This window comes from Oncorhynchus gorbuscha, linkage group LG11 (assembly GCF_021184085.1).
Source record: "Oncorhynchus gorbuscha isolate QuinsamMale2020 ecotype Even-year linkage group LG11, OgorEven_v1.0, whole genome shotgun sequence".
NCBI classification, from domain to species: Eukaryota; Metazoa; Chordata; class Actinopteri; order Salmoniformes; family Salmonidae; genus Oncorhynchus; species Oncorhynchus gorbuscha.
Genome location: NC_060183.1, coordinates 47,336,846 through 47,481,024, shown reverse-complemented (window position 1 = coordinate 47,481,024; position 144,179 = coordinate 47,336,846).

The following is a 144,179-nucleotide window of genomic DNA, read 5'->3' as shown; positions in this document are numbered from 1 at the left end:
AGTTTTTGTTCCTACCTTGAGGTTTTATATCCAATTAGTGTTATTTTTATGGGGGGGGGGGCAAGGGGGGGCACTGGATGAGTGTTCTCGTTGCGTCTCCTGTCCACATAGTTCATACACACACACTAGGCTCTCAGAATAGGTTTTATTGCATACAAGTTTTGCTCAAATCAGCCAACTAAAGTAGTGTAGTTAACGTAAGTTCAATCACAAAGGCCGGTCTGAGTGCATCTCCTCACAGTTTCATTCAGTAGCCCGACACAATTCAAATTGTATTTTATCATGGGCACAGCGGGAATGTATATCTGTGATGTTTAAATCATTTATTTCCCCATTCATTGTGCGGAGCTTCTTTTTCTGGTAAATGCAGTGCCATTTTTCTTTCCCAATGGAAAATGGCAGCAGTATTTGAAATAATGCAACAATTAATGTAGTTTCAGTTAAGCTCATTTTGCTGTTATATCAGGTAATTTACAAATGTAACAGCACAGCATCGTGTCACTCCTCCTCAAACTATCAATTAGCCAGGTCAATTTGTAGATATATCTGCACAGCATGTTCGTTTGTCAGCTAACTAGCCAGACAGTTTAAGTTGAATGATTAACTGACAACATTTCAAATTAACTGCCAACATCAAAGCAAGCAACATCAAAGCAAAGGGCTATGTGCTATCCCTGCATTTGGCATTTTACCTACTGGCATCCCAGCATCTTACCTACTACAGCCCTCATCCTACTCATACAATACCCGTTCTGCCAGTCACATTCTGTTAAAGGTCCCCAAAGCACACATCCCTGAGTCGCTCATCTTTTCAGTTCGCTGCAGCAAACACTCAAACTGGACAGTTTTATCTCCATCTCTTCATTCAAAGACTCCAACATGGACACTCTTACTGACAGCTGTGGCTGCTTCACGTGATGTATTGTTGGTCTCTACCTTCTTGCCTTTTGTGCTGTTGTCTGTGCCCAGTAATGTTTGTACCATGTTTTGTGCTGCTACCATGTTGTCCTGCTGCCAAGTTGTGTTGCTACCATGTTGTTGTCATGTTGTGTTGCTACCATGCTGTGTTGTCATGTGTTGCTGCCATGCTATGTTGTTGTCTTAGGTCTCTCTTTATGTAGTGTTGTCTCTATTTTTATTTAATGTTTTATATTTAATCCCAGCCCCCGTCCCCCCTCCTTTTGGTAGGCCGTCATTGTGAATAAGAATTTGTTCTTAACTGACTTGCCAAGTTAAATAAAAATAAGGAGGAAGTGGAGTTGGATTGGACACACCGTACAAAAATAATTTGGACTGCTTAACGAGAGAGAGAGAGAAAGAGAGAGAGAGAGAGAGAGAGAGAGAGAGAGAGAGAGAGAGAGAGAGAGAGAGAGAGAGAGAGAGAGAGAGAGCATCTAAGGATGGGAGAGAAATCCCTTCCAGCAGATCTCCTTGCTGAGGGTGGTGTTGATCAGGCACTGCTTATCGTGGGGTGAGCCTGATGTTCCGCATGTCACGCCTCATCTAAAACATGGGGGAAGGAGTTCAGAAAGTAATTTTCATCTACAAATTCATTGTTTTTCACAATATTGTATCATATTTGATGAGTTACTGACCTGTCCGTCGACAGGCTCGATGTGCTGTTGTCTCCACAACTGGAGACCCAACTGTCGTCTCCACACTGGCACAGGATGTCCATTCACCGGATGGTCTGAGGGATGCACTCCTGTTGGACTGGAAAACAAAGAGAAATTTGGTCAGTGGTAGATCTTCTTCAAATCTGTATCACCGTCTTTATCTGGACAGAAAACACATTGTTTATCGTAACATAAACACACCTTGGACAATGTGACAAGTGGTCCCTCAACACCCAATTGACATGCCTTATTGTCTGGCCTTGTTTCCCAATCAACAGCTACTTCTCTGATGAATGGGTCTTGGATGTTTACAAGTGCACAGCAAGTCTCCTCCAGCACATTACTATAACAACGCAGATGAGGTGGGGTGAATCTCAGGAATTTGAAATCTTTTGGTTGAGTATTTACCCTTTCAACATGGATTCTGTTTCTCGCTATGTCTTTTGTGAGATGTATCTCACTGTCTGTGGTTGTCAATGAACATCAATGACCATCCTGCAGTTTCTGCTGGACCCCTGAAAGACGCAGGCATGCAAGTTTGTTTCTTCTCCCGACTTGGAACAATCTTCATGATGCTAATGATAAAAAGCTTGTGGATCACGTGAATGAAAGTGATGGCAACATTGCCAGGTGCAAGTCGGTTTAGCTGTGATGCAACTTCATAAGAGCAATAGACAATTGATCCTCCAATTACAGCATCTCGACCCTCCACTTGGAAAATTAGACAACGCAGTCCTTGTAATATTCTAAGTAATCAACAACCATGTTGAACATGTCGTTGTCTGTAAGTCCTGTTTCCATCTTAACTACTTTATGAGACAGCTGTGATGCTGAATAACTGTTACGGGTATACAGCTTATTCTCCAGTAGAACATTGAGCTGCGCTGTTTCCCCAAATTGCACCTCAGTGAGAACATTCTGCGACTATGCAGAGAGCAACCTCCTACATTCTTCAGTGGCAGAGGAGCCTGGAACTTTATTGTCTGCCATGGTGGATGTGTCTGGATCTTCCTCTTCTGCCATGGTGGATGTGTCTGGATCTTCCTCTTCTGCCATGGTGGATGTGTCTGGATCTTCCTCTTCTGCCATGGTGGATGTGTCTGGATCTTCCTCTTCTGCCATGGTGGATGTGTCTGGATCTTCCTCTTCTGCCATGGTGGATGTGTCTGGATCTTCCTCTTCTGCCATGGTGGATGTGTCTGGATCTTCCTCTTCTGCCATGGTGGATGTGTCTGGATCTCCCTCTTCTGCCATGGTGGATGTGTCTGGATCTTCCTCTTCTGCCATGGTGGATGTGTCTGGATCTTCCTCTTCTGCCATGGTGGATGTGTCTGGATCTTCCTCTTCTACCATGGTGGATGTGTCTGGATCTTCCTCTTCTGCCATGGTGGATGTGTCTGGATCTTCCTCTTCTGCCATGGTGGATGTGTCTGGATCTTCCTCTTCTGCCATGGTGGATGTGTCTGGATCTTCCTCTTCTGCCATGGTGGATGTGTCTGGATCTTCCTCTTCTGCCATGGTGGATGTGTCTGGATCTCCCTCTTCTGCCATGGTGGATGTGTCTGGATCTTCCTCTTCTGCCATGGTGGATGTGTCTGGATCTTCCTCTTCTGCCATGGTGGATGTGTCTGGATCTTCCTCTTCTGCCATGGTGGATGTACTCTGGATCTTCCTCTTCTGCCATGGTGGATGTGTCTGGATCTCCTCTTCTGCCAGGTGGATGTGTCTGGATCTTCCTCTTCTGCCATGGTGGATGTGTCTGGATCTCCCTCTTCTGCCATGGTGGATGTGTCTGGATCTTCCTCTTCTGCCATGGTGGATGTGTCTGGATCTTCCTCTTCTGCCATGGCGGATGTGTCTGGATCTTCCTCTTCTCCCATGGTGGATGTGTCTGGATCTTCCTCTCCTGCCATGGTGGATGTGTCTGGATCTTCCTCTTCTACCATGGTGATGTGTCTGGATCTTCCTCTTCTGCCATGGTGGATGTGTCTGGATCTTCCTCTTCTACCATGGTGGATGTGTCTGGATCTTCCTCTTCTGCCATGGTGGATGTGTCTGGATCTCCCTCTTCTGCCATGGTGGATGTGTCTGGATCTTCCTCTTCTGCCATGGTGGATGTGTCTGGATCTCCCTCTTCTGCCATGGTGGATGTGTCTGGATCTTCCTCTTCTGCCATGGTGGATGTGTCTGGATCTTCCTCTTCTGCCATGGTGGATGTGTCTGGATCTTCCTCTTCTGCCATGGTGGATGTGTCTGGATCTCCCTCTTCTGCCATGGTGGATGGAAAAACGTCTGGATCTTCCTCTTCTGCCATGGTGGATGTGTCTGGATCTCCTCTTCTGCCATGGTGGATGTGTCTGGATCTTCCTCTTCTGCCATCATGTGTCTGGATCTTCCTCTTCTGCCATGGCGGATGTGTCTGGATCTTCCTCTTCTCCCATGGTGGATGTGTCTGGATCTTCCTCTCCTGCCATGGTGGATGTGTCTGGATCTTCCTCTTCTACCATGGTGATGTGTCTGGATCTTCCTCTTCTGCCATGGTGGATGTGTCTGGATCTTCCTCTTCTACCATAGTGGATGTGTCTGGATCTTCCTCTCCTGCCATGGTGGATGTGTCTGGATCCTCCTCTCCTGCCATGGTGGCTGTGTCTGGATCTTCCTCTTCTGCCATGGTGGATGTGCTACCTTTTCTGGTAAATACAGGACCATTTCTCTTTCCCACAGGAAAATGACAGCTGCAGACCTGAATGTTGTCACTGGGTTTCAGGTCCACCCTTTCTGAAAGACCAACAAAAAAGTTCCTTTTACTAGCTAGCTATGTTGATTATTAAAATGGTTACGTCTATATTCAAATTCTATAACCAACAGACCTGACTGTAGTAACAGTAAAATCCTACTATGCAGATGAGACATTTCTGCTGGAATGGAGGAATTATCTGGAACGCTCAACCAGAATATCAGGACAGTCTATGCTACTATATACTCGAAAAGGTGAAGTATTGCGATGAGCTATACGGCTGTACTTATGATTCTAGTTCTTAAAAGGAGAATTAAAACCCTCAGCCGTGAGGTCACTGAAGAGGACCAACATTGGTAGGCGGAATCGTCTGGAAGGGATGGACATATGGATGGAACATAACAATGTTGTGCAATGAGCGATTGCGTCAAAGCTTGCAACAGGATGTGTAGTTCTGCATGGTAGCCACATTAGCTGTTAATTTGCATTTCATATATATTGATAAATGTTACTTTGCCCGAAGATATTTGTGTGGTTACAAAAACATCATGCCAGGGTAAGCCTACATTAAATACAGACCTTATATGAAGTAGATGTAAAATCCCCTACGGAAAAATGAATGATGGAAAAACGATTGGAGCCATTTCTGGGTTCTACAGCTAGGTTTTAGGGGTATTATGACTCATACTGTGGTACTCAATTTAGGCTACCTCTAACTTCCATCATGTGCACATTCAGATAGGGGTTGGCAGATAGCTTAGTGGTTTGAGCGTTTGGGCTAGTAACCGAAAGGTTGGCAGATTTATTCCCCAAGCTGACAAGGTAAAACTCTGTCGTTCTGCCCCGGAACAAGGCAGTTAACTCACTGTTCCTAGGCCGTCATTGTAAATAAGAATTTGTTCTTAACTGACTTACCTAGTTAAATAAAAAATTGCCTTGTCCTAATAGGCCTGCTATCCCCTTGTATATCTTAGCTGGCAGCATTGATATTGTGGTAGATTGTAACCAATGCCAGCAATAATTAGCCATATAGGCTAATTTACAGCTCCGATTTTCCCCCATTATAACTGTATTTGAGGGTAAAATAACAGTGGATACCTTGAAAAGGGGAGAATTTGAGCTTTACAAAAACGCTAGATGAATTACTGTACTCCTAATATTCAACAAATAGCATTTGTTTTTCCCGACTTGCATTTGCAGACCGCGGCGCAAGAACTGCAACACAAATTAATGAATAACAGTGCACATGGGGAAATAGTGATTCTGATGTGATCAACGCAAAAATAGCCTACATGAAAGTAAGAGATAGACTAAACGTTGTTTCTAGTTATGGCTAGTTACAAGTAATATAATAATACAATAATATATATGCCATTTAGCAGACGCTTTTGTGTGACTGTCCTTGTCTATCAGTCTATCAAATAAGTGGCTTCGCATCAGTTCAAAAGTAACTGCCTGGGAGCTGTTTATTTATTTGATAGACTGATAGACAAGGACAGTCACACAAATGTAAAATGCAATGACATGCAAACAATACAACAACAAAAGATAATACAAACAATACCATAAAACAATGGTGATTTTTAATGTGTCTGTGTGTGCGTGTGTTTGTGTGTGTGTCCCCTCATTGTCCCAGCTGTTACATGAGATGTTGTTTAATCTGTTTTAGGAAGGGAGTTCCATGCAATCATGGCTCTGTATAATAATGTGTGTTGCTGTGAATTTGTTTTGGACTTTGGGACTGTGACTTGTCTTCTGGGGTATGTATGGGTGACTGAGCTGAATGTTATTTATTGTGATGTATGTATGGGTGACTGAGCTGAATGTTATTTCTTGTGGGGTATGTATGGGTGACTGAGCTGAATGTTATTTCTTGTGATGTATGTATGGGTGACTGAGCTGAATGTTATTTATTGTGATGTATGTATGGGTGACTGAGCTGAATGTTATTTCTTGTGGGGTATGTATGGGTGACTGAGCTGAATGTTATTTCTTGTGGGGTATGTATGGGTGACTGAGCTGAATGTTATTTCTTGTGGGGTTATTTCTGAATGTTATTTATTGTGATGTATGTATGGGTGACTGAGCTGAATGTTATTTCTTGTGGGGTATGTATGGGTGACTGAGCTGAATGTTATTTCTTGTGGGGTATGTATGGGTGACTGAGCTGAATGTTATTTCTTGTGGGGTATGTATGGGTGACTGAGCTGAATGTTATTTCTTGTGGGGTATGTATGGGTGACTGAGCTGAATGTTATTTCTTGTGGGGTATGTATGGGTGACTGAGCTGAATGTTATTTCTTGTGGGGTATGTATGGGTGACTGAGCTGAATGTTATTTCTTGTGGGGTATGTATGGGTGACTGAGCTGAATGTTATTTATTGTGGGGTATGTATGGGTGACTGAGCTGAATGTTATTTCTTGTGGGGTATGTATGGGTGACTGAGCTGAATGTTATTTCTTGTGGGGTATGTATGGGTGACTGAGCTGAATGTTATTTATTGTGATGTATGTATGGGTGACTGAGCTGAATGTTATTTCTTGAGCTGAATGTTATTTCTTGTGGGGTATGTATGGGTGACTGAGCTGAATGTTATTTATTGTGATGTATGTATGGGTGACTGAGCTGAATGTTATTTCTTGTGGGGTATGTATGGGTGACTGAGCTGAATGTTATTTATTGTGATGTATGTATGGGTGACTGAGCTGAATGTTATTTATTGTGATGTATGTGTTATGTGGGGTATGTATGGGTGACTGAGCTGAATGTTATTTCAGGTGGGGTATGTATGGGTGACTGAGCTGAATGTTATTTATTGTGGGGTATGTATGGGTGACTGAGCTGAATGTTATTTATGAGCTGTGACTGAGCTGAATGTTATTTCAGGTGGGTATGTATGGGTGACTGAGCTGAATGTTATTTCTTGTGAGGTATGTATGGGTGACTGAGCTGAATGTTATTTATTGTGATGTATGTATGGGTGACTGAGCTGAATGTTATTTATTGTGATGTATGTATGGGTGACTGAGCTGAATGTTATTTCTTGTGGGGTATGTATGGGTGACTGAGCTGAATGTTATTTCAGGTGGGGTATGTATGGGTGACTGAGCTGAATGTTATTTCTTGTGGGGTATGTATGGGTGACTGAGCTGAATGTTATTTCTTGTGGGGTATGTATGGGTGACTGAGCTGAATGTTATTTCAGGTGGGGTATGTATGGGTGACTTGAATGTTATTTCTTGGGGGTATGTATGGGTGACTGGCTGAATGTTATTTCTGATGCTGAGCTGAATGTTATTCCTTGTGGGGTATATATGGGTGACTGAGCTGAATGTTATTTCTTGTGGGGTATGTATGGGTGACTGAGCTGAATGTTATTTCTTGTGGGGTATGTATGGGTGACTGAGCTGAATTTTATTCCTTGCGGGGTATGTATGGGTGACTGAGCTGAATGTTATTTCTTGTGGGGTATGTATGGGTGACTGAGCTGAATTTGATTCCTTGCGGGGTATGTATGGGTGACTGAGCTGAATTTTATTCCTTGCGGGGTATGTATGGGTATCCGAGCTGAGTGTTATTTGATTAGGCAGACCATCTGGAATTGTCATAACTCTAATATTTCTCATAAATCTAGAAAATGTATCTCATCTAACCCTCAACCAGGAAAGACTGGCATTCATGTTGTTGATGTTAGTTCTGTTTGTGCAGTTAAGGGCAAGGCATATTGCTCTGTTTTGAGCCAGCTGCAGCTTTGCTAGATCTTGCTTTGCTGCACTTGACCATATTACCAGACAGTAATCAAGATGGTACAAGATTAAACCCTGAACAACTAGTACAGTTGATTTTGGGGTTTAAAAAAAACACAGTTCATATTTTATAACAGACATACTTCTCCCTATCTTCACAACAACTTTGTCAATATGACTTGAACATGATAATTGACCGACCAATGTTATACCTAGGAGTTTAGCTTCCTCAACTTCAATGGTCACAACCTGTGTGAGAAAGCCAGGCAGATCAGCTCAATCAGACCTTGGAACAGAAAAATGTCAATTCTGCCAGTGAGAGGATTACATAAAATATTCTGCTTGCATGCTTCGGCTTGAACAAAACAGATAATTGCAGAGTATTTTTCGTCATAGTTATTGTTGATGAAATTAACACTGAACACAGGATCAGGTACATGCAATGTCAGGTGACTTCAGAGGTATTCCTCACATGTGTAACCTTTACACTACAAGGTCAATATGATCCTGTTCAAAACAGTAGAGGTTGCGTGAGATGAAACTCTGCTCCAAAAATGCCAAGGTCAGGGGTTAAGTAATCTCCTGTCATGCTTGAGAACCAAAAGCCATGACATGACAATACATGGTTTTTCAATACGGCCAGAATGAAATAGCCAGAGGTGTACAGATTTGGTGACTCCGGGGGATTTTACGAGATTTATAATTCATGGATAAGCAATACTTCAGTCAAATGTACGATAAGTAGCTATGTCATGGCTTTTTTAAGGCAGGTCTAATTTCTTCAAAGAGAGCTCACACTTCACGGCTTTACCGTGCCTTTACGAGACTGAAAATCCAAAAGGATACGTATCGTTTAGTAAGCATTACATCAGAGGGACATAATGTTAAACTGCTGCTGCACCTTCTGTGACATCTACAGAACATTCCGGATGCCTTTTAATTCTCTTACCTCATGCAATGTTCATTTTGAATGTTGCTTTCTCACCTCATTGAGATCGTCAGATGCATGAATGCATTAGATTATAATCAATGGGACACAAACAATAAAGATTGCTTTTAAGCCATATGGATGAGCCATTATCTCTCCTCTTAGATGTCTTGTCAAAGGACACACAGGGTTTAAGGGAATTAGACTGTGTCTGATAAGTGCTATGAAGATGCACATAGGAGTTGAAATGGTCTTGAAAGCCTGTTTCTGCCAAGTCCTGACCACATGTTAGTCTGACGAGTGCGCAAATGGCCCTCTAATCATGTAGCCTACCGTTTTCCGGTTTAGACCTTCTTGAACTATAGACTGCAGACAGATAGACAGTCTTTGTCTCTCTGAAATGCAGGGTTGGGGAGTAACAACAACAAAAAAGTAACTGTAATCCGTTACGTTTCCAGCAACAAAATGTGTAATCAGATTACAGAAAAAGTAGATGATTACTTCTAGGATTACCTTTAAATTCAGAATGTGTATTTTTGGATGTTTGCACAATACTTTTTTTTGACACCTTGCTCTTTTCTCAATGACATTCAAATCAGCAAAAAGGTGCAAGTTTAAGTTTGTTCCCCCTGACCACAAGTCAGAGACCACTATGATGATACCAAATGTGTTTGATGGATCGCGGGAAAAGAGCAGGAACAGGCTACAGTCCAAGATATGTTTTTATTTTTTTACCAGGTAAGTGGACTGAGAAAATATTCTCATTTACAGCAAGAACCTGGGGAATAGTTACAGAGGAGAGGAGAGGGGATGAATGAGCCAATTGTAAACATAGGGATGATTAGGTGACCGTGATGTTATGAGGGCCAGATTGGGAATTTAGCCAGGACACCAGGGTTAACACCTGTACTCTTACAATAAGTGCCATGGAATCTTTAGAGACCACAGAGAGTCAGGACACCCTTTCAACGTCCCATCCAAAAGACAGCACCCTACACAGGGCAATGTCACTACCCTGGGGCACAAGTGTAATTGTTAGATCATTGTAAATGGTGCCTCTTACTGGCACTCCAACATCACTTCCAGCAGCATCTGGTCTCCCATTCAGGACCAACCCTGCTTAGCTTCAGAAGCAAGCCAGAAGTGGGATGCAGGGTGGTATGCTGTTTTCCAATGGTTAGACTGCTGTTGACATCCAAAGATTATACATCCAATTTGAATAAACACAGAGTTAAGAACAACAGCAGTGGTGAAGCCTACGAGCAATTTGCATAAAAGCTATCTTTATTGTTTGTGTCCCATCCGCAACCGTAGGGCTTTCCAGCAGGTGGTGTAGTCAGCCCAACACATCACCAGGGGTACACTGCCTGCCCGGACATCTACAGCACCTGGTGTCACAGGAAGGCCAAGAAGATTATCAAGGACCTCAGCCACCCGAGCCACGGACTGTTCACCCTTCTACCATCTAGAAGGCGAAGACAGTAGAGGTGCATCAAGGCTCGGACCAAGAAACTAAAAAACAGCTTCTGTCTCCAAATAGTCAGCACTAGCCAGCCTCTGCCCAGTACCCTGCCCTGAACTTTAGTCACTGTTACTTGCCGGCTACCACCTGGTACTCGACCCTGCACCTTAGAGACAGCTGCCCTGTGTACAAAGTAATAGAACACTGGTCAATTTAATCATGTTTACATACTGTTTTACCCACTTCATTTGTATATACTGTATTCTAGTTAAGGCCTATACTATTTAAATACTGCTGTACACCCCTTTTCTGTCCGTTTACTGTCCATACTGTCTATACATCCCATCATCTATATTTATATATCGGACTCTGACGTAGGTCATGCTAATATTTCTATACTTCTAAATTCCTTTCTTTTTATTTTTAGGATTTGTTTGTATTGTTTTTTATTGTTAGGTATTTCTGCACTGTTGGATCTAGGAACATAAGCTTTTCGCATAAGCACCCTCATAAGCACCCTCATAAGCACCCTCATAAGCACCCTCATAAGCACCCTCATAAGCACCCGCTATAACATCTGCTAAATATGTGTACGCGACCAGTACAATTTCATTTGATTTGATATCACTTATCATTGATATCTAGGCCTACATAGCGCAATGATGTCAATCCCACTGCTGCTCTTTCATTTAGCTATCTGCGCCTTATGGATTGTGGTTGTTGTTGATGGCTGTTCACAAATGTAAATGCGTATTTTAACCCAATAATGGTTGAATTGAAGAAGTTCAAGCTGCCTATAAATCATTGTTTTTGCGACCAGTGGACAGCCAGTGAAAAATGTGATCTTGCAACAGCGGCAGAGTGCAGATCCCAGCCTATGGAACACAAGTTTGAGGGGGAGATCCTCCCTTCTGAACATCTCCGTGATATTGTGCTCCACACACTGTTAAAAAAACTGTTTAATTTCAGAAGACCACGAGTGGGGCTTTTATAGCTCAATCGCATTCGTGTTGATAGAAAAACATATCCATAGGCCTAATGGATATGTGCTCAAACGTGTGCACTTTTGACTAATTTTGCACATGCACGTTTTAGTAATGCTCAAAGCATGCCATTCCATCACGGAAAATTTGAGATCAGAATTTTAACACCCAGAGTGTTAAATGTAACCCTTCTGTATAGTGTGTATATGTCTGTATAGTCTGTATAGTGTGTATAGTGTGTATATGTGAACAACTGCAATAGTGTTAAACTGACACTATTCAAAGTGTTAATAAACTAACATCCCAAGAGTGTTGGGTGCCTAACATTATATTAGAGCTGATGCAGTTACACTTTCTCAGTGTTAGGCAATTAACATCTGCTGTGTTACAGGAACTATTTTTGGGGGGTTGTTTTAACACTGTAGGGTGTAAAGCCTTATTTGCATATTTATTTCCCAGGGTTCTTTTCGCTTGCATTTCAGAGGTACCTGTACCACACATTACTGTGTTAGCTAGTGACAGAGACATGATTGGTGCATTCAATGGCTTTCACTCCTGTAGCCTTCACCAAGTAAATATTTTATCATAAAAAAATCAATTTATTTATGACAATAAATATTTTTTTTGACAATACCATACTTTGATAGCCTAGTTTACCCTAACATACTGTAGTAGTCTGAAACTCCTGGGTTGCAGGCCACGGCAAGTAATTATGCTGGCTTGCAAAGTGTTACATCATTCCTAATGGAATCCGACCAGAGTTTAAGAGAGCCAACAATTGGAACTTTTAAAATCTCCTGCAATCTGCAGTAAGAATGATTACCAAGGTAGGAACATGTATTAATGAGACTACCTACTGTAAATCATCTAAACTGAGAGTTGACGGAAATTCTGAGAGTTAACGGAAATTAACTGAGTAGTCATTTTAACAACAACACCACCTGGTTAACACTTCACATATTCACAGCAGGCGGTGTCAGTTTCAATCCCACTGGTGTTAACTCCACTAGACTCAACACTCAGATATAACACTCACAACATTTTTTTTTTTTACCTCAACACGAAGATTTAACACCTACAAATTTGCTGCGCATGCACCATCCGATGCATACGTGACCGTGATTTGTAGCCTTTGTACCTTGCACATCCTATGGTGCCCTGTGGATTAAATATTCAAGCTACTCAAGCGTTAGAGCACTACGTCCATCTGCTCACCCTGTACTGTACCGTGTGACAACACAAGTAATGATTTCATGTTAACTTGAGTATGAACATTAATATTTGATAAGGTATAACTCTGGAGTTTAGCCACCGCAACCGCGGGCTTATTATTGTAAGGCAGAGACCACACCCTGTTCAGATGGATGGAAGTGGTGGTGTTGCCTACATTACTGCTGCTGCTAAAATATATTTGGTGTAGACAAATATGAAACATGGTTTCCTTGTAGCAATTATATATGACATTGTTTCTCTCAAACAGATAAATAAAACATTTGACGTAAATTGAAAGCATCTCATTTCCTGGGCTGGAACACTATCCTCTTACTATAAAATACAGTACAGAATTCTTCAAAAATAATTGTTGAAAGCTCTGCATCTCCACCCAACTCTAAAAATCAACTATTACATATCAGCATTTTTTGTTGTTGTAAATAAGTCAAATGGATTTCAAGGTTAAATCTCCACCCATGGCTACCGGAAGCCTAAAGAACAACAAGCAGCTCCTAAGGTTGTGTCGCAAGCCAAGCGTGAACTGTCCAACTGTCGCCTCATTACACGGATCGAGGAAGCAAGGCCATGCAGAACTGTGTGTGTGTGTGTGTGTGTGTGTGTACTGTAGAGGAGAGAAGTACCGTACCGTTCCTATTTGTTCCACTTCAATCATTATTGCAAAAAACAATAGAAGCTGTCAAGTGTTCAATGTCAATACAACATTGAAGCGAGTCCAGCCTGGTATTAAAAGCAAGTCCATTTTTACTATGCTGTTGGTGTGTTTGAGTTAACAGTTATGTTCTATGTACTTCATAAATGTGTTAAGAAGCATGACATAGTGAAACCTCACTGAACACCTTGTGTCGTGCTTCGAGGCACATGCATGACTAAGACCAATATGTGACCTACTTTGTTCAGAGACTGCCGCTGTGCATCACGTTGACCTTTAAGTTGTGTGTAAAAACATCTTTAATGTAGCACTCAAAAACAGTTTTACAGTTTGCCCTGTTAGGAAAAAGGTTCAAGAGATAAACACAGAGAAACACATCACAGCGGGAAACACATGTTCCATGATGTCACCAATGAAGATATAGAATCATTGGTGTGAGCAGTGATGCAATCAGATTTGGAAGCGTGAGGTGGCTTATGAGAGCTGTTCCTGTGAGAGGCAAGCTAATAAGATTACAGGCACTCTGAAACCACATTAAGTCAATGCAATAACGGCATCATGAAGTTGTGTTGGTGCAGGCTGCTCCATAGCCTCTCCCTGTAGGACAGAGATGTCCTCAGGGCTCCAATACCATACTTACAAAAAAGGAAGAAAACAATACGTGGCGTCTTTGTGAAATGTGCTTTGCAACCTGGTGCTATATAAGCAATTGTCTGGTGTCAATCAGACCACCGGATTTAATTAATAAAAAAATCCAGATCTGAGATAAATTATTCCCCCTGTTAGGTTCTAAATTAACCGACTAAACCTCATGGACGCTTAGTTAAGCTCAAACCAAGTTTATTCACCCACTGGGTCATACAACTGCATAAGACAAAGACATGTTTGATGATGATGCGAGCAATAAACTGTTCCTTCTCCCTTAATGTGACCTGACCTCGGCCCCCCATTCCTCACTAAACAACATCTCTCCACCCTTATCAGTGACTGCGACAACGTGATTGCCTTTCCGTTACTCAATAGATTCCAAGGTTCGTTGTCTCCACCATATACATTCCTCCTACAGATAACCATTCACTTTTGGTGTAGAAAGCAGATTATGGCACTCAATATTTCAAGTTTAGGAGTCAGAACCCATCACCCCCCCCCCCGAACGGCGTTCAAATAGGAAACAAAAGTTAGATCGAACACGGATGTAACACAAATGCTCTTAGATGCAGATACAGCTTCAAATCTTCATCAACCTTGGTTATACAGTGTCTTCAGAAAGTATTCAGACCCCTTTGACTTTTTCCTCATTTTGTTACGTTACAGCCTTACTATGAAATTGATTAAATTGTTTTTTCCCTTATCAATCTACACACAATGCCCCATAATTACAAAGCAAAAACAGGCTTTTAGAATTGTGTGCAAATTTCTAAAAACTAAACAACTGAAATATCACATTTACATATGTATTCAGACCCTTTACTTTGTTGAAGCACCTTTGGCAGCGATTACAGCCTCGAGTCTTCTTGGATACAAGCTTAGCACACATGTATTTGGGGAGTTTCTCCCATTCTTATCTGCAGATGATTGAAATGGTTGTCCTTCTAGAAGGTTCTCCTGTCTCCACAGAGGAACTCTAGAGCTCTGTCAGAGTGACCATCCGGTTATTGGTCATCTCCCTGACCAAGGCCCTTCTCCCCCGATTGCTCAGTTTGGAAGAGTCATGGTGGAGTCAGCTCTTGGAAGAGTCATGGTGGAGTCAGCTCTTGGAAAAGTCATGGTGGTTCAAAACTTCTTCCATTTAAAAATAATAGAGCTTGGTTTTTGCTCTGACACACAGTGTCAACTGATTTCGAAAGGTTTTTGCCTTTCGAAATCATGTCCAATCAATTGAATTTACCACAGGGGGACGCCAATCAAGTTGTAGAAACATCTCAAGGATGATCAATGGGAAAAGGATGCATCTGAGCTCAATTCCCAGTCTTACTGCAAAGGGTCTAAATACTTGTGTAAATAAGTAATGAATGTTTTTCGGTTTTATACATTTACAAACATTTCTTAAACCTGTTTTCGCTTCATCATGTTTAGGGTATTTGTGTGTAGATTGCTGACGATTTGTATTTATTTAATCCATTTTAGAATAAGGCTGCAACATAACAAAATGTGGGGAAAGTAAAGGGGTCTGAATACTTTCCAAAGGCACTGTATGTACAGAGTACAGACAGAATAAACATTGTACATACCGCTGAGCTGAGAGCCAAACTCCCAATGTATTACAGAAGCACCTTGCTGTGTCTGCCTTTACATTCATTGTAATCATGTCATGAGCCAATAAAGCAGCCTTGAATTGTGAAGTTGCAGACAGCCAGGCGCTCTCCTCATGCACAATGCAATCGTTATATTTTATGACTCACTGAATGATTCATTGTTGGAAAGGCAGAACCTGTCCCCCTTGTCCCCCCACTGGCCCACCTGGATGTCTGCATTCTCTGCTCCCCTGGCTGAATAATGATATCTTATAATCAGGGTCGACCCTGGCCTTTTGGGGGCCCTGGGTGAGATTTGATTGCCCCCTCCCCCCCCACACACACACCACGCAGGCAAACATTTTAGTGGCCCCCTTCTTGACGACGAAGAGAAACGTTTTAAGTTTTAAAGTTCATCTCCAGCAATTCAACACATTTTGCCATGGGGTGTAGAGAACATTTTGCAATTGTATAATTAATTGAATGCAATGCTACTCATTTTGCCTTGGGGCAGAGAGAAACATTTGCAGTTTTGCAGCTAATTTCCTACAATTCAACCCATTTTCCCATGGGGTGGAGAAAACTGCAAAAATGTAATTTCCTGATATTCTACACATTTTGCCACAACTTATGCCATGCTAAAACCCCCATGCAGTCTTTGTAATATAATTTTTATATAAATCATTGTATGTCTAATAACTCACTGTGTTTATTCAATAAAAATAACTCCAGAATACAGAGTGGCATAGACTGACCAGGTGAATCCAGGTGAAAGCTATGATCCCTTATTGATGTCACCTGTTAAATCCACTTCAATCAGTGTAGATGAAGGGGATGAGACAGGTTAAAGAAGGATTTTTAAGCCTTGAGACAAAGATGGTGTATCTGTGCCATTCAGAGCGTGAATGGGCAAGACTAAATATTTAACTTCATTTGAATGGGGTATGCTAGTAGATATCAGGCACACCAGTTTGAGTTAAGAACTGCAACGCTGCTGGGGTTTTCACTCTCAACAGTTTCCCTTGTGTATCAAGCATGTTCCACCACCCAAAGGACATTCAGCCAACTTGACACGACGGGTCAACATGGGCCAGCATCCCTGTGGAATGCTTTTGACATCTTATAGAGTCCATGACCTGACAAATTAAGGCTGTTCTGGGGGGAAAAGAGGGTGCAACTCAATATTAGGATGGTGTTCCTAATGTTTTGTGCACTCAGTGTATATTTTCTATCATTTATTTCCCTGAGCCTCCTTTGGCCCTTGAAATGCTCAGTCTGATCGCGTGGGTGTTAGGAAACACATTTGAAGATATTTACATACACAGCCCTGATAGGATGTCCAAAGCTCACCCCCTTAGCCAGATTAACAGTCATTGGTCTATTACAATCAGATCACATTGTGATGTCATGATGTAGGCAAAAAGTTCCATGCTACCTGAACAGCCTGAAATTCGATAAAAACATTTCAAACAGCTTTTACACAAAAAGGGCATTATCATACATTTCTGAGTTTATTTCGACCTCATAGTGTGAAAATACATGGTTTTTTATTTTTATTAAATTATATCTAAGTGAGTGACTGCAAGTCAGGGCCCCTTGGCACATGCCCTTTGTGCCCGGTTGGTAATTCGGGGCACCCGAATGGCGCAGCGGTCTAAGGCACTCCATTTTTATGGAATGGTCTGCCTACCCATGTCAGAGACGCAAACTCGATCTCAACCTTTAAGTCTTTACTGAAGACTCATCTCTTCAGTGGGTCATATGATTGAGTGTAGTCTGGCCCAGGAGTGGGAAGGTGAACAGAAAGGCTCTGGAGCAACGAACCGCCCTTGCGGTCTCTGCCTGGCCGGTTCCCCTCTTTCCACTGGGATTCTCTGCCTCTGAGTCACTGGCTTACTGGGGCTCTCTCATGCCGTCCCTGGAAGGGGTGCGTCACCTGAGTGGGTTGATTCACTGTTATGGTCATCCTGTCTGGGTTGGCGCCCCCCTTTGGGTTGTGCCGTGGCGGAGATCTTTGTGGGCTATACTCAGCCTTGTCTCAGGATGGTAAGTTGGTGGTTGAAGATATCCCTCTAGTGGTGTGGGGGCTGTGCATAGGCAAAGTGGGTGGGGTTATATCCTTCCTGTTTGGCCCTGTCCGGGGGTGTCCTCGGATGGGGCCACAGTGTCTCCTGACCCCTCCTGTCTCAGCCTCCAGTATTTATGCTGCAGTAGTTTATGTGTCGGGGGGCTAGGGTCAGTTTGTTATATCTGGAGTACTTCTCCTGTCCTATTCGGTGTCCTGTGTGAATCTAAGTGTGCGTTCTCTAATTCTCTCCTTCTCTCTTTCTTTCTCTCTCTCGGGGGACCTGAGCCCTAGGACCATGCCCCAGGACTACCTGACATGATGACTCCTTGCTGTCCCCAGTCCACCTGGCCATGCTGCTGCTCCAGTTTCAACTGTTCTGCCTTATTATTATTCGACCATGCTGGTCATTTATGAACATTTGAACATCTTGGCCATGTTCTGTTATAATCTCCACCCGGCACAGCCAGAAGAGGACTGGCCACCCCACATATGCTCTCTCTAATTCTCTCTTTCTTTCTCTCTCTCGGAGGACCTGAGCCCTAGGACCATGCCCCAGGACTACCTGACATGATGACTCCTTGCTGTCCACAGTCCACCTGGCAATGCTGCTGCTCCAGTTTCAACTGTTCTGCCTTATTATTATTCGACCATGCTGGTCATTTATGAACATTTGAACATCTTGGCCATGTTCTGTTATAATCTCCACCCGGCACAGCCAGAAGAGGACTGGCCACCCCACATATGCTCACTCTAATTCTCTCTTTCTTTCTCTCTCTCGGAGGACCTGAGCCTTAGGACCATGCCCCAGGACTACCTGACATGATGACTCCTTGCTGTCCCCAGTCCACCTGGCCATGCTGCTGCTCCAGTTTCAACTGACCTGAGCTCTAGGACCATGCCCCAGGACTACCTGACATGATGACTCCTTGCTGTCCCCAGTCCACCTGGCAATGCTGCTGCTCCAGTTTAAACTGTTCTGCCTTATTATTATTCGACCATGCTGGTAATTTATGAACATTTGAACATCTTGGCCATGTTCTGTTATAATCTCCACCCAACACAACCAGAAGAGGACTGGCCACCCCACATAGCCTGGTTCCTCTCTAGGTTTCTTCCTAGGTTTTGGACTTTCTAGGGAGTTTTTCCTAGCCACCGTGCTTCTACACCTGCATTGCTTGCTGTTTGGGGTTTTAGGCTGGGTTTCTGTACAGCACTTTGAGATATCAGCTGTTGTACGAAGGGCTATGTAAATATATTTGATTTGATTTGATTTGATTGGATTTGATCTCTGTGTTCGAGGCATCAGGCCCCGGTTCAATTCCAGGCAGTATCACATCCAGCTGTGATTGGGAGTTGCATAGGGCAATGCACAATTGGACCAGTGTCATCTGGGTTAGTGTTTGGCTGGGGCAGGTTGTCATTGTAAATAACAATTTCTTAACCGACTTGCCTAGCAAAATAATACAAATACATTTGGGCCATAAATACTGAAAGTTTAGATAGTTAGGTAGACTAACCCATCAATCTAAAGAATGTTAGCTGTCATGGACTAATTGAGTGACTGTCAGTGACTGACAAAAGTAAAACTGCTGATGCACAACCAAAGCAAACCGCCTGCCGTGCTCGTCATGCTCTCCAGGACACACATGGCCCAGGTTAAAGAAGTCATTATGTGCCATACCATGGCTTTCTGGTTAGCACAAAGTTGCTCCATCCTATAGTCAGAGCACTATTACTGCTCCCTCTCAACTCCTCCTTTACGTCTTAACACTCAGTGCTGCATGTCCAACTTTACTTTTCATGTGTCAGTAGTTTACTAGTGCCACGTCTTCAACAGGTAGCCTTAGGACAACATTCTATCCCGAATCAAGGTTCAAGACCCATTGACTCCTTTGAGATTGTGTACTCGAAGAGGAGATGGGTTGGAATGCTTCTTAGACTTGGCTGCAGAGTAGACTACCAGTACCAGTGAGACCGCTCTCACAAGAAGACTATGGGCATTTTAAATGCTGCTGGAAGAGGCAGAGTGTCCCTCCTGGCAACGTTCAGAAATCCTGACATTTAGGAATACAAATTGGGTAGGGAGGCAGGGGAGGATGACAATATCCATTTTGTAGTCAAGTTTGCACATAAAATTAAACTCCAGCTCAGTGCCAGTCCCATGCCAACATGTAGCACACTGTGTGTGTAACGGATGTGAAACGGCTAGCTTAGTTAGCGGTGTGCGCTAAATAGCGTTTCAATCGGTTACGTCACTTGCTCTGAGACCTTGAAGTAGTGTTTCCCCTTGCTCTGCAAGGGCCGCGGCTCTTGTGGAGCGATGGGTAACGTTGCTTCGTAGATGACTGTTGTTGATGTGTGCAGAAGGTCCCTGGTTCTCGCGAGGGGACGGTTTAAAATTATACTGTTACATGTGACATGTGCGCTTAGTTTAATTAAGATGTGTTGAAGTGTCTATGTTCTAGGTCTGTATATACAGTAGATGGACAGTATGCTTACTTGAAAATGTGGATCATAAGAGCTGTCTATTGGTGACAACCAATCTAAGCAATCTGAGCTTTGAACATACCAATGTTCAAACCAAATGTTGTGTCAAAAGATAGACATTTTAAAAACATGTAGTTTAAAAATAGAACGTATTGAGCACTATCTGGAAGAGACCTATGTTGGTTCCCATAATCCATTAAGGCTTGTCAAGTAAAGATCCACAATTAGGATAATTTGGCTGTTGAGAGTAGCCACTGGTCTCCTCAATTCAACAGTCATACATACGGGGGTAGTTGAGCTTACTGTTGACAACGGGTGACATTGAGTGTGGTAAATTAAAGCAATCAGTTATTGGAGCAAATGTGTTCACCCCGTGCTATACATAAAGGTCCTGGCATTTACTCTAATGAAGATATACACGGCATCATTTCGCCTGAGTGTGAAACACCCACAGCTAATCAAAATGGCTATGTAGACGCGCGGTGGCTAGGAAAAACTCCCTAGAAAGGCAGGAGCCTAGGAAGAAACCTAGAGAGGAACCAGGCTCTGAAGGGTGGCCAGTCCTCTTCTGACTGTGCCGGGTGGAGATTATAACAGTACATGGCCAACATGTTCAAACATTCATCGATGACCAGCAGGGTCAAATAATAATAATGGTTGTAGTGGTTGTAGAGGGTGCAACAGGTCAGCACCTCAGGAGTAAATGTCAGTTGGCTTTACATAGCCGATCATTCAGTGTTAGAGACAGTAGGTGCGGTAGAGAGAGAAAGTCAAAAACCAGAAGGTCCTGGACAAGGTAGCACGTCCGGTGAACAGGTCAGGGTTCCATGACAGCAACCCAAACACTCACACACTTACTCTGACACCCCAACATACACACATACTGCAAATGCCCACATAAACCTCCCTATCCACATTGACGGGACCGCAGTGGAGAAGGTTGGAAAGCTTCAAGTTCCTTGGCGTACACATCACTGACAAACTGAAATGGTCCCCCCACACAGACAGTGTGGTGAAGTAGGCGCAACAGTGTATTTATACCTGTGTTATCTGTTTGTCTGTTGCCAGTTCGTTTTGTTTCATCAAGCCTCCCAGTGTTTTCCCCGTGCTCCTGTTTTCTCTAGTCCTTGTTTTCCCGGCCTGCCCTGACCCTTCCTGCCGTTCAGTACCTTGTCACACCACACTGGATTACTGACCTCTGCCTGCCCTTGACCTGTCGTTTGTCTGCCCCCCCCCCGTTTTTGTAATAAACTTTTGTTACTTCAAAACTGTCTGCATCTGGTCTTCTCCTGAGCCTTGACAGACTGTGTGTTTGGATAGATTTAGCTTTCGCCTCATCAGAGATTCATTGACGTTGGAATATTTTGGTATTTGTGTTTGTTGGGTGCATTCCCTGCTATAGTCTTTGTGGTCATGCTGCGCCTGAGTGTCATATTTTACTGCCTGTGGATGCGCGGTGCAGCTGCAGGAGCGTGGCGTGGAACGCTCCCCTAACACAACCCATCGGCCGAAGTCTTGACCAACAGAAGCATTTTATTTGACTATTTGCATTTGTTAAAGCCAATGGAGGATGTAACTGATCAACTACTGAGTAACACTGTTAATATCTGAGTTTAAACATTACGAAACTGGCGTGGTAAATCATTCTGTTAATAATTGGGAGCCCTCTTGTGGAGGGTAAGTTAAGTGACCGATTTTTAACTGCGGGTTTGAGCCTATTTGGGGAAGCCTGCTGTCCGCCTTAGAGACGACCATAGGACAGTGTTATTTTGTACGGTGTTTTTTGTTGTTGTGCTTTTTGAGGGTTTTACGTTAGGGAGTTGGGGGAAAGTCGTTTGCCTTCATTAACCGTTTGATTGTTACATATTCTAATTCAACAGTATTTTGCCTAACTTTTCGGTACTTGCTTTTCCTTTTGTCACAAGTGGTCTTATATAGGGTTTTCATGTCTGTTCCAGTTTTAATTTAGTACTCTCAACTTTGAATGACATTTCAAATATTGGAGTGGGAGTTGGGGTGTCAGCAATTAGGTTTACAAGCTGGAACGTCAAGGCAATGAACGGCCCGGTTATTAAACGGGCTAGAGTATTTGCTCATCTTAAGAATTTAAAAACTGATTTAGCATTCTTACAAGAAACACATCTGTGTGCAGCACAGTATGGTAGACTTCGTTAAGCTTGGGTAGGACAAATATTCCGTTCAAAATGAAATGCTAAGGCAAGGGGAACAGCAGTACTTATTCATAAGAAAGTACAATTTACCACTGCTGACATCATCTCGGATCCACAGGGGCGTTTTGTTATGGTATCTGGTTCTCTCTTTCACGCCTCTGTTTAGCTTGTAAATGCTCCAAATTGGGATGATGTTGATTTTATTAACAAACGTATTTTTTTGCTGCCCAATCTCACCTCACACTATTTAATTTTTGGAAGGGACTTGAATTGTGTGATCCACCCAGTCTTGGACCACTCAAACACTAGATCATTATCTCCTTCAAACGTGTCCAGCGCTTTGTCTGCATTTATGAGCCAGGCAGGATGTGTAGAGCCATGGAGATTCCTTTTCTCAGTAACAAAGAATCCTCCATCTTTCACATGTACACCACTCCTATTCTAGAATAGACAACCTTTTCATAGATAAAGCTTCTCCCCTGTGTTAAAAAAGTAGAATACTGCAATACTGTTTTTAGTGACCATACTACTCTGTCGCTCGACTTCTCATTCTCATTGGACTATACAGATCACCCCCCATGGAGACTTAACCCATCTTTACTTTCAAACAATTAATTCTGCACCATTTTATGAAATGCAATTGATGCCTTTTTATTGAGACAAATAAGATAGAACCAATCTCTTTATCTACACTTTGGGAAACACTTCAAGTTGTTCTTTGAGGCAAAATAATTTCCTATTCCTCTCTTCTCAATAAACAAAGGAAAATTAACAAGAACAACTGATCGAAGCAATTCTGGAATTAGACCAAAAATGCTCTACCTCATCACCAGAACTTTATAAAGGAAGGCTGAGTCTTCAAACTCAGTACAATTTACTATCCACAGATAAGGGTGAGCAGCAGCTACTCCGCACACCCGGTTTTATTTACGAACATGGAGAAAAGGCTGGTCGACTTCCAGCTAATCAACTCAAGTGCAAATCTGTCGCACAGCTGATCCCTCAAATTCACAACACCTCGGGTGTCTTAACAGTTAGTCCTACTGAAATCAATAATACCTTAAAAAATTGCACATCAGAATCTTTACACGTCAGAATCAATTAGACTATGAATGATTTTGTTGACAATTTGGAAACTCCTAACATTAGTACAGAGAAGAGAAAGGAAATTGATTAACCTTTGCAGTTAGAGGAGATAATTAATTCAGTTACAGCAATGCAAAGTGTGAAATCCCCTGGCCCAGATGGCTACCCAATCGAATTCTACAATAAGTTTTCGGCCAAACTGGCCCCCCCCCCTCCTGCTTGAAATGTTTGAAAATGCCCAGGACCAGGATGTTTTACCCTGACAGAGGTGACGATCACACTGTTGTTCAAACCCAGATAAGATGCATCTAAGTGTGACTCATACAGACTGATCTCACTTAAATGCAGATGTAAAAGCATTTGCGAAATTGCTTGCCTCTCGAATAGAATCCACTATGACATATATTATATCGACGGAACAGACAGGGTTTATTAAGGGTCGCCACTCTTTTTCTAACATTCGACGTCTGCTTAACCTCTCTGGGATATGTGCGTCTGTCACGTTCTGACATTTATTTCCTTTGTTTTGTTTGATTTAGTATGGTCAGGGCGTGAGTTGGGGTGGGCAGTCTATGTTTGTGTTTCTATGGTTGGTTTCTGTTTCGGCCTAGTATGGTTCTCAATCAGAGGCAGGTGTCGTTAGTTGTCTCTGACTGAGAATCATACTTAGGTAGCCTGGGTTTCACTGTTGGGTTGTGGGTGTTTGTTTCCGTGTGAGTGTTTGTCGGTTCAGTTTTGTAAATTCACGTCATCGTTTATTGTATTTGTTCTAGTGTTCATTTGTCTTTATTAAAATACATTATGGACACTTACTGCGCTTTGGTCCCCCGATCCTTCTCGCTTCTCCTCCTCAGAAGAGGAGGAGGAATGCCGTTACATCCTCCCACCTCACTGACAGCCAGTGAAATTGCATGGCGCCAAATTCAAAACACCAGAAATCACAAAATTAAAATTCCTTAAACATACAAATATTTTACACCATTTTAAAGATAAAGTTCTTGTAAATCCAGCCACAGTGTCCAATTTCAAATAGGCTTTACGGCAAAAGCACACCAAACGATTATGTTAGGTCAGCACATAGTCACAGAAAACCATAAAGCCATTTTCCAGCCAAGGAGAGCCCTCACAAAAGTCAGAGATAGCGATTAAATTCATCCCTAACCTTTGATGATCTTCATCAGATGGCACTCCCAGGACCCCATGGTACACAATAAATGTTTGTTTGATAAAGTTAATTTTTACATCCAAAAACCTCCTTTGAAATAGGTGTTATGTTCAGAAATGCATTGTCTCAAACAAACATCCAGTGAAAGTGCAGAGAGCCACATCAAATAACAGAAATACACATAATAAACATTGATAAAAGATACAAGTGTTATGCATGGAAATATAGATAAACTTCTCCTTATTTACTGTGTCAGATTTAAAAAAAGCTTTATGGTGAAAGCACACCTTGCGATTATGTTAGGTCACTGCCTAGCGACAGAAAAACATTTTCCAAAGAAGGAGAGGTGTCACAAAAGTCAGAAATAGCATTATAAATATTCACTTTCCTTTGATGATCTTCATCAGAATGCACTCCCAGGAATCCCAGTTCCACAATAAATGTTTGTTTTGTTCGATAAAGTCCATCATTTATGTCCAAATATATCCGTTTTGTTCACACGTTTAGTTCACAAATCCTAACTCACGAGGCGCGGGCAAGTCGAGGCGAAAGTTCAGATGAAAAGTTATATTACAGTTCATAGAAACATGTCAAACGATGTATATAATCAATCTTTAAGATGTTTTTATCATAAATCTTCAATGATGTTTCAACTGGAGAATTCCTTTGTCATTAGAAATGGAATGGAACGCAGCTAACTCTCACGGGCGCGCGCGAGACTGAGCTCATGGCACTCTGCCAGACGTCTGGTTGAAACAGCTCACATTATATCCCCCTTCACAATAGAAGCCTGAAACAAGGTTCTAAAGACTGTTGACATCTAGTGGAAGACTTAGGAAGTGCAACATGACCCCATAGACACTGTATATTCAATGGGCAATGAGTTGAAAAACTACAAACCGCAGATTTCCCACTTCCTGGTTGGATTTTTTCTCAGGTTTTTGCCTGTCATATGAGTTATGTTATACTCACAGACATCATTCAAACCGTTTTCGAAACTTAAGAGTGTTTTCTATCCAAATCTACTAATTATATGCATATATTACTAACTGGGCCTGAGTAGCAGGCAGTTTACTCTGGGCACCTTATTATCCAAGCTACTCAATACTGCCCCCCAGTCCCAAAGAAGTTAATGTTATACACTCTCCTGTGATTTCGGACTTTCCTGAAATGGTTCTCTTTAGATGCGGAGAAGGCATTTGACAGGGTGGAATGGGAAATGTTTTCTCTGAAGTGGGAAAATTTGCGACCAAGATCAAGATATAACTTCCTGACTGATGTCTTGAGATGTTGCTCAATATATCCACATAATTTTCCATTCTCATGATTCCATCTATTTTGTGAAGTGCATCACTCCCTCCTTCAGCAAAGTATCCCCACAACATGATGCTGCCACCTCTGTGCTTCACAGTTGGAATAGTGTTCTTCAGCTTGCAAGCATCCTCCTTTTCCCTCCAAACATAATGATGGTCATTATGGCTAAACAGTTCTATTTTTGTTTCATCAGACCAGAGGACATTTCTCCAAAAAGTACAATCTTTGTCCCCATGTGCAGTTGCAAACCACAGTCTGGATTTTTTATGGCGGTTTTGGAGCAGTGGCCTCTTCCTTGCTGAGCGGTCTTTCAGGTTATGTCGATATAGGACTTGTTTTACTGTGGATATAGATAATTTTGTACCTGGTTCCTTCAGCATCTTCACAAAGTTGTTTCCTGTTGTTCTGGGATTAATGTGCACTTTTCGCACCAAAGTACGTTAATTTCTAGGAGACAGAACGCATCTGCTTCCTGAGCGGTTTGACAGCTGCGTGGTCCCATGGTGTTTATATTTGCATACTATTGTTTGTGGAGATGAACATGGTACCTCCACGTTAGGAAACTTCTCCCTGTCACGTCCTGCCCTTAGTTATCTTTTTTTCTTTATTATTTTGGTTAGGTCAGGGTGTGACAAGGGTGGTTTGTTTAGTTTTTCTATTGTCTAGGGTTTTTTGTATGTCTAGGGGTATCTCTAGTCTAGGTGTATCTCTAGTCTAGGTGCTTATATGTCTATGGTTGCCAAGATTGGTTCTCAATCAGAGGCAGGTTTTTATCATTGTCTCTTATTGGGGACCATATTTAGGTAGCCATATTCCTTGGGTATTTTGTATGTTGTTATTCTATGTTTAGTTGCCTGTTCTGCACTAGCCATATAGCATCACCGGTCGTTTTGTTCAGTGGTCTCGCTTTCATTAAAGACATATGTACGCTTACCACGCTGCGCCTTGGTCTCCTCCATATGACGACCTTGACACTCCCAGGGATGAACCAGACTTGTGGAGGTCTACAATTTGTTTTGAGGTCTTAGCTGATTTCTTTTGATTTTTCCCATGATGTCAAGCAAAGAGGCACCGAGTTTGAAGGTAGGCCTTGAAATGCATCCACAGGTACTCCTCCAATTGACTCAAATGATGTCAAATGAAGCTTCTGAAGCCATGACATAATCTTCTGGAATTTTACAAGCCATTTAGAGCCCCAGTCAATTTAGTGTATTTAAACTTCTGACCCACTGGAATTGTGAGATTATTTCACTGTATATGTAAACAATTGCTGGAAAAATTAATTGTGTCATGCACAAAGTAATGTCCTAACTGACTTGCCAAAACTATAGTTTGTTAACAATACATTTGTGATTACTCCAACCTAAGTGTATGTAAACTTCCGACTTCAACTGTATGTTTGGTGTGTTATCGGGTTATAAATGTAATTTCTCAAGGTGACTGGTTTCCTATTAATGACTTGGCAATACAAATTCCACAGCATACTACAGCATTGCAGTTTGTATGTCCAAGTCCGGCTTGAAATATTTAGGGATCAATATCGCCCTTACCTTGTCTTCCCTCCACGATGAGAACTTTACTCCTCTGATTAACAAACTTAAACATGATTTTCAGAGATGCAGTATTCTCATTTTACTTTAGCTCGTAAAGTGAATTGTATCAAGATGAATATATTGCCCAGATTTCTGTTCTTGTTCCAATGTCTCCCACTTCTTTTATCCAAGTCTTATTAGCTCATATATATTTTTCTATGTGGCGGGTGGGAATCCAAGAATATGTAAAGCATTCCGCAAGAGGGGTAGAACCCACGAAGGACTAGCCCTTCCTAACCCTATGTATTACTGGGCAGCGACTATACAAAATATTGTTTACTGGCTTCGCACCGTAGAAACTGACTAGTGTCAAACAGAAGCCAACTCCTGTTTCTCCTCTTTGTCAGCCTTTCTCACCTCCAATCTCCCCCTTTTTGCTTCTCGCTACACATCCAATCCAATTGTTGTCAATTCGCTTACAATTTGGACTCAATTCAGTCAATATTTTAAATTCTGTGATTTCTCTATTCAAGATCCTATATGTAATACTCACCTCTTCCTTCCAGGCAAACTGCATTCAGCTTTCAGGCTGTTGCAGAGGAATAGCTTTACAAAGTTTAATTACCTTTATTTTGATGGCACCTTTGCCAATTTCAAATTTAATCTACCCCATTCCAGTTTATTTAGGTATTTCCAAATCTGCCAGTTTATTCACACTCAAAGCCTAACCTTTCCAATTCTATCATCCGGATCGGGTCTGGATGCCCTTTTGAAAACACCTTTTTAACTAAAGGGACTCATATCTGGTATTTTTGAGATAATCATGTCCCTTGATAACCCGTCATCCAATAAAATCTGATCTGAGTGGGAAAGGTGGAGAGATATCTTGAATGGTGACTTACTTAGGGTAAATGGAAGCTCCTCTTGTGCCTGGCTCAGCCTTATACAGTTTAAGGTACTTCACTGTGTCCATTTCAGCAAGGCCAAATTATACTCAAATATTGATGGTACATGTGGCTTTGACCCACATGTTCTGTCCCTGTCTGACAGATTATTGGTCCACTATATTTAAAATCCTTTCCAAAGCATTTGATAAAGTTGCAGCCTAGTGTAGAAATGGCTATCGAGAATACCGTTCGAGGGTCAACCAACTCATTTTATTCCACCTGTGACCTGATATCCTATTTTGAACAGCTTCAAACACTTCCTCCAGATTAGTACTCTTGGCCCCACCCCCACACTTAAGATTACTGCTGTAGGATCACATAATCGCCTGAAATTGTTAGGCTATTACATTTATGCTTGTATTGAAGTAACATTGTTGTATAATTTTGTTTTCTGATATGTAACTCAATGACTTATCCTTTCTTTGTAAATGTGTTTGAAGACATTCTGGAGTAGGTCAAAGGGGGACGAAAAGGGGGAAAAATGTATGACGTTTTTACATGTTCTTTCATTCATTGTGAATAAAATTATTATATATAAAAAAATGTATTACTGCACTGTTGAAAATGGCAACACAAGCATTTCGCTACACCCGCAATAACGTCTGCAAAACATGTGTATGTGACCAATAAAATTTGATTTACACCACAATCGCATACTGGCACACACACACCACCACGTATGCTGCTGCTACTGTCGATCTATCCTGTTGCATAATCACATAATTCAGACTTTAGGAAATGTACACCTTTCCTACTCACGGATTTCCGATAAACTTCTCAGTATTTGGTATTCAGTCGCGTAACTCGCTCAACAGGTGTGGCTACCTTGTGAGCTCTGAACTACTGCTGAAAACCCTCCAGCTTGCTGGCCAACATTTGTTTGTGGAATTTTCATTCAATAGGCTTTTCAGTACACTTATCTTAAGCCATCCCTTTAAATATGGTACACCTTTTATGCCGTCCCTAGGAGAGGTGCGTCACTGAGTGGGTTGAGTTACTGACGTGATCTTCCTGTCTTTGGTTGGCGCCCCCCTCTGGTTCGTGCCGTGGGGGAGATCTTCGTGGGCTATACTTGGCTTTGTCTCAGGGTAGTAAATTGGTGGTTTGACGATATCCCTCCCAGTTTTTATGTTTTAAAATTTGTGGGGGCTGTGCTTTGGCAAAGTGGGTGGGGTTATATCCAGCCTGGTTGGCCATGTCCGGGCGTCTCGTCGGACGGGGCCACAGTGCCTCCCGACCCCTCCTGTCTCAGCCTCCAGTATTTATGCTACAATAGTTTGTCGGGGGCTAGGATCAATCTGTTATTTCTCTGGTCTTATCCACTGTCCTATGTGAATTTAAGTATGCTCCCTCTAACTCTCTCCTATCCTTTCTCTTCTCTCGGAGGACCTAAGCCCAAGGAGCATGCCTCAGGACTGCCTGGCCTGATGACTCCTTGCTGTCCCCAGTCCACCAGGTCATGCTGCTGCTCCCGTAAACACTTGTCTGCCTGCGGCTATGGAACCCTGACCTGTTCACCAGACTTGCGACCTTGTCCGGGACCTACTGGTTTTGACACTTTCTCTAACGTACCTACTGTCTCTAACTCTGAATGATCGGCTATGAAAAGCCAACTGACATTTACTCCTGAGGTGCTGACCTGTTGCCCCCTCTACAACCACTGTGATTATTATTTGACCCTGCTGGTCATCTATGAACGTTTGAACATCTTGGCCATGTAGTGTTATAATCTCCACCCGGCACGGCCAGAAGAGGGGCCACCCCTCAGAACCTGGTTCCTCGAGGTGTCTTCCTAGGCTCCTGCCTTTCTAGGGAGTTTTTCCTAGCCACCGTGCTTCTACCGCTGCATTGCTTGCTGTTTGGGGTTTTAGGCCGGGTTTCTGTACAGCACTTTGTGACATCGGCTGACGTAAAAAGGGCTTTATAAATACATTTGATTATGCATGAAAGAAAGAAAACGGTGGTATGATTCATTCCCGAGAATTGCCAACCCATGGTAATGTTGAAAGATTAGTGTACAAACTATACAGTACCTTCAGAAAGTATTCATACCCTTGACATATTCCACATTTTGTTGTGTTACAGACTGAATATTAAATACATTTTTCTCTCAACCATCTTCACACAATGCCACATAATGTGAAAACATGTTTGCAAATGTATTGAAAATGAAATAAATATCTAAGTTAAAGAAGTATTCACACCCCTGAGTCAATACTTGTAGAATCCTCTTTGGCAGCTTTCCACACCTGGATTCTGCAAAAATGTCTTTTCAAAATTCTTCAAACTCTGTCAAATTGGTTGTTGATCATTGCTAGAAAACATTTTTTAGGTCTTGACTGATTTTTAAAAGTAGATTTAAGTCAAACGTGTAAATCGGCCACTCGAACATTCACCGTCTTCTTGGTAAACAACTCCAGTGTGTGTTTGGCCAGTTTCAGGTTATTGTCCTGCTGAAAGGGGAATAATCTCCCAGTGTCTGGTGGAAAGCAGACTGAACCAAGTTTTCCTCTAGGATTTCGCCTGGTCTTTGCTCCATTCCTCAGATGTTTTTTTTATCCTGACACTCCCACGTCCTTAACAATGGTGAAATCCCGGAAGTTTCCTTCCTCTCTAGCAACTAGTTAGGAAGGACGCCTGTATCTTTGTCGTGACTGGGTGTATTGATACACCATCCAAAGTGTAACACCATGCTAAAAGGAATATTCAATGCCTACCAATAGGTGCCCTTCATTGTGAGGCATCGGAAAACTTCCATGGTCTTTGTGGTTGAATCTGTTTAAAACTCACTGCCCAACGGGGGACCTTTCAGATAATTGTATGTGTGTGGAACAGAAATGAAGCACTCATTCAATAAACACTATTGCACATAGTAAATTGTATGGACTCCCTCTATGTAACTGTTATGGCAAGGCGATCCCCGAGGGGAACTCAACCCCCCCCCCATATAGCTGAAAAGGTGGCGCAGGGAATTCAAAAATAATCTTTAGAAATATTTAACTTTCACACATTAACAAGTCCAATACAGCAAATGAAAGAAACATATTGTTCATCTACCCATGTCTTATTTTTTAAAATGTTTTACAGCGAAAACACAACATATTTGTTAGACCACCACCAAAGCAAAAAACGCAGCCATTTTTTCCCAGCCAAAGATGGTCACAAAAGCAGGATTAGAGATAAAATGAATCACTAACCTTTTGAAAATCTTCATCAGATGACACTCATATGACATGTTACACAATACATTTATTTTTGTTCGATAATATGCATATTTATATCCACAAATCTCGGTTTACATTGACGCCGTGTTCAGAAATGCCTCCCAAATATCCGGAGAAATGATAGAAAGCTACGCCAGATAACAGAAATACTCAAACTTTGACTAAAGATACATGTTCTACATATAAAGATACACTGGTTCTTAATGCAACCGCTGTGTCAGATTTTTTAAAAACGTTACGAAAAAAGCCTACCATGCAATAATAATAATCTGAGACAGCTCTCAGACGTAAAAGTATTTCTCCGCCATGTTGGAGTCAACAGAAATACAAAATTACATCATAAATATTCCCTTACCTTTGATCTTTCATCAGAATGCAGTGCAAAGAGTCCTAGTTCCACAATAAATAGTTGTTTTGTTCCATAATGTCCAATACTAGTGTCCAATTAGCTGCATTTGCTATAACTTTCAGTTCACGTGCCCAAATGCTGATGCTGGTCCAGGAAAACTCGCACGAAAACTTCAAAAAGATATATTCCAGGTCGAATAAACAGGTCAAACTAAGTTGAGGATCAATCTTCAGGATATTATTTTCATATATATCCAATAACGTTCCAACCGGATCATACGTTTTCAGCTGCAGCCAAATGGAACGACGGTGGCACCCAGAGAAATGCGCCACAGGTAGTGGCTAATATTTAACATGATAGATATAGGAAACAGGGAAAGTCGGGGTAGCCTATAATTAAGATATCCGAGTGTCCATCCCTACAAAGTAAAATACATTTTAAATTCTGCATAATGGCACAGCAGTTGATACACTTTTCTGGGGGAAAGTTGATATGCTTCAGAAGCACAGAATCGTCTAGATTGTCATTGTATGCTGTCGCACTTAGATTTATTTTCACTGGAACTAAGGGGCCTAGCCCGAACCATGAAAAACCCAGATTCATCAGTTGGACAGGCAGATGGTGAAGCGTGATTCATTACTACAGAGAATGCGTTTCCACTGCTCCAGAGTACAATGGAGGTGAGTTTTACATCACTCCAGACAATGCTCGGCATTGCTCATGGTGATCTTAGGCTTGTGTGTGGCTGTTCGGCCATGGAAACTCATTTCATGAAGCTCCCGACAAAACGTTATTGTGCTGAAGTTGCTTCCAGAGGAAGTTTGGAGCTCGGTAGCGAGTGTTGCAACCGAGGATAGATGATTTTTTTACGCTCTATGCACTTCAGCACTCTGTGATCCCATCCTGTGTGCTTGTTGTTGCTCCTAGACGTTTCCACTTCACAACAGTACTTACAGTTGACTGGGGCAGCTCTAGTAGGGCAGATATTTGACGAACTGACTTTTTAGGAAGGTGGCATCCTATGATGGTACCACGTTGAGTCACTCACTGTTCAGTAAGGCCATTCTACTGCCAATCCATCTTTCATTGCTCTGTTTATACAGTAGCTCGCTTTTCATCTGTTATCAACAGTATGATCGATTTCCAACCTTACAGGATCCTGGATGGAAGTCACAATTAATGAGTTATAACCACTATGGTGTTTTTCAGGACTCTGAGATAACCCTGATGTATTACATTGAGATAACATTAGACTGTTAAAGAGTAGGTCACACGTTTCATTTACCACGAAACAAACACGGTGCGATCCAATTCGCTTTTGTTTGTAGATATTTTTTCATTAGTGTTTGATCTTTATTGGGATAGAAAGTCACAAACAAGGGGGAGAGGGGGAGACAGAAAAATATAGATATGAAGGCACATACTGTACAATGTGAAAGGATGGACCACAGACTGTTCTATGCCATAATGGTTTGTTTGCTTGGTCTCTCAAACTCAAGACCAGATGGTAAGTGCTGGGACACCCTGTAGCCAATTTATTGAGCCTAAGAATAGGCTGCCTAGAGAAGAGAAGACCTCAACATTGCATGCAACAAGCAAATGATTGCATGCATTAGTTAACTGGTCTATGCATGTTAGTGGTACAGTATACAGTGCATTCGGGAAAGTATTCAGACCCCTTGACTTTAACACATTTTGTTATGTTACATGGATTAAATTGTTTTCTTCCCTCGTCAATCTACACACAATACGCCCTAATGACAGAGCAAAAACAGTTTTTATACATTTTTGCAAATATATAAAAAATAAACAACTGAAATATCACATTTACATAAGTATTCAGACCCTTTACTCAGTACTTTATTGAAACACCTTTGGCAGTGATTGCAACCAAGTTTTTTGGGGTATGATGTTACAAACACCTGTATTTGTGGAGATTCTCCCATTCTTATCTGCAGATCCTCTTAAGGTCTGTCAGGTTGGATGGGGAGTGTTGCTTCACAACTATTTTCAAGTCTCTCCAGAGATGTTCGATCGGGTTCAAGTCCGGGCTCTGGCTGGGCCACTCATGGACATTCAGAGACTTGTCCCGAAGCCACTCCTTGCGTTGTTTTGGCTGTGTGCTTAGGGTCATTGTCCTGTTGGACGGTAAACCTTCATCCCAGTCTGAGGTCCGGAGTGCTCTGGAGCAGGTTTTAATCAAGGAAATCTCTGTACTTTGCTTTGTTCATCTTTCACTCAAACCTGATTAGTCTCCCAGTCCCTGCCATTGAAAAACATCTCCACAGCATGATCCTGCCACCACCATGCTTCATGGTAGGGATGGTGCCAGGTTTCCTTGAGATGTGACGCTTTGCATTCAGGCCAAATAGTTCAATCTTGGTTTCATCAGACCTGAGAAGTCCTTTAGGTGCCTTTTGACAAACTCCAAGCAGGCTGTCATGTGCCTTTTACTGAGGAGTGGATTCTACCTGACCACTCTACTATAAAGGCCTGATTGGTGGGGTGCTGCTTAGATGGTTGTCCTTCTGGAAGATTCTCCCATCTCCACAGAGAAACTCTGGAGTTCTGTCAGAGTGACAATCGGGTTCTTAGTCACCTTCCTGACCAAGGTCCTTTCCCCCCGATTGCTCAGTTTGGCCGGGCGGCCAGCTCTAGAAAGAGTCTTGGTGGTTCCAAACTTCTTCAATTTAAGAATGATGGAGGCCACCGTGTTCTTGGGGACATTCAATGCTGCAGAAATGTTTGGTATCCTTCCCCAGATCTGTGTCTCGACACAATCCTGTCTCAGAGCTCTACAGACAATTCCTTCGACCTCATGGCTTGGTTTTTGCTCTGACATAGTGTCAACTGTGGGACTTTGTATAGACAGGTATGAGCCTTTCTAAATCATGTCCAATCAATTACATTTTCCACAGGTGGACTCCAATCAAGGTGTAGAAACATCTCAAGGATGATCAATGGGAATAGGATGAATCTGAGCTCAATTTGGAATTTTGATTTTTAATACATTTGCAGACGTTTCTAAAAACATGTTTTCACTTTGTCATTATGAGGTAGTGTGTAGATTGAGGATGTTTTTTTTATTTAATAATTTTTTTAAATGGATGAGCTGAAATAAAACATCTGAGAAATGTTCCATACAAGCTTATTTCTCTCACAATTTGTGCACAAATTTGTTTAGATCTCTGAAAGTAAGCATTTCTCCATTCTCCACCTGACCGGTGTGGCATATCAAGAAGCTGATTAAACAGCATGTTCATTAAATAGGTGCACCTTGTGCTTGGGACAATTAAAGGCCATTCTAAAATGTGCAGTTTTGTCACAACACAAACCACAGATGTCTCAAGTTTTGAGGGACTGCAGGAATGTCTAATAGAGCACATGCAGAGAATTGAATGTTCATTTCTCTACCATAAGCTGCTTCCAACATCGTTTTAGAGAATTTGGCAGTACGTCCAACCGGCATCACAACCACAGACCACGAGTAACCATGCCAACTCAGGACTTCCACATCCTGCTTATTCACCTGGAGAATTGTCTGAGACCAGCCACCCGGACAGCTGATGAAACTTTGTCAACCATAGAATTTCTGCACAAACTGTCAGAAACCGTCTCGGGGGAAGCTCATCTGCGTGCTCGTCATCCTCACCAGTGTCTTCACCTGACTGCACTTCGGGGTTGTAACCAACTTCAATGGGCAAATGTTCACTTTGAAGGCAACTGGCACGTGGAGAGGTGTACTATTTACAGATGAATCTCAGTTTCAACGGTAATGGCAGATGGCAGACTGCGTGTATGGCATTGTGTGGACGAGCGATTTGCTGTCTTCATCGCTGTGAGCATAGTGCTCCATGGTGGCGGTGGGGTTATGGTATGGGCAGGCATAAGCTATGGACAACGAACAAAATAGCATTTTATCAATGGCAATTTGAATGCACAGAGATACCGTGACCAGATCCTGATGCCCATTGTCGTGCCATTCATTCGCCGCCATCACCTCATGTTACAGCATGATAATGCACAGCCCCATGTGTATTATCAATTCCTGGAACTGAAAATGACCCAGTTCTGGCCTTCATACTCACCAGATATGTCACCCATTGACCATGTTAGGGATGCTCGAAGTGAACGACAACATTCCACAGGCCGCAATCAACAGCTTGATCAACTCTATGCAAAGGAGATGTGTCGCGCTGCATGAGACAAATGGTGGTCACACCAGATACTGACCTTACTGATCTACATCCCTACCATTTTTTTAAAAGGTATCTGTGACCAACAGATGCAAATCTTTATTCCCAGTTATGTGAAATCCATATTTGTTCCTAAAGAGGTACAAACTCTTATCACTGGTTATCACTGGGGTGGTACCCTGTAAGGTACATCGTTTGTAGGTTTAGTTACAGGTACATACTTTTACCCCAGTTCATAGCTCAGTACTTTTTTTACACATACCCCACAGGTATAAAACCGTGCTCTTAGAAAAGGTATGTTTTGTTTTTATAGGGAACCACCATAGTGACAAGGCCATATGTTGCTTGAAAGTGGCAAACATGTACCTCTACCATAGACCACTTAAACCGGTACAACACTTCCACTCACATGTGGCCAGAAATAACTAACTGAAAACCTCCAAAATAATTTCCTCTATGACAATACTTTACATAACTATTAATGCCTTATTTTGAGGCCTAATTTGACCCTAATATAGGGGCCTTAAGATCTTGGTTTACAGGCCACATCAGGACTGCAAATATGATTTCCCCAAATTCACAGATTTTCCAGATTTTCTATAAACCTTGATTGAAGGATTATGGATTTCCTGCTTACTCCTTACTGTTTCCAGGAATCTTACAACTGGCATATCCAGAAAACCTCAGAAAGTTACCAGCATTTTACAACCCTAACTGCAAGTCACATTATGCTGGCTTTCAGAATGATGGGTATTTCCTATCAGAATTTATTTTTCCAACCGCCATCTGAATTGAGAATGACTGCAAGGGTTCGGAACATTGTGAGGACCTACCGAAGCCATTTAAACTGGAACAACCATTTAAATAACAGGTACAAAAGGTTTACTAACAGATTGGATTAGCTTAGGAAAATCTGTCATTTGTCTTTGTGTAGCATAAGATTAATCAATCAATCCTCAGAGAGCAACACATGCTGAACGCGGAGCTATAGAGCGCTTTGCTTCGCCGGTTTGCTGTTTTTAAAAGTATCTGAGAAAAATGTTTTTTTTACACACGGCTTTCTTTCTTGCACACGGCTGTCTCATCTGCAAATTGAATGATGGTGTTAGTCGTGCCTGGCCGTGCAGTCATGAGTGAGCAGGGGGTACTGGAGGGGACTGAGCACGCATCCCTGAGGGGCCACTGTGTTTATGGGACAAACACTACATTAAATCTTTCATTGACGATGAGTAGTACATCGTGTTCACCATGTTGCATAGTAACAGTTCCTCAGATGCAGCATACAACTTCAAGAAAAAGTAAACTAATTACCTGGATATGCCTTGTGATTACAGCTCCCTAGTTTATTATAACGGGTAACACTAAAAGCAGTCTTTATATTGTTTTTTTACAGGACATCCATTCTCAAGCAGAAGACTTGATACTCTTGTTGACATCAAATAATTATTTAATTGACACATTTATGATGTTTTATGCAGTTATAAACCTCAATGTCTTGTCTTGAGTCCACAATGCCAATAGTATATGTTATATTTCCCATTATTTAGAATCTCATATTCAACCCGGTATGGGAAGGAAACAATCACTACAATTCCAGACAGTTCTGTTCAAATTGGACAGTCAGATATTGAGTACAAAACTCAGAAATATGTTTTGTTTCTTTAATATTGAATTTACTGCATTTGCATTTACAAGATGTTCATCTAATTTAGAATGTATGAATAACTTCCCAGCCAACAGCTAAGGACATTAAGTAACGTTCCTGTTAGGTCCAGTTAAGGAAGGGGTGGGTAACATACGGCCAGATATCTGATTCACTCCAGCACGAGGTTTGAGTTATTCTGGGTTAAAGAGCGACCGCCAATTGACTACAAAGTGTAAATAGGATAATGTAAGAAAAATAAAAAATCAGAACCTGAGTGTGTCACAGATAATAAATTAAGGTTGGGTATGGATTACAATTATGTCAACAATTAATTCCCCCTTTTGGTATAATTTAGCAAGCAATGTAATTGCTGGTTATGCAGGTTAGGTATCTTTTGGTGAAGCAAGGTAGACTAGCAAACATTAGCTATCGAGGCAGGCTAGCTAACATTTTAGCTGACATTAGCTTAACACAGTCCACTAGCTAGCTAGCTAACGCATTACAACTTTATTAGATTGTAGCGCATACATGTTTTTTAATTTTTATATATTTTCTATCTTTATTTAACTAGGCAAGTCAGTTAAGAACAATTTCTTATTTACAATGATGGCCAAAACCTATCCTTGACGACGCTAGGCCAAATGTGCATCGCCCTATGGGACTCCAGCCTGGAATCGAACCAGGGTCCGTACTGACGCCTTTAGCACTGAGATGAAGTGCCTTAGACTGCTGCAACACTCGGGAGCCCATATTGTATATTATCTAGCTGCTGCTGGTTATGTAACATTATCATTTGATGGCTAGCTTGCTAGCTAACATTAGCCTACAAGTTGTATTTGTAAGTTAGTTCGTAGCTCATAGTCTAGTGCAAAACAAGCTAACTCATGTCTGAGTCTGACTAATACAGTGAACTAGGAGCAACAAACCTTCATGGTGTCACCGGCCTGAATCTAATCCAATCTGGAGATACAGTCAGTCTACATCTGTAAAGCATAGCATTATTGAGTTAGTGCCCTGATGACAAAGTGTCATAGCCGCGCACTATAAACAACTCAAAGTTTTCAGCTGAGCCACTTACTGTGAGTGGTATTATTCACTCCTCTTCCACAATAGAAGCCTGAAACAACTTTCTAAAGACTGTTGACATCTACTGGAAGCTTTGGGAAGTGCAATCTGACCCTACTTACACTGGATATTGGATAGGCAATCACTTGAAAAACTACAAACCTCAGATTTCCCACTTCCTGGTTGTATTTATCAGGTTTTTGCCTGCCATATGAGTTCTGTTATACTCACAGACATTATTCTAACAGTTTTGGAAACTTCAGAGTGTTTTCTATCCAATCTACTAATTATATGAATATTCTAGCTTCTGGGCCTGAGTAACAGGCATATTACTTTGGGCATGCTTTTCATCCGGATGTGAAAATCCTGCCCCATAGCACAAGAGGTTATATTAGCATAACACTGCTTCTATGGTATTATGTAAAGGGTTCTTTATTCTACATTGACCTGTTACTATATCTACATAAATTCAGCAATTCTCATTTTACTCTGTAGGCTACAAACCTATTCAAAGATTCTTCTGGCATTTCACCATACAGTACATCTGTATGCCTGTAGTTATTGAACTCTAACTGCATTCGTTTTTTATTGTTGTGATTGAGTGTGGGGGAAACAGCTGTGGGCAAGGTTCTGGCAGATGAGTGTGTCTTGTTAGTGTCAAGGACACACCCAATAAATATTAAACACACCCCCAAGCCAACTCCCTTTTGGCTTCTGCCATGGCAGCCAAAATGTCTTGGGTAGCAGGCCAAAAGACAAAGCCGAATCAGCAGGTGCAGTTCCCCTTAAAGAAAAAAAATTCTCCAGGCCACTCTAAAAATTCTAAAACTAAATAGAAAGAATGTAGACATTTTAATGGTCCTATACTTTTTCTAATATGTTCAGGAAAGAAATCTAAAATCTATATCTATCTAAAATACATTATAGTATATACCGCGGTTTTCTTTGACTGCAGTTTTAATAATATAGTTAACTGTAAATACTACAGTTTACTACAATAAACACTACAGTGAATATTTCAGTAAAGTCCGCAAAAATATTATACTGACTACTATAGTATTTATACTAGTATTGTATTTATACTATAGTATATACTGTAGTATTTTGTGGCCGTTGATTACAGGTCCCAGTTTGGTAGCAGTGTAACATTATTATAAGCTATTTTGATGTCCATTAGGCAACAGTACGAGAATGTTCCCATTTGGTTTTGATAGAAAGCTATCCATGGGACATTGAATCACCAGAAGCTTCATGATGGTGCCAAGGGAACGTTCTTTGGGGGACCTTGATTTGTATTTCCATGTAAGTTACCAGGACGTCACTGAGGACCATGTTAGGACCAGAGGCGAAGCCACGGCAGGGCCGGACTGGGCAGAGGCCCTCAGATTGAACACTGGCCCACCCAATCAGGCTGTCTTAATATATATATATATATATATATATATATATATATAAAAATACAAATTAATTTAATTTGAAATGTTGAAAAAAGCAACAGTAGGATGTTGAGGAGGCTAGCCTGTCAGTGGCAGCCCATGAGAATATTAGCTACTACTACTACTTCCACAGCCCAGCTAACTCACTATCACCATTCCTCTGCCCCTTCTCGTCATCATGAGTCCACATGCAGATTTGTCTGCAGCTGACGATCCACCAACACAACCAAAAATATGAGTGTTCTCCACTATAGTGTATGGACAATTTTATTGGCTGGAATACAGTTCGACAAGGGACGCTGTTCTATGTAAAAAAAATCCTCAAGCCCACTATGGAAGGCTAATTTGTTAGAGAAAGATAAGGATTGGAAGCACCTTTGTGAGGAATGCTTCAAGCAACAGGCTAGCAAACCTCACTCTTGTGCACGGATCAATTTGAAGGCTACCGTGCAAGCCACCGCAATCAAAGCCCGGGTAATGTTTTAAATCAACGTAACCGTGAGGACATGGACTATTCATTGTAGAAAGGAATCGTGATCAGGTCAAAATGGTTCTGGAAATTGTTTTGCTATGAGCTAAACAGGACAAGAAGTCCCACTACGACCTCCGCACAGCCATCAAATGGAAAAAAAGGACAAAAGAATAAAAGCGTCTGCTAAATGGCATATATTATTATTATTACAGTATATATTATTGCATACTGCCCCAACAGATCCAGAGATGACTCAATTTCCATTGCACTCCACACTGCCCTCGCCATCCTATAAAAGAGGAATAGCTATGTGAGGATGCTTGCGGTCCGTCGACTACAGCTCCGCATTCAACACCATAGTGCCCTCAAAGTTCGTCACCAAGCTCGGGACCCTGGGACTAAACACCTCCCTCTGCAACTGGATCCTGGACTTCCTGTCAGTCTGACCCCAGGTGGTAAGAGTAAGCAACAATACATCCGCCAAGCTGATCTAAGGGAAGCCAGGCTGGTCCAAAAAATAAATAAATTAGAACAATTATTTTGTCACTCTGTGTTTAATATATTTTTTTCAATTCAATCCGGAAGAGGCTGAATGTATCTCATAGGAGAAAGCACCCAAGCGAGCCAAACGGTGCCCCTCTCTATCTACATGTAGACCATCTATCTGACGCTGTCTGGTCCAAACGAGTATGACATTGTTACCAGATTTTCAACCAAGCTCTCATTGAAATTACAGTGAGATATGGATGAGTTTTCACTTCCTACGCCTTCCACTAATGTCAACAGTCAATAGAACTTTGTCTGATGACTCTAATGTGAAGGGGGGTTGAATGACACAGGAAATAGTCACCACTGCCACGAGTTGACCATGCATTCACTATGCGCGTTCACAGGGGAAGGATCTGCGTTCCACCGGTCATCTGAAGTCATCTGAAGTTCATCAAAGGTAAGGAAACATTTATCATGTATTTTCTGGTTTCTGTTGACTCCAACATGGCGGCTAATTTGGCTTCTGATCTGAGCGCCGTCTCAGATTATTGCATGTGTTGCTTTTTCCGTAAACTTTTTTAAAAATCTGACACAGCGGTTGCATTAAGGAGAGGTATATCTATAATTCTATAACTTGTATGATCATCTACATTTATGATGAGTATTTCTGTTGAAAAGATGTGGCTATGCAAAATCACTTGATGTTTTTGGAACTAGTGAATCTAATAAACCAATGTAAACTCAGATTGTTTTATATAAATATGAACTTTATCAAACACAACATGCATGTATTGTGTAACATGATGTCCTATGAGTCATCTGATGAAGATAATTCAAGGCTAGTGATTAATTTTATCTTTATATCTGCTTTTTGTGAATGCTATATTTCGCATGAAAATGGCTGTGCTTATTGTGGTTTGGTGGAGACCTAACAATCGTTTGTAGTGCTTTCACTGAAAAGCCTATTTGAAATCAGACACTTTGGTGGGATGAACAACAAGATTACCTTTAAAATGATATAAGACACATTTCTGTGGTTTGAATTTGGCGCCCTCTATTTTCACTGCTAGTTTACATATCGATCCCAGTATTGGGATTGCAGCCATAACAAGTTTTTAACAGAAACAACTTAAATTGTTGCATCTCCTTTTGTTGTCCTCCGTGAATAGCTAGCTAGCTAAAATTGTCCCTTTCCTAAACTGGCCATGGATGGAGATGGGATTTGGACTTACTTTTACTTAATTCTCCGTACTGACCAATGATTATAACGGCGATTCTGATCCAACCATTAATTCATACATTATTGTGCCCCTGGCCTGAGAGGATGGATGATCAATATGGATCTAGAAGTTGAAGGCTAATGTTAATTAGCTAATGTTGCCCATGAAGGGAAGTTAGGCTAGCGAGCAAGCATTTTAGCCAGGTAGCCTAGGACAACAAAGAATAAAAGTGTGTACTGTATGACAGAGTGATAGACATGAAAGAGAGGAGGATGGCATTAGTGTTTCTCTACAAGTAGGGTGAGTCAACATTTTCTCCTACTTGCACACACACACACACACACACACACACACACACACACACACACACACACACACACACACACACACACACACACACACACACACACACACACACACACACACACACACACACACACACACACACACACACACACACACACACACACACAAAATTATAACCATGTAACCGCGTAGGAAAGTGGGGGAGGTCAGGAATTTCCTTCCCTTATTGAAGTTCTGGACAGCTGCAGCCCTGACATTTTTCATAACATCAATAGACTTCTAAGGACCATCATCACCCCTCCTATGACTTCATGTACTGTTGAGAGACTCTTCTCAACTACAGGCAGTATCAAATCATCCATCTTGCTCGATGACTGCAGGTCTCGACAATCTAGTCCTGTTGTCCTTTGTGACTTTTTGGACTATGATGAAATATTCTTCCATCTTCAACACCGAATTTAGGCATCTTGTACTGCAAAACATGAAACAGAAAGGAATACTATTTATTTATGATTTAGCCTAACGTTTCCATGCCTACCTTGGTAGGCCAGGCCTATATATGTTTCAATCAAAGTGAGCTGTTGTATTTGTAGCCGCCGTGATATTAGGCTGTGTATGATAAATTCATGTTTTCATGCCTGCCGTGGTATTATGTATAGTGATTTCATGTTTTCATTCCTGAATGCCTATACAGTAGTGTTTGGTCATTAAAGTGAGCTATTCATTTCATACCCTCCTTACAGTTCAACATATAGGCCTAAAGTGTTTGTATTGTATTTTGTATGGCTATTTACATATTGCAAAAAGTGTGCACATTTGGGCTTAATAAAAACACTTTCAGGGGCTTTCTATCCTTACTTGATTATTTTTGCAATAAGCTGTTTGTGCATATTCCAATCCAGTGCCGAGCTGGTGTCTGGCCGATGCGCTGACCATGGTCCTGAATCCACCTATTGTGCCCGTACTGTAGATCACGTCTTTGAGTGGGAGTGGTCGATCTGATCTGATGTTGATTATTTCATGAGGTTGGACTGAACATTGCATCCATTATCCGTATTTTGTGAGAGTATACTTTTTCAAATTATTATCACTGCGCTCTCTCTCTCTGTGATAGACATGTTGTGGATTACATTATGTTTGTTTACTCTCGGACTCAGTCAGCCTGTTTTGTCAGCGGTGTTGTTGTAAGCGGCTGTGTAGTTGCACACTTGCGCTGCCTACTTGGCAATAATAACGGGTTTGTTTGTCAATTAATATTTGGTGTTTTTTGGTCAAATTGTTCTGGTGTTATTTGTTAAATGATACAATGTGATTGCACTTAAATATGTCAGGTATTTTTGCTATGTTTTTGCTGAAAAATGTTGGCCCAGCCACTTTTACTTATGCCCAGCTAAACAGACATGTCTGCCTACATCGCTAGTCAGGAAATCACCTGATTGTCCCTGGTGTCCCAAACCATTACAAGTAAAGTCATTAAATGGTACGTTATTTATTTATTTATTAAACCTCTTAGATGTGAAGGCCCCTATTTAGGGGACCTGCGTGGTTCTGGTAATGGTTCCAACTGACATTTTTTTAATAAATCGATCTGTGGCCACCATAGATTGAAACGGCTTGCATTAAGTCATAGATTTCCGTGTTCCCAGTTGTTTTGAACGCTGCATATATCTTTGACATAGGATGTGGAATTTGACACCACTTGAAGCTGGGCTGTCCCTCCTACCATTTCATTCGCTCGACTGTCCATCAACTCCTGGCTGAACGCTATGTGATAGCCACTGACAAAGCACATGCCTGGAATTCTTACATCATAGCGCTGCAAGAGAGAGTGGTTTTGTCAATTTAGCCCAATCAGAAATTGATTTATAACTAACTTTGTCAAATTAATCAAAAACAAAATCCTAGATTTTAAACAGAAAATATTTTCTGTTTGTCATAGACAGACAAGATTAATATGAGATAAAAGGCAAGTTCACAACAAGGTCAGGAATCCAAGCTAGAGCTCTGAGTGACTTTTACAGTGGTGGAGGCACACGTTTTGATCAGAAACCTTTAGTAAACATGCACGTTTTCTCTACCAATAAACATACAAATATGTATTTTATAGTTACAAGGAAGGTGAAATCTTATAGTTAGTGTTTTATCATTTAATTACACTATTTATAGAGCATATACAGTTGAAGTCGGTCATTTACATACACCTTAGCCAAGTACATTTAAACTCGGTTTATCACAATTCTTGACATTTAATCCGATTTTTGATTTATTTAAATGTCATGTTTTAGGTCAGTTAGGATCACCAATTTATTTTAAGAATGTAAAAAGTCAGAATAATAGTAGAGAAAGTATTTTATTTTAACTTGTATTTCTTTCATCACATTCCCAGTGGGTCAGAAGTTTACATACACTCCATTTGTATTTGGTAGCATTGCCTTTTTTAACTTAGGTCAAACATTCTGGGTAGCCTTCCACAAGCTTCCCACAATAAGTTGAGTGAATTTTGGCCCATTCCTCCTGACAGAGCTGGTGTAACTGAGTCAGGTTTGTAGGCCTCCTTGCTCGCACACGCTTTTTCAGTTCTGCCCACAATATGATTGAGGTCAGGGCTTTGTGACGGTAACTCCAATACTTTGACTTTGTTGTCCTTAAGCCATTTTGCCACAACTTTGGAAGTAAGCACCCCCACAACATGATGCTGCCACCCCCGTGCTTCACGGTTGGAATGGTGTTCTTTGGCTTTGCAAGCATCCCCCTTTTTCCTCCTGGTCATTATGGCCAAACAGTTCTATTTTTGTTTCATCAGACCAGAGGACATTTCTCCAAAAAGTATGATATTTGTCCCCATGTGCAGTTGCAAACCGTAGTCTGGCTTTTTTATGGCAGTTTTGGAGCAGTTGCTTCTTCCTTGCTGAGCGGTGTTTCAGGTTATGTCGATATAGGACTTGTTTTACTGTGGATATAGATACTTTTGTACCTGTTTCCTCCAGCATCTTCACAAGGTCCTTTGCTGTTGGTCTGGGATTGATTTGCACTTTTCGCACCAAAGTACGTTCATCTCTAGGAGACAGAACGCGTCTCCTTCTTGAGAAGTATGACAGCTGGGTGGTCCCATGGTGTTTGTACTTGCATACTATTGTTTGTACAGATGAATGTGGTACCTTCAGGTGTTTGGAAATTGCTCCCAAGGATGAACCAGACTTGTGGAGGTCCACAATCTATTGTATGTGTTCTTGGATGATTTCTTGTGATTTTCCCATGATGTCAAGCTAAGAGGCACTGAGTGAAGGTAGGCCTTGAAATACATCCACAGGTACACCTCCAATTGACTCAAATGATGTCAATTAGCCCATCAGAAGCTTCTGAAGCCATGACATAATTTTCTGGAATTTTCTAAGCTGTTTAAAGGCACAGTCAACTTAGTGTATGTAAACTTCTGACCCACTGGAATTGTGTTGAAGTGAATTATAAGTGAAATAATCTGCCTGTTAACAATTGTTGGTAAAATGATTTGTCATGCACAAAGTAGATGTCCTAAACGACATGCTAAAACTATAGTTTGTTAACACGAAATTTGTGGAGTGGTTGAAAATGAGTTTTAATGACTACAACTTAAGTGTATGTAAACTTCCAACCTCAACTGTAAGTAATTTCAAGCCTTATTCTTACAGTTTTGTTTAATAGAAAATTGACCATATATTTGCATCATATTTGTACTGTGTACTTGCGCTGGTGTCCTCAAAAGGGAATATGCCTCAGCAATTTATAACTATTGTTACCAGAAAGGTGAGATTTTAACCTTTCTCTGAGTATGCAGCATTACCAGTTATTGTCTATGGCCCTCTTATGATAATCACTTTGGGGGATTACGTGACTATATTTTAGATTTCATTTAGTTATATTTTACTGGTTTTATTACGGTAAGTGGTATGCTGTTCAGCTAAAATAGATAAATACAATATCTGTTCACCAATCAGGGCCTTGATGGGATGGCAACATTAAAAAAATGGGTGGGTGTCTGTTCCCTGGGTAGAAGTGTATTTATTTGTTTGTGGGGAGGGGGAGATGTTTCTTTGCAACCATCAGGTGGAACAAACTGTGAACAAGACAACAAAAAAAACAGGGGACCATGACAGAACGTTGTAATGGGGTGTCTGTTATGCTGGTGAATGAGGACCCAAAAGCGACTTAACGAAAACAGAGTCTTTATTCCAGTATATGACAAAAGTAATAATCCTGGAAAAATCAAGAAGAAAACAAAACAGGAAAAAACTTAAATCCACTCGTAGTAACGAGGACAGACTGGAGACTCGACCATTGACTGCAGGTTGCTTCGGGAAGGCACCGACCGTAGCAGACTAAGACACCTGCTCACACGCAGCATCTGAAGGAGACAAAACACGACAGGGCGAGACAAGGACACAGAACAGCGAACATCATACAAGGATCCGACAAGGACAGAAGCGGAAAACAAGGGGAGAAATAGGGCTCTGATCAGAGGGCAAAATAGGGGACAGGTGTGAAAAGAGTAAATGAGTGAGTTAGGGGAATGAGGAACAGCTGGGAGCAGAAACGGAACGATAGAGAGAAGAGAGAGAGGGAGGGGGAGAGAGAGGGATAGAAAAAGGGAACGAACCTAATAAGACCAGCAGGGGGAAACGAACAGAAGGGAAAGCACAAGGACAAGACAATATATGACAAAACATGACAGTACCCCCCCACTCACCGAGCGCCTCCTGGCGCACTCGAGGAGGAATCCTGGCGGCAACGGAGGAAATCATCAATCAGCGAACGGTCCAGCACGTCCCGAGATGGAACCCAACTCCTCTCCTCAGGACCGTAACCCTCCCAATCCACTAAGTACTGGTGACCACGTCCCCGAGAACGCATGTCCATGATCCTACGTACCTTGTAAATAGGTGCGCCCTCGACAAGGACGGGGGGGAAGACGAACGGGGGCGCGAAGAAAGGGCTTGACACAGGAGACATGGAAGACAGGATGGACGCGACGAAGATGTCGCGGAAGAAGCAGTCGCACAGCGACAGGATTGACGACCTGGGAGACACGGAACGGACCAATGAACCGCAGAGTCAACTTACGAGAAGCTGTCGTAAGGGGAAGGTTACGAGTGGAAAGCCACACTCTCTGGCCGCGACAATACCTAGGACTCTTAATCCTACGTTTATTGGCGGCTCTCACAGTCTGCGCCCTGTAACGGCAAAGTACAGACCTCACCCTCCTCCAGGTGCGCTCACAACGTTGGACAAACGCCTGAGCGGAGGGAACGCTGGACTCGGCGAGCTGGGACGAGAACAGAGGAGGCTGGTAACCCAGACTACTCTGAAACGGAGATAGCCCGGTAGCAGACGAAGGAAGCGAGTTGTGAGCGTATTCTGCCCAGGGGAGCTGTTCTGCCCAAGACGCAGGGTTTCTAAAAGAAAGGCTGCGTAATATGCGACCAATCGTCTGATTGGCCCTTTCTGCTTGACCGTTAGACTGGGGATGAAAACCGGAAGAGAGACTGACGGAAGCACCAATCAAACGACAGAACTCCCTCCAAAACTGTGACGTGAATTGCGGGCCTCTGTCTGAAACGGCGTCTAACGGGAGGCCATGAATTCTGAACACCTTCTCAATGATGATTTGTGCCGTCTCCTTAGCGGAAGGAAGCTTAGCGAGGGGAATGAAATGTGCCGCCTTAGAGAACCTATCGACAACCGTAAGAATCACAGTCTTCCCCGCAGACGAAGGAAGACCGGTAATGAAGTCTAAGGCGATGTGAGACCATGGTCGAGAAGGAATGGGAAGCGGTCTGAGACGACCGGCAGGAGGAGAGTTACCTGACTTAGTCTGCGCGCAGTCCGAACAAGCAGCCACGAAACGGGGCGTGTCACACTCCTGAGTAGGCCACCAAAACCGCTGGCGAATAGAAGCAAGTGTACCTCGAACGCCGGGATGGCCAGCTAACTTGGCAGAGTGAGCCCACTGAAGAACAGCCAGACGAGTAGAAACAGGAACGAAAAGAAGGTTACTAGGACAAGCGCGCGGTGACGCAGTGTGAGTGAGTGCTTGCTTAACCTGTCTCTCAATTCCCCAGACAGTCAACCCGACAACACGCCCATAAGGAAGAATCCCCTCGGGATCGGTAGAAGCCACAGAAGAAATAAAGAGACGGGATAAGGCATCAGGCTTGGTGTTCTTATTACCCGGGCGATAAGAAATCACAAACTCGAAACGAGCTAAAAACAACGCCCAACGAGCTTGACGTGCATTAAGTCGTTTGGCAGAACGGATGTACTCAAGGTTCTTATGGTCAGTCCAAACGACAAAAGGAACGGTCGCCCCCTCCAACCACTGTCGCCATTCGCCTAGGGCTAAGCGGATGGCGAGCAGTTCGCGGTTACCCACATCATAGTTGCGTTCCGATGGCGACAGGCGATGAGAAAAATAAGCGCAAGGATGGACCTTATCGTCAGACTGGAAGCGCTGGGATAGAATGGCTCCCACGCCCACCTCTGAAGCGTCAACCTCGACAATGAATTGTTTAGTGACGTCAGGAGTAACGAGGATAGGAGCGGACATAAAACGCTTCTTGAGGAGATCAAAAGCTCCCTGGGCGGAACCGGACCACTTAAAGCACGTCTTGACAGAAGTAAAAGCTGTGAGAGGGGCAGCAACTTGACCGAAATTACGAATGAAACGCCGATAGAAATTAGCGAAACCTAGAAAGCGCTGCAACTCGACACGTGACCTTGGAACGGACCAATCACTGACAGCCTGGACCTTAGCGGGATCCATATAAATGCCTTCAGCGGAAATAACAGAACCGAGAAATGTGACAGAGGAGACATGAAAGGCGCACTTCTCAAACTTCACGTAGAGACAATTCTCTAAAAGGCGTTGGAGTACACGTCGAAAGTGCTGAACATGAATCTCGAGTGACGGTGAAAAAATCAGGATATCGTCAAGGTAGACAAAAACAAAGATGTTCAGCATGTCTCTCAGTACATCATTAACTAATGCCTGAAAAACAGCTGGAGCATTAGCGAGGCCAAACGGCAGAACCCGGTACTCAAAATGCCCTAACGGAGTGTTAAACGCCGTTTTCCACTCGTCCCCCTCTCTGATGCGCACGAGATGGTAAGCATTACGAAGGTCCAACTTAGTAAAGAACCTGGCTCCCTGCAGAATCTCGAAGGCTGACGACATAAGGGGAAGCGGATAACGATTCCTAACCGTTATGTCATTCAGCCCTCGATAATCCACGCAGGGGCGCAGAGTACCGTCCTTCTTCTTAACAAAAAAACCCCCCGCTCCGGCAGGAGAGGAAGAAGGCACTACGGTGCCGGCGTCAAGAGAAACAGACAAATAATCCTCGAGAGCCTTACGTTCGGGAGCCGACAGAGAGTATAGTCTACCCCGAGGGGGAGTGGTCCCCGGAAGGAGATCAATACTACAATCATACGACCGGTGAGGAGGAAGGGAGTTGGCTCTGGACCGACTGAAGACCGTGCGCAGATCATGATATTCCTCCGGCACTCCTGTCAAATCACCAGGTTCCTCCTGAGAAGAGGGGACAGAAGAAACAGGAGGGATAGCAGACATTAAACACTTCACATGACAAGAAACGTTCCAGGATAGGATAGAATTACTAGACCAATTAATAGAAGGATTATGACATACTAGCCAGGGATGACCCAAAACAACAGGTGTAAAAGGTGAACGAAAAATCAAAAAGGAAATGGTCTCACTGTGGTTACCAGATACTGTGAGGGTTAAAGGTAGTGTCTCATATCTGATACTGGGGAGAAGACTACCATCTAAGGCGAACATGGGCGTGGGCTTCCCTAACTGTCTGAGAGGAATGTCATGTTTCCGAGCCCATGCTTCGTCCATAAAACAACCCTCAGCCCCAGAGTCTATCAAGGCACTGCATGAAGTAGCCGAACCGGTCCAGCGTAGATGGACCGACATGGTAGTACAGGATCTTGATGGAGAGACCTGAGTAGTAGCGCTCACCAGTAGCCCTCCGCTTACTGATGAGCTCTGGCTTTTACTGGACATGAATTGACAAAATGTCCAGCAGAACCGCAATAGAGGCAAAGGCGGTTGGTGATCCTCCGTTCCCTCTCCTTAGTCGAGATGCGAATACCTCCCAGCTGCATGGGCTCAGTCTCTGAGCCGGAGGGAGGAGATGGTTGCGATGCGGAGAGGGGGAACACTGTTAACGCGAGCTCTCTTCCACGAGCTCGGTGACGAAGATCTACCCGTCGTTCTATGCGGATGGCGAGTGCAATCAAAGAGTCCACACTGGAAGGAACCTCCCGGGAGAGAATCTCATCCTTAACCTCAGCGTGGAGTCCCTCCAGAAAACGAGCGAGCAGCGCCGGCTCGTTCCAGTCACTAGAGGCAGCAAGAGTGCGAAACTCTATAGAGTAATCCGTTATGGATCGATCACCTTGACATAGGGAAGCCAAGGCCCAAGAAGCCTCCCTACCAAAAACTGAACGATCAAAAACCCGTATCATCTCCTCTTTAAAGTTCAGATAATTGTTAGAACACTCAGCCCTTGCCTCCCAGATAGCTGTGCCCCACTCTCGAGCCCGACCAGTAAGGAGTGAAATGACGTAAGCAATCCGAGCTCTCTCTCTTGAGTATGTGTTGGGTTGGAGAGAGAACACAATATCACACTGGATGAGAAAGGAACGGCACTCAGTGGGCTGCCCAGAATAACATGGTGGGTTATTAACCCTAGGTTCCGGAGACTCGGAAGACCAGGAAGTAGCTGGTGGCACGAGACGAAGACTCTGAAACTGTCCTGAGAGGTCGGAAACCTGAGCGGCCAGGGTCTCAACGGCATGACGAGCAACAGACAATTCCTGCTCGTGTCTGCCGAGCATAGCTCCCTGGATCTCGACGGCAGTGTTACGAGAATCCGTAGTCGCTGGGTCCATTCTTGGTCGGATCCTTCTGTTATGCTGGTGAATGAGGACCCAAAAGCGACTTAACGAAAACAGAGTCTTTATTCCAGTATATGACAAAAGTAATAATCCTGGAAAAATCAAGAAGAAAACAAAACAGGAAAAAACTTAAATCCACTCGTAGTAACGAGGACAGACTGGAGACTCGACCATTGACTGCAGGTTGCTTCGGGAAGGCACCGACCGTAGCAGACTAAGACACCTGCTCACACGCAGCATCTGAAGGAGACAAAACACGACAGGGCGAGACAAGGACACAGAACAGCGAACATCATACAAGGATCCGACAAGGACAGAAGCGGATAACAAGGGGGGAAATAGGGCTCTAATCAGAGGGCAAAATAGGGGACAGGTGTGAAAAGAGTAAATGAGTGAGTTAGGGGAATGAGGAACAGCTGGGAGCAGGAACGGAACGATAGAGAGAAGAGAGAGAGGGAGGGGGAGAGAGAGGGATAGAAAAAGGGAACGAACCTAATAAGACCAGCAGGGGGAAACGAACAGAAGGGAAAGCACAAGGACAAGACAATATATGACAAAACATGACAGTGTCCTATAAATAAAAACAAAACCTTAAGGGGACAATGGCACAACATCCTGACCACTTTAGGCCACCCTTTTAGTGGTGGCCTGGAGATGTCCTAACGACAAATTTCGGTTTGCAGGGTTAATGTTGGATTACATTGTCGATTTATTCAAAAATGTATTTTGTGATAGACAAAGGTCATAAGGTTCATTCCCACATGTGTCTGATAAATAGTATTTAACTGATAATTGAACAGTTCAATTATCATTTATTAAACATTTTCAGAAATGTAATCAAATCAGACCTGTTGAGAGGATTTGAAGACATGCTGAAAATAATAGTGGCATATCATGTTTCAAGATTTGTTGATCTGTTGCTTGCTTGAAGAAGAAAAATAACATACACTATGAGATCATGAAGGGCTCTGTTCAATCAGATTCTCTTTAGCTGACATCCGCGTAGCAATTGTTTTGGCGGTGCATTAGCGCTGTTAAATCCACAAGCGGTTCCTAGCGTTATAATGTACCTAATGCAGACATTGCCATTGGCTGCACTGAGTCGTATTAAGAGAAAATCCATGCAGCCTTGTTTACATGTTCAAACAATAAAATGTAAGATGTAATCTACAGCTCGATTAGGCTGATAGAAATCCAAAAGATTTTGTTTAAATGATTTCAAATTTGAGCGTCATTATTTCTATATAGCCTATACTTTTCACGTTCTGAACTTCTAATGCAAGTTGGACAGGTGTGGCTTTGTGACAATGATAAAGAGCAGCTACTCACGGATTTGACAGATGCAGTTACACCTTCGACACACCGCCAAAACATCAGCTCTGCGGGTGTCGGCTATCGCCAGTTAACGCTTGATCTGATTAAATCCTAATACTGACGAGATCTTTTCTGATAACGGTACGTGAATAATGTGGCAAATAATCTGTAGAAATTCCCCCCAAAAATACTGCGGCAGAAAGTACAAGTTAGGTCAGATGTGTGTCAAGGATTCGCCACTAAGCAGATAATTAGACTGCCTTATGAGTTTTTGTCAAGTTGGGCATGACCCATGACAAGGCCTGTGAATTTGGAGCTAATTAGCTGGACACTGTTATTAGCCTCTGTGTCTCCACACCAGGAGAGCCCAGACTAGACTGCAGACACATTAATATGGACAGTTTTATCTCAATCTCTTCATTCAAGACTCAATCATGGATTCGCTTACTGACAGTCATGGCTGCATCGCGTGATGTATTGTTGTCTCTACTTGCCCTTTTGTGCTGTTGTCTGTGCCCAATAATGTTTGTACCATGTTTTGTGCTGCTACCATGTTGTGCTACTGCCATGTTGTGTTGCCACCATGTTGTTGTCATGTTGTGCTGCCATGCTATGTTGTTGTCTGAGGTCTCTCTTTATGTAGTGTTGTGTTGTCTCTCTGGTCGTGATGCGTTTTTGGTGCTATATTGATTTTTATTTTTTTTACAATTCCCAGCCCCCATCCCTGCAGGAGGTCTTTAGCCTTTTGGTAGGCCGTCATTGTAAATAAGAATCTGTTCTTAACTGACTTGCCTAGTTAAATCCAATTTAAAAAATGAATACTGGCCTTTCACATGGGCCACCATTAAACCCTCACTAATCACAGACTGGGCCTTTATATCAGAGGCCAATCATGAGTTAGATGTACCAACATGTGTCATAAACAGCTGTAGAAAGAGGATCCAACGGCAGGAGCGTCAAGTGCTGATTCATTAGGTCGTAATGGAACATTCCACATGCTGCCGGAGACTGTCAGGAGATGACTGAGGAGACTTCACTCTACAGAGTACATACTCCTCCACACTCTATGCTTCTCCAGATGGGAACAGGTGATATGAAACGGCTAGTCCAAGCCCTAAACAAATCTTAAAAAGAAATGAATGACCAAAGTCTGTATTATAGGTCTATCCTGTATGACGAGGGGAATTTAGCACTGTGATGTGACTGATGAATATGGCATCCATCGTCAGCGAACTAATTCCAATGTTCCAAATGAGTTTGTTTGAGTTGAGTTTGAGGTATAGTGAGAGGCTAGGTACAATCACAAAGTGATTTAGACTATAGATATTATTCCCCAGTGTTGGGGAAGCTAGTCTGAAAATAGAGTTTACCAAGCTACCAATTACTTCACACTGGAAGAAGTTAAGCGACACTAAAGCTACCCTGAAGAAAAACATAGTTTGATGTCAGAATGCCCTCAATGTTCCAACATTTGACTGCTACACAACAGAACAGTTAACTTGTGCTGCCTTCAAACCAAGACATGCTGCCTGCTTATTATCTATAGGCTGTTTCAACTAGTCAATTTACAGTGGGGAGAACAAGTATTTGATACATTGTCGATTTTGCAGGTTTTCCTACTTACAAAGCATGTTGAGGTCTGTAATTTTTATCATAGGTACACTTCAACTGTGAGAGACAGAATCTAAAACAAAAATCCAGAAAATCACATTGTATGATTTTTAAGTAATTGTGCGTTGCTGGTGTACCTCGGGCAGTTGTTGTTGCCATCCTGTACCTGTCCCGCAGGTGTGATGTTCGTTTGTTACACTTGGTCTACAACTGAGAGGACGATCAGCTGTCCGTCTTGTCTCCCTGTAGCGCAGTCTTAGGTGTCTCACAGTGCGGGCATTGCAATTTATTGCCCTGGACACATCTGCAGTCCTCATGCCTCCTTGCAGCATGCCTAAGGCACGTTCACTGAGATGAGCAGGGACCCTGGGCATCTTTCTTTTGATGTTTTTCAGAGTCAGTAGAAAGGCCTCTAGTATCCAAAGTTTTCAAAGTTTTCATAATTGTGAACTTAATTCCCTACCGTAACGACCGTTCCACAGGTGCGTGTTAATTGTTCATTGAACAAGCATGGGAAACGGTGTTTAAACTCTTTACAATGAAGATATGTGAAGTTATTGGGATTTTTACAAATTATCTTCCTTCTCCTGGTACTGGACAGGCAGACTTTACCTCCTCTGCTTCCTTCTCCTGGTGCTGGACAGGCAGACTTTACCTCCTCTGCTTCCTTCTCCTGGTGCTGGACAGGCAGACTTTGCCTCCTCTGCTTCCTTCTCCTGGTGCTGGACAGGCAGACTTTGCATGGACTTTGGAGCGGAAATGCAGTGCAGTGAGGCATAGGGGATTGTCTGCAGCAGGACGGGTTCTCTCTGTACGTTTGGTCGGTAATCACCTCACCTATGGGGATGAGGTAGAGGGAGTGGGGAAGATGAGGGAGTGGAAAGGTGAGTGAGATATTGTCTATATAATTGCATAATGGAACAGTATGTTATTTGTATGTGAACTGCATGTCCAATTACAAAAACAACTTGTTCAGTAATCATCTCACCTGTTAGCTGGTAATGAACTATGTGGTCACTGAGGTCAGCAGTGTCATTCAGATGAACCCCACCTCCCCCCTCTGCATTTTTCTGCTTCCGAGTACTGGCATCCCCTCCCTGTTCAACTGGACTTTGCCACAGGCCCCTGTGCTGTTGGAGTACAGATGCTTGAAGAGTATGGGACTGCAGTACCAATTGTCCACATACAAAGTGTGGCCCTTCCTGAGATGAGGAGCCAGCATGGTCATCACCACAGACCCGGACACCCCAAATCCCTTATGATGTTGGATGTCAGTGGTGGGCCCTGCGTAGACTATAATTTCCTGGACAAATCCTGTCTTCACGTCGCACATAACAAAGAACTTGACCCCAAACCTGTGCCTTGTGGAGGGAATGTATTGATGGAATGCCAACCTACCTTTCCATAACATCAGGGACTCATCAATGCATAGGTCCTTGTATTGCACAAAGACAGGACCAAATGCAGATGTCAGGCTGGTAAAAACATTACTTATTTTGTGCAAGGGGTCACTTAGGTTGGCAGTAGCAATGTGATGAAATGCAGGCATCGACGCAGTACTAGGAAGAGGTCTTAGGCAAAGAGTGGCAAAGGGAGTTACAAACACAGGATCCGTGCTCCAGTATTTCCTTAAGGCAAGGTTTCCTAACCTAGGGGTCACGACCCTATGTGGAGTTGCCTGATTTGAAAATAGGGGCACGAGAGAAATTTGCGCTTGGACATAGAATGGGGTTAGGTCCGTAACATCCGGTAGCCGCTAGATGCGGTTGTAATAAATGGTTTGTTTTCTTCCTACACATATTTTGAATGATTTATGCTTCAAAATATTATGACCCCATCACTGAAAGAAAAGACTTAGGAACGCTTACATATATGTCACGACCGTTGTAAGGAGGAGACCAAGGCGCAACGTGATATGAGTACATTCTTCTTTAACCTCTAGCGACGAGCAATCCCGTATCCGGGAGCGTAATCATAGCCTCAAGCGCATTATCATAACGCAACTTTTCCTATTCATGAAAATCGCAAATGAAATGAAATAAATATATTCAAACACAAGCTTAGCCTTTTGTTAACAACACTGTCATCTCAGATTTTCAAAATATGCGTTACAGCCAACGCTAGACAAGCATTTGTGTAAGTTTATCATGGCATAATGCTATGCTAGCTCTGCTGGCAGCAGGCAACATTTTCACGAAAATAAGAAAAGCAACCAAATTAAATCATTTACCTTTGAAGAACTTCGGATGCTTTCACTCAGGAGACTCCCAGTTAGGTAGCAAATGTTCCTTTTTTCCAAAAATATTATTTTTGTAGGCGGAATAGCTCCTGTTTGTTCATCATGCTTGGCTGAGAAATCGACCGGAAAATGCTACCAATGCCAAACTTTCTTCTAAATTAACTCCATAATATCGACAAACACAGCAAACGTTGTTTAGGATCCATCCCCAAGGGTTTTTTAACATATGTATTCGATAATATATCCGTCGAGGCGGTTGGTTTCTCATAAGAAACGATTGGAAAATGGCTACCTAAGTATTTTACGCAAGGTTTTCTCCGGGTGACACCATGCGACCACTCGCCCTATATGGTCTCTTACAGCCATTCTCCAATGGAAATGCCTAAAAAGACGTCACAATGCTGTAGACACCTTGGGGAAAACGTGGAAAACATAAGCTGACTCCTAGCTCCTTCACAGCCATATAAGGAGTCATTGGCATGAGGCGGTTTCAACAAATTCGGCACTTCCTGATTTTATTTTTTTATCTGGGTTTCGCCTGTAACATCAGTTCTGTGGCACTCACAGACAATATCTGTGCAGTTTTGGAAACATCAGAGTGTTTTCTTTCCAAAGCTGTCAATTATATGCATAGTCTAGCATCTTTTCGTGACAAAATATCTTGTTTAAAACGGGAACGTTTTTCATCCCAAAATTAAAAGAGCGCCCCCTATATCCAACTGGTTTATAAAGAACGAAACACTGAACAAACTAACAAAACGATACGTAACGCTAATATGGATAGTGCATGCAACTAACATAGAACAAGAACCCACAAATACCCAAGGGAAAATGGCTACCTAAATATGGTCACCAATCAGAGAATGATAAACAGCTGCCTCTGATTGGGAACCATATCAGGCCACCGTAGACATACATATACATCGACCTACAAAACCACTAGATATACAAAAACCCTAGACAAGACAAAACTAGCATACGCACCCTAGTCACACCCTGACCTAACCAAAAATAATAAAGAAAACATAACTAAGGTCAGGGCGTGATAGTATGTGCGTACTATTTCCGTCTACTATGCCCACAAGTCATTAGAGCCAAGTGGACAAGACCAGGCACCAGTGGTGGAAAACATACTCAATTTTCATACTTGAGTTAAAGTAAAGATATGTACCTTAAAAGAAAATTACTAGAGTTAAAAAGAAAGTTACCCAGTAAAATACTACTTGATTAAAAGTTTAAAACTATCTGGTTATGAATGTATTTAAGTACGGTGGTGGGAAAAGTACTGAATTGTCCTGCTTGAATAAAATAAAAGTAAATGCTATACATCAAATTATTATATTAAGCAAACCACACAGCACAATTTGTTATAAATATTTTAATTACGGACAGCCAGAGGCACACTCCAACACTCAGACATAATTTACAAATGCGGTATTTGTGTTTAGTAAGTCCGCCAGATCAGAGGCATTAGGTATGATAATGTGTTACATTGATTGGTGCGTGAATTGGAGCATATTGCTATCCGCTCTGAACATTCAAAATGTAATGAGTACTTTTGAGTTTTGGGGAAAATGTATGGGATAAAAAGTACAGATTTTCTTTAGGAATGTAGCAGAGTAAAACTAAAAGTTGTCAACAATATAAATAGTAAAGTACAAATACCTAAAAAAAACTACTTCAAAGTATTTTATTTTATTTTATTTAACCTTTATTTAACCAGGAAAAGACCATTGAGATCCAGAGTATATTTTTCAAGGGAGACCTGGCCAAGGCATTACAGAATTAAAACCTACAACAATACAATACAACAACATGATCCAGCCTAAGAAAAGCATTTACACTCCTCTGTAACAGATTATCCCATCAATATTTTAAATTCATTCAATGGCACTAACATATCTAGATGAAGCATGGATTGAAGACTATTCCATGCCTCTGGTGCACAAGATGAGAAGGCAGTCTTGCCTAATACTGTAAATGTTATGGGGACTTTAAGTAGCAACCACCTAGCAGGGTATTGTAACTGCTGGAGGTGAAGGAGACCAGATTACAAAGATAAATAGGGAGTTTCCACAAAATGGCTTTGTAGATGAACACATACAAATGTAGCTTTCTGCGCATATAAAGGTGAGGTCCAACCCACCATTTGGTACAAGGTGCAATGGTGGGTGAGTAACTTAGCATTTATAATAAAGTGCAAGGAAGGATGATAGAGTCCAGTAAGACAGAGGAGGCTGTATGCATAAAAAACAAGTCACCATAATCGATTACAGCGAGAAAAGTGGCCTGAACAAGCTTCTTTCCCATAAGTGGGAAGCAGGCCTTATTAAGAAAATGCAAACCCACATTCAATGTAAGCTTCTTCACAAGATTATCCATATGAACTTTAAAGGACAACTTGTCATCCAACCATATAGGCATTTGTAGGATGAGACTTTTTCAATGGATAAGACACCAGATGTGACAATGCTAACCTTCTCTGGCTGAGTGGGAGCTCTGGTAAAGGTCATGAATTTTGTTTTTTTGTACATTCAGGACCAGTTTCAGACTATAAAGGGAAGCCTGCAGTGACTGAAAAGCAGTATGGTGCTGTTCAAAAGCCTGAACCAGAGAAGGAGCATATGAATATAGGACTGTATCATTTGCATATAGATGCAACATTTCTGGTTGTATCCCATTTCCCAAACCATTCATACAAATTGAGAACAACACAGGAGATAAAATGGAACCCTGGTGTACACCTCTATTGATTAAAAAAAACTAGAGTTGTGATTGTCAGTATATAAAGTTGAAGTCGGAAGTTTACATACACTTAGGTTGGAGTCATTAAAAGTAGTTTTCAACCACTCCACAAATGTATTGTTGACAAACTATAGTTTTGGCAATTCGGTTAAGACATCTACTTCGTGCATGACACAAGTCATTTTTCCAACAGTTGTTTACAGACAGATTATTTGACTTATAATTCACTCTATCACAATTCCAGTGGGTCAGAAGTTGACTGTGCCTTTAAACAGCTTGGACAATTCCAGAAAATGATGTCATGTCTTTAGAAGCTTCTGATAGGCTAATTGACATCATTTGAGTCAATTGGAGGTGTACCTGTGGATGTATTCCAAGGCCTACCTTCAAACTCAGTAACTCTTGGCTTGACATCATGGGAAAATCAAAAGAAATCAGCCAAGGCCTCAGAAAACAAAATTGTAGACCTCCACAAGTCTGGTTCATCATTGGGAGCAATTTCCAAACACCTGAAGGTACGACGTTCATCTGTACAAACAATAGTATGCAAGTATAAACACCATGGGACCACGCAGCTGTCATACCACTCAGGAAGGAGACGCGTTCTGTCTCCTAGAGATGAACGTACTTTGTTGCAAAAAGTGCAAATCAATCCAAGAACAACAGCAAAGGACCTTGTGAAGATGCTGGAGGAACCAGGTACAAAAGTATCTATATCTACAGTAATACAAGTCCTATATTGACACAACCTGAAAGGCCGCTCAGCAAGGAAGAAGCCATTGCTCCAAAACCGCAATAAAAAAGCCAGACTATGGTTTGCAACTGCACATTGTACTTTTTGGAGAAATGTCCTCTGGTCTGATGAAACATAATAGAACTGTTTGGCCATAATGACCATCGTTATGTTTGGAGGAAAAGGGGGGATGCTTGCAATCTGAAGAACACCATCCCAACTGTTTTTATGCAGGAAGGACTGGTGCACTTCATAAAATAGATGGCATCATGGGATGGAAAATTATGTGGATATATTGAAACAACATCTCAGGACATCAGTCAGGAAGTTAAAGCTTGGTCGCAAATGGGTCTTCCAAATGAACAATGACCCCAAGCACACATCCAAATGTGTGGCAAAAAGCGTCTGCTAAATGGCATATATTATTATTATTTATTATTATAAAATTGCTTAAGTACAAAGTCAAGGTATTGGAGTGGCCATCACAAAGCCCTGACCTCAATCCCATCGAAAATATGTGGGCAGAACTGAAAAAGTGTGTGCGAGCAAGGAGGCCTACAAACCTGACTCAGTTACACCAGCACTGTCAGGAGGAATGGGCCAAAATTCACCCAACTTATTGTGGGAAGCTTGTTGAAGGCTACCGAAAATGTTTGACCCAAGTTAAACAATTTAAAGGCAATGCTACCAAATACTAATTGAGTATGTAAACTCTTGACCCACTGGGAATGTGATGAAAGAAATAAAAGCTGAAGTAAATCATTCTCTCTACTATTTTTCTGACATTTCACATTATTAAAATAAAGTGGTGATACTAACTGACCTAAGACAGGGGATTTTTACTTTGATTAAATGTCAGGAATTGTGAAAAACTGAGATTAAATGTATTTGGCTAAGGTGTATGTAAACTTCCGACTTCAACTGTACGCATTGTATTCTGTCAAAGTTCTTAAACCAATTTACTGCCCCTTCACTGAGACCAATATTACTGAGTCTAGCTAGCAACGATTCATGGTCAACTGAGTCAAATGTCTTTGATAAATCAACAAACAGAGCAGCCCCTGCCATAGCTGCAGTTTTGCAACAACAACAAAAAGTAGTGGTGGCGCACCCCAATCTAAAGTGAGACTGAACCCTGCTCGGTACATTATTTTCAATTAAGAAGATTCTTAACTGTGAGTTCACTAGGGATTCATAGACTTTGGCCAGGATATGGAGTTTGGAGATAGTTGGTAGCATCTGAGGGATGTCCACCCTTTAGCAGTAGGAGGACATAAGCTGATTTCAAAATGCTGGGTGTGGAATAGGTCAAGAGACTGAAGTTGAAAATGTGAGCCACAGGTTCAGTAATAATACCAGCTGCTACATTTAAGAGGTAGGGATCCAGGTTATCTGGACCTGCAGGATTTTTAGTGTCGATTGCCTTTAGTCCCTTATAGACCTCACCATAAGAAACTGGTTCAATAGAGGCCTGGGCCCCATCATTATCAAAAACTGAATCAGCAGATATGAAGTGCTTGTTTAAACCCCTATAATATTGGCTTTATCCTTCACGTCATTAGAATCCATCATTAAATAGTCAGGAAGGCCAGAGGATACAGTAGAACCTGACATTGATTTCATTAGCTTCCAGAACTTGGTAGGGTTGCTTAGGTTCTATGTGACTGCATTTAGATAGAAATCTAATTTGGACTTCCTGATCAATACTGTGCGTTTGTTTCTTAGCGCTCTGAAGGAGGCCCAGTCAACAGGAGCATTTGTATGTTTTGCTTGAGCCCAAGAGACATTTCTCTTTCTAATTAATTCTGCCAAGTTATCTGAAAACCAGGGGTTGTCCCTTCCACTGATTCTAAATTTCATCACAGGGGCATGCTTATCACAAATGGACACAAATTTCATATAAAAATAGTCCCAGGCAGTGACAACATCGGGAATCAGACTTACTCTGTCAATATTATGGTACAGATCATGTAAGAACCCATGCTCAAACTGTCTAAAATGTATTTTAAAAATATAACTGGGTTTGGCTTTGGTCATTTTTGTATTTCTAACACAAGCAATTTCACAGTGATCACTGACATCATTACAGAATATCCCAGTAAATATGTATTTGTGAGGGGCATTCTTAGAAGAATGTCCAATTGCGTTGATTTGTTAGGTGCTCTGGGATTCGGTCTTGAAGGCGCATTAATTAATTTTGGGGCAGAAATGCATTCTCGAACATGTGAACTTTCATGTGCCTTAATATCAAACTTGTATGCCATCTGTAAATACAAATAAAATAGTTAAATTATGAGCCTAGTTGGTTTAGCCACAGAAAACGTTTGCAACCTTCCTGCTAGCCATGATTGGCTGAGATAATGAGTAGGCTGGACATGCCGAGAGATGAGTTTGGATTGGTCTGCTATATAGCACGCGTCTGTTTATTGGAGCTGGTCAACGTGTCTTTAAAAAAATATATATTGCGTAGTAACACTGCATATACAATGTCAAGTTAAAGCATACTGTTAGCTAGCTACTGTTAGCTGGCTGGCTCCCTAGGTAATGTTATGTGTATGCTCTCCACTTTCTAGAGGACATGTTTTAAAATCAGTGGAATTTGAGTAACTAAGGAGATGGAGAAAACACCAGTCTGGATTACACCTTCAAACTAAGGGCAACCATGCATGGCATCAGACGACCTGTCCAACCATGATTTATATAGGTAAGATAGTCTAGCTTGCTACATTTTCAGATATTACACGTTTCTAATTTTGACAAAGTGGTTTCATTTCAAGTGTACTGTTAGCTAGCTAATGTTAGCTGGCTGGGTCGCTAGCTAATGTTATGTGTATGATATTATTCTTCGTATATCAGACACATTTGCTTGACTAGTTGGCCATAGAACTGCCATAGAACTGGTTGGTTAGCTACCTGCAGAATCATGCAGGGTAGTAAGGTCATGAGCTGTGATTATGGTCCATTGTTTAGCTAGCTAGCTAGCTACATAGCTTAACAAAAGACTCCACTATGCAAGTATCCATTTCAATAGAATGTCACTGCAACTGTTGATAGACGTACTAAGTTAGCTGGTAAATTCACTCTGGTTATCTACTCCAATTTCAGACCACGGGTAAGATTGTCTATCTAGCTAACGTAAACTCACGTAAACTCGTACATCGCCTTGGTCCGTACAGTTGCCCTTATTTTAGCGCCCCAAAAACGTAATACTTCCAGATCAACTGTAATGTCAATACCATTGTAAAGCACAATTTTCCTCTTTACAACAGAATCAATTACATGACCTAAACGCTGCCCGTTTCTGCACAATTCAAGCAGGCAATTAGCCCCGTCAGGTCTTTTTAAAAGTGGCGGGTGGGGAAGCGAAACTAATGCATGATAGTGAGAAGGAGAGCTGTTGTGTGGGAAAATGGCTTTTTTTCCACTCAATCTGTCCAATTTATCACCTTATCGCCTCTAAAATGTAAATAAAACACTATACAGAGTTATGTGTCATTGCATACCTATTTGAAGGTTTGTCTCAAATTTGAATCGGTTTTTTAGAGCGGTGCTAAAGTGATTTTAGAAGTAAACAGCGGCCTTGAGAATGATGATCGCATGCAATGATGACAGAAAAAATGACTAGGTATCCCCCTTACCCCCGTCACTGTCCATTTGTTTTTAAAGGATGATAGAAGTGCTACACCTGGTGGAGAGAGATTGTAAGACAGAGATAGTTGCTTTATGCTTGCTGTACGTTACAACATGACACGTCAAGAAGTAACAGAGGGTTTGTTTTTTCAACTTTTCTCCAATACTATAGAGCCATTATCATGTTGATCAACGCTTGAATAGAAACCTAGTTCACACCCCCGATTTTGACGTCAACACAGTCCCGTTAGTTGTCTTTGTAGCCTCGTTTGAATGTTGCACTTGTGCACATTTCTACGGAATGGGGTGAGTTTACATTACAATTTCAGATATTGCGCTTTTCTAATTTTGACAGCGTACTGTTAGCTTTCAAAGCAGAATTACTTTCCCATTGTTTCTGTCAGGACCCGGTTACGAACGCGGGTCTCCGGAGTGAGAAACAGTCACTTAACCAACTGAGCCACGAATAGTCGGCAGAACCCAGAAGATGAGGCAGACACAGCAGTACTTGAGATGGTGTATTTAATGAAGTAAAAAGTGAAGTTCTTCAGGAAAACATGTAACTCCATAACCTCACAAGGAATTCCACAAGAACAAAGGTAATCCTCCAAGACAAAAAGGTAAATCCACAAGGTGGAAGGTATAGCACAAAAAGCCTCAAAAGATACTCAAAAACAAACAAACAAGAACAAAAAACAGAATTCCACAAGAGAGTCCACCGGGATCAACAAGAGTTCACAGAGTACTAGGGCTGGGTGCTAACATACAAACACAGAGCAAAGAACAGAGGAAAACAAAGGGTTTAAATACAATCAGGGGAAACGAGGCAAAGGTGCAAATAATAATGGGGATCAAGGGAAAACAAAAGGTCAAAAGGCACAATGGGGGCATCTAGTGACCATAAACCGGAACAACCCTGGCCAAATCCTGACAGTTTCCTCAAATGCAGTGTATGATATACCATTTTGTAGCTCTGAGTCTCTAATTTTATCCAATGTAAAAAAACTGAAATTCAAATGTTGCTACACAAGACAGAATCCATGTGGTGAGTCACATATACGTTCACTTTAACTGCAAGCAATTCAAAATGTTTGTTCTTTGGTAATCGAGAGAATTTCAAAGATGTTAAACTTGGATTTAACATAAATTGCAACCCCTCCTCCTTTACTCATCCATTCCGTTCTAAAAACCATGTACCCATCAATAGAAATCAAGTTATTTGACACAGATGTCTTTAGCCAAGTGTCTGATAAAACCCATTATTGGCCAATATTCTAATCATGTCTATTTTTGGAATTAGACTTCTGACATTAACATGCAATTGGCCAAAACCTGCTCTGTTTTTAAAATCATAGGGTTTCGGTAGAGATTGCATGGTATCTACCGGCATAACATATCTCATTACCAGAGATCAACAATAAAAGTATAACAATATATCTCAGTTGCCCAATGTGTGAGCACTTGGCAGAGCCAGCACCACTGTCAATAAAACAGAGACTTTATACACAGAAAAAAAGTAATTAAAGTGTTCGAGATTTTGGAAGTATGCCATCAAGTGTAGGCCAACTTGCGTTAGAGTGGTACAAATGCAATTGCAGAGAGAGACCAAGTTCCTGGTGGTATTGACATAATGGTCTCATCGGAGTGTTTGCACATTGTAGGGCATAAGGCAAAGATAATTCACTCACCCCTTGATAATTCAGCCTATTTAATCCAGGATGGCATTGAGTAAAGAGAAGGCACAGTAACTGTGCATAATGCCAGTTTTAACCTCTCTTCGGTAGGTTGCAATATTTTGACATCTGGATGAAAAGCGTGCCCAAAGTAAAATGCCTGTTACTCAGGCCCAGAAGCTAGGATGTGCATGTAATTGGTAGATTTGGATAGAAAACACCATTTCTAAAACCGTTAAAATAACATCTGAGTATAACAGAACTGATTTGGCAGGCGAAACCCTGAGGACAAACCATCCAGGGGGGAAAATATTGAGGTCATAGGATTTTCCAATGGGTTTCTTTGAGATACCCTTATTATTAGGAACCTGGTTGCAGTTCCTATGGCTTCCACTAGATGTCAACAGTTTTTAGAAATTGTTCAATGTTTTTATTTTGAGAAATGAAGAAGTAGTCCTATTCATTGTAAGTGTCACTCCAGGTGGACTCTACTGTTTTGGTGCGCATGAACATGAACGCAGTGCACGTGAACAGGAACGCGCCCCACATTGTTTTTATCCGGTATTAGAAACAGTTTATTCTGTCTTAAATTGTATCGATTATTTACGTTTTAGGGTACCTGAGGTTGGATTAGGAACGTTGTTTGAAATGTTTGGACCAAGTTTACAGGTAATTTATTAGATACTTTATAGGCATGTTGGGCGAGTTGAAAAAATTGAAATTTTTGGGACATAAAGAATGACATTTGTGATGTTTCTGGGACATTTTGGAGTGTCAACAGAAGATCTTCAAAGGTAAGGATTAATTATATCGCTATTTCTGACGTTTGTGTCACACCTGCCTGGCTGAAAAATTATTTTCATATGTTTGTATGCGTTTTCGCTGTAAAGCGGCTGGATTAACAAGGAGTTAAACTGTATTTTGATGTATAACACATATTTTCAAGAAAGTTAAATATTTGAATTTAGTATTTTTGAATTTCGCGCTCTGCAATTTCACCAGATGGGGGTGCCAGGACAAAGTCAATATCCGGGGGCACCGGTTAGTTGAGGCAGTATGTACTATAGGTCGACCGAATTATGATTTTTCAAAGCTGGTAACGATTATTGGAGGACCTAAAAAGCAGATACCGATTAATCGGCCGCTTTTTATTTCTTTATTTGTAATAATGACAATTACAACAATACTGAATGAACACTTATTTTAACTTAATATAATACATCAATAAAATCAATTTAGCCTCAAGTAAATAATGAAACATGGTTTAAATAATGCAAAAACAAAGTGTTGGAGAAGAAAGTAAAAGTGCAATATGTTCCATGTAAGAAAGCTAGCGTTTCAGTTCCTTGCTCAGAACATGAGAACATATGCCAGCTGGTGGTTCCTTTTAACATGAGTCTTCAATATTCCCAAGTAAGAAGTTTTAGGTTGTAGTTATTATAGGAATTATAGGACTATTTCCCTCTATACCATTTGTATTTCATTAACCTTTGACTATTGGATGTTCTAATAGGCACTTTAGTATTGCCAGTGTAACAGTATAGCATCCGTCCCTCTCCTCGCTCCTCCCTGGGCTCGAACCAGCAACACAACGACAACAGCCACCCTCGAAGCAGCGTTACCCATGCAGAGCAAGGGGAACAACTACTAGAAGGCTCAGAGTGAGTGATGTTAGAAACGCTATTAGCGCGCGCTAACTAGCTAGCCATTTCACTTCGGTTACACCAGCCTCATCTTGGGAGTTAGGCTTGAAGTCATAAACAGCGCAGCGCTTGACGCACAACGAAGAGCTGCTGGCAAAACGCATGAAAGTGCTATTTGAATGAATGTTTACACGCCTGCTTCTGCCTACCACCGCTCAGTCAGATACTTAGATACTTGTATGCTCAATCAGATTATATGCAACACAGGACACGCTAGATAATATCTAGTAATATCATCAACCATGTGTAGTTAACTAGTGATTATGATTGATTGTTTTTATGAGGTAAATTTAATGCTAGCTAGCAACTTACCTTGGCTTACTGCATTCGCGTAACAGGCAGTCTCCTTGTGGAGTGCAACGAGAGAGAGGCAGGTCGTTTTTGCGATGGACTAGTTAACTGTAAGGTTGCAAGATTGGATCCGCCGAGCTGAAAAAGTGAAAATCTGTCGTTCTGCCCCTGACCAAGGCAGTTAACCCACCGTTCCTAGGCCATCATTGAAAATAAGAATGTGTTCTTAACTGACTTGCCTAGATAAATAAAGGTATAAAATATATTTTTTTTAAATAGGCAAATCGGCGCCCAAAAATATAGATTTTCGATTGTTATGAAAACTTGAAATCGGCCCTAATTAATCGGCCATTCTGATTAATCGGTCGACCTCTAGTATGTACGGAGAATTAAAGTGACTATGCATAGATGATTATGCATAGATGACTGTTAATGAAAGTGACTATGCAACAGAGAGTGGCAGTGGAGTGGAGAAGGGAGGGGGGAGCAATACGAATAGTCTGGGTAGCCATTTGACTAGATGTTCAGGAGTCTTATGGCTTGGGGGTAGAAGCTGTTTAGAAGCCTCGTGGACCTAGTCTTGGCACTCCGGTACTGCTTGCCGTGTGGTAGCAGAGAGAACAGTCTATGACTAGGCTGGCTGGAGTCTTTGACAATTTTTAGGGCCTTCCTCTGAACACCGCCTGGTATAGAGGTCCTGGATGGCAGGAAGCTTAGCCCCAGTGATGTACTGGGCCGTTCGCACTACCCTCTGTAGTGCCTTGCGGTCGGAGGCCGAGCAGTTGCCATACCAACCAGTCAGTCAGGATGCTCTTGATGGTGCAGCTGTAGAACCTTTGGAAGATCTGAGGATCCATGCCAAATCTTCTCAGTCTCCTCAGGGGGGATGGGTTTTGTCGTGCCCGCTTCATGACTGTCATGGTGTGCTTGGACCATGTTAGTTTGTTGGTGATGTGGACATCAAGGAACTTGAATCTCTCATCCTGCTCCACCGCAGCCCCTTCGATGAGAATGGGGGCATGCTCGGTCCTCTTTTTCCTGTAGTCCACAATCTCCTTTGTCTTGATCACGTTGAGGGAGAGGTTGTTGTCCTGTCACCACACGGCAAGGTCTCTGACCTCCTCCCTATAGCCTGTCTCGTTGTTGTCGGTGATCAAGTCTACCACTGTTGTGTCATCGGCAAATTGAATGATGGTGTTGGAGTCGCGTCTAGCCGTGCAGTCATGAGAGAACAGGGAGTACAGGAGGGGGCTGAGCACGCACCCCTGAGGGGCCCCTGTGTTGAGGATCAGCGGGGAGGATGTGTTGTTACCTACCCTTACCACCTGGTGGCGGTCCGTCAGGAAGTCCATGATCCAGTTGCAGAGGGAGGTGTTTAATCGCAGGGTCCTTATCTTAGTGATGAGCTTTGAGGGCACTATGTGTTGAGCGCTGAGCTGTAGTCAATGAATAGCATTCACACATAGGTGTTCCTTTTGTCCAGGTGGGAACGGGCAGTGTGGAGTGCAATAGAGACTGCATCATCTATGGATCTGTTGGGGCAGTATGCAAATTGGAGTGGGTCTAAGGTTTTTGGGATGATGGTGTTGATGTGAGCCATGACCAGCCTTTCAAGGCACTTCATGGCTACAGACGTGAGTGCTACGGGTCGGTAGTCATTTAGGAAGGTTACATTACTGTTCTTGGTCACAGGCACTATGGTGGTCTCCCCCCCCCTTTAAGATTTAGATGCACTATTGTAAAGTGACTGTTCTACTGGATGTCATAAGGTGAATGCACCAATTTGTAAGTCGCTCTGGATAAGAGCGTCCGCTAAATGACTTAAATGTAAATGTAAAATGTGGTCTGCTTAAAACATGTTGGTATTACAGACTCGGACAGGGAGAGGTTGAAAATGTCAGTGAAGACACTAGCTGAACACGCTAGCTAGTCAGCGCATGCTCATAGTACACGTCTTGGTAATCCGGCTGGCCCTGCGGCCTTGTGAATGTTGTCTAAAGGTCTTACTCACATCGGCTGCAGAGAGCATGATCACACACTCTTCCGGTACAGCTTGTGCTCTCATGCATGTTCAGTGTTTGCCTCGAAGAAATATCCCAATTCCACAGGGCAGTGATTGGGGACACTGTCCTGTGTAGGGTGCGCTCTTGTGGATGGGATGTTAAATGGGTGTCCTGACTCTCTGAGGTCATTAAAGATCCCATGGCACTTATTGTAAGAGTAGGGGTGTTAACCCTGGTGTCCTGGCTAAATTCCCAATCTGGCCCTCAAACCATCACGGTCAATAATAATCTAATAATCCCCCATTTACAATTGGCCCATTCATCCCCCTCCTCTCTCCTGTAACTATTCCCCAGGTCGTTGCTCTAAATGAGAATGTGTTCTCAGTCAACTTACCTGGTAAAATAACGGATAAATTAAAAAATTGACGCTTTGCCTGTTTGATGGTTCGTCAGAGGGCATAGAGGGATTTATTATAAGCCTCCTCAAAAGTAGCAGCTCTAGCCTTTAGCCCAGTGCGGATGCTGCCTGCAATCCATGGCTTCTGGTTGGGATATGTACGTACGGTCACTGTGGGGACGACGTCATCGTTGCACTTATTGATGAAGCAAATGACAGATGTGATTCTTCCTCAATGCCATCGGAAGAATCCCGGGACATTTTCCAGTCTGTGCTAGCAAAACAGTTCTGTAGCTTAGCATCTGTTTTATCTGACCAGTTTTTCTTATTGAGCACATCACTGGTGCATCCTACTTAAATGTTTTCTTGTACGCAGGAATCAGGAGGATGGAATTATGTCAGATTTGCCAAATGGAGGGAGAGCGTTGTATGCATCTCTATGTGTGGAGTATAGGTGGTCAAGAGTTATTTTCCCTCTGGTTGCACATTTAACATGCTGATAGAAAATTGGTCAAACTGATTTAAGTTTCCCTGCATTAAAGTCCCCGGTGTTTTCTTGTTTGCTTATGGCTGTATACAGCTCATTCAATGCTATCTTAGTGCCAGCCCCTAATCTGCTACAAAGAATATCGATGAACTCTCCCGGTAGGTAATGTGGTCTGCAGTTTATTATGAGAACCTCTACCTCAGGAGAGCAATAGCTCGAGACTTCCTTAGATATCGTGCACCTGCTGTTGTTTACAAAAATACATAGACCGCCGCCCCTTGCCTTACTGGATGCCTCTGTTCTATCCTGCCGGTACATCGTATAACCAGACAGCTGTATGTTGATATTGTCGTCATTCAGCCACGACTCCGTGAAGCATAAGATGTTACTGTTTTTAATGTCCCATTGGTAGTTTAATCTTCCCAATAACTCGTCCATTTTATTGTCAAAAGATTGCATGTTTGCTAACGGAATTGAGGGGAGTGGGGGTTTATTCGATCACCTCCGACTTCTCAGAAGGCAGCACTCCCTCCGGCCTCTCTTTCTCTGCCTTGCTTCACACAGATCACTGGGGTCAGGGCCTGTTCCCAAGGGAGCCGTATATCCTCCGCCTCGGGCTCGTCAGAGTCAAGAAAGAAGAAAAAGGATTCTGCTTGTCCGTGGTGAGTAATCGCAGTCTTGATGTCTAGAAGTTATTTTTGATCATAAGAGATGGTCGTGGCAACATTATGTACAAAAAAGAGTAAAAAAATCAGTTCTAAATAACACAACACACACAAAACAACACAAAACAACAACACACAAATCGGTAACACACACATGTCCAATTTGTAAAGAAAAGAACCATGAAGGCAAGGTGGGTGCCAGCCAGAAAATGTGCTGGGGGAAAAGGTTTTTGCAAGGCCTGTTCTGACTAGAGATATGCAGTGTCTTCATACTTGATCTGGGCTTTCGTTGAAGAGAGAAGTTTGTCCGGCTCCGTAAAGCCTCAAACAAATTGTCCGCAACAGTGAACTGGGCTAATTCTTATGCGAATTAACGACGAGGCGGAACACACCTCAGTTCAAACTGTTGTTAGAAAGTAACATTTGTTAGAAAATCATTTGAAATTGTTAAGTTTAAACACAGCCTATACATAATTAGCAGGCGGCGTGCCTTGGTTTGAAGGCAGCTCAGGTAACTGTCCTGTTGCTTAACAATCACATTTTGGAACAGTGAGAGCATCTTGACATCACACACATGGAAAAACTCACACAGGGGCAATGGTTAGATATATTTACGTGTGAAAAGGTTAAGGTCTAAGGACCTTATGTGTTATTTTCAGAGGTAGACTGGCTCTGACAACCAAAACAGCCAAATACTCCATCTAAATGTGAATCGATTCTCAGTTGCAATACGGCTCTATGAACATAAAGGCCTTTATTTTCATATCACATCAAACTCATTTCATTAATGCAAAATATACCCTTACTGTATACTGTTTTACCTGGCTTTATCACAGGTGCAGCCGACGGTATTTTTCAGTGACAACACATTTTTGGCGGCCTTCTTTTCCGTTACACACAGGTGTTCAGAGCATGCTATATATTGTAGATAATAAGCAGCGGTGGTCTCTCTGTGTCCTGTCTGTCTTCCCGTAAACATGCTCTGTAACATAGAGATATGGCCATGTGGGACACTAACCCTAACCCTATCAAAGATATATATCAGATGAACCTTTTTAAAATATTTATTATTTAAGATAAGGTCCTTATGCTTCCAAAACCATACTGCAAGAGATGCGTGTTAATGTTCAGACTGAGAGTCGGGGCTTTTAACAAAACTCCCCTGTACAGAAGAAGCCTTCGTCCAATGACTGTTTTGTGTAAGAACGGGGAGAGCGGAAACTCAAGCTGGAGATGTATTTAGCATTTTTGAAATATCTGCAACTGCCTTTTCCTGAAACCTACAGCCCCAAATGAAATGAAAAGAATGAGCTTACATAGTAGCCTAACTGACAGTGTTCGATACTGATCACATTTCTTTAGGTTATAGGGAGTCAGAAAGAAAACAGTTTCTTAAAAGGGCAATCTGCATTTGCTACATCCATGTTTTTGCTTCTAAATTAATCAATCAAATGTACCCATTGATTCCTAAAGAATATAACTCATAAATTCCACATCAGTTCAGTTCAACTGTAGCACTCCATCAAAACCCTAAATGAAAGCTTGTTTTACTTCAATGTTTGTAAACCAAAAAAAAAAATGTAAACAAATATTTTATAGCCTCATTAACATGGTTAAAACTATAATAGTTGCATCCATAGTTTTGTCTATGAATTTGAGTGGTTCAATTTCTCCAATCCCATCCCTCAGCTTTTTACCGAAATGGATGAGGAGTTTGCTTTGTTTATGTTTCAACTGCTAATTGCCCCGTTAACTCTTCTTACATTTTTGTTTTTAACTCTTTGTACATTTATGGTGAATTGGTACATTGTGTGTTTCTTTATCAAGAAAATTCATGTGTGTCATTGTTTTACCAACCTTTGCATCTGCGCTGTTCTTTAAGTACATCTGTTTTTGTAAACTCTTCTGTGGAAATTGTTAAAAGTAGTCCTTGTGCATAGAGTTGTGTGGTTTGTTTAACTTTGCAATCATGGTTTTTGTTTGACATACATCTGAGCCTCAGCATCACTCTGTTGCCATGGAATTGCCCATATCCATAATTTTTTGGTCATAACATGTTTTGTCATTTTCTATTGTCAATAAAGAACCTGATTGTGAACTGGGCTTTGTTTGTCATATCCATAGAAACGCACTGCTGTGTCACATCCCTAGAAACTCACTCGTGTGTCACATCCCCAGAAACTCACTCCCGTGTCATATTCATAGAAACTCACTCATGTGTCAAATTCATAGAAACTCACTGCTATGTCATATTCATAGAAACTCACTGCTGTGTCATATCCATAGAAAATCACTGCTGTGTCATATTCATAGAAACTCACTCCTCTGTCATATTCATAGAAACTCACTCCTGTGTCATATCCATAGAAACTCACTTCTGTGTCATATCCATAGAAACTCACTGCTGTGTCATATCCATAGAAACTCACTGCTGTGTCATATCCATAGAAACTCACGGCTGTGTCATATTCATAGAAACTCACTGCTGTGTAATATCCATAAAAACTCACTGCTGTGTCATATCCATAGAAACTCACTGCTGTGTCATATTCAGAAAAAATCACTGCTGTGTCATATCCATAGAAACTCACTGCTGTGTCATATTCATAGAAACTCACTCCTGTGTCACATTCATATAAACTCACTGCTGTGTCATATCCATAGAAACACACTGCTGTGTCATATTCATAGAAACTCACTGCTGTGTCATATCCATAGAAACTCACTGATGTGTCATATTCATAGAAACTCACTCCTGTGTCACATTAATATAAACTCACTGCTGTGTCACATTAATAGAAACTCACTGATGTGTCATATTCATAGAAACTCACTCCTGTGTCACATTCATATAAACTCACTGCTGTGTCATATCCATAGAAACTCACTGCTGTGTCATGTCCATAGAAACTCACTGCTGTGTCATATCCATAGAAACTCACTGATGTGTCATATTCATAGAAAATCACTGCTGTGTCATATCCATAGAAACTCACTGCTGTGTCATATTCATAGAAAATCACTGCTGTGTCATATCCATAGAAACTCACTCCTGTGTCATATTCATAGAAACTCACTCCTCTGTCATATTCATAGAAACTCACTGCTGTGTCATATCCATAGAAACTCACTCCTGTGTCATATCCATAGAAACTCACTTCTGTGTCATATCCATAGAAACTCACTGATGTGTCATATTCATAGAAACTCACTCCTGTGTCACATTAATATAAACTCACTGCTGTGTCACATTAATAGAAACTCACTGCTGTGTCATGTCCATAGAAACTCACTGCTGTGTCATATCCATAGAAACTCACTGATGTGTCATATTCATAGAAACTATTGTGTCATAGAAACTCACTCCTGTGTCACCATAGAAACTCACTATATCCAAGAAACTCACTGCTGTGTCATATCCATAGAAACTCACTCATAGAAACTCACGGCTGTGTCATATTCATAGAAACTCACTGCTGTGTAATATCCATAAAAACTCACTGCTGTGTCATATCCATAGAAACTCACTGCTGTGTCATATTCAGAAAAAAAAAAATCACTGCTGTGTCATATCCATAGAAACTCACTGCTGTGTCATATTCCTAGAAACTCACTCCTGTGTCACATTCATATAAACTCACTGCTGTGTCATATCCATAGAAACACACTGCTGTGTCATATTCATAGAAACTCACTGCTGTGTCATATCCATAGAAACTCACTGATGTGTCATATTCATAGAAACTCACTCCTGTGTCACATTAATATAAACTCACTGCTGTGTCACATTAATAGAAACTCACTGATGTGTCATATTCATAGAAACTCACTCCTGTGTCACATTCATATAAACTCACTGCTGTGTCATATCCATAGAAACTCACTGCTGTGTCATGTCCATAGAAACTCACTGCTGTGTCATATCCATAGAAACTCACTGATGTGTCATATTCATAGAAACTCACTCCTGTGTCACATTCATATAAACTCACTGCTGTGTCATATCCATAGAAACTCACTCCTGTGTCATATCCATAGAAACTCACTTCTGTGTCATATCCATAGAAACTCACTGCTGTGTCATATCCATAGAAACTCACTGCTGTGTCATATCCATAGAAACTCACGGCTGTGTCATATTCATAGAAACTCACTGCTGTGTAATATCCATAAAAACTCACTGCTGTGTCATATCCATAGAAACTCACTGCTGTGTCATATTCAGAAAAAATCACTGCTGTGTCATATCCATAGAAACACACTGCTGTGTCATATTCATAGAAACTCACTCCTGTGTCACATTCATATAAACTCACTGCTGTGTCATATCCATAGAAACTCACTGCTGTGTCATATCCATGGAAACTCACTGCTGTGTCATCCATAGAAACTCACTGATGTGTCATATTCATAGAAACTCACTCCTGTGTCATATCCATAGAAACTCACTTCTGTGTCATATCCATAGAAACTCACTGCTGTGTCATATCCATAGAAACTCACTGCGGTGTCATCTCCATAGCAGCTCACTGCTGTGTCATATCCATAGAAACTCACTCCTGTGTCTTATTCATAGAAACTCACTGCTGTGTCATATCCATAGAAACTAACTGCTGTGTCATATTCATAGAAACTCACTGCTGTGTCATATTCATAGAAACTCACTGCTGTGTCATATCCATAGAAACTCACTCCTGTGTCATATTCATAGAAACTCACTGCTGTGTCATATTCATAGAAAATCACTGCTGTGTCATATCCATAGAAACTCACTCCTGTGTCATATTCATAGAAACTCACTGCTGTGTCATATCCATAGAAACTCACTCCTGTGTCATATCCATAGAAACTCACTGCTGTGTCATCCATAGAAAGACACTGTTGTGTCAAATTCATAGAAGCTCACTGCTGTGCCTTATCCATAGAAGCTCACTGCTGTGTCACATCCATAGAAACTCACTCCTGTGTCATATTCATAGAAACTCACTGCTGTGTCATATCCATAGAAACTCACTGCTGTGTCATATCCATAGAAACTCACTGCTGTGTCATATCCATAGAAACTCACTCCTGTGTCATATTCATAGAAACTCACTGCTGTGTCATATCCATAGAAACTCACTGCTGTGTCATATCCATAGAAACTCACTGCTGTGTCATATTCATAGAAACTCACTCCTGTGTCATATTCATAGAAACTCACTGCTGTGTCATATCCATAGAAACTCACTGCTGTGTCATATCCATAGAAACTCACTGCTGTGTCATATTCATAGAAACTCACTGCTGTGTCATATCCATAGAAACTCACTGCTGTGTCATATTCATAGAAACTCACTGCTGTGTCATATCCATAGAAACTCACTGCTGTGTCATATTCATAGAAACTCACTGCTGTGTCATATTCATAGAAACTCACTCCTGTGTCATATTCATAGAAACTCACTGCTGTGTCATATCCATAGAAACTCACTGCTGTGTCATATCCATAGAAACTCACTCCTGTGTCATATCCATAGAAACTCACTTCTGTGTCATATCCATAGAAACTCACTGCTGTGTCATATTCACAGAAACTCACTGCTGTGTCATATTCATAGAAAGTAACTGCTGTGTCATATTCACAGAAACTCACTGCTGTGTCATCCATAGAAACTCACTGCTGTGTCATATCCATAGAAATTCAATGCTGTGTCATATCCATAGAAACACACTGCGGTATCATATCCATAGAAACACACTGCTGTGTCATATCCATAGAAACGCACTTCTGTGTCATATCCATAGAAACTCACTGCTGTGTCATATTCATAGAAACTCACTGCTGTGTCATATTCATAGAAACTCACTGCTGTGTAATATCCATAGAAACTCAATCTGTGTCATATCCATAGAAACTCACTGCTGTGTCATATTCAGAAAAAATCACTGCTGTGTCATATCCATAGAAACTCACTGCTGTGTCATATTCATAGAAACTCACTCCTGTGCCACATTAATATAAACTCACTGCTGTGTCATATCCATAGAAACTCAATGCTGTGTCATATCCATAGAAACTCACTGCTGTGTCATCCATAGAAACTCACTGATGTGTCATATTCATAGAAACTCACTCCTGTGTCATATCCATAGAAACTCACTTCTGTGTCATATCCATAGAAACTCACTGCTGTGTCATATTAATAGAAACTCACTGCTGTGTCATATCCATAGAAATTCCATGCTGTGTCATATCCATAGAAACACACTGCGGTATCATATCCATAGAAACACACTGCTGTGTCATATCCATAGAAACGCACTTCTGTGTCATATCCATAGAAACTCACTGCTGTGTCATATTCATAGAAACTCACTGCTGTGTCATATTCATAGAAACTCACTGCTGTGTAATATCCATAGAAACTCACTCCTGTGTCATATCCATAGAAACTCACTGCTGTGTCATATCCATAGAAACTCACTCCTGTGTCATATTCATAGAAACTCACTGCTGTGTCATATTCACAGAAACTCACTGCTGTGTCATATTCATAGAAAGTAACTGCTGTGTCATATTCACAGAAACTCACTGCTGTGTCATATCCATAGAAACTCACTGCTGTGTCATATCCATAGAAACTCACTGCTGTGTCATATCCATAGAAACTCACTGCTGTGTCATATCCATAGAAACTCACTGCTGTGTCATCCATAGAAACTCACTGCTGTGTCATATCCATAGAAATTCAATGCTGTGTCATATCCATAGAAACACACTGCGGTATCATATCCATAGAAACACACTGCTGTGTCATATCCATAGAAACGCACTTCTGTGTCATATCCATAGAAACTCACTGCTGTGTCATATTCATAGAAACTCACTGCTGTGTCATATTCATAGAAACTCACTGCTGTGTAATATCCATAGAAACTCAATCCTGTGTCATATCCATAGAAACTCACTGCTGTGTCATATTCAGAAAAAATCACTGCTGTGTCATATCCATAGAAACTCACTGCTGTGTCATATTCATAGAAACTCACTCCTGTGCCACATTAATATAAACTCACTGCTGTGTCATATCCATAGAAACTCAATGCTGTGTCATATCCATAGAAACTCACTGCTGTGTCATCCATAGTAACTCACTGATGTGTCATATTCATAGAAACTCACTCCTGTGTCATATCCATAGAAACTCACTTCTGTGTCATATCCATAGAAACTCACTGCTGTGTCATATTCATAGAAACTCACTGCTGTGTCATATCCATAGAAACTCACTCCTGTGTCATATTCATAGAAACTCACTGCTGTGTCATGTCCATAGAAACTCACTGCTGTGTCATATTCATAGAAACTCACTGCTGTGTCATATTCATAGAAGCTCACTGCTGTGTCATATCCATAGAAACTCACTCCTGTGTCATATTCATAGAAACTCACTTCTGTGTCATATCCATAGAAACTCACTGCTGTGTCATATTCACAGAAACTCACTGCTGTGTCATATTCATAGAAAGTAACTGCTGTGTCATATTCACAGAAACTCACTGCTGTGTCATCCATAGAAACTCACTGCTGTGTCATATCCATAGAAATTCAATGCTGTGTCATATCCATAGAAACACACTGCGGTATCATATCCATAGAAACACACTGCTGTGTCATATCCATAGAAACGCACTTCTGTGTCATATCCATAGAAACTCACTGCTGTGTCATATTCATAGAAACTCACTGCTGTGTCATATTCATAGAAACTCACTGCTGTGTAATATCCATAGAAACTCAATCTGTGTCATATCCATAGAAACTCACTGCTGTGTCATATTCAGAAAAAATCACTGCTGTGTCATATCCATAGAAACTCACTGCTGTGTCATATTCATAGAAACTCACTCCTGTGCCACATTAATATAAACTCACTGCTGTGTCATATCCATAGAAACTCAATGCTGTGTCATATCCATAGAAACTCACTGCTGTGTCATCCATAGAAACTCACTGATGTGTCATATTCATAGAAACTCACTCCTGTGTCATATCCATAGAAACTCACTTCTGTGTCATATCCATAGAAACTCACTGCTGTGTCATATTAATAGAAACTCACTGCTGTGTCATATCCATAGAAATTCCATGCTGTGTCATATCCATAGAAACACACTGCGGTATCATATCCATAGAAACACACTGCTGTGTCATATCCATAGAAACGCACTTCTGTGTCATATCCATAGAAACTCACTGCTGTGTCATATTCATAGAAACTCACTGCTGTGTCATATTCATAGAAACTCACTGCTGTGTAATATCCATAGAAACTCACTCCTGTGTCATATCCATAGAAACTCACTGCTGTGTCATATCCATAGAAACTCACTCCTGTGTCATATTCATAGAAACTCACTGCTGTGTCATATTCACAGAAACTCACTGCTGTGTCATATTCATAGAAAGTAACTGCTGTGTCATATTCACAGAAACTCACTGCTGTGTCATATCCATAGAAACTCACTGCTGTGTCATATCCATAGAAACTCACTGCTGTGTCATATCCATAGAAACTCACTGCTGTGTCATATCCATAGAAACTCACTGCTGTGTCATCCATAGAAACTCACTGCTGTGTCATATCCATAGAAATTCAATGCTGTGTCATATCCATAGAAACACACTGCGGTATCATATCCATAGAAACACACTGCTGTGTCATATCCATAGAAACGCACTTCTGTGTCATATCCATAGAAACTCACTGCTGTGTCATATTCATAGAAACTCACTGCTGTGTCATATTCATAGAAACTCACTGCTGTGTAATATCCATAGAAACTCAATCCTGTGTCATATCCATAGAAACTCACTGCTGTGTCATATTCAGAAAAAATCACTGCTGTGTCATATCCATAGAAACTCACTGCTGTGTCATATTCATAGAAACTCACTCCTGTGCCACATTAATATAAACTCACTGCTGTGTCATATCCATAGAAACTCAATGCTGTGTCATATCCATAGAAACTCACTGCTGTGTCATCCATAGTAACTCACTGATGTGTCATATTCATAGAAACTCACTCCTGTGTCATATCCATAGAAACTCACTTCTGTGTCATATCCATAGAAACTCACTGCTGTGTCATATTCATAGAAACTCACTGCTGTGTCATATCCATAGAAACTCACTCCTGTGTCATATTCATAGAAACTCACTGCTGTGTCATGTCCATAGAAACTCACTGCTGTGTCATATTCATAGAAACTCACTGCTGTGTCATATTCATAGAAGCTCACTGCTGTGTCATATCCATAGAAACTCACTCCTGTGTCATATTCATAGAAACTCACTGCTGTGTCATATCCATAACAACTCACTGCTGTGTCATATTCATAGAAAATCACTGCTGTGTCATATCCATAGAAACTCACTCCTGTGTCATATTCACAGAAACTCACTGCTGTGTCATATTCATAGAAAGTCACTGCTGTGTCATATTCACAGAAACTCACTGCTGTGTCATATCCATAGAAACTCACTGCTGTGTCATATCCATAGAAACTCACTGCTGTGTTATATCCATAGAAACACACTGCTGTGTCATATCCATAGAAACTCACTACTGTGTCATATCCATAGAAACTCACTGCTGTGTCATCCATAGAAACTCACTGCTGTGTCATATCCATAGAAATTCACTGCTGTGTCATATCCATAGAAACACACTGCGGTATCATATCCATAGAAACACACTGCTGTGTCATATCCATAGAAACGCACTTCTGTGTCATATCCATAGAAACTCACTGCTGTGTCATATTCATAGAAACTCACTGCTGTGTCATATTCATAGAAACTCACTGCTGTGTCATATTCATAGAAACTCACTGCTGTGTCATATCCATAGAAACTCACTGCTGTGTCATATTCAGAAAACATCACTGCTGTGTCATATTCACAGAAACTCACTACTGTGTCACATCCATAGAAACTCACTCCTGTGTCATATTCACAGAAACTCACTGCTGTGTCATATTCATAGAAAGTCACTGCTGTGTCATATTCACAGAAACTCACTGCTGTGTCATATCCATAGAAACTCACTGCTGTGTCATATCCATAGAAACTCACTGCTGTGTCATATCCATAGAAACTCACTGCTGTGTCATATCCATAGAAACTCACTGCTGTGTCATATCCATAGAAACTCACTGCTGTGTCATATCCATAGAAACTCACTGCTGTGTCATCCATAGAAACTCACTGCTGTGTCATATCCATAGAAATTCAATGCTGTGTCATATCCATAGAAACACACTGCGGTATCATATCCATAGAAACACACTGCTGTGTCATATCCATAGAAACGCACTTCTGTGTCATATCCATAGAAACTCACTGCTGTGTCATATTCATAGAAACTCACTGCTGTGTCATATTCATAGAAACTCACTGCTGTGTAATATCCATAGAAACTCAATCCTGTGTCATATCCATAGAAACTCACTGCTGTGTCATATTCAGAAAAAATCACTGCTGTGTCATATCCATAGAAACTCACTGCTGTGTCATATTCATAGAAACTCACTCCTGTGCCACATTAATATAAACTCACTGCTGTGTCATATCCATAGAAACTCAATGCTGTGTCATATCCATAGAAACTCACTGCTGTGTCATCCATAGAAACTCACTGATGTGTCATATTCATAGAAACTCACTCCTGTGTCATATCCATAGAAACTCACTCCTGTGTCATATTCATAGAAACTCACTGCTGTGTCATGTCCATAGAAACTCACTGCTGTGTCATATTCATAGAAACTCACTGCTGTGTCATATTCATAGAAGCTCACTGCTGTGTCATATCCATAGAAACTCACTCCTGTGTCATATTCATAGAAACTCACTGCTGTGTCATATCCATAACAACTCACTGCTGTGTCATATTCATAGAAAATCACTGCTGTGTCATATCCATAGAAACTCACTCCTGTGTCATATTCACAGAAACTCACTGCTGTGTCATATTCATAGAAAGTCACTGCTGTGTCATATTCACAGAAACTCACTGCTGTGTCATATCCATAGAAACTCACTGCTGTGTCATATCCATAGAAACTCACTGCTGTGTCATATCCATAGAACATCACTGCTGTGTCATATCCATAGAAACTCACTGCTGTGTCATATTTATAGAAACTCACTGCTGTGTTATATTCATAGAAACTCACTACTGTGTCATATCCATAGAAACTCACTTCTGTGTCATATCCATAGAAACTCACTGCTGTGTCATATTCATAGAAACTCACTGCTGTGTCATATCCATAGAAACTCACTGATGTGTCATATTCATAGAAACTCACTCCTGTGTCATATCCATAGAAACTCACTTCTGTGTCATATCCATAGAAACTCACTGCTGTGTCATATTCACAGAAACTCACTACTGTGTCATATCCATAGAAACTCACTGCTGTGTCATATCCATAGAAACTCACTGCTGTGTCATATCCATAGAAACTCACTGCTGTGTCATATCCATAGAAACACACTGCTGTGTCATATCCATAGAAACTCACTCCTGTGTCATATCCATAGAAACACACTGCCGTGTCATATCCATAGAAACACACTGCTGTGTCAAATTCATAGAAGCTCACTGCTGTGCCTTATGCATAGAAGCTCACTGCTGTGTCACATCCATAGAAACTCACTCCTGTGTCATATTCATAGAAACTCACTGCTGTGTCATATTCACAGAAACTCACTGCTGTGTCATATTCATAGAATGTCACTGCTGTGTCATATTCATAGAAAGTCACTGCTGTGTCATATTCACAGAAACTCACTGCTGTGTCATATCCATAGAAACTCACTGCTGTGTCATATCCATAGAAACTCACTGCTGTGTCATATCCATAGAAACTCACTGCTGTGTTATATCCATAGAAACACACTGCTGTGTCATATCCATAGAAACTCACTGCTGTGTCATATCCATAGAAACTCACTGCTGTGTCATCCATAGAAACTCACTGCTGTGTCATATCCATAGAAACTCACTGAGGTGTCATCTCCATAGAAGCTCACTGCTGTGTCATATCCATAAAAACTCACTGCTGTGTCATATTCATAGAAAATCACTGCTGTGTCATATCCATAGAAACTCACTCCTGTGTCATATTCATAGAAACTCACTGCTGTGTCATATTCACAGAAACTCACTATTGTGTCATATCCATAGAAACTCACTGCTGTGTCATATCCATAGAAACTCACTGCTGTGTCATATCCATAGAAACTCACTGCTGTGTCATATCCATAGAAACACACTGCTGTGTCATATCCATAGAAACTCACTCCTGTGTCATATCCATAGAAACACACTGCTGTGTCATATCCATAGAAACACACTGCTGTGTCAAATTCATAGAAGCTCACTGCTGTGCCTTATCCATAGAAGCTCACTGCTGTGTCACATCAATAGAAACTCACTCCTGTGTCATATTCATAGAAACTCACTGCTGTGTCATATTCACAGAAACTCACTATTGTGTCATATCCATAGAAACTCACTGCTGTGTCATATCCATAGAAACTCACTGCTGTGTCATATCCATAGAAACTCACTGCTGTGTCATATCCATAGAAACTCACTGCTGTGTCATATTCACAGAAACTCACTACTGTGTCATATTCATAGAAACTCACTGCTGTGTCATATTCACAGAAACTCACTGCTGTGTCATATCCATAGAAATTCACTGCTGTGTCATATCCATAGAAACTCACGGCTGTGTTATATCCATAGAAACACACTGCTGTGTCATATCCATAGAAACTCACTGCTGTGTCATATCCATAGAAACTCACTGCTGTGTCATCCATAGAAACTCACTGCTGTGTCATATCCATAGAAATTCACTGCTGTGTCATATCCATAGAAACACACTGTTGTGTCATATCCATAGAAACGCACTTCTGTGTCATATCCATAGAAACTCACTCCTGTGTCATATCCATAGAAACGCACTGCTGTGTCATATTCATAGAAAATCACTGCTGTGTGATATCCATAGAAACTCACTCCTGTGTCATATCCATAGAAACACACTCCTGTGTCATATCCATAGAACCTCACTGCTGTGTCATCCATAGAAACTCACTGCTGTGTCATATCCATAGAAACTCACTGCTGTGTCATATTCATAGAAACTCACTCCTCTGTCATATTCATAGAAGCTCACTGCTGTGCCTAAATCCATAGAAGCTCACTGCTTTGTCATATCCATAGAAACTCACTGCTGTGTCATATCCATAGAAACTCACCGCTGTGTCATATTCACAGAAACTCACTGCTGTTTCACATCCATAGAAACTCACTGCTGTGTCATCCATAGAAACGCACTGCTGTGTCATATCCATAGAAACACACTGCTGTGTCATATCCATAGAAACACACTGCTGTGTCATATCCATAGAAACACACTGCTGTGTCATATCCATAGAAACTCACTGCTGTGTCATATCCATAGAAACACACTGCTGTGTCATATCCATAGAAACTCAATGCTGTGTCATATTCATAGAAGCTCACTGCTGTGCCATATCCATAGAAGCTCACTGCTGTGTCATATCCATAGAAACACACTGCTGTGTCATATCCATAGAAACACACTGCTGTGTCATATTCATAGAAACTCACTGCTGTGTCACATCCATAGAAACTCACTGCTGTGTCATATTCATAGAATCTCACTGCTGTGCCTTATCCATAGAAGCTCACTGCTGTGTCACATCCATAGAAACTCACTGCTGTGTCATATTCATAGAAGCTCACTGCTGTGTCATATCCATAGAAACACACTGCTGTGTCATATCCATAGAAACGCACTGCTGTGTCATATCCATAGAAACACACTTCTGTGTCATATTCACAGAAACTCACTGCTGTGTCATATTCATAGAAAATCACTGCTGTGTCATATCCATAGAAACTCACTCCTGTGTCATATCCATAGAAACACACTCCTGTGTCATATCCATAGAACCTCACTGCTGTGTCATCCATAGAAACTCACTGCTTTGTCATATCCATAGAAACTCACTGCTGTGTCATATCCATAGAAACTCACCGCTGTGTCATATTCACAGAAACTCACTGCTGTTTCACATCCATAGAAACTCACTGCTGTGTCATCCATAGAAACGCACTGCTGTGTCATATCCATAGAAACACACTGCTATGTCATATCCATAGAAACACACTGCTGTGTCATATCCATAGAAACACACTGCTGTGTCATATCCATAGAAACTCACTGCTGTGTCATATCCATAGAAACACACTGCTGTGTCATATCCATAGAAACTCACTGCTGTGTCATATCCATAGAAATTCACTGCTGTGTCATATCCATAGAAACACACTGCTGTATCATATCAATAGAAACACACTGCTGTGTCATATCCATAGAAACGCACTTCTGTGTCATATCCATAGAAACTCACTCCTGTGTCATATCCATAGAAACTCACTGCTGTGTCATCCATAGAAACTCACTGCTGTGTCATATCCATAGAAACTCACTCCTGTGTCATATCCATAGAAACTCACTCCTGTGTCATATCCATAGAACCTCACTGCTGTGTCATCCATAGAAACTCACTGCTGTGTCATATCCATAGAAACGCACTGCTGTGTCATATCCATAGAAACTCACTCCTGTGTCATATCCATAGAAACTCACTGCTGTGTCATATTCATAGAAAATCACTGCTGTGTCATATCCATAGAAACTCACTCCTGTGTCATATTCATAGAAACCCACTGCTGTGTCATATTCACAGAAACTCACTGCTGTGTCATGTCCATAGAAACTCACTGCTGTGTCATATCCATAGAAGCTCACTGCTGTGTCATATCCATAGAAACACACTGCTGTGTCATATCCATAGAAACACACGGCTGTGTCATATTCATAGAAACTCACTGCTGTGTCACATCCATAGAAACTCACTGCTGTGTCATATTCATAGAAGCTCACTGCTGTGTCATATCCATAGAAACTCACTCCTGTGTCATATTCATAGAAACTCACTGCTGTGTCATATTCACAGAAACTCACTACTGTGTCATATCCATAGAAACTCAGTGCTGTGTCATATCCATAGAAACTCACTGCTGTGTCATATCCATAGAAACACACTGCTGTGTCATATCCATAGAAACACACTGCTGTGTCATATCCATAGAAACACACGGCTGTGTCATATTCATAGAAACTCACTGCTGTGTCACATCCATAGAAACTCACTGCTGTGTCATATTCATAGAAGCTCACTGCTGTGTCATATCCATAGAAACTCACTCCTGTGTCATATCCATAGAAACACACTGCTGTGTCATATCCATAGAAACACACGGCTGTGTCATATCCATAGAAACTCACTCCTGTGTCATATTCATAGAAACTCACTGCTGTGTCATATTCACAGAAACTCACTACTGTGTCATATCCATAGAAACTCAGTGCTGTGTCATATCCATAGAAACTCACTGCTGTGTCATATCCATAGAAACACACTGCTGTGTCATATCCATAGAAACACACTGCTGTGTCATATCCATAGAAACGCACTGCTGCGTCATATGCATAGAAACGCACTTCTGTGTCATATCGATAGAAACTCATTCCTTTGTCATATCCATAGAAACACACTGTCGTGTCATATCCATAGAAACACACTGCTGTGTCATATCCATAGAAACGCACTGCTGTGTCATATCCATAGAAACGCACTTCTGTGTCATATCCATAGAAACTCACTCCTGTGTCATATCCATAGAAACACACTGCCGTGTCATATCCATAGAAACACACTGCTGTGTCATATTCATAGAAGCTCACTGCTGTGCCTTATCCATAGAAGCTCACTGCTGTGTCACATCCATAGAAACTCACTGCTGTGTCATATTCATAGAAGCTCACTGCTGTGTCTTATCCATAGAAGCTCACTACTGTGTCACATCCATAGAAACTCACTGCTGTGTCATATTCATAGAAGCTCACTGCTGTGTCATATCCATAGAAACACACTGCTGTGTCATATCCATAGAAACGCACTGCTGTGTCATATCCATAGAAATTCACTGCTGTGTCATATCCATAGAAACACACTGCTGTGTCATATCCATAGAAACACACTGCTGTGTCATATCCATAGAACCTCACTGCTGTGTCATCCATAGAAACTCACTGCTGTGTCATATCCATAGAAACACACTGCTGTGTCATATCCATAGAAACTCACTCCTGTGTCATATCCATAGAAACTCACTGCTGTGTCATATTCATAGAAAATCACTGCTGTGTCATATCCATAGAAACTCACTCCTGTGTCATATTCATAGAAACCCACTGCTGTGTCATATTCACAGAAACTCACTGCTGTGTCATGTCCATAGAAACTCACTGCTGTGTCATATCCATAGAAGCTCACTGCTGTGTCATATCCATAGAAACACACTGCTGTGTCATATCCATAGAAACACACTGCTGTGTCATATTCATAGAAACTCACTGCTGTGTCACATCCATAGAAACTCACTGCTGTGTCATATTCATAGAAACGCACTGCTGTGTCATATCCATAGAAACTCACTCCTGTGTCATATCCATAGAATCTCACTGCTGTGTCATATTCATAGAAAATCACTGCTGTGTCATATCCATAGAAACTCACTCCTGTGTCATATTCATAGAAACCCACTGCTGTGTCATATTCACAGAAACTCACTGCTGTGTCATGTCCATAGAAACTCACTGCTGTGTCATATCCATAGAAACACACTGCTGTGTCATATCCATAGAAACGCACTGCTTTGTCATATCCATAGAAACGCACTGCTGTGTCATATCCATAGAACCTCACTGCCGTGTCATCCATAGAAACTCACTGCTGTGTCATATCCATAGAAACTCACTACTGTGTCATATTCATAGAAACTCACTCCTCTGTCATATTCATAGAAGCTCACTGCTGTGCCTAAATCAATAGAAGCTGACTGCTTTGTCATATCCATAGAAACACACTGCCGTGTCATATTCATAGAAACTCACCGCTGTGTCATATTCACAGAAACTCACTGCTGTTTCACATCCATAGAAACTCACTGCTGTGTCCTCCATAGAAACGCACTGCTGTGTCATATCCATAGAAACACACTGCTGTGTCATATCCATAGAAACACACTGCTGTGTCATATCCATAGAAACACACTGCTGTGTCATATCCATAGAAACGCACTGCTGTGTCATATCCATAGAAATGCACTTCTGTGTCATATCCATAGAAACTCACTCCTGTGTCATATCCATAGAAACACACTGCTGTGTCATATCCATAGAAACACACTGCTGTGTCACATCCATAGAAACTTACTGCTGTGTCATATTCATAGAATCTCACTGCTGTGCCTTATCCATAGAAGCTCACTGCTGTGTCACATCCATAGAACACACTGCTGTGTCATATCCATAGAAACTCACTGCTGTGTCATCCATAGAAACTCACTGCTGTGTCATATCCATAGAAATTCACTGCTGTGTCATATCCATAGAAACTCACTGCTGTGTCATATCCATAGAAACACACTGCTGTGTCATATCCATAGAAACGCACTGCTGTGTCATATCCATAGAAACGCACTTCTGTGTCATATCCATAGAAACTCACTCCTGTGTCATATCCATAGAAACACACTGCCGTGTCATATCCATAGAAACACACTGCTGTGTCATATTCATAGAAGCTCACTGCTGTGCCTTATCCATAGAAGCTCACTGCTGTGTCACATCCATAGAAACTCACTGCTGTGTCATATTCATAGAAGCTCACTGCTGTGTCTTATCCATAGAAGCTCACTACTGTGTCACATCCATAGAAACTCACTGCTGTGTCATATTCATAGAAGCTCACTGCTGTGTCATATCCATAGAAACACATTGCTGTGTCATATCCATAGAAACGCACTGCTGTGTCATATCCATAGAAATTCACTGCTGTGTCATATCCATAGAAACACACTGCTGTGTCATATCCATAGAAACACACTGCTGTGTCATATCCATAGAACCTCACTGCTGTGTCATCCATAGAAACTCACTGCTGTGTCATATCCATAGAAACACACTGCTGTGTCATATCCATAGAAACTCACTCCTGTGTCATATCCATAGAAACTCACTGCTGTGTCATATTCATAGAAAATCACTGCTGTGTCATATTCATAGAAACTCACTGCTGTGTCATATTCACAGAAACTCACTACTGTGTCATATCCATAGAAACTCACTGCTGTGTCATATCCATAGAAACTCACTGCTGTGTCATATCCATAGAAACTCACTGCTGTGTCATATCCATAGAAACACACTGCTGTGTCATATCCATAGAAACACACTGCTGTGTCATATCCATAGAAACGCACTGCTGTGTCATATCCATAGAAACGCACTTCTGTGTCATATCGATAGAAACTCATTCCTTTGTCATATCCATAGAAACACACTGTCGTGTCATATCCAATTTGTAAGTCGCTCTGGATAAGAGCGTCTGCTAAATGACTTAAATGTAAATGTATATCCATAGAAACACACTGCTGTGTCATATTCATAGAAGCTCACTGCTGTGCCTTATCCATAGAAGCTCACTGCTGTGTCACATCCATAGAAACTCACTGCTGTGTCATATTCATAGAAGCTCACTGCTGTGTCATATCCATAGAAACACACTGCTGTGTCATATCCATAGAAACGCACTGCTGTGTCATATCCATAGAAACTCACTCCTGTGTCATATCCATAGAATCTCACTGCTGTGTCATATTCATAGAAAATCACTGCTGTGTCATATCCATAGAAACTCACTCCTGTGTCATATTCATAGAAACCCACTGCTGTGTCATATTCACAGAAACTCACTGCTGTGTCATGTCCATAGAAACTCACTGCTGTGTCATATCCATAGAAACACACTGCTGTGTCATATCCATAGAAACGCACTGCTTTGTCATATCCATAGAAACGCACTGCTGTGTCATATCCATAGAACCTCACTGCCGTGTCATCCATAGAAACTCACTGCTGTGTCATATCCATAGAAACTCACTACTGTGTCATATTCATAGAAACTCACTCCTCTGTCATATTCATAGAAGCTCACTGCTGTGCCTAAATCAATAGAAGCTGACTGCTTTGTCATATCCATAGAAACACACTGCCGTGTCATATTCATAGAAACTCACTGCTGTGTCATATTCACAGAAACTCACTGCTGTTTCACATCCATAGAAACTCACTGCTGTGTCATCCATAGAAACGCACTGCTGTGTCATATCCATAGAAACACACTGCTGTGTCATATCCATAGAAACACACTGCTGTGTCATATCCATAGAAACACACTGCTGTGTCATATCCATAGAAACGCACTGCTGTGTCATATCCATAGAAACGCACTTCTGTGTCATATCGATAGAAACTCATTCCTTTGTCATATCCATAGAAACACACTGTCGTGTCATATCCATAGAAACACACTGCTGAGTCATATTCATAGAAGCTCACTGCTGTGCCTTATCCATAGAAGCTCACTGCTGTGTCACATCCATAGAAACTCACTGCTGTGTCATATTCATAGAAGCTCACTGCTGTGTCATATCCATAGAAACACACTGCTGTGTCATATCCATAGAAACGCACTGCTGTGTCATATCCATAGAAACTCACTCCTGTGTCATATCCATAGAATCTCACTGCTGTGTCATATTCATAGAAAATCACTGCTGTGTCATATCCATAGAAACTCACTCCTGTGTCATATTCATAGAAACCCACTGCTGTGTCATATTCACAGAAACTCACTGCTGTGTCATGTCCATAGAAACTCACTGCTGTGTCATATCCATAGAAACACACTGCTGTGTCATATCCATAGAAACGCACTGCTTTGTCATATCCATAGAAACGCACTGCTGTGTCATATCCATAGAACCTCACTGCCGTGTCATCCATAGAAACTCACTGCTGTGTCATATCCATAGAAACTCACTACTGTGTCATATTCATAGAAACTCACTCCTCTGTCATATTCATAGAAGCTCACTGCTGTGCCTAAATCAATAGAAGCTGACTGCTTTGTCATATCCATAGAAACACACTGCCGTGTCATATTCATAGAAACTCACCGCTGTGTCATATTCACAGAAACTCACTGCTGTTTCACATCCATAGAAACTCACTGCTGTGTCCTCCATAGAAACGCACTGCTGTGTCATATCCATAGAAACACACTGCTGTGTCATATCCATAGAAACACACTGCTGTGTCATATCCATAGAAACACACTGCTGTGTCATATCCATAGAAACGCACTGCTGTGTCATATCCATAGAAATGCACTGCTGTGTCACATCCATAGAAACTTACTGCTGTGTCATATTCATAGAATCTCACTGCTGTGCCTTATCCATAGAAGCTCACTGCTGTGTCACATCCATAGAAACACACTGCTGTGTCATATCCATAGAAACTCACTGCTGTGTCATCCATAGAAACTCACTGCTGTGTCATATCCATAGAAATTCACTGCTGTGTCATATCCATAGAAACTCACTGCTGTGTCATATCCATAGAAACACACTGCTGTGTCATATCCATAGAAACGCACTGCTGTGTCATATCCATAGAAACGCACTTCTGTGTCATATCCATAGAAACTCACTCCTGTGTCATATCCATAGAAACACACTGCCGTGTCATATCCATAGAAACCCACTGCTGTGTCATATTCATAGAAGCTCACTGCTGTGCCTTATCCATAGAAGCTCACTGCTGTGTCACATCCATAGAAACTCACTGCTGTGTCATATTCATAGAAGCTCACTGCTGTGTCTTATCCATAGAAGCTCACTACTGTGTCACATCCATAGAAACTCACTGCTGTGTCATATTCATAGAAGCTCACTGCTGTGTCATATCCATAGAAACACATTGCTGTGTCATATCCATAGAAACGCACTGCTGTGTCATATCCATAGAAATCCACTGCTGCGTCATATCCATAGAAACACACTGCTGTGTCATATCCATAGAAACACACTGCTGTGTCATATCCATAGAACCTCACTGCTGTGTCATCCATAGAAACTCACTGCTGTGTCATATCCATAGAAACACACTGCTGTGTCATATCCATAGAAACTCACTCCTGTGTCATATCCATAGAAACTCACTGCTGTGTCATATTCATAGAAAATCACTGCTGTGTCATATCCATAGAAACTCACTCCTGTGTCATATTCATAGAAACCCACTGCTGTGTCATATTCACAGAAACTCACTGCTGTGTCATGTCCATAGAAACTCACTGCTGTGTCATATCCATAGAAGCTCACTGCTGTGTCATATCCATAGAAACACACTGCTGTGTCATATTCATAGAAACTCACTGCTGTGTCACATCCATAGAAACTCACTGCTGTGTCATATTCATAGAAGCTCACTGCTGTGTCATATCCATAGAAACTCACTCCTGTGTCATATTCATAGAAACTCACTGCTGTGTCATATTCACAGAAACTCACTACTGTGTCATATCCATAGAAACTCACTGCTGTGTCATATCCATAGAAACTCACTGCTGTGTCATATCCATAGAAACACACTGCTGTGTCATATCCATAGAAACACACTGCTGTGTCATATCCATAGAAACGCACTGCTGTGTCATATCCATAGAAACGCACTTCTGTGTCATATCGATAGAAACTCATTCCTTTGTCATATCCATAGAAACACACTGTCGTGTCATATCCATAGAAACACACTGCTGTGTCATATTCATAGAAGCTCACTGCTGTGCCTTATCCATAGAAGCTCACTGCTGTGTCACATCCATAGAAACTCACTGCTGTGTCATATTCATAGAAGCTCACTGCTGTGTCATATCCGTAGAAACACACTGCTGTGTCATATCCATAGAAACGCACTGCTGTGTCATATCCATAGAAACTCACTCCTGTGTCATATCCATAGAATCTCACTGCTGTGTCATATTCATAGAAAATCACTGCTGTGTCATATCCATAGAAACTCACTCCTGTGTCATATTCATAGAAACCCACTGCTGTGTCATATTCACAGAAACTCACTGCTGTGTCATGTCCATAGAAACTCACTGCTGTGTCATATCCATAGAAACACACTGCTGTGTCATATCCATAGAAACGCACTGCTTTGTCATATCCATAGAAATGCACTGCTGTGTCATATCCATAGAACCTCACTGCCGTGTCATCCATAGAAACTCACTGCTGTGTCATATCCATAGAAACTCACTACTGTGTCATATTCATAGAAACTCACTCCTCTGTCATATTCATAGAAGCTCACTGCTGTGCCTAAATCAATAGAAGCTGACTGCTTTGTCATATCCATAGAAACACACTGCCGTGTCATATTCATAGAAACTCACCGCTGTGTCATATTCACAGAAACTCACTGCTGTTTCACATCCATAGAAACTCACTGCTGTGTCATCCATAGAAACGCACTGCTGTGTCATATCCATAGAAACACACTGCTGTGTCATATCCATAGAAACACACTGCTGTGTCATATCCATAGAAACACACTGCTGTGTCATATCCATAGAAACGCACTGCTGTGTCATATCCATAGAAATGCACTTCTGTGTCATATCCATAGAAACTCACTCCTGTGTCATATCCATAGAAACACACTGCTGTGTCATATCCATAGAAACACACTGCTGTGTCACATCCATAGAAACTTACTGCTGTGTCATATTCATCGAATCTCACTGCTGTGCCTTATCCATAGAAGCTCACTGCTGTGTCACATCCATAGAAACACACTGCTGTGTCATATCCATAGAAACTCACTGCTGTGTCATCCATAGAAACTCACTGCTGTGTCATATCCATAGAAATTCACTGCTGTGTCATATCCATAGAAACTCACTGCTGTGTCATATCCATAGAAACACACTGCTGTGTCATATCCATAGAAACTCACTCCTGTGTCATATTCATAGAAACCCACTGCTGTGTCATATTCACAGAAACTCACTGCTGTGTCATGTCCATAGAAACTCACTGCTGTGTCATATCCATAGAAACACACTGCTGTGTCATATCCATAGAAACGCACTGCTTTGTCATATCCATAGAAATGCACTGCTGTGTCATATCCATAGAACCTCACTGCCGTGTCATCCATAGAAACTCACTGCTGTGTCATATCCATAGAAACTCACTACTGTGTCATATTCATAGAAACTCACTCCTCTGTCATATTCATAGAAGCTCACTGCTGTGCCTAAATCAATAGAAGCTGACTGCTTTGTCATATCCATAGAAACACACTGCCGTGTCATATTCATAGAAACTCACCGCTGTGTCATATTCACAGAAACTCACTGCTGTTTCACATCCATAGAAACTCACTGCTGTGTCATCCATAGAAACGCACTGCTGTGTCATATCCATAGAAACACACTGCTGTGTCATATCCATAGAAACACACTGCTGTGTCATATCCATAGAAACACACTGCTGTGTCATATCCATAGAAACGCACTGCTGTGTCATATCCATAGAAATGCACTTCTGTGTCATATCCATAGAAACTCACTCCTGTGTCATATCCATAGAAACACACTGCTGTGTCATATCCATAGAAACACACTGCTGTGTCACATCCATAGAAACTTACTGCTGTGTCATATTCATAGAATCTCACTGCTGTGCCTTATCCATAGAAGCTCACTGCTGTGTCATATCCATAGAAACACACTGCTGTGTCATATCCATAGAAACACACTGCCGTGTCATATTCATAGAAACTCACCGCTGTGTCATATTCACAGAAACTCACTGCTGTTTCACATCCATAGAAACTCACTGCTGTGTCCTCCATAGAAACGCACTGCTGTGTCATATCCATAGAAACACACTGCTGTGTCATATCCATAGAAACACACTGCTGTGTCATATCCATAGAAACACACTGCTGTGTCATATCCATAGAAACGCACTGCTGTGTCATATCCATAGAAATGCACTGCTGTGTCACATCCATAGAAACTTACTGCTGTGTCATATTCATAGAATCTCACTGCTGTGCCTTATCCATAGAAGCTCACTGCTGTGTCACATCCATAGAAACACACTGCTGTGTCATATCCATAGAAACTCACTGCTGTTTCATCCATAGAAACTCACTGCTGTGTCATATCCATAGAAATTCACTGCTGTGTCATATCCATAGAAACTCACTGCTGTGTCATATCCATAGAAACACACTGCTGTGTCATATCCATAGAAACGCACTGCTGTGTCATATCCATAGAAACGCACTTCTGTGTCATATCCATAGAAACTCACTCCTGTGTCATATCCATAGAAACACACTGCCGTGTCATATCCATAGAAACACACTGCTGTGTCATATTCATAGAAGCTCACTGCTGTGCCTTATCCATAGAAGCTCACTGCTGTGTCACATCCATAGAAACTCACTGCTGTGTCATATTCATAGAAGCTCACTGCTGTGTCTTATCCATAGAAGCTCACTACTGTGTCACATCCATAGAAACTCACTGCTGTGTCATATTCATAGAAGCTCACTGCTGTGTCATATCCATAGAAACACATTGCTGTGTCATATCCATAGAAACGCACTGCTGTGTCATATCCATAGAAATCCACTGCTGCGTCATATCCATAGAAACACACTGCTGTGTCATATCCATAGAAACACACTGCTGTGTCATATCCATAGAACCTCACTGCTGTGTCATCCATAGAAACTCACTGCTGTGTCATATCCATAGAAACACACTGCTGTGTCATATCCATAGAAACTCACTCCTGTGTCATATCCATAGAAACTCACTGCTGTGTCATATTCATAGAAAATCACTGCTGTGTCATATCCATAGAAACTCACTCCTGTGTCATATTCATAGAAACCCACTGCTGTGTCATATTCACAGAAACTCACTGCTGTGTCATGTCCATAGAAACTCACTGCTGTGTCATATCCATAGAAGCTCACTGCTGTGTCATATCCATAGAAACACACTGCTGTGTCATATTCATAGAAACTCACTGCTGTGTCACATCCATAGAAACTCACTGCTGTGTCATATTCATAGAAGCTCACTGCTGTGTCATATCCATAGAAACTCACTCCTGTGTCATATTCATAGAAACTCACTGCTGTGTCATATTCACAGAAACTCACTACTGTGTCATATCCATAGAAACTCACTGCTGTGTCATATCCATAGAAACTCACTGCTGTGTCATATCCATAGAAACACACTGCTGTGTCATATCCATAGAAACACACTGCTGTGTCATATCCATAGAAACGCACTGCTGTGTCATATCCATAGAAACGCACTTCTGTGTCATATCGATAGAAACTCATTCCTTTGTCATATCCATAGAAACACACTGTCGTGTCATATCCATAGAAACACACTGCTGTGTCATATTCATAGAAGCTCACTGCTGTGCCTTATCCATAGAAGCTCACTGCTGTGTCACATCCATAGAAACTCACTGCTGTGTCATATTCATAGAAGCTCACTGCTGTGTCATATCCATAGAAACACACTGCTGTGTCATATCCATAGAAACGCACTGCTGTGTCATATCCATAGAAACTCACTCCTGTGTCATATCCATAGAATCTCACTGCTGTGTCATATTCATAGAAAATCACTGCTGTGTCATATCCATAGAAACTCACTCCTGTGTCATATTCATAGAAACCCACTGCTGTGTCATATTCACAGAAACTCACTGCTGTGTCATGTCCATAGAAACTCACTGCTGTGTCATATCCATAGAAACACACTGCTGTGTCATATCCATAGAAACGCACTGCTTTGTCATATCCATAGAAACGCACTGCTGTGTCATATCCATAGAACCTCACTGCCGTGTCATCCATAGAAACTCACTGCTGTGTCATATCCATAGAAACTCACTACTGTGTCATATTCATAGAAACTCACTCCTCTGTCATATTCATAGAAGCTCACTGCTGTGCCTAAATCAATAGAAGCTGACTGCTTTGTCATATCCATAGAAACACACTGCCGTGTCATATTCATAGAAACTCACCGCTGTGTCATATTCACAGAAACTCACTGCTGTTTCACATCCATAGAAACTCACTGCTGTGTCATCCATAGAAACGCACTGCTGTGTCATATCCATAGAAACACACTGCTGTGTCATATCCATAGAAACACACTGCTGTGTCATATCCATAGAAACACACTGCTGTGTCATATCCATAGAAACGCACTGCTGTGTCATATTCATAGAAACCCACTGCTGTGTCATATTCACAGAAACTCACTGCTGTGTCATGTCCATAGAAACTCACTGCTGTGTCATATCCATAGAAACACACTGCTGTGTCATATCCATAGAAACACACTGCTTTGTCATATCCATAGAAATGCACTGCTGTGTCATATCCATAGAACCTCACTGCCGTGTCATCCATAGAAACTCACTGCTGTGTCATATCCATAGAAACTCACTACTGTGTCATATTCATAGAAACTCACTGCTGTGCCTAAATCAATAGAAGCTGACTGCTTTGTCATATCCATAGAAACACACTGCCGTGTCATATTCATAGAAACTCACCGCTGTGTCATATTCACAGAAACTCACTGCTGTTTCACATCCATAGAAACTCACTGCTGTGTCATCCATAGAAACGCACTGCTGTGTCATATCCATAGAAACACACTGCTGTGTCATATCCATAGAAACACACTGCTGTGTCATATCCATAGAAACACACTGCTGTGTCATATCCATAGAAACGCACTGCTGTGTCATATCCATAGAAATGCACTTCTGTGTCATATCCATAGAAACTCACTCCTGTGTCATATCCATAGAAACACACTGCTGTGTCATATCCATAGAAACACACTGCTGTGTCACATCCATAGAAACTTACTGCTGTGTCATATTCATAGAATCTCACTGCTGTGCCTTATCCATAGAAGCTCACTGCTGTGTCACATCCATAGAAACACACTGCTGTGTCATATCCATAGAAATTCACTGCTGTGTCATCCATAGAAACTCACTGCTGTGTCATATCCATAGAAATTCACTGCTGTGTCATATCCATAGAAACTCACTGCTGTGTCATATCCATAGAAACACACTGCTGTGTCATATCCATAGAAACGCACTGCTGTGTCATATCCATAGAAACGCACTTCTGTGTCATATCGATAGAAACTCATTCCTTTGTCATATCCATAGAAACACACTGTCGTGTCATATCCATAGAAACACACTGCTGTGTCATATTCATAGAAGCTCACTGCTGTGCCTTATCCATAGAAGCTCACTGCTGTGTCACATCCATAGAAACTCACTGCTGTGTCATATTCATAGAAGCTCACTGCTGTGTCATATCCATAGAAACACACTGCTGTGTCATATCCATAGAAACGCACTGCTGTGTCATATCCATAGAAACTCACTCCTGTGTCATATCCATAGAATCTCACTGCTGTGTCATATTCATAGAAAATCACTGCTGTGTCATATCCATAGAAACTCACTCCTGTGTCATATTCATAGAAACCCACTGCTGTGTCATATTCACAGAAACTCACTGCTGTGTCATGTCCATAGAAACTCACTGCTGTGTCATATCCATAGAAACACACTGCTGTGTCATATCCATAGAAACGCACTGCTTTGTCATATCCATAGAAACGCACTGCTGTGTCATATCCATAGAACCTCACTGCCGTGTCATCCATAGAAACTCACTGCTGTGTCATATCCATAGAAACTCACTACTGTGTCATATTCATAGAAACTCACTCCTCTGTCATATTCATAGAAGCTCACTGCTGTGCCTAAATCAATAGAAGCTGACTGCTTTGTCATATCCATAGAAACACACTGCCGTGTCATATTCATAGAAACTCACCGCTGTGTCATATTCACAGAAACTCACTGCTGTTTCACATCCATAGAAACTCACTGCTGTGTCATCCATAGAAACGCACTGCTGTGTCATATCCATAGAAACACACTGCTGTGTCATATCCATAGAAACACACTGCTGTGTCATATCCATAGAAACACACTGCTGTGTCATATCCATAGAAACGCACTGCAGTGTCATATCCATAGAAATGCACTTCTGTGTCATATCCATAGAAACTCACTCCTGTGTCATATCCATAGAAACACACTGCTGTGTCATCCATAGAAACTCACTGCTGTGTCATATCCATAGAAATTCACTGCTGTGTCATATCCATAGAAACTCACTGCTGTGTCATATCCATAGAAACACACTGCTGTGTCATATCCATAGAAACTCACTCCTGTGTCATATTCATAGAAACCCACTGCTGTGTCATATTCACAGAAACTCACTGCTGTGTCATGTCCATAGAAACTCACTGCTGTGTCATATCCATAGAAACACACTGCTGTGTCATATCCATAGAAACGCACTGCTTTGTCATATCCATAGAAACGCACTGCTGTGTCATATCCATAGAACCTCACTGCCGTGTCATCCATAGAAACTCACTGCTGTGTCATATCCATAGAAACTCACTACTGTGTCATATTCATAGAAACTCACTCCTCTGTCATATTCATAGAAGCTCACTGCTGTGCCTAAATCAATAGAAGCTGACTGCTTTGTCATATCCATAGAAACACACTGCCGTGTCATATTCATAGAAACTCACCGCTGTGTCATATTCACAGAAACTCACTGCTGTTTCACATCCATAGAAACTCACTGCTGTGTCATCCATAGAAACGCACTGCTGTGTCATATCCATAGAAACACACTGCTGTGTCATATCCATAGAAACACACTGCTGTGTCATATCCATAGAAACACACTGCTGTGTCATATCCATAGAAACGCACTGCTGTGTCATATCCATAGAAATGCACTTCTGTGTCATATCCATAGAAACTCACTCCTGTGTCATATCCATAGAAACACACTGCTGTGTCATATCCATAGAAACACACTGCTGTGTCACATCCATAGAAACTTACTGCTGTGTCATATTCATAGAATCTCACTGCTGTGCCTTATCCATAGAAGCTCACTGCTGTGTCACATCCATAGAAACACACTGCTGTGTCATATCCATAGAAACTCACTGCTGTGTCATCCATAGAAACTCACTGCTGTGTCATATCCATAGAAATTCACTGCTGTGTCATATCCATAGAAACTCACTGCTGTGTCATATCCATAGAAACACACTGCTGTGTCATATCCATAGAAATGCACTGCTGTGTCATATCCATAGAAACGCACTTCTGTGTCATATCCATAGAAACTCACTCCTGTGTCATATCCATAGAAACACACTGCCGTGTCATATTCATAGAAGCTCACTGCTGTGCCTTATCCATAGAAGCTCACTGCTGTGTCACATCCATAGAAACTCACTGCTGTGTCATATTCATAGAAGCTCACTGCTGTGTCTTATCCATAGAAGCTCACTGCTGTGTCACATCCATAGAAACTCACTGCTGTGTCATATTCATAGAAGCTCACTGCTGTGTCATATCCATAGAAACACACTGCTGTGTCATATCCATAGAAACGCACTGCTGTGTCATATCCATAGAAATTCACTGCTGTGTCATATCCATAGAAACACACTGCTGTGTCATATCCATAGAAACACACTGCTGTGTCATATCCATAGAACCTCACTGCTGTGTCATCCATAGAAACTCACTGCTGTGTCATATCCATAGAAACGCACTGCTGTGTCATATCCATAGAAACGCACTGCTGTGTCATATCCATAGAAATTCACTGCTGTGTCATATCCATAGAAACACACTGCTGTGTCATATCCATAGAAACACACTGCTGTGTCATATCCATAGAACCTCACTGCTGTGTCATCCATAGAAACTCACTGCTGTGTCATATTCATAGAAACTCACTCCTCTGTCATATTCATAGAAGCTCACTGCTGTGCCTAAATCAATAGAAGCTGACTGCTTTGTCATATCCATAGAAACACACTGCCGTGTCATATTCATAGAAACTCACCGCTGTGTCATATTCACAGAAACTCACTGCTGTTTCACATCCATAGAAACTCACTGCTGTGTCATCCATAGAAACGCACTGCTGTGTCATATCCATAGAAACACACTGCTGTGTCATATCCATAGAAACACACTGCTGTGTCATATCCATAGAAACACACTGCTGTGTCATATCCATAGAAACGCACTGCTGTGTCATATCCATAGAAATGCACTTCTGTGTCATATCCATAGAAACTCACTCCTGTGTCATATCCATAGAAACACACTGCTGTGTCATATCCATAGAAACACACTGCTGTGTCACATCCATAGAAACTTACTGCTGTGTCATATTCATAGAATCTCACTGCTGTGCCTTATCCATAGAAGCTCACTGCTGTGTCACATCCATAGAAACACACTGCTGTGTCATATCCATAGAAACTCACTGCTGTGTCATCCATAGAAACTCACTGCTGTGTCATATCCATAGAAATTCACTGCTGTGTCATATCCATAGAAACTCACTGCTGTGTCATATCCATAGAAACACACTGCTGTGTCATATCCATAGAAATGCACTGCTGTGTCATATCCATAGAAACGCACTTCTGTGTCATATCCATAGAAACTCACTCCTGTGTCATATCCATAGAAACACACTGCCGTGTCATATTCATAGAAGCTCACTGCTGTGCCTTATCCATAGAAGCTCACTGCTGTGTCACATCCATAGAAACTCACTGCTGTGTCATATTCATAGAAGCTCACTGCTGTGTCTTATCCATAGAAGCTCACTGCTGTGTCACATCCATAGAAACTCACTGCTGTGTCATATTCATAGAAGCTCACTGCTGTGTCATATCCATAGAAACACACTGCTGTGTCATATCCATAGAAACGCACTGCTGTGTCATATCCATAGAAATTCACTGCTGTGTCATATCCATAGAAACACACTGCTGTGTCATATCCATAGAAACACACTGCTGTGTCATATCCATAGAACCTCACTGCTGTGTCATCCATAGAAACTCACTGCTGTGTCATATCCATAGAAACGCACTGCTGTGTCATATCCATAGAAACGCACTGCTGTGTCATATCCATAGAAATTCACTGCTGTGTCATATCCATAGAAACACACTGCTGTGTCATATCCATAGAAACACACTGCTGTGTCATATCCATAGAACCTCACTGCTGTGTCATCCATAGAAACTCACTGCTGTGTCATATCCATAGAAACGCACTGCTGTGTCATATCCATAGAAACTCACTCCTGTGTCATATCCATAGAAACTCACTGCTGTGTCATATTCATAGAAAATCACTGCTGTGTCATATCCATAGAAACTCACTCCTGTGTCATATTCATAGAAACCCACTGCTGTGTCATATTCACAGAAACTCACTGCTGTGTCATATCCATAGAAACTCACTGCTGTGTCATATCCATAGAAACTCACTGCTGTGTCATATCCATAGAAACACACTGCTGTGTCATATCCATAGAAACACACTGCTGTGTCATATCCATAGAAACGCACTGCTGTGTCATATCCATAGAAACGCACTTCTGTGTCATATCGATAGAAATTCATTCCTTTGTCATATCCATAGAAACACACTGTTGTGTCATATCCATAGAAACACACTGCTGTGTCATATTCATAGAAGCTCACTGCTGTGCCTTATCCATAGAAGCTCACTGCTGTGTCACATCCATAGAAACTCACTGCTGTGTCATATTCATAGAAGCTCACTGCTGTGTCATATCCATAGAAACACACTGCTGTGTCATATCCATAGAAACGCACTGCTGTGTCATATCCATAGAAACTCACTCCTGTGTCATATCCATAGAATCTCACTGCTGTGTCATATTCATAGAAAATCACTGCTGTGTCATATCCATAGAAACTCACTCCTGTGTCATATTCATAGAAACCCACTGCTGTGTCATATTCACAGAAACTCACTGCTGTGTCATGTCCATAGAAACTCACTGCTGTGTCATATCCATAGAAACACACTGCTGTGTCATATCCATAGAAACGCACTGCTTTGTCATATCCATAGAAACGCACTGCTGTGTCATATCCATAGAACCTCACTGCCGTGTCATCCATAGAAACTCACTGCTGTGTCATATCCATAGAAACTCACTACTGTGTCATATTCATAGAAACTCACTCCTCTGTCATATTCATAGAAGCTCACTGCTGTGCCTAAATCAATAGAAGCTGACTGCTTTGTCATATCGATAGAAACACACTGCCGTGTCATATCCATAGAAACACACTGCTGTGTCATATTCATAGAAGCTCACTGCTGTGCCTTATCCATAGAAGCTCACTGCTGTGTCACATCCATAGAAACTCACTGCTGTGTCATATTCATAGAAGCTCACTGCTGTGTCATATCCATAGAAACACACTGCTGTGTCATATCCATAGAAACGCACTGCTGTGTCATATCCATAGAAATTCACTGCTGTGTCATATCCATAGAAACACACTGCTGTGTCATATCCATAGAAACACACTGCTGTGTCATATCCATAGAACCTCACTGCTGTGTCATCCATAGAAACTCACTGCTGTGTCATATCCATAGAAACGCACTGCTGTGTCATATCCATAAAAACTCACTGCTGTGTCATATCCATAGAAGCTCACTGCTGTGTCATATCCATAGAAACACACTGCTGTGTCATATCCATAGAAACACACTGCTGTGTCATATCCATAGAAACACACTGTCGTGTCATATCCATAGAAACACACTGCTGTGTCATATTCATAGAAGCTCACTGCTGTGCCTTATCCATAGAAGCTCACTGCTGTGTCATATCCATAGAAACGCACTTCTGTGTCATATCGATAGAAACTCATTCCTTTGTCATATCCATAGAAACACACTGTCGTGTCATATCCATAGAAACACACTGCTGTGTCATATTCATAGAAGCTCACTGCTGTGCCTTATCCATAGAAGCTCACTGCTGTGTCACATCCATAGAAACTCCCTGCTGTGTCATATTCATAGAAACTCACTACTGTGTCATATCCATAGAAACACACTGCTGTGTCATATCCATAGAAACGCACTGCTGTGTCATATCCATAGAAACTCACTCCTGTGTCATATCCATAGAATCTCACTGCTGTGTCATATTCATAGAAAATCACTGCTGTGTCATATCCATAGAAACTCACTCCTGTGTCATATTCATAGAAACCCACTGCTGTGTCATATTCACAGAAACTCACTGCTGTGTCATGTCCATAGAAACTCACTGCTGTGTCATATCCATAGAAACACACTGCTGTGTCATATCCATAGAAACGCACTGCTTTGTCATATCCATAGAAACGCACTGCTGTGTCATATCCATAGAACCTCACTGCCGTGTCATCCATAGAAACTCACTGCTGTGTCATATCCATAGAAACTCACTACTGTGTCATATTCATAGAAACTCACTCCTCTGTCATATTCATACAAGCTCACTGCTGTGCCTAAATCAATAGAAGCTGACTGCTTTGTCATATCCATAGAAACACACTGCTGTGTCATATCCATAGAAACTCACTCCTGTGTCATATCCATAGAAACACACTGCTGTGTCATATCCATAGAAACACACTGCTGTGTCACATCCATAGAAACTTACTGCTGTGTCATATTCATAGAATCTCACTGCTGTGCCTAAATCCATAGAAGCTCACTGCTGTGTCACATCCATAGAAACACACTGCTGTGTCATATCCATAGAAACTCACTGCTGTGTCATCCATAGAAACTCACTGCTGTGTCATATCCATAGAAACTCACTGCTGTGTCATATCCATAGAAACACACTGCTGTGTCATCCATAGAAACGCACTGCTGTGTCATATCCATAGAAACACACTGCTGTGTCATATCCATAGAAACTCACTCCTGTGTCATATCCATAGAAACACACTGCCGTGTCATATCCATAGAAACACACTGCTGTGTCATATTCATAGAAACGCACTGCTGTGTCATATCCATAGAAATGCACTTCTGTGTCATATCCATAGAAACTCACTGCTGTGTCATATTCATAGAAGCTCACTGCTGTGTCATATCCATAGAAACACACTGCTGTGTCGTATCCATAGAAACGCACTGCTGTGCCTTATCCATAGAAGCTCACTGCTGTGTCACATCCATAGAAAATCACTGCTGTGTCATATCCAAAGAAACTCACTCCTGTGTCATATTCATAGAAACTCACTGCTGTGTCATATTCACAGAAACTCACTGCTGTGTCATATCCATAGAAACTCACTCCTGTGTCATATTCATAGAAACTCACTGCTGTGTCATATCCATAGAAACTCACTGCTGTGTCATATTCATAGAAAATCACTGCTTTGTCATATCCATAGAAACTCACTCCTGTGTCATATTCATAGAAACTCACTGCTGTGTCATATTCACAGAAACTCACTGCTGTGTCATATCCATAGAAACTCACTGCTGTGTCATATCCCTAGATACACACTGCTGTGTCATATCCATAGAAACGCACTTCTGTGTCATATCGATAGAAACTCATTCCTTTGTCATATCCATAGAAACACACTGTCGTGTCATATCCATAGAAACACACTGCTGTGTCATATTCATAGAAGCTCACTGCTGTGCCTTATCCATAGAAGCTCACTGCTGTGTCACATCCATAGAAACTCACTGCTGTGTCATATTCATAGAAGCTCACTGCTGTGTCATAATCATAGAAACACACTGCTGTGTCATATCCATAGAAACGCACTGCTGTGTCATATCCATAGAAACTCACTCCTGTGTCATATCCATAGAATCTCACTGCTGTGTCATATTCATAGAAAATCACTGCTGTGTCATATCCATAGAAACTCACTCCTGTGTCATATTCATAGAAACCCACTGCTGTGTCATATTCACAGAAACTCACTGCTGTGTCATGTCCATAGAAACTCACTGCTGTGTCATATCCATAGAAACACACTGCTGTGTCATATCCATAGAAACGCACTGCTTTGTCATATCCATAGAAACGCACTGCTGTGTCATATCCATAGAACCTCACTGCCGTGTCATCCATAGAAACTCACTGCTGTGTCATATCCATAGAAACTCACTACTGTGTCATATTCATAGAAACTCACTCCTCTGTCATATTCATAGAAGCTCACTGCTGTGCCTAAATCAATAGAAGCTGACTGCTTTGTCATATCCATAGAAACACACTGCCGTGTCATATCCATAGAAACACACTGCTGTGTCATATTCATAGAAGCTCACTGCTGTGTCACATCCATAGAAACTCACTGCTGTGTCATATTCATAGAAGCTCACTGCTGTGTCATATCCATAGAAACTCACTCCTGTGTCATATTCATAGAAACTCACTGCTGTGTCATATTCACAGAAACTCACTACTGTGTCATATCCATAGAAACTCACTGCTGTGTCATATCCATAGAAACTCACTGCTGTGTCATATCCATAGAAACACACTGCTGTGTCATATCCATAGAAACACACTGCTGTGTCATATCCATAGAAACGCACTGCTGTGTCATATCCATAGAAACGCACTTCTGTGTCATATCGATAGAAATTCATTCCTTTGTCATATCCATAGAAACACACTGTCGTGTCATATCCATAGAAACACACTGCTGTGTCATATTCATAGAAGCTCACTGCTGTGCCTTATCCATAGAAGCTCACTGCTGTGTCACATCCATAGAAACTCACTGCTGTGTCATATTCATAGAAGCTCACTGCTGTGTCATATCCATAGAAACACACTGCTGTGTCATATCCATAGAAACGCACTGCTGTGTCATATCCATAGAAACTCACTCCTGTGTCATATCCATAGAATCTCACTGCTGTGTCATATTCATAGAAAATCACTGCTGTGTCATATCCATAGAAACTCACTCCTGTGTCATATTCATAGAAACCCACTGCTGTGTCATATTCACAGAAACTCACTGCTGTGTCATGTCCATAGAAACTCACTGCTGTGTCATATCCATAGAAACACACTGCTGTGTCATATCCATAGAAACGCACTGCTTTGTCATATCCATAGAAACGCACTGCTGTGTCATATCCATAGAACCTCACTGCCGTGTCATCCATAGAAACTCACTGCTGTGTCATATCCATAGAAACTCACTACTGTGTCATATTCATAGAAACTCACTCCTCTGTCATATTCATAGAAGCTCACTGCTGTGCCTAAATCAATAGAAGCTGACTGCTTTGTCATATCCATAGAAACACACTGCCGTGTCATATTCATAGAAACTTACTGCTGTGTCATATTCATAGAATCTCACTGCTGTGCCTTATCCATAGAAGCTCACTGCTGTGTCACATCCATAGAAACACACTGCTGTGTCATATCCATAGAAACTCACTGCTGTGTCATCCATAGAAACTCACTGCTGTGTCATATCCATAGAAACTCACTGCTGTGTCATATCCATAGAAACACACTGCTGTGTCATATCCATAGAAACGCACTGCTGTGTCATATCCATAGAAACGCACTGCTGTGTCATATCCATAGAAACTCACTCCTGTGTCATATCCATAGAAACACACTGCCGTGTCATATCCATAGAAACACACTGCTGTGTCATATTCATAGAAGCTCACTGCTGTGCCTTATCCATAGAAGCTCACTGCTGTGTCACATCCATAGAAACTCACTGCTGTGTCATATTCATAGAAGCTCACTGCTGTGTCTTATCCATAGAAGCTCACTGCTGTGTCACATCCATAGAAACTCACTGCTGTGTCATATTCATAGAAGCTCACTGCTGTGTCATATCCATAGAAACACACTGCTGTGTCATATCCATAGAAACGCACTGCTGTGTCATATCCATAGAAATTCACTGCTGTGTCATATCCATAGAAACACACTGCTGTGTCATATCCATAGAAACACACTGCTGTGTCATATCCATAGAACCTCACTGCTGTGTCATCCATAGAAACTCACTGCTGTGTCATATCCATAGAAACGCACTGCTGTGTCATATCCATAGAAACTCACTCCTGTGTCATATCCATAGAAACTCACTGCTGTGTCATATTCATAGAAAATCACTGCTGTGTCATATCCATAGAAACTCACTCCTGTGTCATATTCATAGAAACCCACTGCTGTGTCATATTCACAGAAACTCACTGCTGTGTCATGTCCATAGAAACTCACTGCTGTGTCATATCCATAGAAGCTCACTGCTGTGTCATATCCATAGAAACACACTGCTGTGTCATATCCATAGAAACACACTGCTGTGTCATATTCATAGAAACTCACTGCTGTGTCACATCCATATAAACTCACTGCTGTGTCATATTCATAGAAGCTCACTGCTGTGTCATATCCATAGAAACTCACTCCTGTGTCATATTCATAGAAACTCACTGCTGTGTCATATCCATAGAAACTCACTCCTGTGTCATATTCATAGAAACTCACTGCTGTGTCATATCCATAGAAGCTCACTGCTGTGTCATATCCATAGAAACTCACTCCTGTGTCATATTCATAGAAAATCACTGCTGTGTCATATCCATAGAAACTCACTCCTGTGTCATATTCATAGAAACTCACTGCTGTGTCATATTCACAGAAACTCACTACTGTGTCATATCCATAGAAACTCACTGCTGTGTCATATCCATAGAAACTCACTGCTGTGTCATATCCATAGAAACACACTGCTGTGTCATATCCATAGAAACACACTGCTGTGTCATATCCATAGAAACGCACTGCTGAGTCATATCCATAGAAACGCACTTCTGTGTCATATCGATAGAAACTCATTCCTGTGTCATATCCATAGAAACACACTGTCGTGTCATATCCATAGAAACACACTGCTGTGTCATATTCATAGAAGCTCACTGCTGTGCCTTATCCATAGAAGCTCACTGCTGTGTCACATCCATAGAAACTCACTGCTGTGTCATATTCATAGAAGCTCACTGCTGTGTCATATCCATAGAAACACACTGCTGTGTCATATCCATAGAAACGCACTGCTGTGTCATATCCATAGAAACTCACTCCTGTGTCATATCCATAGAAACTCACTGCTGTGTCATATTCATAGAAAATCACTGCTGTGTCATATCCATAGAAACTCACTCCTGTGTCATATTCATAGAAACTCACTGCTGTGTCATATTCACAGAAACTCACTGCTGTGTCATGTCCATAGAAACTCACTGCTGTGTCATATCCATAGAAACACACTGCTGTGTCATATCCATAGAAACGCACTGCTGTGTCATATCCATAGAAACGCACTGCTGTGTCATATCCATAGAAACTCACTACTGTGTCATATTCATAGAAACTCACTCCTCTGTCATATTCATAGAAGCTCACTGCTGTGCCTAAATCAATAGAAGCTGACTGCTTTGTCATATCCATAGAAACACACTGCCGTGTCATATTCATAGAAACTCACCGCTGTGTCATATTCACAGAAACTCACTGCTGTTTCTCATCCATAGAAACTCACTGCTGTGTCATCCATAGAAACGCACTGCTGTGTCATATCCATAGAAACACACTGCTGTGTCATATCCATAGAAACACACTGCTGTGTCATATCCATAGAAACGCACTGCTGTGTCATATCCATAGAAACGCACTGCTGTGTCATATCCATAGAAACGCACTGCTGTGTCATATCCATAGAAATGCACTTCTGTGTCATATCCATAGAAACTCACTGCTGTGTCATATTCATAGAAGCTCACTGCTGTGTCATATCCATAGAAACACACTGCTGTGTCATATCCATAGAAACGCACTGCTGTGCCTTATCCATAGAAACGCACTGCTGTGTCATATCCATAGAACCTCACTGCCGTGTCATCCATAGAAACTCACTGCTGTGTCATATCCATAGAAACTCACTACTGTGTCATATTCATAGAAACTCACTCCTCTGTCATATTCATAGAAGCTCACTGCTGTGCCTAAATCAATAGAAGCTGACTGCTTTGTCATATCCATAGAAACACACTGCCGTGTCATATTCATAGAAACTCACCGCTGTGTCATATTCACAGAAACTCACTGCTGTTTCTCATCCATAGAAACACACTGCTGTGTCATATCCATAGAAACGCACTGCTGTGTCATATCCATAGAAACTCACTCCTGTGTCATATCCATAGAAACTCACTGCTGTGTCATATTCATAGAAAATCACTGCTGTGTCATATCCATAGAAACTCACTCCTGTGTCATATTCATAGAAACTCACTGCTGTGTCATATTCACAGAAACTCACTGCTGTGTCATGTCCATAGAAACTCACTGCTGTGTCATATCCATAGAAACACACTGCTGTGTCATATCCATAGAAACGCACTGCTGTGTCATATCCATAGAAACGCACTGCTGTGTCATATCCATAGAACCTCACTGCCGTGTCATCCATAGAAACTCACTGCTGTGTCATATCCATAGAAACTCACTACTGTGTCATATTCATAGAAACTCACTCCTCTGTCATATTCATAGAAGCTCACTGCTGTGCCTAAATCAATAGAAGCTGACTGCTTTGTCATATCCATAGAAACACACTGCCGTGTCATATTCATAGAAACTCACCGCTGTGTCATATTCACAGAAACTCACTGCTGTTTCTCATCCATAGAAACTCACTGCTGTGTCATCCATAGAAACGCACTGCTGTGTCATATCCATAGAAACACACTGCTGTGTCATATCCATAGAAACACACTGCTGTGTCATATCCATAGAAACGCACTGCTGTGTCATATCCATAGAAACGCACTGCTGTGTCATATCCATAGAAACGCACTGCTGTGTCATATCCATAGAAACGCACTGCTGTGTCATATCCATAGAAATGCACTTCTGTGTCATATCCATAGAAACTCACTGCTGTGTCATATTCATAGAAGCTCACTGCTGTGTCATATCCATAGAAACACACTGCTGTGTCGTATCCATAGAAACGCACTGCTGTGCCTTATCCATAGAAGCTCACTGCTGTGTCACATCCATAGAAAATCACTGCTGTGTCATATCCAAAGAAACTCACTCCTGTGTCATATTCATAGAAACTCACTGCTGTGTCATATTCACAGAAACTCACTGCTGTGTCATATCCATAGAAACTCACTCCTGTGTCATATTCATAGAAACTCACTGCTGTGTCATATCCATAGAAACTCACTGCTGTGTCATATTCATAGAAAATCACTGCTTTGTCATATCCATAGAAACTCACTCCTGTGTCATATTCATAGAAACTCACTGCTGTGTCATATTCACAGAAACTCACTGCTGTGTCATATCCATAGAAACTCACTGCTGTGTCATATCCATAGATACACACTGCTGTGTCATATCCATAGAAACACACTGCTGTGTCATATCCATAGAAACGCACTGCTGTGTCATATCCATAGAAACGCACTTCTGTGTCATATCCATAGAAACTCACTCCTGTGTCATATCCATAGAAACACACTGCCGTGTCATATCCATAGAAACACACTGCTGTGTCATATTCATTGAAGCTCACTGCTGTGCCTTATCCATAGAAGCTCACTGCTGTGTCACATCCATAGAAACTCACTGCTGTGTCATATCCAAAGAAACTCACTCCTGTGTCATATCCATAGAAACTCACTGCTGTGTCATATTCATAGAAAATCACTGCTGTGTCATATCCATAGAAACTCACTCCTGTGTCATATTCATAGAAGCTCACTGCTGTGTCATATTCACAGAAACTCACTGCTGTGTCATTTCCATAGAAACTCACTGCTGTGTCATATCCATAGAAACACACTGCTGTGTCATATCCACAGAAACTCACTGCTGTGTCATATCCATAGAAACTCACTGCTGTGTCATATCCATAGAAATGCACTGCTGTGTCATATCCATAGAAACACACTGCTGTGTCATATCCATAGAAACTCACTGCTGTGTCATATCCATAGAAACTCACTGCGGTGTCATATCCATAGAAACTCACTCCTCTGTCATATTCATAGAAGCTCACTGCTGTGCCTAAATCCATAGAAGCTCACTGCTTTGTCATATCCATAGAAGCTCACTGCTGTGTCAGATCCATAGAAACTCACTGCTGTGTCATATTCATAGATGCTCACTGCTGTGTCATATCCATAGAAACACACTGCTGTGTCATATCCATAGAAACTCACTGTTGTGTCATATTCATAGAAACTCACTGCTGTGTCACATCCATAGAAACTCACTGCTGTGTCATATTCATAGAAACTCACTGCTGTGTCATATCCATAGAAACTCACTGCTGTGTCATATCCAAAGAAACTCACTCCTGTGTCATATTCATAGAAACTCACTCCTGTGTCATATTCATAGAAACTCACTCCTGTGTCATATTCATAGAAAATCACTGCTGTGTCATATTCATAGAAAATCACTGCTGTGTCATATCCAAAGAAACTCACTCCTGTGTCATATTCATAGAAACTCACTGCTGTGTCATATTCATAGAAAATCACTGCTGTGTCATATCCAAAGAAACTCACTCCTGTGTCATATTCATAGAAACTCACTGCTGTGTCATATTCACAGAAACTCACTGCTGTGTCATATCCATAGAAACTCACTCCTGTGTCATATTCATAGAAACTCACTGCTGTGTCATATCCATAGAAACTCACTGCTGTGTCATATTCATAGAAAATCACTGCTTTGTCAAATCCATAGAAACTCACTGCTGTGTCATATTCATAGATGCTCACTGCTGTGTCATATCCATAGAAACAAACTGCTGTGTCATATCCATAGAAACTCACTGTTGTGTCATATTCATAGAAACTCACTGCTGTGTCACATCCATAGAAACTCACTGCTGTGTCATATTCATAGAAGCTCACTGCTGTGTCATATCCATAGAAACTCACTGCTGTGTCATATCCATAGAAACTCACTGCTGTGTCATATCCATAGAAACACACTGCTGTGTCATATCCATAGAAACACACTGCTGTGTCATATCCATAGAAACGCACTGCTGTGTCATATCCATAGAAACGCACTTCTGTGTCATATCCATAGAAACTCACTCCTGTGTCATATCCATAGAAACACACTGCCGTGTCATATCCATAGAAACACACTGCTGTGTCATATTCATAGAAGCTCACTGCTGTGCCTTATCCATAGAAGCTCACTGCTGTGTCACATCCATAGAAACTCACTGCTGTGTCATATCCAAAGAAACTCACTCCTGTGTCATATCCATAGAAACTCACTGCTGTGTCATATTCATAGAAAATCACTGCTGTGTCATATCCATAGAAACTCACTCCTGTGTCATATTCATAGAAACTCACTGCTGTGTCATATTCACAGAAACTCACTGCTGTGTCATGTCCATAGAACCTCACTGCTGTGTCATATCCATAGAAACACACTGCTGTGTCATATCCACAGAAACTCACTGCTGTGTCATATCCATAGAAACTCACTGCTGTGTCATATCCATAGAAATGCACTGCTGTGTCATATCCATAGAAACACACTGCTGTGTCATATCCATAGAAACTCACTGCTGTGTCATATCCATAGAAACTCACTGCGGTGTCATATCCATAGAAACTCACTCCTCTGTCATATTCATAGAAGCTCACTGCTGTGCCTAAATCCATAGAAGCTCACTGCTTTGTCATATCCATAGAAGCTCACTGCTGTGTCAGATCCATAGAAACTCACTGCTGTGTCATATTCATAGATGCTCACTGCTGTGTCATATCCATAGAAACACACTGCTGTGTCATATTCACAGAAACTCACTGCTGTGTCATATCCATAGAAACGCACTGCTGTGTCATATCCATAGAAACGCACTTCTGTGTCATATCCATAGAAACAAACTGCTGTGTCATATCCATAGAAACTCACTGTTGTGTCATATTCATAGAAACTCACTGCTGTGTCACATCCATAGAAACTCACTGCTGTGTCATATTCATAGAAGCTCACTGCTGTGTCATATCCATAGAAACTCACTGCTGTGTCATATCCATAGAAACTCACTGCTGTGTCATATCCATAGAAACACACTGCTGTGTCATATCCATAGAAACACACTGCTGTGTCATATCCATAGAAACGCACTGCTGTGTCATATCCATAGAAACGCACTTCTGTGTCATATCCATAGAAACTCACTCCTGTGTCATATCCATAGAAACACACTGCCGTGTCATATCCATAGAAACACACTGCTGTGTCATATTCATAGAAGCTCACTGCTGTGCCTTATCCATAGAAGCTCACTGCTGTGTCACATCCATAGAAACTCACTGCTGTGTCATATCCAAAGAAACTCACTCCTGTGTCATATCCATAGAAACTCACTGCTGTGTCATATTCATAGAAAATCACTGCTGTGTCATATCCATAGAAACTCACTCCTGTGTCATATTCATAGAAACTCACTGCTGTGTCATATTCACAGAAACTCACTGCTGTGTCATGTCCATAGAACCTCACTGCTGTGTCATATCCATAGAAACACACTGCTGTGTCATATCCACAGAAACTCACTGCTGTGTCATATCCATAGAAACTCACTGCTGTGTCATATCCATAGAAATGCACTGCTGTGTCATATCCATAGAAACACACTGCTGTGTCATATCCATAGAAACTCACTGCTGTGTCATATCCATAGAAACTCACTGCGGTGTCATATCCATAGAAACTCACTCCTCTGTCATATTCATAGAAGCTCACTGCTGTGCCTAAATCCATAGAAGCTCACTGCTTTGTCATATCCATAGAAGCTCACTGCTGTGTCAGATCCATAGAAACTCACTGCTGTGTCATATTCATAGATGCTCACTGCTGTGTCATATCCATAGAAACACACTGCTGTGTCATATCCATAGAAACTCACTGTTGTGTCATATTCATAGAAACTCACTGCTGTGTCACATCCATAGAAACTCACTGCTGTGTCATATTCATAGAAAATCACTGCTGTGTCATATCCAAAGAAACTCACTCCTGTGTCATATTCATAGAAACTCACTGCTGTGTCATATTCACAGAAACTCACTGCTGTGTCATATCCATAGAAACTCACTCCTGTGTCATATTCACAGAAACTCACTGCTGTGTCATATCCATAGAAACTCACTCCTGTGTCATATTCATAGAAACTCACTGCTGTGTCATATTCACAGAAACTCACTGCTGTGTCATATCCATAGAAACTCACTCCTGTGTCATATTCATAGAAACAAACTGCTGTGTCATATCCATAGAAACTCACTGTTGTGTCATATTCATAGAAACTCACTGCTGTGTCACATCCATAGAAACTCACTGCTGTGTCATATTCATAGAAGCTCACTGCTGTGTCATATCCATAGAAACTCACTGCTGTGTCATATTCATAGAAAATCACTGCTGTGTCATATCCAAAGAAACTCACTCCTGTGTCATATTCATAGAAACTCACTGCTGTGTCATATTCACAAAAACTCACTGCTGTGTCATATCCATAGAAACTCACTCCTGTGTCATATTCATAGAAACTCACTGCTGTGTCATATCCATAGAAACTCACTCCTGTGTCATATTCATAGAAACCCACTGCTGTGTCATATCCATAGAAACTCACTCCTGTGTCATATTCATAGAAACTCACTGCTGTGCCATATCCATAGAAACTCACTGCTGTGTCATATTCATAGAAAATCACTGCTTTGTCATATCCATAGAAACTCACTCCTGTGTCATATTCATATAAACTCACTGCTGTGTCATATCCATAGAAACACACTGCTGTGTCATATCCACAGAAACTCACTGCTGTGTCATGTCCATAGAAATGCACTGCTGTGTCATATCCATAGAAACTCACTGCTGTGTCATATTCATAGAAAATCACTGCTGTGTCATATCCATAGAAACTCACTCCTGTGTCATATTCATAGAAACTCACTGCTGTGACATATTCACAGAAACTCACTACTGTGTCATATCCATAGAAACTCACTGCTGTGTCATATCCATAGAAACTCACTGCTGTGTCATATCCATAGAAACACACTGCTGTGTCATATCCATAGAAACACACTGCTGTGTCATATCCTGTCATGTATTGTATTGTCATGTCTTGTCCCTGTGCTTTCTCTTCTATTCGTTTCCTCCTGCTGGTCTTATTAGCTTTCTTTCTCTCTCTCTATTCCTCTCTCTCTCTATCGTTCCGTTCCTGCTCCCAGCTGTTCCTCATTCTCCTAACGACCTCGTTTACCCTTTCACACCTGTCCCCTATTTTGCCCTCTGATTAAGTCTCTATTTCTCTCTCTGTTTCTGCTTCTGTCCTTGTCGGATTCTTGTTTGCCGTATGCTGTACCCTTGTTCCGTTCTGTTGTATTCTGCCTCGTCTTCAGATACTGCGTGTGAGCAGGTGTCTCTATCCTCTACGGACCGCGCCTACCCGAAGGGACCTGCAGTCTGTTGCCGCAAGCCCTGCAACTCTCCCCAACTAAGAGGATTTATGTTTTCCCTGTTTGGACATTTCCTGTTTAGGATTGAGGATTATGTTTTCTCTGTTTGGACTTTAATAAACTCAGTTTCTGTTAAGTCGCTTTTGGGTCCTCACTCACCTGCATAACATATCCATAGAAACGCACTGCTGTGTCATATCCATAGAAATTCAATGCTGTGTCATATCGATAGAAACTCATTCCTGTGTCATATCCATAGAAACACACTGCCGTGTCAAATCCATAGAAACACACTGCTGTGTCATATTCATAGAAGCTCACTGCTGTGCCTTATCCATAGAAGGTCACTGCTGTGTCACATCCATAGAAACTCACTGCTGTGTCATATTCATTGAAGCTCACTGCTGTGTCATATCCATAGAAACACACTGCTGTGTCATATCCATAGAAACGCACTGCTGTGTCATATCCATAGAAACTCACTCCTGTGTCATATCCATAGAAACGCACTGCTGTGTCATGTTCATAGAAAATCACTGCTGTGTCATATCCATAGAAACTCACTCCTGTGTCATATTCATAGAAACTCACTGCTGTGTCATATTCACAGAAACTCACTGCTGTGCCATGTCCATAGAAACTCACTGCTGTGTCATATCCATAGAAACTCACTGCTGTGTCATATCCACAGAAACTCACTGCTGTGCCATGTCCATAGAAACTCACTGCTGTGTCATATCCATAGAAACACACTGCTGTGTCATATCCACAGAAACTCACTGCTTTGTCATATCCATAGAAACTCACTGCTGTGTCATATCCATAGAAACGCACTGCTGTGTCATATCCATAGAAACACACTGCTGTGTCATATCCATAGAAACTCACTCCTGTGTCATATTCATAGAAACTCACTGCTGTGTCATATTCATAGAAAATCACTGCTGTGTCGTATCCATAGAAACTCACTCCTGTGTCATATTCATAGAAACTCACTGCTTTGTCATATTCACAGAAACTCACTGCTGTGTCATATCCATAGAAACTCACTCCTGTGTCATATCCATAGAAACTCACTGCTGTGTCATATTCATAGAAAATCACTGCTGTGTCATATCCATAGAAACTCACTCCTGTGTCATATCCATAGAAACACACTGCTGTGTCATATCCATAGAACCTCACTGCTGTGTCATCCATAGAAACTCACTGCTGTGTCATATCCATAGAAACTCACTGCTGTGTCATATTCATAGAAACTCACTCCTCTGTCATATTCATAAAAGCTCACTGCTGTGCCTAAATCCATAGAAGCTCACTGCTTTGTCATATCCATAGAAACACACTGCCGTGTCATATTCATAGAAACTCACCGCTGTGTCATATTCACAGAAACTCACTGCTGTTTCACATCCATAGAAACTCACTGCTGTGTCATATCCATAGAAACGCACTGCTGTGTCATATCCATAAAAACGCACTGCTGTGTCATATCCATATAAACTCACTCCTGTGTCATATTCATAGAAACTCACTGCTGTGTCATATTCATAGAAAATCACTGCTGTGTCGTATCCATAGAAACTCACTCCTGTGTCATATTCATAGAAACTCACTGCTTTGTCATATTCACAGAAACTCACTGCTGTGTCATATCCATAGAAACTCACTGCTGTGTCATATCCATAGAAACTCACTGCTGTGTTATATCCATAGAAACACACTGCTGTGTCATATCCATAGAAACACACTTCTGTGTCATATCCATAGAAACGCACTGCTGTGTCATATTCATAGAAAATTACTGCTGTGTCATATCCATAGAAACTCACTCCTGTGTCATATTCATAGAAACTCACTGCTGTGTCATATTCACAGAAACTCACTGCTGTGTCATGTCCATAGAAACTCACTGCTGTGTCATATCCATAGAAACTCACTGCTGTGTCATATCCACAGAAACTCACTGCTGTGCCATGTCCATAGAAACTCACTGCTGTGTCATATCCATAGAAACACACTGCTGTGTCATATCCACAGAAACTCACTGCTGTGTCATATCCATAGAAACTCACTGCTGTGTCATATCCATAGAAACGCACTGCTGTGTCATATCCATAGAAACGCAGTGCTGTGTCATATCCATATAAACTCACTCCTGTGTCATATTCATAGAAACTCACTGCTGTGTCATATTCATAGAAAATCACTGCTGTGTCGTATCCATAGAAACTCACTCCTGTGTCATATTCATAGAAACTCACTGCTTTGTCATATTCACAGAAACTCACTGCTGTGTCATATCCATAGAAACTCACTCCTGTGTCATATCCATAGAAACTCACTGCTGTGTCATATTCATAGAAAATCACTGCTGTGTCATATCCATAGAAACTCACTCCTGTGTCATATCCATAGAAACACACTGCTGTGTCATATCCATAGAACCTCACTGCTGTGTCATCCATAGAAACTCACTGCTGTGTCATATCCATAGAAACTCACTGCTGTGTCATATTCATAGAAACTCACTCCTCTGTCATATTCATAAAAGCTCACTGCTGTGCCTAAATCCATAGAAGCTCACTGCTTTGTCATATCCATAGAAACACACTGCCGTGTCATATTCATAGAAACTCACCGCTGTGTCATATTCACAGAAACTCACTGCTGTTTCACATCCATAGAAACTCACTGCTGTGTCATATCCATAGAAACGCACTGCTGTGTCATATCCATAAAAACGCACTGCTGTGTCATATCCATATAAACTCACTCCTGTGTCATATTCATAGAAACTCACTGCTGTGTCATATTCATAGAAACACACTGCCATGTCATATTCATAGAAACTCACCGCTGTGTCATATTCACAGAAACTCACTGCTGTTTCACATCCATAGAAACTCACTGCTGTGTCATCCATAGAAACGCACTGCTGTGTCATATCCATAGAAACACACTGCTGTGTCATATCCATAGAAACACACTGCTGTGTCATATCCACAGAAACTCACTGCTGTGTCATATCCATAGAAACTCACTCCTGTGTCATATTCATAGAAAATCACTGCTGTGTCGTATCCATATAAACTCACTCCTGTGTCATATTCATAGAAACACACTGCTGTGTCATATTCATAGAAACTCACTGCTGTGTCATATCCATAGAAACACACTGCTGTGTCATATCCACAGAAACTCACTGCTGTGTCATATCCATAGAAACTCACTGCTGTGTCATATTCATAGAAAATCACTGCTGTGTCATATCCATAGAAACTCACTGCTGTGTCAAATTCATAGAAGCTCACTGCTGTGTCATATCCACAGAAACTCACTGCTGTGTCATATCCATAGAAAATCACTGCTGTGTCATATCCACAGAAACTCACTGCTGTGTCATATCCATAGAAATTCACTGCTGTGTCATATCCATAGAAACTCACTCCTGTGTCATATCCACAGAAACTCACTGCTGTGTCATATTCATAGAAAATCACTGCTGTGTCATATCCATAGAAACTCACTCCTGTGTCATATCCATAGAAACTCACTGCTGTGTCATATTCATAGAAAATCACTGCTGTGTCATATCCATAGAAACTCACTCCTGTGTCATATCCACAGAAACTCACTGCTGTGTCATATCCATAGAAACTCACTGCTGTGTCATATCCATAGAAACTCACTGCTGTGTCATATCCATAGAAACTCACTGCTGTGTCATATTCATAGAAACTCACTGCTGTGTTATATCCATCGAAATGCACTGCTGTGTCATATTCATTGAAACCATGAGCTGGATCGTTTGGAATGCCACCTACACAATATCCCATTTTACTCTCACCTTGATGTGTCCCCTATCGGTGGAGTGCGATGGATGAGTGGGGAGGTGATTTTAACACAATATTTATGTTAAAGATTTATTGGGGCTCCCAGAGAGCCGTCTGTCAAGCACCTGGCTGAGTGTGACATGGATCCAGAGTAAATGGACGTTTTTTTGACTGCTACTCAATGTATTACAATTTGAAGATGTCCTTTGGTAATAAATAGCTCATAAGATAAATGACTGCACAACCCTATAATAATGTGAAACTGTCTGGTTACAGAAAAATATGTTTTGGATGAATGTTATTGAACCAACAAAATGTAAGTTAGCGCATTATGGAGCACGTGCAACGCAACACAGTTAACTCAGTGATGATCATTACCCTTAGTAAGGTTAGGATTTCTAAGTAAGATTAGGATTTACTGTACATCTTGAGTGTGGGCCACCAAGCCATTCAAAGTTTTAAGATTCAGAAACCACATCCACCAGCCATCAAGACATCAGATCAACCACCAAATTCAAATACAACCTTTCATCGTCCTCCACATTCCTCCACATTGCTCTATTTTTATAACGTCCACGCCTCTCGTTCATGGTGAATCTCTTCCAGCCAGTGTGGTTTCATCATGAAGTCTCAACAGTGGGAAAACCATATGTCCACAAGCCTAAAAGCAGGGATCCGAAGTAAAGGACTGATCCTAATTAGTGAGGAAAGAGATAAAAGACCGTCTTTCATAATTGAGGTTGGCAGCAAAGATTCCTTGTCATCATCCTTTATTAAAATTTAGCATGCAAGTGGCTGAAATCCCATTGACAACCCAGAATCCTTTCATGTGTGCATGGATCATCCCCCTTTCAATATTTTCCACGGCATCATTTCACAGACAAGCACATATATTTCAAATATACACTACCGTTAAAAAAGTTTGGGGGCACTTAGAAATTTCCTTGTTTTTGAAAGAAAAGCAAAACATTTTGTCGAATAAAATATCAAATTGATCAGAAATACAGTGTAGACATTGATAATGTTGTAAATGACTATTGTAGCAGTAAACGGCAGATTTTTTATGGACTACCTACATACAGAGGCCCATTATCAGCAACCATCACTCCTGTGTTCCAATGGCCCGCTGTATTAGCTAATCCAGGTTTATCATTTTAAAAGGCTAATTGATCATTAGAAAACCCTTTTGCAATTATATTAGCACAGCTGAAAACTGTTGTCCTGAATAAAGAAGCAATAAACCTGGCCTTCTTTAGACTAGTTGAGTATCTGGGCATCAACATTTGTGGGTTCGATTACAGAACTTTCTTCTGAAACTCGTCAGTCTATTCTTGTTCTGAGAAATTAAGGCTTTTCCATGCGAGAAATTGCCAAGAAACTGAAGATCTCGTACAAAGCTGTGTACTACTCTCTTCACAGAACAGCGCAAATTGGTTCTAACCAGAATAGAAAGAGGAGTGGGAGGCCCCGCTGCACAACTGAGCAAGAGGACGAGTACAATAGTGTCTAGTTTGAGAAAGACGCCTCACAAGTCCTCAACTCGCAGTTTCATTAAATAGTATCTGTAAAGCACCAGTCTCAACGTCAACAGTGAAGAGGCGACTCCGGGATGCTGCCTTCTAGGCAGAGTTGCAAAGGAAAAGTCATGTTTCAGACTGGCCAAATAAAAGAAAATATTAAGATGGGCAAAATAACACAGACACTGAACCGAGGAAGATTGGAAAAATGGACAGACGAATCTAAGTTTGAGGTGTTCGGATCACAAAGAAGAACATTCGTGAGACGCAGGAAAAAATGAAAATATGCTGGAGGAGTGCTTGACCCCATCTGTCAAGCATGGTGGAAGCAATGTGATGGTCTGGGGGTGCTATGGTGGGGGTAAAGTGGGAGATTTGTACAGATTTGTACAAGAGTAAAGGGGATATTGAAGGAGGAAGGCTACTCCATTTTGCAATGCCGTGCCATACCCTGTGGACGGTGCTTAATTTGAGCCAATTTCCTCCTACAACAGGACAATGACCCAAAGCACAGCTCCAAACTTTACAATAACTATTTAGGTAAGAAGCAGTCAGCTGGTATTCTGTCTATAGTGGAGTGGCCAGCACAGTCACTGGATCTCAACCCTATTGAGTTGTTGTGGAAGCAGCTTGACCGTATGGTACGTAAGAAGTGCCCATCAAGCCAATCCAACTTGTAGGAGGTGCTTCAGGAAGCATGGGGTGAAATCTCTTCAGATTACCTCAAGAAATTGACAACTAAAATGTCAAAGGTCTGCAAGGCTGGAATTGCTGCAAATGGAGGATTCTTTGACAAAAGTGAAGTTTGGAGGACACAATTATTATTTCAATTAAAAATAATGTATTTATTTATACGTCTTGACTATATTTCCTATTCATTTTGCAACTAATTTCATGTATGTTTTCATGGAAAACAAGGACATTTCTAAGTGACCCCAAACTTTTGAACGGTAGTGTACACTGAGTGTATCAAACATTAGGAACACCTGCTCTTTCCATGACATAGTCTGACCAGGTGAATCTAGGGGAAAGCAACGATCTCTTATTGAGGTAACCTGTAAAATCTTCTTCAATCAGTGTATATGAAGGCAAGGAGACAGGTTACAGATGGATTTTTAAGCCTTGAGCAATGATAAATGGATTGCATATGTGTGCCATTCAGAGGGTGAATTGGCTAAACAAAATAATGAAGTGCATTTGAAAGTATGATGGTAAGTGCCAGGCGCATCGATTTGACTGTGTCAAGAACTGCGACCGTGTTGTTTTCCCCACGCTCAACAGTTTCCTGCGTGTATCAAGAATGGTCCACCATCCAAAGGACATCCAGACAACTTGACACAACTGTGGGAAGCTTTGGAGTCAAAATGGACCAGCATCCCTTTGGAATGCTTTCGACACCTTGTAGAGTCTGTGCACTGACGAATTGAGGCTGTTATTTTATTTAACTGTTATTTAACTAGGCAAGTCATTTCGGAACAAATTCTTATTTACAATGACGGCCTAGGAACAGTGGGCTAACTGCCTTTTTCAGGGGCAGAACGACAGATTTTTACCTTGTCAGCTCGGAGATTTGATCTAGCAACCTTCTGGTTATTGCTAACCACTAGGCTACCTGCCTATACTGTACGTTCTGAAAGCAAAAGTGGTTGCAACTCCATATTTGGCAGGTGGTCCTAATGTTTTGTGCACTCAGTGTATACTGTGTATGAAACATATGGAACAAAAGAAGTAGTTTTGCCAGTACATTATTTTTGCTGGCGGTGACATTTCTGGTGCTGGCTAGAGGTAAATACTTTAGGGTGTTTGTTCACACCGCCAAAGATCAGAATGAGGGTAGCTGTCTTTATGTTGACGAATGCAGATCAATGCGGTCTTTAAAAGCCTCTCCGTATCTCGGAGATGCACATCTCTCCAATGACATGTCTTTTCTTCGCTCTCTCTCTCCTTGTCCTCCTGGTCCCTAGCTTGTTTTCATTCAAGCCCACATCATCAGATTTAAATTCACTTATATCACCCAAATCTGCTTTGTTCTTTCTCGCTGTTGGACGTGTCTTAACATGAGAATGTCAGCTCTTCTTTGGAACCCCTTGTAAATGTACAGAGTGGCCTTTTCAATATGTGACTGTCATCTGAAAATATAACATTAATTAAAAGTCTTTATTTGAAACAAAATAAATGTCAACCAATATGGGGTTAAACACTACTTACAGGTAATGTACGGGAGCTTACCGATCGCTGCAGCTGTACATAGCCCATCTGTAAATAGCCCATCCAACTACCTACCTCATCCCCATGTTGTTTTTATTTACTTTCTTTGCTCACCAGTATTTATACTTGCACATAATCATCTGCACATCTATCACTCCAGTGTTAATTTGCTAAATTGTTATTACTTTGCTAATATTGGCCTATTTATTGCCTTACCTCCTTACTCCATTTGCACACACTGTATATAGATTTTTCTATTGTGTTATTGACTGTACTTTTTTTTCATCCCATGTGTAGCTGTTTTTTGTTGCACTGCTTTGCTTTATCTTGGCCAGGTCGCTGTTGTAAATGAGAACTTGTTCTCAACTGGCCGACCTGGTAAATAACAAATTACAAGTACACATTTTTTGACAGCACCAAAAAAGTTTTGTAATAATTTAAAGTTTACTAAACCAAATGCTACATTATGCAATACACTCATAGCAACATATTGAGAGTGGGAACAAATAGTGTCTAGAGTAACTTGTGTTGTCCCTATTTGGGGTGCAGACTGTTCCTACTGCTGTCTGGGACGAATCAGGCTAAGAAAGGCCAAATGCAAGTTTTCATTTATTACTAAAGAAGGGCTGAAGTTATTTTCTCCCAAGCTAAAAATGACTGTTGTTCTCTGACAGCAGTGGCTACATTGCCATATTAGGGGAAAACAAACAAAGCAACAATGCAGAGCATAATGGGGAAGACTATTCAGGAGGCCATATTGAAGTATATAAGCATACTTTGTACTAGGAAGTATCTGTTTATTGGATGTAACAAAACAATGCTCAAGATAATAATAGGTACATCATCAACCAATTAGTAAACAATTAGGCAATGCCTACTAGTTAAAATCACATGATGCACACCGATGTCATTGGAATGCCATCCTGATGTAATGTATCACTAGCCACTGTAAACAATGCCACTTTTATATGTTTACATATCCTACATTACTCATCATGTGTATACTATACTGTACATATTCTTATTCATTCCTTTACGCTTGTGTATAAGATAATTGTTGTGAAATTGTTAGGTTAGATTACTCCTTGGATATAACTGCATTGTCGGAACTAGAAGCACAAGCATTTCGCTACGCTCGCATTAACATCTGCTAACCATGTGTATGTGACAAACAAAATGTGATTTGATTTGGAAACACATCTCCACAAAACATAAACGTGCCATTTTCACATATGTTGATGTTGGGGTGGTGCTGGAGAACATTTTAGAAATTTTTCCTTTATAGTGTCTGTAATAGAGTTCTACAGTGTATATATATATATATATATATATATATATATATATATATATATATTGCTTCACTTGTTTTTTTTATCTGCAATTGGCACAAAGAAACATCCAATATTACTGATTGCAGTTATGTGTCTCAAAATAACATGAATGTTCTTTTCAGAATTTAGTTGGATCTAATTGCGTTGAACCAAGATGTTTTGGCTTAAAATGCTAATAGATTCTACCGCAATCAGGCCCAGGAATATGGCTCCAGGCAAATCACTAATTGACTGTGTTGAGTGACTTTTGCCTTAATGAAAATCATTCCTAATTGATTAAGAATTGAAAATACCAGCTTTCACAATTTTAAAATATAGAGGCATACTAATTTATTGAGGCCTAACTCTGTGAAGCGAATACAAAATGTATGACAAATGTTTTGAATGTAGCTGCTTTTTATTGCTAATGGGTTTTCCTGGGTGTGCGTTCCTTTAAGCGCGTAATAACCAAGAGAACAGACTGTATCTATTCCTGGGTAGGGTGGCATGGATTCATTCATTGAGTTAATGGGATTTTACACTGATTTAGAGGATTTAAACATGAATAGCCTATATAAAAACCTTCCCACCACACCAGTTCAGCTCCATGGACAACCCCCACCACACCACTAGCCAGTTCAGCACCATGGACAACCCCAACCACACCACTAGCCAGTTCAGCACCATGGACAACCCCTACCATACCACTAGCCAGTTCAGCACCATGGACAACCCCCACCACACCACTAGCCAGTTCAGCACCATGGACAACCCCCACCACACCACTAGCCAGTTCAGCAACATGGACAACCACACCACTAGCCAGTTCAGCACCATGGACAACCACACCACTAGCCAGTTCAGCACCATGGACAACCCCTACCATACCACTAGCCAGTTCAGCACCATGGACAACCCCCACCACACCACTAGCCAGTTCAGCACCATGGACAACCCCCACCACACCACTAGCCAGTTCAGCAACATGGACAACCACACCACTAGCCAGTTCAGCACCATGGACAACCACACCACTAGCCAGTTCAGCACCATGGACAACCCCCACTACACCACTAGCCAGTTCAGCACCATGGACAACCCCCACCACACCACTAGCCAGTTCAGCACCATGGACAACCCCCACCACACCACTAGCCAGTTCAGCAACATGGACAACCCCCACCACACCACTAGCCAGTGCAGCACCATGGACAACCCCACCACACCACTAGCCAGTTCAGCACCATGGACAACCACACCACACCACTAGCCAGTTCAGCAGCATGGACAACCACACCACTAGCCAGTTCAGCACCATGGACAACCACACCACTAGCCAGTTCAGCTCCATGGACAACCACACCACACCACTAGCCAGTTCAGCACCATGGACAACCCCCACCACACCACTAGCCAGTTCAGCACCATGGACAACCCCACCACACCACTAGCCAGTTCAGCACCATGGACAACCACACCACACCACTAGCCAGTTCAGCACCATGGACAACCCCCACCACACCACTAGCCAGTTCAGCTCCATGGACAACCACACCACTAGCCAGTTCAGCACCATGGACAACCACACCACTAGCCAGTTCAGCACCATGGACAACCCCCACCACACCACTAGCCAGTTCAGCACCATGGACAACCCCCACCACACCACTAGCCAGTTCAGCACCATGGACAACCCCCACCACACCACTAGCCAGTTCAGCACCATGGACAACCCCCACCACACCACTAGCCAGTTCAGCACCATGGACAACCCCCACCACACCACTAGCCAGTTCAGCACCATGGACAACCTCACCACACCACTAGCCAGTTCAGCTCCATGGACAACCACACCACTAGCCAGTTCAGCTCCATGGACAACCCCCACCACACCACTAACCAGTTCAGCACCATGGACAACCACACCACTAGCCAGTTCTGCACCATGAACAACCCCACCACACCACTAGCCAGTTCAGCATCATGGACAACCCCCACCACACCACTAACCAGTTCAGCACCATGGACAACCACACCACTAGCCAGTTCTGCACCATGAACAACCCCACCACACCACTAGCCAGTTCAGCAACATGGACAACCCCCACCACACCACTAGCCAGTGCAGCACCATGGACAACCCCACCACACCACTAGCCAGTTCAGCACCATGGACAACCACACCACACCACTAGCCAGTTCAGCAGCATGGACAACCACACCACTAGCCAGTTCAGCACCATGGACAACCACACCACTAGCCAGTTCAGCTCCATGGACAACCACACCACACCACTAGCCAGTTCAGCACCATGGACAACCCCCACCACACCACTAGCCAGTTCAGCACCATGGACAACCCCCACCACACCACTAGCCAGTTCAGCAACATGGACAACCACACCACTAGCCAGTTCAGCACCATGGACAACCACACCACTAACCAGTTCAGCACCATGGACAACCCCCACCACACCACTAACCAGTTCAGCACCATGGACAACCACACCACTAGCCAGTTCTGCACCATGAACAACCCCACCACACCACTAGCCAGTTCAGCAACATGGACAACCCCCACCACACCACTAGCCAGTGCAGCACCATGGACAACCCCACCACACCACTAGCCAGTTCAGCACCATGGACAACCACACCACACCACTAGCCAGTTCAGCAGCATGGACAACCACACCACTAGCCAGTTCAGCACCATGGACAACCACACCACTAGCCAGTTCAGCTCCATGGACAACCACACCACACCACTAGCCAGTTCAGCACCATGGACAACCCCCACCACACCACTAGCCAGTTCAGCACCATGGACAACCCCCACCACACCACTAGCCAGTTCAGCAACATGGACAACCACACCACTAGCCAGTTCAGCACCATGGACAACCACACCACTAACCAGTTCAGCACCATGGACAACCCCCACCACACCACTAGCCAGTTCAGCACCATGGACAACCACACCACTAGCCAGTTCAGCAACATGGACAACCCCCACCACACCACTAGCCAGTGCAGCACCATGGACAACCCCACCACACCACTAGCCAGTTCAGCACCATGGACAACCACACCACACAACTAGCCAGTTCAGCAGCATGGACAACCACACCACTAGCCAGTTCAGCACCATGGACAACCACACCACACCACTAGCCAGTTCAGCACCATGGACAACCACACCACTAGCCAGTTCAGCTCCATGGACAACCACACCACACCACTAGCCAGTTCAGCACCATGGACAACCCCACCACACCACTAGCCAGTTCAGCACCATGGACAACCCCCACCACACCACTAGCCAGTTCAGCTCCATGGACAACCACACCACTAGCCAGTTCAGCACCATGGACAACCACACCACTAGCCAGTTCAGCACCATGGACAACCCCCACCACACCACTAGCCAGTTCAGCACCATGGACAACCCCCACCACACCACTAGCCAGTTCAGCACCATGGACAACCCCCACCACACCACTAGCCAGTTCAGCACCATGGACAACCCCCACCACACCACTAGCCAGTTCAGCACCATGGACAACCACACCACTAGCCAGTTCAGCACCATGGACAACCACACCACTAGCCAGTTCAGCACCATGGACAACCCCCACCACACCACTTGCCAGTTCAGCACCATGGACTACCCCACCACACCACTAGCCAGTTCAGCTCCATGGACAACCCCCACCACACCACTAGCCAGTTCAGCACCATGGACAACCCCCACCACACCACTAGCCAGTTCAGCACCATGGACAACCCCCACCACACCACTAGCCAGTTCAGCACCATGGACAACCCCCACCACACCACTAGCCAGTTCAGCACCATGGACAACCTCACCACACCACTAGCCAGTTCAGCTCCATGGACAACCACACCACTAGCCAGTTCAGCTCCATGGACAACCCCCACCACACCACTAACCAGTTCAGCACCATGGACAACCACACCACTAGCCAGTTCTGCACCATGAACAACCCCACCACACCACTAGCCAGTTCAGCATCATGGACAACCCCCACCACACCACTAACCAGTTCAGCACCATGGACAACCACACCACTAGCCAGTTCTGCACCATGAACAACCCCACCACACCACTAGCCAGTTCAGCATCATGGACAACCCCACCACACCCACTAGCCAGTTCAGCTTCATGGACAACCCCCACCACACCACTAGCCAGTGCAGCATCATGGACAACCCCCACCACACCACTAGCCAGTGCAGCATCATGGACAACCCCACCACACCACTAGCCAGTTCAGCATCATGGACAACCCCACCACACCCACTAGCCAGTTCAGCTTCATTGACAACCCCCACCACACCACTAGCCAGTTCAGCACCATGGACAACCCCCACCACACCACTAGCCAGTTCAGCAACATGGACAACCACACCACTAGCCAGTTCTGCACCATGGACAACCCCACCACACCCACTAGCCAGTTCAGCACCATGGACCACCACATCACGAGCCAGTTCTGCTCCATGGACAACCACACCACACAGCTTGACCACTCAGCACCATTTCACCACTAGCCCATTGGACAACACCAATTACTCAATTCATCTACAGGTGTGCAAATATGCAGTCAAAATGGGCATAAGGAGGCAGCAGATTATCATATCATGCCCTGTCCAGTTTGGGAACCCCTGACCCTCTGCTGTATGTTATACAGTATACCCTCTGTTCCTGTACTCACATGAAAAAAAAGTCAAGTATTATGCAAAGTATTGTTCTAGATTTTTAGACACTGGTGGTGTTGGTGGCTGAAAAACCAGAGTATAAGTCAGAGTGTTTACACCTGAAGTTAAATGGGTTCAGCAGAGCACAATAACAACAATTATCAAGCAAGGTGCTGGGCAGTTATTTTCATTGACTCGTGACCAATGAGGCACAGTGTCATTGGGTCTGTCAGCTAACGATGCGGTCAATAAACAACACAGGACAGGATAACTAATTTAACTGGCTTCGTGCGGTTGGCACTACAGACTCTACAGGATAAATTGCCAGAGGAAATCAACTTTAAGGGCCAATCAACAGTTGAAACAATAACAAAGTGATTTCCCTGCTACTGTTTCGGTAAAACGCTGATGGATCGGCTTGGAGAAATGTAACCACTCTCAAATTCATTAACAGAGCTATGGAGGAACTGCCCATACATCATATCAACATTCTAGTTTGAACCATGCTTTGAGGCTCTAAAGCGTTTGTTTAAATTGACTTTGTTCACAAGCATTGGAGTAAACAAGCTTATATTTTGGGTTCCGACGGTGTATGGATGTAGCAACAGCAGATTGGAAGGAAATCGCTGGAATAGGTTCCTGTTTGCCTGAGTTAAACACAGTGGTTTAGACGAGGCTAGAGGAGATTAAATTCTACAATAAAATGGATGTAGTAAGAGACGTGTGTCATGGATGTTTGTTGAGTGTTGTCAATGCACATAATAAAAATCAGCCAGAGTATCAAATCAAACCCTTTACACACTTCCATAATAATGACGATGGCAAATGGAAGACGAACGGGAAAAGGAAGTAGAAGGTGACCTTGAAAAGGCAGTCTTCCTACACAGTTTATCAAATGAAGCTGGAGATTCTCATTTCGAACAGAGATTGATTGCAAATCAATGGAGAGGTACTTGGTTATGATTTCCACGCAGTAACAACACAAAGTGAAAGCATTTCTCTGACGTTGGATCGAAATCAAATACTTTCAAGACAGGCATGATTCGAAACACGTTGAACAATCTAAGCCTTTTGACTGCGAGAGGACTGTGAGAGAGCTCCTTTTGTTCTCGTCTTTGTGTGGACTGAAAGACAATTACAAAATCAAGATTCATTCAAACAATGGATGCCCCCCTCTGCCGAATCCCAAGTTGCTTGTAGCTATTAAAGGTGGCTAAATGGTAAATGTATACTAATTAATCCATGACTCTGTTTGTAATAGATTCGTCTGGCACTCCCTAATTACTCTGATGAGAGTGTAGAACCCGGAGATAAAAATTCAGCTGTGACAGAGGCTGTAATTACAAAGGAGGGTTTATTATCTCACTTAACCAATTCCATAGATGTGAAGGGTGCTGCATTCAAGCACATATCATGACACAGTAAGGGCAAAGGGGAATCATTTCTGCTGTTGCTCTTGTTTAGTAATATGACTGTTTTATGTTAGTTGATTGTTACTGTGCATCAAACAGAGGTTTCATCACTCTTGTGGATCAAATAAGATGTATGTTCTAACTTCTATGACTAAACCCTGAACTAATTTCCATGCTGTGACAGATTCGATTGTGTCAGCTCTGTCTATTCAAGCAACATAATGAATAGATTTTACTCAAAAAGAGAGGATTAGGTGGAAGCAGTATATTGCCTCTGTATAACATTTGCAGCAGGTGATGTTTTATCTTCTTTGGGCACTTTGTACATCTCCAGATATCTTCAAAAAGTCAACGTAAAGTTCAAAAGTGGATGCTACAGGGATGCCCATTCCTTTCTCACTCATCAAAACAAAAATGGATTCTCCACAGGGGGACCTTTTATTTCTCTGGGGGGGAGCACATTAAGCCAGGCTGCATCATCTCTGATGTGGCCGTGAGCTACAGTAAGTGGGAGAGGAGTCAATGCAGCTCCCATAGGTGAATTATGTCCAGAACAGTTGGATGAGATTACAGTTGGAAACACAATTCTGTGTATCCCTGTCTATGCTTTCCCACACTGGGCCTGGGTAGTTATAAAACAAAGGGTTGGAACAGTTTTTTTTAATGGCTTTTGTTCTAGCTAATCACAGAGGCTTTGATGATGATGTTAAATTGATTGTTCAAAAGCAGACTGGTTCTTATTCACATGTACATAGACCACCCTCCTTTTCTTGTATGAAGGAACATGTAACAATATTGAGAGATAAATATATGAGGTTCATCTTAAAAGGTGTTTTTAAATAACATCAGCCGCCATTAACATCCACAATGTCTTATTGCTTTTCAGTTTTTCTGCATGTATTTATTTCTTTATTTTCCAAGGAATCTAATTCCAACCTCTCTAGTTGTGAAGGGTCCTTACAGTGTAATGGATCTGCGACCGCCTGTTCCTCTTAATCACGTCATGGAATTGCGAGCCGAGAGACAGAGAGGATGCACCCTGTCTGGAGATGAAATCCTTTCTACTGCCTTTATCAGCTGTGGGAATTTAGCCCATGCCTTTGATATAAACTCTATACTAATAACATGCATGTCTGTGCCTGGGTTTGCATAGAGATTAGTATAAACAAAACATAGAATAAATAAGGATTCAACATTAATTAGTTGATTTGTTTCATTCAGCTGGCAAGTAGCGGCAGGTAGCCTAATGGTTAGAGTGTTGGACTAGTAACCGAAAGGTTGCAAGATTGAATCCCTGAGCTGACAATGTAAAAAATCTGTCAGTCTCCCCCTGAACAAGGCAGTTAACCCACTGTTCCTAGGCTGTAAGATAATAATAATAATAATAAGATTTTGTTCTTAACTGACTTGCCTGGTAAAATAAATAAAAAAGACACTCCTTTAGAAGTTTTATTTATTTTGCTCCATTTAGCTTAGTTCCTCGGTTTATTAGGTTTCAAGAGGAATATATACCAGAGAAAGTACTGAAAGAACTGAGTACACTGTAAACAATTTCCTGTTGTTCCTATGATAACTTACAGGAAACTGTCTGCCTGTAAATTACCATAAAACAAATGTAGGCCTACAGTACATTACTGTAATTGTGTTATGGTAATTGTAATGAATGAATTCATTGATATATGAATGAATTAAATTAATTGGGCGGAGATTGGGCTTGTAAATTCATTGAGGTGAGATGGGGATTGGTGCAAACAGGTTGGCTGCTAGGTTAATGTGTTGACATATTACAACAAATCAATGAATGCCAGTTTGGAAGCATTTCTGAACTGAGCGATAGAATAGAAGCCAGTGCCTGTTGTGTTCTGTGATTAACGAGCAAATAAATGCCTGGGTTTTACAGTGTGTTGATTCCTGCCATTTGTTAATTTTGGTGCAGCGCGTCCCCTGATTATCAGCTGTTGTCAAACACACGTGTGTCTCAAAATATGATTTTCTTCCTCAATGTGCAGCAAATTGTACAAGATGAAAAGCCGAAATGAGTATGACATCCTTGCAATTAACTCCTTGAGACCCACAGTATCGCTGGTGCATTTTGGACTTCTAACCCATTTTTAAACATTGTGTATTTGAGCTTCAGACGTCTGGGTTGTACTATTGGATTAATCTATTTCTTCTGCATCCGAAGATACCAATAGTCTGTGATAACAGGGCTGAGCTAGAGCAGTTTTTCTGAGACAAGGGCAGATTCCGAAGGGTTCCGGGGTCGGGTCTTTTCACTAAAACATCTGTAGAGCCCGAATGGTTTGCTGCATCTATGAAACACTGAGACTCTCACGAACACATAGATATAATATTATTTTATCTATGACGCTTCCAAGCCACACGAGTTAGTTAGAAGGTAAGGGGTACTTCTGCATAAAAGATCATGGGAAATCCCAGAACATAGTACTTATAAGCTCACATAGTTTCAAACGGACATTTGTCAATAAAACTCATGAATTCAACTGTTTCTGTCAAATTGGTATGTGTTCTTGTCCTGTATGTGTTCTTGTCCTGTATGTGTTCTTGTCCTGGATTCTTGTCCTGGATATCCTGAAAATAAAATAGTAAATCACCTCAAGGTGAAGCTACATATAAGGGCTGGACATGCAGCTGGGTTTCGCGGGCATGATGAGGTTAAAGCGTGCTGTAAAACGTTATTTTTTCTCATACCCAAAATGCCGGCTATTTAGAATGCAAGTATCGGTATTCGGCAGGGCCAGTACAAGGCAAAACAGACCAAAGGACATGTCAAAAACTCAACCATTAAACGGTTAAGACGTTCTACCACTCCAATTGTGTTTCCGCCTGAATTCAAAACAGATTAAATAGATTTATTTTCTCACCCATCTACACACAATACCCCATAATGACAAAGTGAAAATGTGTTTTCAAATTTGTTGAAAATTAAATACAGAAATAGCTAATTTTCATAAGTAGTCACACCCTTGAGTCAATGCTTTGGAGAAGCACCCTGTGAGTCGTTCTGGGAGTCTCCACACCAGGATTGTGCAACATTTGCCAATTTATTCTTTTTTTTTTAAATTCTTCAAGCTCTGTCAAATTGGTTTTTGATCATTTCTAGACAACCATTTTCAAGTTTTGCCATAGATATTTAACTAGATTTAAGTCAAAACTGTAGCTCGACCATTCAGGAGATTCACTGTCTTCTTGGTAAGTAACTCCAGTGTAGATTTGGCCTTGTGTTTTAGGTTATTGTCCTGCTGAAAGGTGAATTCATCTCCCAGTGTCTGGTGGAAAGCAGACTGAACCAGGTTTTCCTCTAAGATTTTGTCAGTGCTTAGTTCGATTCTATCTATTTTTTATCCTGAAAAAATCCCCAGTCCTTAACGATTACAAGCATGCAGCAGCCATTCATCTTGAAAATATGGAGAGTGGTAAAATCAGTAATGTGTTATGTTTGGGGCAAATCCAATACAACACTTTGTATTCAGGACAAAAAGTGAATTGCTTTGCCACTTTTTTTGTGGTATTACTTTAGTGCCTTGTAGCAAACAGGATGAATGTTTTGGCATATTTTTATTCTGTACAGGCTTCCTTCTGTTCATTCTGTCAATTGTGTTAGTATTGTGGAGGAACTACAATGTTGGTGATCCATCCTCAGTTTTGTCCTATCACAGCCATTAAACTCTGTAACTGTTTTAAAGTCACAATTGGCCTCATGTTGAAATCCCTGAGCATATTCCTTCCTCTCTGGCAACTGAGTTAGGAAGTTTGATACACCATCCAAAGTGTAATTAATAACATCAAAATGCTCTAAGGGATATTCAATGTCTGCTTTTTAAATGTTTAATTTTTACCGATCTAACAATAGGTGCCCTTCTTGGAGAGGTACTTGAATATCTTCCTGGTCTTTGTGGTTGAATCTGTTTAAGAATTCAGTGCTCGATTGAGGGACCTTACAATTATCTGTATGTGTGGGGTACAGAGATGAGCTAGTCATAAAACAAAAATCATGTTAAACACTATTACTGCACACAGAGTGAGTACATGCAACTTATTACTGTAGGTGAGTTGTTAAGCAGATGTTTACTCCTGAACTTATTTAGGCTTGCCGTAACCAACGGGTTGAATGCTTAAAGACATTTCAGGTTTTCATTATGTAAAAATGTCAAAAAAGTCCATTCCAACTTGACATTATGGGGTATTGTGTCAAAGTGACAACAAAATATCGAAATTTAATACATTTTGTGGTAAAAATCAAGGGATGTGAGTACTTTCTGAAGGCACTATTAACACATATCAGTTATATTGGTACAACACTCTCACTAACGGGTGTCACAAATATAGCTTCTTACAAAGCACACCTCAAAATATGTTAATGAGCCAGAGGCAATAATATCACGCCCCCATTAGGGATCAATGTTTTTTTGGCACTCCAAAAATACGGTACAGTATTCTATTCTGTGGGGTGGAATTACAGGCCATTCGATATACAACTATTTCTCTCTTTCTCTCGTGCTTTGATTTTGTAGACCTTGTGCTCAATTGTGTGGCATTCTATTTTGAACATTCACAAATACAGTAAGTGCACTGCTGCTGTATTTTACGTAGCATATTTTTATGGTAATGTCCAAAATATATGAAATATTTTCAGGGAGATTAATATTTTCCCACAAGGCAGCGGTAATCTACTGTATTCACTTCATACAGTATGATCCTGTTGATTATACAGTAATTTACTGTAAAAATAACAGGATGGTTTTATAGTGTAGCTATGAGATAGCTGTCAAAAAGCAGTAGGAGGAATGAAGAATGATGGGTTACAGATGAGGGAAGGGATATGCTGTACCTTGCTTGTGGTAGCATCCTTGGCATGGATCCTTCAGGACATTTTACACCTGGTTGTTGAACGTGGCCTCAGAAAGACCCCTGATATTATTGAGTCAAGGCAGAGAAGAGAGGGTTGGGTGCAGACATGGAGGAATGGGGTGAGTGTAGGATTTGTAGACTTTCTAGAGTACTCCAAATCATTTACTTGAAGCTGTTTGCAATGTCTGTATTTCAAGGAGATAGGCACCTGATTGATGTTACTTGCCTAACTGAAATATTTAGATTTGGGAATGATGCATGTGTCAGCAGCTGACCCACAAGTAAGGGTGAGGGAAGAAAGAAGCACCTTCAGGGCCTCCCGAGTGGCGCAGCGGTCTAAGGCATTGCATCGCAGTACTAGAGGCATCACTACAGATCCGGGTTCGATGCCGAGCTGTATCAGAACCAGCCGTGATCGGGAGTCCCATAGGGCTGCGCACAACTGACTCAGCGTCGTCCGGGTTAGTGGAGGGTTTGCCCGGAAAGGCCTTTACTTGGCACATTACGCTTTAGCGACTCCTTGTGGTGGGCTAGGTGCAAGCAGGCTGACCTCCTGAGCCCGTTGGGGAGTTGCAGCGATGAGACAAGATTGAAAAAGGGGCTAAAATACAAAAATAAAGAGAGAGGCACCTTCATGGCCAGCTGTGAAAAAGAGGAGATAAAAAGTAAACTAAGTAAGTGCCAAGTCTTTGGTCGATCTGCTGTAAATGCCGTTTTGGTTGGTTCATTCCATCAACAATCCGCCACTCGTTACCACAGCAGGCAAGCTGGAAAACAGCAGATTGGGTCTGAATCCCAAATTAGACCCTATTTCCTATATAGTGCACTACGTTTGACCAGGGCCCATAGGGCTCTGGTCAAAATTAGTACACTATATAGGGAAGAGGGTGCCATGTGGAATGCATATTGAATGGGAAAATCTCTTGGCGTCCACTCAAGTGGATGGTTTACCCATGCTGAACCAATGCTGGGGGGGGCAGGAGAGGAATGGGTGAAACCGATAGTTTGGGAATGAATTTAGTAGCATGAGGAGATACTTAATCACTCAGACCAGAGACTTGTGACAGGTTAAGTAGAGTGTGGAGGAAGGGGAGGAGAGTAAGCAATAGCACAGCTTTCAGACGGCTCCGAATGAGTTAGACACAACTTAGAGCATAGCCTGATAAATACAATCCTGGACATGCGATCAGTGCATCTCAGAGAAACAGAGGAGTTGCCTAACTAAAAGCTAAACGGAGGTTGTAAAAAAATGTTTTTAAGTCACAGTCAACACAGTATCTGTAATACCGACCTCAAAAAAGTATAATAGAGAGACTGAAAAACATACATATTGCAAAAGATACATTTATAGAATGTATACTCACAGCTAGGAAACCGTATCAATAGTTCACTGCTATTCCATCTCTTTTGCCTGCTGTTATTCTCCGTATATTCTTAATGGCATACATAGCGGCTGCAAGAGACTGGCCACTAGTGCTGAGCTTTTTGAGGTAGGTTTCGGCTCGAATTTTGTATTTCAGTTTCAAATATTTTTGAGTGTATTATGTGGGTTGAATGCTGTAACAACACAGAATAAAACCATTAAGTACCATGATGGTAGTGACTTCCCATTACTGCTTATCACTTATTAACCATCAATTATTTACATTATTTTACTGTAATAATATATTTCAGTTATATTACATTTGTTTCATTTGATGACTTTATTACTTAACTCCAAGTCATCATCTCATCTCTATAGAGCTGCTGCCTGACAAAATCACTATTTTAGTAGTTCTTCAAAGTAAATAAGGCATACTTTATGACTGCTGATTACCAACTATCAATTATTTAGATCGTGTATTTCAGGTGTAGACCCTGTGAGGAAATTGTTCTCTTCCTCTCGATCGCATATTATTCTCCCTCGCTGTGTCTGCCCCACACTAACCTAACATAGCAGGTGAAAAAGAAACACACCGACCGGACAAGTAGGCGCCAAATGGATTATAGTCGTTGTCGTTAATTACCCCGTTTTCTGCACTAAACTATGTAGAATATGTAGTCTGTCTATCTTCTCTTGGAGTGGCTTGTTTATGAATTCGATGCAGCGAGCAAGAGTTACAACACCAGTCAAAACTGGGTCATCCAACGAAATGAACAGCTCCCAGAGGGTAGATAGAAAATCCTCCTGAGAATGTCGTGCGGTCCGGAGAGATGAAAGGAAAAGCTTTTAACTTTCAGGCCCTTAGAAGTTCTCACATGAAATAAGCAACAACAAAGATCTCAAACCATTCATATCCATTCAGACTGAAAAGGGTTCAAATGTAAATAAGTTATATTGTATCTAGTTTCTTACAGAACATCAGCTGTATGTACAGGGTAGACATGACTATTAGCACTAATAACAGCCTGTGCTGTATGTACAGGGTAGACATGACTATTAGCACTAATAACAGCCTGTGCTGTATGTACAGGGTAGACATGACTATTAGCACTAATAACAGCCTGTGCTGTATGTACATGGTAGACATGACTATTAGCACTAATAACAGCCTGTACTATATGTACAGGGTAGACATGACTATTAGCACTAATAACAGCCTGTGCTGTATGTACAGGGTAGACATGACTATTAGCACTAATAACAGCCTGTACTATATGTACAGGGTAGACATGACTAATAGCACTAATAACAGCCTGTGCTGTATGTACAGGGTAGACATGACTATTAGCACTAATAACAGCCTGTACTATATGTACAGGGTAGACATAACTAATAGCACTAATAACAGCCTGTGCTGTATGTACAGGGTAGACATGACTATTAGCACTAATAACAGCCTGTGCTGTATGTACAGGGTAGACATGACTATTAGCACTAATAACAGCCTGTGCTGTATGTACAGGGTAGACATGACTATTAGCACTAATAACAGCCTGTACTATATGTACAGGGTAGACATGACTAATAGCACTAATAACAGCCTGTGCTGTATGTACAGGGTAGACATGACTATTAGCACTAATAACAGCCTGTACTATATGTACAGGGTAGACATGACTAATAGCACTAATAACAGCCTGTACATACGTACAGGGTAGACATGACTAATAGCACTAATAACAGCATGTACATACGTACACGGTACAGTATGTACAGTATGTGTCTGGGTGACCCGATTATGTAGTTCAACTCCCCCTTATGAGTGTTCATGTCAAAGCATATGACCTTTTCACCTCACTAATAATCTACTACAGTGCCTCGCTGTGTACCTGGAGATCCTCCTATATCAATACTGTACTGAACTCTAATGCACTCAAATGATATGCCTCAAACTGACTTCCGGCAGTAATGCCATGACCTCATAATCTCTTAGCGTAAACAAACAGATCTGGAATGTGTCATCCCTTTGGGAGGCCTTCGTTCCCAGTGGTTCTGTTCTACCCACATTGTATTCTATCAGCAGGGTTTCCTCTTTCCCTAGAAAGCTGACCACACGCTGTTTGGAACCTGAGTACATCTCCAGACATGGGTGGTCTATTGATCCTCGAGTACATTGGGTAGAATGTGTGACAAGCCTAGGATTATCTGGTTCCCTGGACCACATACATGTAGCAAATACTGTATCAATTGCACAGCAGCACTGCTTTGGGCCACAAGAGACCAGGCTAAACCAATTTACCAGTAGGTGGTCTGATATGGAACAGAAGGTAAAGAGCTAAAAGAAAATGGGGGATTTACCAGAATCATCAGCTTGTCAGCTTCATTCAATACAGTGACTTAGAAGGAAGGCGTGTGTGGTTTCAAGCCTACTTTCACTGTGTTTACCCTTTCTCTGACTTTGTTTGACACATGGGTGGGTGCTAGAATGCCATAGGTACACACCCACAACCTCACAGGCTGATGAATATTCATGTATAGAGACACTCATGTCACTGTGGACTTGGGAACACCCACACCTATTAAAGTTGCACTATGCAGAAATCGCTCTGCATTTCCCACCTTAGAAAGCTATTTATAGATCAACTAGCCCATATCAGCTAACATTTTTAACTAGGTTTTTGTTAGCCGATAGATTGTGTTGTAATGTTTGAGTCACTCAAACACCACATGAATACACATTAGACATGGCAATATGTGTAGAATTTAAAGAAAATTAGCTTTAAAATGGCAAGATTTTCTCTGCGCACCATGACAAAATCTGTTCAATTGCAGAAAATAAGCTTTAAAACCTGCTAAATGTTCTCTCCGCCAACAAAAGGTCTGTGAATGATATGAGTCAAGAACAGTGCTTGTAGACGTGGCGCACACACATGCGCAGGGAGGCGCGGGATGTTCCCCAATGCTGGAAGGGAGGCCTGAGTGAAAATGTTTGGAAACCCCTGAGAATCATTGTACCACCTAAACCACTGTGAAATATATTTTCCATAACCAAAAATAATGCATTTTCAAGTGTTTCAAGCTGGTGCACAAAACAGAAAGTAAAAGAAACAAAAATGAAACTGATGAATGGGAAGCATAGAAATAGCGCACATAGAACATATCAACCGCTTCTTAGACTTGCTTTCAATGTGAATGAAAGATCTATACTGTAACTCACATTTCTATGTGAATTTGGTCAGGCCACCCCAAAAAGTGACATATTTTAGCTTTAAAGATGCACTGTGCAGATATCACTCCGTCATTTCCTGGTTGCAAAAATTATGTGACAAAACAAGCAAATATAGTGTAGTAGAGAATCATTGTGCCATCTAAACCGTTGTCAAATATATTTTCCAAAACCCCCAAAATATTGTATTTTCAGCTGTTTGAAGCTGGTGTACAAAACTGAAAGTAAAAGGGAAAAAAAGACTTGCTTTCAATGATAATGACAGATCTACATCACACATTTATATGTGAATTTGGTGGGTTTGCCCAAAAGTTACTTATTGCAGCTTTAAAGTCCTCTTTTATGGGAAATCATGTAAGAAACATGGTTGAAACTGTCGCTGGAGGGAGTTTTAATTACTTAATTTTTGAAGTATTGTAAAGTACAGCATGTTCCAGACCTTTCTGAAAAGTCTAGAAGTCTATGTACCTTGGAGGTTGAAGTGTAATGAGCTTCATAAATGCCTAAACTGAAAAGTATCACACAGTTTGTACAATAGACAAGGACCTGAACATCACTTCATTAGTTTGGATTATATTTTCATGACCATTTTGGTGTATGGTGTATCAATGTCAGCTTTAGCAGACTATAGTCTGTTTCGGCATTTAAGGTTTCAACTTCTCAAGCTGCTTTCGCAGGGCTGTCTATTGAGTGTCGATAATGGATCTCACACAGCCTGTTGCAAGTGAAGTCTTGAAGGCATGATGCAAGACAAAGACAAAAGGGTAATCTATTCTATTTTTGTTGTGCATTAAATTATCCCAAGTCTTCACCAGTCCAACTCATTGGCAGCTAAAAGTATTTGATTTCTAGAAGGTTTAGTAGCTACAGTTCTTTTTTACTGTTTTGATGTTGGGGCTTATCATTGCCAACGCAGAATTGGAACTTAAATGTGTGCGTGATTTACTGTAAACATGATGTAGGTCATACATACACACATGAGGACACCAAACTAGTAGTCCACCAGAGTCCATCACCCCTTCCACCACCCACATGGCTCTGATCTCAATGTCACTGAATGTCATTGTCTATCCAACCATTTTCTCTATAGTCAAGTAGGTTGCTCAAAGTGTGTGGTATTGACAGAGTTCAATAGTCATATGAACTTGATATGATAGGCCCCCATCTCTCGGAGCCCCTGGACGACGACCACTGCTGACTTTTGCACTGCATCTCATTACAGACAAAGGCTAGCCTCCGGGCTCTGGCTCATGTCAGCTCTGCGTCACCCTGCAGACACCTTACAGGTATTTACCGACAGAAAGGTCGACCATTATAATTACCTCCATAAATAACAAGGTCTAAGAGTGGTGGAGGAGTGGAGAAATTCAATGGTGCTGCCTCCTCAGCATTTCCCAGCATTTTGCCTCCAGATCGCAGCTAATTAATTCTGAAGGTCAGGAGTGCCAGTGGGAGTGCCCTTGGTCTGTATAGAGGTTGAATATGTAGCCAGCAATGCTATTTACTGATTTTCAAAACACTTATTCAATTAGAACTAAGTCAATTCTAACTTGCTATTTTACAAAGATAATATAATTTTTTTCACCTACACTTTGACACTTTTCAACATCGGCATTCACAACTTTATATTGTAGGCTACGTACAGCACTGTGTCTAGTGAAGAACTATTACTTCTCTCCTTCAAGAAAACCACTTTGAATGTAGACCAATACTGCTGACACTGTCCGAACTCAGCCACAGAAAACATTTGTATTGGTCAGAGACCAAGGATAGCTGTTGAAGATCACAGATCAAGTATAGCTGTTGACAAGCACTGCACCTACTCAAGATCTGCCAGTCTGTTTAGATCAGAATTTTACTTTACACACATTTGTTTGTCCACACTGAGACAAAACAAGATGTCAGAATAAAGTTAAATAATTGAAGTACATTGCGTTACACCCATAAACATAAATGTAATATGCCTTTGATAAATGCATGCATTTTTTTGCTCCAGCTGAGCTTCAGTAATTAGAACTCAGTGATGCATGGTCTTTTGTCATATCTGGTTTTAGGAAGGGTTGTGAAATAAGGAGTAAATTATTCATCATGGTTGACTAATAATTACTGAAAGATTATCTTTTCCAGTAATCATTAAATAAAAGTAGGATCTTAATTTGATCAACCTGTTTACAGGAGAACTTTCCTGCAATACAGGACCTTAAAAACATGTAGTATATTTGAGATTTTTTTTTAAATGCTTCTGATGTTTGTAATTTCTACTTTGAAATGTAATACTTGATTTTCCCAACTGAAAAATGTATCAACCCCTACAGAAATGTCCATTCATTCTAATCCACATAATACTTTCCTATTGCTACATGATTATTTTCCTGCTGTAGCAAACTGGCTCAAATTAAGATCCCACAACAGTACATCAGAGTATTACCTTGACGATATGAAGTAAATTTCTTTGTAATTAAGAGTTCTTCCATTTCATTAGTGGATTTACTTTATGTCAGGACCCGGTTACGAACCCGGGTCTCCGGAGTGAGAAACAGTCACTAAACCAACTGAGCCACGAATAGTCGGCAGAACCCAGAAGATGAGGCAGACACAGCAGTACTTGAGACGGTGTATTTAATGAAGTTAAACAGTGAAGTTCTTCAGGAAAACATGTAACTCCACAACCTCAAAAGGAATTCCACAAGAACAAAGGTAATCCTCCAAGACAAAAAGGTAAATCCACAAGGTGGAAGGTAAAAGCACAAAAA